The sequence below is a fragment of the Thunnus thynnus genome, chromosome 11, assembly GCF_963924715.1.
Source record: "Thunnus thynnus chromosome 11, fThuThy2.1, whole genome shotgun sequence".
NCBI classification, from domain to species: Eukaryota; Metazoa; Chordata; class Actinopteri; order Scombriformes; family Scombridae; genus Thunnus; species Thunnus thynnus.
In genome coordinates, this window is record NC_089527.1 from 22111313 (window position 1) to 22228319 (window position 117007).

A 117007-nucleotide genomic window follows, 5' to 3' on the forward strand; every position below is an offset into this window, starting at 1 on the left:
ATGAACTATTTGATTAAATAAAAATTTGTTGGGGGATTTGCACCACTAATGTACGAAAACCATTAAGAGATCAATGGGGGTCCTTGACAGCTGAAATGGTGGGCCTGGGAGGAACAGGGAAAAAGAGACTTTCCACCTGGAAGTTGCCATCTCAAGATCCATCTTCCAGATGGCAGGGAGGAGCCTCAAAAACCCTGGGTCTTCATAAAGTAAAATGTCTCTTGGTAAACCAAAAGCTTCACAGGCACTCAGGAGTCTGAGCCGCTGAATGTCTGCAGGGTCCATTATTGGCCAATTTGTACCGTCGACAGTGTTAGTGGGGACTGGGGTTGGCCTTGGAGGGGCATGATCAGACAGGAGGCTAGCTGACTTAGGGGCAAAGGTAGACAGGAGGATAGCAGTCTCAGGTGCAGGCCAAAGAACTGCAGGTTGGAGGTTAGCTGACTGAGAAGCAGGCTGGTTGGACTGACTCTTTGTGGTGCTGGGCAACAGAGACTCTGTGGCACTGGGGAGCTGTCAGGAGCTGACAGGACAGGCTATGGAATGGCCTGGCATGGTGGTAACATGGCCTAAAAAATACTGGGTTTCTTTTCACAAAGCCTGGGAGTCTGGCAGACACTTCAAGGACCTCCAAGGGCAAGGTGGGTTCCCAGGAATGGGTTTGGGGCTGGAGCTGGCTCAGGACAGGTGGGCTGCAGACTCACAAAACATAACCTGATTCACTGAGTAACAGGCTGGTTGTGAACAGACTGGGGTGCAGTCTTAGAGACTACAAGAGAGTCAACTAAGCTGGTCTGCAGGAAATGGTTGAGCTTCTCACGACATCCAGGTGGGGAACAAAATAACTCACCCATGGCCTCTCCTTGAAATACTGCTGCTGTACAAAGATCTTCTCCAGGAGCGATGTACACTGATGTGAGTGAGAGGCAATGAGTTTTGCCACAGTCCGATCAAACTCAGAAACCTTTTCTGAAAAAGGCATTACTCTGCTGGGACCATATCTTGGTCAGATTGTACTGTCACAGGTAGCAGAGCAGATGGACCCAAATGCAGAAACTGAGGCAGAATTACTGATTTAAGATCTTTACTTTGAGTTCAGCAGTCCAATAACAGAAGGCTCACAAGCGGGCATGAAACAAGGAACATAGACAAGCTGAAACATTGACGACAATCTGACAAACAACTAAGAGAACAGACAGGTATATATACACAGGGGACTAATCACAAGACAAGGCACAGCTGGGATGAGCAGGGACCAGAATAAGGAGGGAACATGATGATTGGGTAACAAGGTGATTAGGAGGGTGTGGCAGGCAAACATAGGGCAAGGCTGACAAGGCTAACACAGGATAATACCAAGCTTAAGCACTACACAAAGAAACACAAATGTCAAATGCAGTTATCACAAACCATTTGTAACCCAGATCACAATCAGAATGCACACAATCCTCTTTATCACTGAGGTAGAGTATATGCGTGCAAGTTCAGACCGGACTGAAAACAAAGACAGACCAACCAATATAGGCAACCCAAATAATCACCATGCAAGATAGTCTTTTAGACACAAATCAGCTTTGTCCCACTCAGTCCAGTCTGAGGGCCTCTTGAGGACAGGTGGAGAATGGCAGAACCATAACGTATTTATTTAGTCGGGGATTTCTTACAAGCCACTAATACCAGTATTTTTTGTTTGTTTATAGTGCAATACAAGTGACTAACATAAAAACAAACAAACAAACAAAAACATACAACACAGCACAAGACAAGAGGGAGAACTAGACTCAAACAAACCAAAACAAAATACACAAAAAAGGCAAAACAGCAGTAACAACAACAACAACAACAACAACAACAACAACAACAACAAAGCAAACAAACAAACAAACAAAAAGAAAAAAGACATGATGTTTGACTTAGATCATCTAATTGTAGTACGCATGTGTTTAGGTAGGTGTGTGTGTGTGTGTGTATGTGTCGATGGGTGGGTTTTCTGTCTGAAAGATTTAGAGGGGAGAGAGAGCATAAGGAGGAGACAGTATCAACCAAAGGAAGAAAGAAGCTTGGAGGGCGTCTCTGGTTGGGCTCTGAGATAAAGAGGCACCAGGGTGGATCCAGGGCAGGTCAGGTCAGGACAGCCGAATACCAGTATTTAATTAAGTATTTATCATCCATTCAAATTCATCCAGCTTACTCAGGTATATTAATTTAAAACTATCTTAACTACTATTATTTTAAGATGCTTTGAAAGTTTCCAGGATTTTATTCTAAAATGGAGAGGGACAACTCCCAAATATATGTGATTTGTATCTTCATTCCCACTATATCTCCAAAACTAGTTTAAAAAGTAACTGCACCCAGTCTAATAATCCTGCTTGCCCTTTTCAGCTTGAACATTTTCAGCTTTTATCATGTATCATTGCACTTTAGTACACCGCTACATCACAGCTGAGGATGGTCACTAGAACACACCACAAAACCAAATGACACATAGAAAACCTGGAGTCAGGTAGTGTTAATCTAGATGTCTGAGGATGTAATGATGCTACCGAGTAAAGTTTTTCAAGACAAGTCAAGTCAGTTTTGTATTGCCTAAATTTCTAAATTTGCCTCAAAGGGCTTTTTTTTAAGTTGCACAGCATATGAACCCTCTAAACCTTTAATTTGTGTAAGTAGAAAACCCTTCAACTGGGAAAAAAGGGAAAAACTTCAAGAACAGACAAGGGATCTCTCATCAAAGGACAGACATGCAAGAGATGTTGTGTACACAGAGTAGACATAAATAACAATAGTATGTAACAATGTGTACATAAATGGGAACTTAAGAGAAGCGGAAGGGTACAAAGTGGTGCCTTAACAGGTTAATCCTGCCACATACCATATACCTGCTACATACATATGTAAAAAGACCTTTTGTCTAATCTGCTGCAATCATTGGTGAAATGAAAACTGTTTCCTTTCAGTTGTTGCAGCTGGATCTGCTACTTTATGGCCAATTATTTTATTACTTTATGTTGTAGGAGAGCTGCCTCTGTTTTGCACAGGAATAAAAACCAAACCTTTATATACAAATGTTCAAATGTTCTTCAGTCTCCACTATACCTTTCATCTACACGTTGTTCATGGTCCTTGTATCTTATATCAAAGACTTATAGAAACACTAGTGGGACATTATTTGCTGGTGCATCAGATGCCACCAATTGGGCCCAACACCATTTCTAATATAAATGCAAATTGAGTTTTCTAGTATCAAGGCCGCAGATAAGACAGACGAAAACATGCTTCCCCGAGCATGACTTGAACCATTTAAATTTTCCAGGCTCTTCTGTTGTCCACTTCTGAGAACTTTAGTCAAAATTGCCTAATAAGTTTGCAAAGAACAAAATGGCTGTAAAATTGGTAAAAAAAAAAAAAAATCAACCCCCAAATGTGTATAATTTGTTTCCTATCATTTGTGTAAGACCGAGAAGGGACAGCCATCAAAGTAAAATGGCCACTTGCACAAACACACTCAAAAAGCTGATACTGATGCCACTGTCTGCTATTTCAAGTAATGACTAGACGAGCTTGCTTGAACCAAATGATGTTTTTCAGAGCTCTGAGTGCCACTGCTATTCTCCCTTCTCCATATCTCGCTCTCTCTCTCTTCATTATCCTCTGCCTCTGTGGCTTTCTATTTCAGAACAAATAAGAATAAAGGATTTTTATTTCAGTTTTTGAAGAAAGTTGACACCTTTTTTAGTGGTCAGAAATCAATCAATCAATCAATCAAACTTCATTTATATAGCACACGTCATACATCAAATGCAACTTCTTGTGCTGAACATAGAAAGAGTTTAAAAAGGACATGAGTTTAAATTAAAAAAAAACATTTAAATGAATAAAGTATAATATAATAAAGCTAAGAATAAAATAAGAGATAAGAAATATCAGATAAAAGCCAGGCTAAAAAATGTGTTTTAAGTTTTCTTTTAAAGATATCCAAATTCTTTAAAAGAAAACTTAAAACACATTTAATTAATTCCACATTCAAAGGCTGACCTTTGCTTCTACATTCATATCTCCGTGGCATTCATCCTCTTTTTATCTCTTACTTTAGAAATGGATCAAAAACCCATTTCAAATTAAAATTTGATTCAAAGCTTCTCTCACACAATCTCGACTCAGATAACCACTTGAATCGTCTTGGAAATGGCAGCACAGTGTGATACAGCAGTAATCAGCACAGCTGATAGCGGCTACCTGTGATAGTTCTGAATATCTCATGTGTTTGATGGTTTAAAATAAAAACATTGTGCTTTATTCTATGATGTCTTTTGAATGTAAAATCTTAATCCTATCTACAAAGAAACAGCTATCTGTCAGCAGAATTAAGTGGAGTAAGTAGAAAGTAAAGCATCAGTACCGTAAAGATCCCCTCCAGACAGGTTTTAAGGCATATAAAAATATTCTGCTTGGAGCAATAATGAGTGTCTAATATGGTTTTTCCACAATGTTAAAATCCTTAAATGACATCTCCTCATTCTCCCTCATTAAAAATTCCAGAATCTGTAAATATGAATATATATTTCTTTTCAGAAGTTGATCTGCTGGACACAGGATGTCTCCTACTGCATTATAAAGTCCATTTTCAGTGTTTGTGCACCTGGGGCTTCAAGTTTCCACATCACACTTGTGTAAATTTAATATTGGACCAGGACTGGCTTCCAAACCACTCAAGCTTGTAGGTTTTCAATGATCACAGAGAAACTTTCCATTTTCAGCAGATGAATGTGAAAACAGCCTTCTAGTGTCAAACTGTTAACCTAGTTGCTCTGATTACCATGCAGCCACAGATAAAATTCTTGGTTTAGTATATTTTCCAGTCTCTTTCAGCTCTCACTACTTGACCTTTAGTTTTAGGACCACATTGAAGTCTGTCTGTTAGAACTGCTTTCAGCACCATGGACAGCGAGCGGCTGAGCCTGCAGGTTTCTGTCGTCACCTGGTGGTGAAGAAGCTGAACTGCAGGATTCACCAATAAGAATGACTTGACACTTTGGTGATTCAGGATAAATGGACCTTTTTCCTATCAGACATTTTGACTGGTCATAGCAGGTGAAGCACAGGTAAAACTGATAACATTAACAATGTCTCAATTCTATTCAAGTGTCCAAGGAAGCCATACTGGTCATACTGGAGCCGTCACACACTGTACAGGGTCACTGGGTCAAGAATTTGGAAAAATTAAATGGGATTCAGCCATCATTGATGGTATTAATTGCAACAGCTAAAGAAAAGTGATGAGTCTTAAGATGAGTTTTAAAAATATCGATTGAGGGGAAGATCTAATAATGAGAGGCAAACTATTCCACAGTTCAAGGCCAACAATGTTCAAACATCCCTTGATTTTAACTGGGAGTGGAAGAGCAGTGGAATAAAATATGCTGTTAAAAATAGAGAAAAATACTTAATTACTTAAGTAATAGTACAGAAGTTGTATCAACAAATAAGTAAATCAAAGTAAGTATTCACTATACATAATGATCCCTTTGATGGTTTTATATGAATATATATATATATATATATATATATATATATATATATATATATATATAATCTTATTGGATTATTGATGCATATGCATTCATGTATAAGCAGTTTTATAAAGGCGTTCTTTTAGTTTAATATATAACAACACATTATGTTATTTAATTAATATGTTTAAGCTGTCCAATAAATGTAGTGGAGTGAAAAGGCACACATTCCGCCTCTAATATGTAATGTGTATATATAATATAATAATATAATATATTCATAAACGTAGGCCACTTAGTCTTCACATTATATTTATTATAATTATCAGTAGTTGTAATGCGCTCTAGTGATTCATGTATGAGTTGAGATACATTTCAAAAATTTACATATACACAAGGTTATCATTATTTATTTATATATAATAGGCCCAAACAGTGAAATGCTTGCAAATATGTTAAATATAAGACCAACCAACTATTTAATGTGTTCCCTATACATTGTATGAAACTGTGTTACTTATCCTTCATGCATGTTTCATTTAGTCTTTGTTCGCCTCTGCTGACATACAACTTGCTTTGCAGATTTAGATTGTATGTACAACATCAGCTTACAAAATATAATGCAATGTTAAAGGTTCAACTGCCCAACAGTATATAAAGTATTTGAAATGACCTTTACCTGAGCATGAGCTACACAATTAAAACACCCCGGGGGGCAATTCTGTATAGTAAGTAGCCTACTTTTAAGTACATTATATACACTTAGTTGCCAGTTTATGCAGTCTAATACAGCAGCCCCGCATACCTTCATACAGGTTATTTTATCTGCCCTAATTTATATAAATGGAGTGGACAAAATATTAGAAACACTATACTGGAACACAATACACCAAAAGACTAAAGCCTAAAATCAACACCTCTCTAAAACAGTTTGAACAAGACATTATAACCTTCGTGATGGTAGGATCTATTGCACGCTGAAAACTGGAAACTGTGCATATTTTGCTGATAATACTTGTGTACTTCAATATACTGTTAAGTAAAACTTTGAGAGAAGGACTTTTAATAGTGGAGAGTGAGGAGTATTTCTGTATTGTGGTGTTACTGCTGCTATTTATTTCAGTCAAGAACCTGAATACTTCTTCCACCTCTGCACACTGACATTAAAACTTTGACAGGAGGTCACTGCGAGCGGACAGGCTGCAGGTCCCAACATCCAATGTGAGACTAAACCATCACTGCTGACATCCAATCAGCTGAGGGCTGATGGGATTGGATGAGCAGTGAGTGTGTTTCTCCCCGCAGCATCCTTGGATACCTTTCAGGCTGACACTGATCTGCGTTATAGGCGTGGGGATTTTCATCGGTGATGGAAAACACCCGCTGCTTTGCCAACCGCTTCTCCGACTACAAAGGCGCGCTAATACCGGGCCAGGGCGCAGAGATCGTGGTGCCCGCCGTCATCTCCACCGTCGATAAAATCCTGAAAAAGGTCCCCATCGACATCAGCGACTATGACGGAGGGCTGTACGATGGTCCGGCCGGGGTGGCCTACATGCTGTATCATGTCAGCGAGTGTCCGCTCTTCTCCCAGCAGCGGGACGTCTACCTGAAGACGGCCAAGCAGATCATCGACGTGTCGGTCAGATATGTGGACGCGGAGCCAGACAGAAACATGCGTGCCGCCTTCCTGCTCGGCGGGGCGGGCATCTACGCGGTGGCCGCGATGATATACAAGTCCATGGGCTTGGCTGAGTTTGTGAAGCCGCTGACCAAATTCCGTAACCTGTGGGAGGTGTGTGCGCCCATCAATTTCCTGGAGTGCGGCTCCGATGAGCTGTTTGTGGGACGGGCTGGGTACCTGTGTGCCGCCCTGGTGCTTAAGCAGAAGCTGGGCATAGAGGTGAGCTCCTCCCCAAGGCACAGGATGGCACACTTCACATGGCCTGTTTGCAGAATTATAGAGGCAGTTCATCACCTAAACTTCAAAACACAGGTTTGAGACCTGATGCTGATAGATCCACAGGTCTGTAAATAGTCTACATGCACACACACAAGACAACCAACTCAGGTTCATGCTTTCTGATGCTTTAAAAGGTTTGTTTATCAGTAATCTATTAATCATTAAAGCTCCCCTTCACTCAAAAATGTTTTTCTTCTTGTTTCTTCAGTTGGATGTTTGAGCTTCACTGTGCAGAATGATGTATGTGCAGAGTTTGATACTAGAAGGCTGTTTTCACATATATCTGCTGAAAGTGGAAAGTTTCTCTGTGTTCATTAAAATCAGAGTTTAAGGGGTGGGTCTATGAGTATGATTTGTGACATCACAACTAGTTTGGAGGCTAATCATGGTCCAGTATGCAGTGTGATGGGGAAACCTTAAGCCTCCAGTGCATAAATACTGACTATGGACTTGAAGCAGTAGACATGTTCTTATTCAGTGATTCTGGATTTGTCAATGAGGGAGAAGGAGTAGATAGAATTTCAAGGTTGTTAATGAGGTAATTGTACTCTTTATTAAGGAAAAAAACATAAAAGGCACATACTATTATTCCAAGCAGAGCATCTTGTATACAGTATCTTTTACAACATGTCTGGAGGGGATCTCTAAATCTATAAAATGGCAGAAAATAGTTAAAAGTGGCCCCCACAAATCCCATATTCTAAAGTGAAGTCTTCAAATGTCTTGTGTTGAACAGGAAATCATCACATTGGAGAAGCTTGAAGCTAGAGAATGGTTGCTTGATAAATTATTCGGTTAATTGATCATCAAAATTGCTGACAATTTGTTTTCTGTCAGTCATTTCAGCCCTTTAGTTAGGCTCACATTTTCAGCTATGATAAATTGAAAATGTGGGCCTGTGGAGCAACTCTTCAATTATGTATGTTTATTTGTTTATTTGTCTGGATCCCCATTAGCTTTCGCCACAGCAGTTGCTAGTCTTCCTGGAGTCCACACCCTTAAAATACATCATAAAAGCAGGATACTTATAAGAGTATCTTATTAAACAATAACCAAAGGTAATGCTAACATAGATATCATCATACTAGACACAGTAGACTAATCCAAGGTAATCCAAGTTGCCTTAAGTATGTTTATTCATGTGGTCGAGCTAAGATGTATCTTATGTATTTCTCGAAGGTGGAGATGCTGGCAAATTCTCTAACCCTAATTAAATGTTTGTTCCATTTTGACCAAAAGTTTGAAAAAACTACTCTTGGAGCGAGGAATTACTAAATTACAGTTACTTAGGGAGCATGTGGGATAACTATGTATTTGGTCTGGATATTGCAGTTGGTCAGAAAATGGATGAGGTGTACCTGATGATATCATAATAATAATAGTAAAATATTACTTCCTTTATAAATATGAGTATGCCATAATGAATCTGACTTGTACTGGGAACCAGGACAGTTTGTTGTGCATTTCAGTAATGTGTACTATATATATCTCTCATTTCGAAGGTGTGACAGGTGATTTAAATGATTTTGGCTGATCTCTTCTCACTCTCTCCTGTTACACTTTTATTATTCTTACTATGTCTGCAGACCTCATTTAATTTCCGGCACATCTCCACCTAGTCATCAAGTGTCTGTCTATATCTTACAGTTGTATTTCTAGCGATTACAAACCTTACAAATAACAAGAGGATATGTCCTTTATTCTCCAGATTCTGAGCAAGGATCAGATCAAATCTATTTGCCAGGCCATCATCGAGGCGGGAAAACAGTACGCCAGGAAGAAGAGAAAGCCTTTCCCCCTCATGTACTCGTACTATGGGACAGAGTACCTCGGTAAGAAGAACAGCAGCTTTGATCGAGCTTTGATAAAGAAGTATGTCACCCTGCTGTTAGCATTTAATGTCTGTCTTTGTTATCCAGGGAGACTTTGTAAGTTGAAGAGTGAATTAGCTTAGTGAATTAGTTTCTCAGAGCTGCTGCCCTCTGACTATAAGTACAAGGAAACTTTAAAGAGATTTATTGTTGTGGGATTGGTGTGTTCACATGTGTAAAGCTAACTTTCCTTTCCTTGACTGCATCAGATGAAGAAAGCCGTCAGGCTTGGAGATCCTCAGTAACACTCACACCAACACAGAGTCCATAGTAAGCATAGCCCCGCTGGCCACTTCTGCATGGAAACAAAACTTTGAGGATGATGAAGAAGTGAAAAAAGTGACACTTTAAACTAGAAAACTATTTTCACGTGAACACACCTGGCTAAACTAAGATACTGCATGTGTTAACAGTTTGCCTGTACTAAAAGATTTGCTCGCTGAGGGGTTCCTCATTTGATTTGCTCGATATCAACAAGAATCACATCTGAAGGGAATTCACTGGCTTTCCTTATATCAGAGAGCCATGTTTTCCCTGCATGTGTTCAGTACTACGTAGGAAGATTCTGCCCCAGTTTCCCAAAGAATTACATCCATATTTGACGAATTCTGCACCTCACAATTTACATCCAATTCCAACAACGTGTAGCATGTCTGACTGACATTTCAAAAATGTTGGACCTCTGAGGTTTTGCATAATCGTCCAATATCGACTATCTTGCCTGGTTAGAGGGTTGCAAGACTACAAATACCTCAATGTACCTGTATTAATAACCTGTATTTATACTATATTTTCTAATAATTCTAATCTTATTTTAGTAATATGATATTCTGTACAATCTTTTTTCAACAAGTAACTTGTGGTAACATTTAAATCCCAACAGAGTGGTCTCTGTTCCTGAAGGGTTCCATAGTGGGACAGTGATTGTGCAGCTTCTTATCTAAAGATCATCTGTTCTGGGAATCATCAAGTTTTGGCTGCTTACCATTAGCTTTATTAAACAGAAAGGACTTGTTCACTGCTTGGAAACAAAACATTTGCTATCAAACAAAACTGTCAAGTACATATATCAGACTAGAGGGTAAACAATCAAAAAACAGAAAGCCAGTCCTCCAGTCGTCCTTTGTGAATGTCTGTGCCTGTGTGCTTCGGATTGTGTCTGTCTGTGTGTACCTGGCACATTGCCTTCTTGCATGCCTGGTTTGGCGGATGCATGTGTGTCCCCTCCCCTCACTCCCCCTCCTGTCAGGCGCAGCCCACGGCCTTTCATCAGTGCTGCAGATGCTGCTGAGCTACCAGGACGTGCTCAGCGGGGTGGAGAAGGACCTGGTGTGGCAAAGCGTCGATTTCCTCATGAATCAGGAGCAGAACTGCAACTGGCCCGCAGAGCTTGGCGCCATCATCGAGAGGGAGAACGAACTGGTGCACTGGTGTCACGGAGCCCCGGGTACGCTCAGTATTGTTCATTCAGCAACTGTTTCTTCAGTTTAAAGAATGTCTCCTGTTAAATTCGTGTCACCATCCTCTCATGCAGGTGTGGCATATCTTTTTGCCAAAGCCTACCTGATCAATAAGAAACCCCAGTATCTGGACACGTGCATCTGCAGTGGGGAGCTTGTGTGGCAGAAGGGTCTACTGAAAAAGGGACCTGGGATTTGTCACGGAGTTGCTGGCAGTGCTTACGTTTTCCTCCTGCTTTATCGGCTCACAGGCAACTCGAAATACATCTACCGTGCTCAGAGGCAAGAAAGCCCTTCTACTGTCCTTCATTACAAGAGTCAAGATTTTAGAAATTCTGAGGTCAAGGTTGGCGTTTGAAATACAGGTGCATGACAAGCAACAAATACAATACAAACAACTTTATTAATCTCTGAACAAATTGCCCCTAGTGGGATTAATAAAGTTGTTTGTATTGTATCGTAACAAAGGTCCTCAGCCACAATGGAACTAGGGAGTTCAATTAAATTCAAAATACTTTATTCGTCTCTCAAAGGGCAGTTTGAGGCAAGCGGGTCTGTAAACACAAAAACACTTCATTCATTCACAAGCTTAAAAACAATGTAACCATCTTTGAGAAAAACTTATTAGACATGTACTTTGATTTTTTAGTTTGGCTCATGTCCCGTCTACTAACATGGAGGAGGCAGGACATATGACCTATACTGCAGCCAGCCACCAGGGGGCGATCGAGATGTTTTGGCTTCACTTTTGGGGAGCTCTCATGACATCCATCTTTATATACAGTCAATGGTTACAATAGATGAAAAGATCAATACCACTCTTGTGTCTGTACAATGAATATGAAGCTAAAGCCAGGAGATGGTTAGCTTAGCTTAGCATAAAGACTGGAAACAGGGAAATAGCTAGCCTGGCTCTGTCTGAAGGCCTCTGCACCAAATCCCTTGTAAAAGCACAACATGTCATTTTTACACTAATATGTACTAAACAAACAAGATATAACGTGGTAATAGGTGAGCTTTAGAGGTGCTGTTACCTCTTGTTATGTTTTAGCAGAGCCACGCTAACTGAACACGCCCCTGTTTCCAGACTTACTAGACTACAGCAGATCATCTCCTGGCTCCAGGGTCACATAAATGTATAAAAATGAGAGTGATATCGATCCTCTCATGTAACTCGGGTCAAGAAAGCAAATAAGCATATTTTTTCCCTTAAAGGGAGACATTAAAATATTGGAGGCTACATGACAAAAAGCACAAACAATGTGTTTCACCAGAAAATCTCCTCACATATGCAACCAGTAACAGACATGTATGTATGTTATTGCCGAGACTATGGACAGCTATCGACAAGAAGTTTACATAAACGTACCTAAATTTATATAATCTAAACTTTTAAGGGAAATGTTTATGTATGTTTCATATACTCTGTTCAGCCATCTTGGCGTCAGAGTTTCTAAAGATGTGAAAACTTTGTAGAAGAAGGGTATTTGTGTCCCCCACCCTTCTTCAAAACCCCCAAATTCTCAGAAAACATACTGAAGACATGACCTCAGTGTCTTTAACTGCTTCTCAGCTGTACTCCATTCATTTAAAACATCACTGTCAATTCATGTCTCTCTACTTTTCTTTCCTCCCTGAAGGTTTGCAGAGTTCCTCTTCACAGAGGAGTTTAAGGCAGGCTCCCGCTCAGTGACCAGTGTCTACAGTCTGTTTGAAGGCCTGTCGGGGACCGTCTGTTTCCTGGTCGACCTCCTGCAGCCGGACCAGTCAGAGTTCCCTCTGTTCAGTGTCTTTGTGTGAATGGACCCAGAGTCACTGACCTTTAACTTCTGAAATCCCCCAAGAACAGGATTGGTAGAAACTTCAGAACCTGGATTGAAACTGTGGAGGGATGGATGGATGGTGTTTGTTTGAGTTTTAGGAAATCACATTTTAGTACAGTTGCAGTAGAAACCGGTCTTGTTTTGTGTCTATTCTAAAGTGGGTGTTCAAGTTCCAGGCTTTACCAGTTTCATCCCACTTACTGTAGCCTATCATTGCCCATTTCAATTTACAATGTAATCACATGGAGTGAAGTTTTGGATGTTTTGTTTTGAGAGTGGTACTTCTAGTACAATGAATGAAACTGCAGCATATTTTACTAAGGTGCTGCTCTCAGGTCCCAAACACACATGAATATACATGATTAACAGCTGAAATAAATGGCAATCACACTCAAGTCACACAAAAAAGAACAAGTGTCACATAATGCCTTTAAAATTTTTCTACCGCTTCACCAGCTCAGCGTCACATATCGCAGACTTTTGAGTTTATGTCTTTAGGCTTCTTAATTTCTCAAATTGCTGTTGTCACAATAAATATTTGCACAACAAATATTGGAACCTTGAAAGGATTTTGATACTGAACTTAAAAAATCAAATTGGGCAGAGAGGTATAACCAACAGATACTGAGAGAAAACCAAACTGTACTAGTTTATTGTCTCACTTTGTCTGCGCTGTGCAATATAACTTACTCACCTGTTTGAACCGAGCTTAGGTCGTGTTGCAGTGTGACAGTTGTTTGTACCTATTTGATGTGTCAAACTTATCTATTGTTATCTATGGAGATGTTTGAAACGTTCAATGTGATGTGTTTGCTACGAATTCTACCCTGAAAAAGTGCAGCATATTAGACTTTAGCTTGTGATGAGGACTGAAAACAAAAGACAAAAACATGTGATCAGTGTGAAAATGTAATTTTCCTTTTCATGTGAACTCTTCAAGACACTACTTTGTGCAGCTCAGTTATGTAAAATTACAGTTGACGGCAGATTTCTTTTCTTAGATGATGTGATAATAAGGCCTTAAAACACATTTCAAGAATTTGGATGTGATCACATCTCTCAGAGAAAAGGTCTGAAAACGTTATAAAGTGAAAATGCTTTGGGAGGCGTTTTGGACATGTTGGTCATGTTGTAATGTAAAAAGGCCTGTGAACTAATGTCAAACCAAAGCAGTTTCTTGATGCTATTTGTGCCTGTTGTGGAACATTTATAAGCTGTGTATGTCTGCACTGTTTTTGCATTTGCAATCGGAGCTGTGCACAACAAAGTCTGAATTCAAAGTCTTATTATTGTTATTAATAAAGTGTCCAGATGAAAAAAACAAACAGATGTGTTTTTTTGTTTTTCTGAAAAGCCTTGCAGACATTACCTTCACAGCCTGACATAATGACAAATGACTCATATCTGCTTTATATGAAAACATGACTTAAAACATAAATCAATGCATCTCTCTGACCTTCCAGATAATGTGCACAATGATCACCTTCTGGAGGTTGCAGGATAATCAATTACCTTTCACTACATTGCTGTGTTTTATTGTGATTTAAATATTGCGCTGCATTTTTAATCTGGTTTCATTTACAAATTGACAGCAGAAGAAAGAGGAAAACATCAGCTCATCAGTGCAATCAGTTCTCATGTAAAACACATACTGAATGAAAGTTATCTTGGGTTAAAAAAAAACAAAAATAACACTACATCCTTCAGAATTCATGACTCATTGATTGATAAAAAATATTTTTTTTAAACTAATAAAGACGGAGAAAAAGAAAATAAACATTAAATGTTAGTTTTCTCAGATGAATTTCTTTTACAAATCTTTTTTTGGCACATGTAAAGAAAATGAAAAGTCATGAAATCTGATTTATTTCTTTTTTCAAGCTTGTGCTGATCTATGAGCAATCTGCCCCAGTTCTGGCAAATATATAACAAAACTCTGCTAACTTGTTCAAAAGTTGCTTAATGTGAACAGAAACAAAAAACATCACTGCATCTGTTTGGTATTTTTGGTATTTTATTGTTTTATTGTTTTATTGTTTAATTGTTTTATTGTTTTATTAGGCTCCCTATTAGCTGCCAATGACCGCTAGTCTTGATTACAACAGAACACAAATACAGAGTGTTATTGATAATAAATGTATTTACTTGACTTGTCCCGATTACATGTATTACATAAAGGGCAAGAGAGATTGCACTATTATTACAATACATGAAAAATCTAAATATTTGAGTATTGCATCTTAAATAAAGACATATTTTCAAAAAGTGAATAGTAATTTTATTTAAACCTCTTTTAATAACTGCTGATAATGAATTACGTGTACACATGCCTTATCATTGATACACTTGAGACATTTTAATGTAGCCAAAGTTACAGACTCAGTGATTAATAATTCCAAAGATCGTATACACTTCTTAATGTCACCTGCAATCAACTACTTCAATAAAATGGTGATGTTGCTAACAGGGTTCAGTATTTAGCAGCAGGTCATACTGCATATAACTGGCCAGACACCAGGTTTACACTGCACTATTTACAGGCATGTCAGTGTGACAGACACCATCCTAAACTCAAAATGTGTGGGAGCTAAAACTTGAACAATTTACCAGATGATGTGAAATACTCTGAATATATCTGAAAGATTATTAGAGTATTTGAACACTGGTGTAAATGTTTTATTTAAGGAAATGAAAAGAGGAGAGATGGATCACAGAATGAAACCAAACCAATGGATATGAAATTTACCAAATGAAATTATATGAACAGTAAATTGTATTTGATGGACTTGTTTCATAACATTATTAGCCTGCTTAATGATATGATTTGTTAAGTCGCCTGTCATCAGTCTGCATGGTGTTTATCTTCTCACTGACCGGCGGCGCTTCTCGCGAGCGCACGGTGAGCGCAGGCGAGCGCAGCGCCGACTGCGCCCCCTGCAGCCTCTCGCAGCGACAACATCTGACTGTGAAAACATCCTGACTGCCTGCCTCAAACCACGGACGAGCTGCGGCGGCGGCGGCCGACACAACGCCACCCTGTCCAGCGGCTGAGTGACGGCCGGGTGGTATGGATGTGCGGACCCTGAGCGAAAGGTTCCCCAGATGGCTCCGTGAGTGAGGATGCGACTCCCCAGTTCCATCTTTGTGTCGGTGTCTCTGTTCACGGCCGAGACCACGGCAGCTCTGTATCTCAGCTCCACGTACCGCTCCGCAGGAGACCAAATCTGGCAAGGGCTCACGCTCCTCTTCACGCTCGTGCCGTCCGTGCTCGTGCAGCTGACTCTCACCTTCATCCACCGGGACCTCAGCAGAGACAGACCGCTCATTCTACTGCTGCACATCCTGCAGCTCGGACCCATTGTCAGGTCAGTGTTGGCATGTTTATCACTGTGGTTGGCCCGTAAACAGCCTCAGATACCATTGTATCATTAATCTCCACCGTGTCACGTGAGGAACGTTTATTACCGGCCACAGGTGTCGCGTCCACAGGCGATAATTGTCGTTAAAAACACGTCCGGGCCTGTGTGTCCATAAGCTGCTTACGGATGGTTTTATGCGCTGCGCACATGCTGTTGTTTTCCTTTTCTGTGGCCTTTTGTGTTCGCCTGGCTGCATTCACCCGGGTGGTGCAGTGAATGTAAGCCTGTGCCTTTTTACTTCGAAAATAAAAGGCTGATCAATGCTCTCAGTACTCATCGATATGTTCCATAAACCCCCACAGTTGGCAGTCTGCTCAGCCTCTCTCAATGCAGTGTGACTTGGCGTTAGATCTCCTCCTTCTCACAGTTTGACCATCTTCAGCTTCACAGAGCAGACAGAGTCTGATTTATTCATGACTGCTCCATCTGAAAGATCATTAAATCACCCTCCATGAAGAGGCGGACACACTGTGATGGTTCTACTGATGGAGGAACCTTGAAACATCTGCACAGAAATGCTTTAAACCATAATAGGCCTGGTCCTTCTCTGAGTAAGCCCTGGCCTGCTGGCCATCTGCCTCAGCTATAGGAGTCATGAGCCTAATCCTCCTTACTGTACATACTGGCACACACGACCAGCGTCCACCAGTATAGAAGCAGCAGGAGTGTTACTGGAGTAATATGTATTTATCTCCTGAAATATAATATAACTGTAGAGCTGAAACAACTAGACAATCAATCTAAAGTAGAAAATTAATCTGCAACTATTATGATAGTGATTAATTATGTAATTTTTCAAGAAAATAGACTTTTCTATTTTATTTTGTCTTACATTTCAGTTGAGCTGCAACGATTAGTCTGTGACTGTAAACTGAATATTTTTGGGTCATTGGTTGGGACTAAACAAGACATTTGAGGTTGCACCTTCAGGAAACAATGATCAATATTTTTCAACATATTCTGACATTTTATAGACTAAATGCCTAATAGCCTAATAATAATAATAAAAAAATTGACATTAATCAATAATGAAAATAATTGTTAGTTGCAGCTCTACATTATAGTAAAAAAAGCTATTTGAAGACTCCACCTCAGAGGATATTATGATTCTCATGTTTTATAGACAAAAAAATAATGAATTAATCAAGAAAGTGAAAACAGTTGTTAGTTGCAGCACTAACGGAAACAATTAATTAGAGCTGATAAGATGAGTCAATTAACTGATCAGTAGATTGACAGAAAATGAATCAGCAACAATTTTAATAATCCATTAAAGTTGTTTTTGTTGTTGTTTTTTGTGTTTAAGTTTTTATTAATTTCATAGAAATGGTTGGCAGCAACTTGATCTATACAACATGTCATATTACCACCAACTTAACCAGCAATAGAGACAGTTAGAGACTGTATATTTATGACCGCCAGCAACAATAATACTTTCGTTTTTTCTCTGGGAGACCGGTTGAAGAGATGTTTCTCACTGCGGATCTGACCCCGCCTGGCCCACTTCCCCCTCGAGTGTACATTTACATGATTACTGTTCTAGGCTTCTACATCTTCCCACAGTGAAGAGCAGACCTAAGAATAACACATGTCACTGCAGCTCCTTATCTCTGACAACACAAGTAGAGGGGGGCGGGCGTCCGCTTCTACTGCTGACGGCACAGCTGCACTTCCTTCTCTCAGAGAGTCTCATTCGTTCAAAACAACACTTCTTTATCTTACATCTACTTGACTTGTCATTTAGTTTATAACACTGCTGGTTCCTGTTTTTGTTTCGGCGTCGTCTCTGCAACCTCGTTCCATTTCGTCACAATTGAGCATTTAGCACGAGCCATCATACTCTCTTATACTCTAAACAGAAGTGGAGTTTAATTTGTCTACATACATACAATATTATCTTTTTTCAGGAGCTTTAAACCAGTTCAACTCCTCCTCTATTAAAAAATGTGTTTTTCAGGAAAGTTTCTCTGGTTTCTCCTTAAATATGCGACATGTACCTGTGAGCATGATGTGTGACATCACAACTTGTTAGGAAGACAATCGTTTCCAGTATGCAGCTTACACAAGATATGTATGAACCGGATCTTGAAATGTGCAATAACATACTGTTTGGCTACTTGAAGGTCGCAGAAACAAGCTGTGAACACAACACTGATTGTGAAATTGCAAACTTGTTAACAAACACTTCCATATTTACACATTGAGCAGATATGGAGCAACGTCAGCATTCATTTGGGGTCATGTTCGTGCAATATTTACTCTTCTTTTAGCTCTGTTTTTGGTCTCCATCAATTCCTGAGAAACATTTCTGTCTCTTTAGCTGCTTAATCACCGGCTAGTCGCTAACTGTGTCTGTTCCTTGTTTGGTGCTGAGCACATAGCGTATAGTGAGTTTATCAGCTCAACACAGTTGCCTGCTGCTGCTGCAATGAGCTGAAAGACGCTGTAAAGCTCAGTAACACTTTGAACACTTTTCACATTCAAGTAGTCATTATTGTAGCTGCTTTTAAGTTAAGCTGCAATATTTTCTGGTTTCTTTAGTCTTTCATGATAGTGTTAGTCAGGACAAAACAAGAAAACAGTGATCAACATTTTTTACCAGTTTCTGACATTTTAGAGACCAAATGACTAATCAGTTAATGGAGAAAGTAATCAACAGATAAATCGATCATGAAAATAATCGTTAGTTTTAGCCCTAAAGTTAAGATTATCTTGTCAAAATCTGTCTGTTGTCTGCAAACTTGTTCTCCTAAACACATAGTGGATGTTTTCCACTTAAAACATGCTGAACTTAGCAGATCCTTGAATGAGATTTTTTTGGTGTTTTGTATTAACATCTTAAAAACAGCTCACAAACTGAAGTTTCACATGTGTTTTTTAACTAAATCGGTGATGTTTTCACTGTGCATGCTACTCCAGTGAGGTTCAGGCTGGTAAATAGTTTGTTCCAGCACCCATGTGGTCTAAATCCCCCTGCCTTGCTATATTATTGGCACTGTGTATCAGTGCTGCTTTACCAGAACAGCATTGCCTTGACTTTTGGCCTTTTCCCCACAGTCAGCACTTTAGTGTTTTTAGTATCTTCCTGGCGGATGCCTGACTGGAACATCTGTACTAACAGAGAGTTGTTGGTAAAAAAAGAAAAACAACCTCTGGATTGCTCACATCTGCTGCATTTCATTGTGATTGTTACATTGAGTGATCAATTTATTAGCCGTCATAGCATTTTCAGCCGTGCTAGCAACGTAGCCCTATAGCTGGTGACATCGGTCTGAAGTTCACACTGATTTCACATACGAACACAGTGACAAAGCCTCTAGCATGGCTGTAGACTATTAGTCTTGTTTCTTTCAGTTTATCTGCACATTATCTATCAGTCAGTCGGTCGATCCACCACTTTGGTCCAACCTGTAATATCTCAACAAGTGTTGGATGGATTTTGTACAACCATTCATGGTCCTCCGAGGGTGAATCCAACAGATTTTGGGGACACCTGACTTTTCCTGTTGTGCTACCATGAGGTTGACATCTGTGTTTTTGAGTGAAATATCTCAACAACTGTTGGATGAATTGGCATGGAATTTAGTTCATGCACATTTTTAATTTGTCCAAAACTATAGTTTATGACCAAATATCTGCAAATATCAGCCTTAACTGTACTTTGTGTTTAGTGCTAATTAGCAAATGTCAACATGCAAACACACTATGCTAAGATGGTAAACATTATAAACATCAGCATCTTAGTCTTGTTTCTTTTAGTTGATCTGGTCTTATTGTGTGTTGGTGTTATGGTGTACTGGAATGTGAATTTGAGTTTCCTGTTAGTGTGGTGTGTGTGGAACCTAAGGACATGAAATTGAAAAAACATAAATCAATAATGAGAAGTTATATGCAGCCCTTCATTGAGAGCCTCTAAAACAGTCTGCGGCTCTGAATGATTCCTGTTTCCTTGCTGTTGCTGTACTGTAGGTGTCTGGAGGCGTTCTGCATCTATGGCAGTGTGGGCCGTGTGGAGGAGCCTTATGTCAGCATCACCAGGAAGAAGCAGATGCCCCGCGGGGGTCAGTCTGAGGAGGTGGAGCGGCAGGTGGGGCAGGCGGAGGGCAAACTGTTTACACACCGAGCAGCCTTCGCCCGCACCTCTGTCATTCAGGCCTTCTTGGGTTCTGCCCCCCAGCTCACCCTGCAGCTCTACATCTGTGTCCTGCAACAAGGCGTATCCATTGGAAGAGGTGAAAGGGATGCGTGGAAGTGTGTGTGTGTGGACGCAGTTATGAGTTATGCAGTTATGAGCTCACAGCACTATCTGTCCAACTCTACTGTCTGTCACCAGTCCACAGCTCCACTATGATGTGGGCAGATTAGCTAAGTGCCATATTGGAAATAAGAGGATGTTGTTTTCATGAGTCAAAGAGGACTTACATAACTGCCTCTCTGATGTTTAGGATGGAAAATGGTGATTCTGTGTGTGTGTGTTCGTGTGTGTGTGTGTGTGAGCCAGTATTTCTATTCCAGACAGAGATTTAGTAAAGGTTCACACAAAGTCAAACTAGGACATCTGGTCTTTGAATTAGGACAAAATAAAAAGAGAAAAAACACTTGTAAATCTTTCTTTTTCTGCTCCTGGAAGTCAGACATCTTTATTTCATGCTTACTGACTTAACGGTCTGTATGTGATGAATGTGGGCACAGCTTCAGGACCTTAAGTGATCTCTTTCTCTCTCTCAGGCACACTGATGGTGATCTCACTTTTGTCCATTGTGTACGGAGCGCTGCGCTGCAACATCCTGGCCATCAAGATCAAATACGATGACTATGAAGTGGACGTCCGACCCACGGCTTATCTGTGCATTTTCCTGTGGCGAAGCTTTGAGATTGCCACCCGTGTGGTGGTCCTGGTTCTGTTCAGCTCTGTGCTGCAGCTCTGGGTCCTGCCTGTGGTTCTGCTCAACTTCCTTATTTTCTTCCTCTACCCCTGGATCCTCTTCTGGCAGAGCCACTCGCCGTTCCCCGAGAATATTGAAAAGACATTGACCAGGGTGGGAACCACCATCGTGCTTTGCCTGCTCACCTTCCTGTACGCTGGCATCAACATGTTCTGCTGGTCAGCTGTGCAGGTGAAACTCAATGACCCAGACCTCATCAATAAGTCCCAGAACTGGTATCGCATGGCTGTATACTACATGTTGCGTTTCATTGAGAACGCCTCGCTGCTTCTGCTGTGGTACATCTACAAGACCGACTTCTACAAGTTCATCTGTGCCCCGCTGCTGGTACTGCAGCTGCTGGTCGCCTACGCCATCGCCATCTTCTTCATGCTGGTCTTCTACCAGTTCTGTCATCCTTGTCGGAGGCTCTTCTCCTCCAGCATGACCCAGGGCCTTTGGAATTGCTCCTCTCTCCTCTGTCTGATGTGCAACTCTACTTCGCCGCAGAACAGGCCGATAGGAAAGGCCATCCTGGAGCCGCCAAGCCCCAACCAGCGCAAGGAGCCAACCAGCGACAGAGCCCACGAAACAGCCAGTGACACCACTGACGACATGCCTAACGACACGACTTACGACATGCTCAACGACACAATCTATGACATTCCTAATGAAACGGGCAATAATACAGAAGAGGGAATCAATGGTGACATTAGCCACAGTGTATCCTGCAATGCTTGAAGCATTACATTTGTTTGACGTGCCATTCAGAGGATTGTACAGGGCAACTCTGACAGTATTCGCACCACCGTAACCTTTTAAGTGCCACATTGATCCCTCTGTGAGTTGAGTTTACACTTTAAATCCTTTCATCTTCATTTCATGTATCCATTGAATCTGTTTTCTAACACAGTTGGTTCCATACATGAAGCAAATGTGTCCTTAACTTTGGATCTGTACCGGCTGCATTGTGTTCACCTGTGTTAACCTGACGTCAGCAAGCAGTGTGCAGAAACATCCTAACCTGTCATTATGCAGCCTTTAATACGAATGAAAACCTGTTGTTGTTGTTGCCACCATTACTTTTATGTGTGGAGACTGTTTCCACTTATATGCTGCATTATTGATCACCAGGAGCCATGGCATTTGAATTGATTGTATTTAGTATCTCTCTTTGGCATGGAGGTGTGCATGTGTAGAGCCTCGGATGAGGTGTAAATGTTATTCTGAAGGGGGGGGTGGAGTCTGTTTTGTACAGGGTTCTTTCTTTAAAAAAAAACAAAACCCCAGTTTTATGGCTGCAAGCAATCAGCTTTTTTACTCCTTGATAAAAGCTTTATAATAAATCTGCGCTGCTTCTGTGATGTATTTGTGCTTGCAGTGAGATATGAATCTCTACACATTGTTAAAGAGCCTGTTCGATCACCAAACATGTCACTGTAAAGCACGGACATCTCTCCGCATAATGTTTTTGCACGTTTACAAAAAAATAAAAAAGGATTTAAGTGTCTTTGGTTCAACCGTTGGACAGCAACAGCTGTTGTGATGTGAAATGCTTTGTATTCAGATGTATTTGCATTTTTCTAACTCATGCTTTGTTACGTCTGTCAGCCCTGCGTCTGTATGTTTAGTTAGAATATTTACACCGAGTGCACACAAACATGGATAATATCTAACAGAAAAAGTGTCAATGCTTGGAATTGTGAGTTGTATTTTTGCTTAGTTTTAACCTTTAATGTATTTGTGTGTGTGTGTGTGTTTGTGTGTGTGTGTGTGTGTGAATGTCAGTGTTGTTTGTTTTTTGCACTAACTCCTTTTTGCAATGTATCTGCGGAGTGAAGACGACCTCGGGAATCACATTCATGCTCCTAATGTTTGTACAAATAAGACAAGCAAACTTTGAAACCAAAAGAAATGTGAAATATCTATTGTACACATCAAACATTCTCATACAAAGCAAGATGAAAGGCATTAAAAGATGAAATCCTACTTAAAATAAATTTATATTTATATGTGAAAACTGTCTGTATTGTCTTAATTCTAGCAGAGGAGCAGTTATCCTGTGCTGACCTCTAGTGGATGAATGCTCAAACTGCAAGCTAATGACATTTTTCTCCTCTTTCCATTTTGGTTTTGAAAAGATTGACGCTCACTCAGAAGCAAAAATAAATTGTTGAATACATTTATTGACTGAACTGTACACATTCTAACAAATTAATTCATTAAACAACCTCCATAAATTAAACAGTTTAACACAAGAATTCAAGGACGTCTGCAGGTTAAGTCCAAAGAAAAAAGTTTATTGGTCGCTGGGACCATGATACAGTCCTGGCCTGGAAATTCACAGTCATATCCTCACAATTAGATATAAATGGGTAAAATATCAATGCAAACTAGTACAAACACTTTATACAAGTAGACTTGCTTATACATACTAAAAGACAACAATCACTTTTTCTAAAAAACCGACTCTCCTCTACAGCAACAGTTCAGTCTGTTTTATTTTGGAATGTACTGAAGGAGACAAATGATAAAAAACTACTTAACTTCTACATTATGGAAAATTTACAGCATCTGAAACAATTTGATGGATCACAATATTTAGTGTTAAGTGTTTATCAATACTTTGTTGACTGAAGAACACACCCTTGATATGTCTAAAGTATAATTTTTTAAAGTACTGCTTCAGGCTTCCATTCTGACCATGACCCAGTAATGCCCTCGCACAGCTGCAGCCCATCCTGACGTTATGTTGTTCAAGCCTGTGGGGAGACATAAGCTACTCGTACATTAACTTCTACCAAAGGTTTTCATCTGAGGATGTTCACGGCTTGTTGGTCACGGTGCCATTTCAAGCACAGCTTGGGACATGACGATACTAGAGGAGAGAGAGAGGGAGAAAGAGCAGGGTGCGGCTCTGTGCTGCTGTTACAGTGTCACGGCAACAGCAAAGACACTGACCACACAGTACATGGTGCGGTTCTCCCATCTGACTGTACAGCTTCCTAGAAGAGAAATACAACAAGAGCCATCAGACTGCAGTCTGCATGAAACCTCCAAATATTTTCAAGCAATAAAGTTCTGGTGATATTATATAGAGAACATGTTACATAATGACTCAAACCCAGAAATTAGAGCTTAAACAATTAGTTGATTAATCAAACTATTTTAAGTATCGATTAAAGATGTAGATGGAGCAAAATTTCAAAACATTTGCTGCTTTTGTCTGTTTGATGTAAATTGAATATGTTTTGCTTCAGGACTGTTGGATGTAGTTTACATATTGCATATATTCGACACACCATTTCAAAGCAGAAAATGCGATATGCTAATATTTCTGAACCGTCACTGAGATTCACGTCACTCAAATGCAAACTACATGAAAACTGTACAAACTGAAACATCAAGTCCGACCTGATCCGAGCAGTTTGTTTAGAAAGATTGTCTCATTTCAAACATTTTATATCCCCAAATTTTTTTTTTTTAAAGCAACAGATCCAGTTTTGGCATTACTATGTCTCATAGGTAATACAAATTATTTAGTGTTTATGCTCAGCAGTTTAGGTTTCTACTCTTGATTCACAAGTTGGTTGGTTCATTCACTCTTTTTGGAGTAAGAAGGCCGGCAGATGAAAGTGCATTTTGCAGTTTGATAGTTTGTGGTTTTTATTTAGACCACGACAGATCACATAATGTATAAACAGTTAAGTGAGTGAAACAGATAGAGAACAAAGTTTTTCCTCAGTTTTAAAGTTTTGGTCTCATTAGAATGAGATTAGAAGGTTTGCAGTGACCTGAACCCACATGTAGACACTATATTTGAGTGAAGAACAGTGATACTACATTTGTGTAGCTGATACCGATATTTCAGTATATTCTGAAAATCTGATAACGTTGTGTCAGCCAATATTTGTTTGTTTTTTTAAACATTAACATTTTTCATAAGGAGTTCTTAATTATAATTATTAAAGAAATTTGATATTTTACAGTTGATAATAAACTTCCCAGTACTCTCTGATGGACAAACTACGTAACACTTCTGTTTCTGAATGACCTCAGACGTAGCTTCTGTATTTCTGTACTGAAACTATATCTGTAATATGTGTAACTAAAACTGACTTGGACGATTTTTCACTCTGGCTGACCTCAGCCGACGCCTGCCCTTTGCTGCTAACCCTTTTCAATGTGTTGCGTGCATGTAAATTAGGATGTGTGGCCCCCAGTGTGAGACTGGTCCTGAAGCCCCGGACTGGGGAGGCACTCAGTCCAGCTCTGCAGTCCAGTCTATGCAATATAGACCATCATGTTATATATTCTCAGTTATGTTATTAGTTAGTGTGGCTGTGATTTGATCTTCAGATCTGTCTGTACTAGAAGAGTATTAAGTTTCTGTATAGGCTGGATTTCACTGTGCACACACCCACAGACACTAGGATCAGGAGTATTGCTTGTAATGTTTTTTGGTTTTTGAACAGTTAAGAGCCAGGGACGTGGGGTGAGTTTTTATTTTTCATTTCTTTCGTTTGAAGACAAGTTTTTAGGTTTTATTTATTTGATTTATGATTTGTAGTTCTCCTGTTTTTCCTGTTATTCACCTAAGTTAATTATGACCAATCCTTGTAATAAATTAACTTTATTTTACCAAATCCATCTGGTTTTATGTTGCTGCCCTTTCCCCTAGAGAACTGGGTCACAGCAGATGCCATTAAAAGTTGAGCTAGGTATCAAACCACATAACTCTTTTGGTGCAGCCCGACATGTTGTCCAAGTATAGAAAACTATCAAGTACCAAAAGCTGGCATCAAAAGTCTGGGCAGGTTTGTAATCTTGTTTACTTATTCTATGATCAGATAGTCCCTGATTTAAATAATAATTTAGCCAAACTAAAGATTATTTAATTTAGGCAAACTTTTGGTGCAGCTGCTTTCTATAGACAAGAGTAAACATTTGAGAAGTTTGGCTTCTTTTTTAAATAAAAAACTGTTTTTTATAGAAAAACTTCTTCTTTTTCAGACTAACCTCACTTCTTACAAGTGCATTCAGTAAAGTATTGTTTTGTTATTGGTATAGTATCAGCACTAGTATTGAATAATTGATGAATAATGACACCAACTGTAATTATGATTTGTCTCTTACCATCAGTGGTGGTGTCCCAGTAGCAGGAGTTGGCCGTGTGGAGACCAGCGCCGCTCTTCTGCATGATGGTGCAGTTTACTGGAAAACATCAGAGACCTGTGTTACGCAGTCACATATTTACATGTCATATACAAGCCCTACATGTCAACATAATGTAGAGAATCTCATGTTAGTATATGTGAGAGGGAGCTAGCTCACCCATGTATTTGAACGGCCGTCCTTGTTTCACCAGATGAGTCAGAGAGTGCTCTACGATGCCGGCAGTCCACTGGTTGACTTTACTCTGGTTATAATCTGTCCCACCGATGACACCTTCAATACACTGAGACAAGAACATGCACAGAAAGACGTGAACACAGTCATCACGTCGAAGACTGGATTTACAATCACAGAAAACATATGAATGTTTCCAGGAATGAAATGATACCTCTTTAACTGAGATACTGGCCTCATCAGCATTGAAGACGCCCTGCAGGATCATTTAGAAAAGAAAAACATGCAGAGTTAGACGCTTCTGAGTAGCTTTACTATGTTTATATTTATTTGACAGTTATAGTTACTGGGTCCAGTTTACAGTCACTATTATGGTGTACTGTGGCATGTCATTGAGGACATTATTCATGAGAAAATATAATGGAAAACTGAGATCATGGACTGAAAGTTTGAAAATGTTCAAAGATACATATTCACTCAAACCCAAAATTGACGTCTCACTAGCAAAGAATTGTGTTTCATATTTGTAGTGACAATCTAATGAAGAAATAGTGAATAATTTGAAAAGAAAGAAAAGCATCAAATTATCACATCTGAGAAACTGCAACCAGCTAATTTTTTGGCATTTTTGTTTAAGAAATGACTAAGACTATTATTTGATTATCAAAATAGTTGCAAATTAATTTTATGTTGATCTACTAATCAATTAATGAACTAATCGTTGACACCTCATTAACATAACGTACACACACACACACAAACACAGTTTGTTGACACAGTAAACCCAGTTTCATTCAGTATTCTCGGTTTTCTCATTATTAATATTCTTCTGTCAGTAATATAATACTGATATGAATATGAATATGAATACATGATAATATTAAACATGACTGTGGAAATTCTGCATGATAAGAAGTTTCATTTTTCATACTGTTTTGCTGATGATACTTTTGTGCTTTCACTTAAAGTCCCCCTCCACTCAAAAATGTGTTTTTCTTCTTGTTCCTTCAGTTGGATGTTTGAGCTTCACTGTGTAAAATGATGTATGTGCAGAGGTTGACACTAGAAGGATGTTTTCACATTTATCTGCTGAAAGTGAAAGTTTTTCTGTAAAAATCAGATTATAAGGTGTGGGCCTACAAGTATTATTTTTGACATCACAACTAGTCTGGAGCCAGTCGTGGTCCAATATTTATTTACATATTTATAGATGGTGGATTTTTAATGAGGGAGAAGGAGTAGATGTAGTTTTAAGAATTTTGGTGATTGAACTTTTGTGTGGCGAAACATGTCAGTCACAAACTATTATTCAAAGCAGATTATTATTATGTGTCTTAAAACATGACTGGATGTTGATCTTTAAGAGAAGTAACATTATAAATGGTTTCACTTGCAAAAGAGGATTTAAATACTTCTTCCATCGCTGACTAGATAATCAAACAAATAAGGTTAAATAATTTAGGAATAAATTTATTTTCAATTTTAATAATTGATAAATGTAACCATCAACTATTAATCTATCAATCAGCTGATTGACAAAATGGCACAAAGAGACTCCACAGTTTGTGTAAATGTCACTGTAACTGACTGTTTCAGCCTTTCTTGTTAATAACATAACATACTCTGCATGTATTGTACATTATATAATATTATATATCTAAATACATCTATAATACTGTGTGGCCACACCCTGAGAGAAACACCGTTATCTTCAAATTTAGAAACAAAGGCAGCTTTAATGTCGACTGAGAGCCGTGTAATATTCAGTTAAATATGATCATAAACAGCTGTACCTCATCTCCAGAGTTATATTCCTCCATTGTTACAAACACAGGTACAGCTGTCTGCCCTCTTTATTGTCGCCGGTGGCTGGATGCTGTTGTCATGGACGGTTGTTAGGTTGTTCAGTTATTGTTTCCGGTTCACACTCGTCCTCCTCCGCCTCCTCTTCCTCAAACAGTGTTTTTATGTCGCCTCTCTGTGGCTGAAAACACACACTACACAACCAAGCGAGTCTCAGGCGTTTTATTCACACAATACAACTGAAAATTAAATGCACACACACACACACACACACACACACACACACACACACACACACACACACACACACACACACACAAACACACACACACACACACACATACACAAACACACACACACACACACACACACACACACACACACACATACACACACACACACACACACACACACACACACACACACAGACGCACACCTATAAACATTATACACATGTACAAATACTGCCATGAATTGGGGAACATACACTCATGCAACACATGTAAAATGATTGAAATATGATGTAAATATTGTAATTTTTGTATGATCATCAACACATAAAATTGCACCCAGTTTGCGTCAAAATAGCACCAATACAACACTGGGTTCATTTTAGCAATCTGTTATTTTGACCCAGTGTTACACACAACAAGCTTTAGTTAAAAACATCACAAACGTATTGTTTCTTGTACAGAACGATGTGCATATGACATAAAAAAGATACACAAGTTATTATAAAGATTATAACAAGCTTTGGTTTAGGTAAATAATAAAAAATAACACTAACTGTGTCAAAACAACCCCTTGTCTTGAGTGGCTTTCTGGATAACATTAACCCAGTATTGTGTTGGTGCTATATTGACCCAAACTGGGTTAAAATTGTGTGTAATGCTGGAAAATGTGTCCTGAAAACTGACATCTTTAGTTTCCATACAAAAAAGACATTCATACATGATTTCATATGTGAAAAATAATATATTTCACATGAGCGTCTACCTACAAATTCAAATGAAATACTTCTTAATCTAATTCATGACCAACCTTCATGTCTATATGTGACTCTACGGCATGTGAATGTTTTACATGTGATATGATATGTGACATTGTTGTTTTCACATGTGACTTCTTACATTTGTGAAAATATCTGAAAAAAAACATGTACATGTGAATTTTTATGTGAAATTGTTGTCCGCATCTATGTTTCACCCGTGTTGAGTTCCTGTCATGATGTAATACAACTTGATGGATATAATTTATTTTTGTATAAAGTTTTATCAGCCTTCAAACGAATGTAAAATTCAAACTGTTATTAAAATTGGACAAATGTATGCAGAGCAATAAGAAAAAGGGAATATTAATGTTAGTACAAATGTACTCTACATGATATCATTACACTATAATATCAGGTAACACAAAAGTATATAATACAAAGAGCAAGCACAACAAAGAGGGAAAAACATCAATTACTATGACACAATAAAAAAAAATGAGACAGGCTGACAATAACATAGATAAACAGGTTATTTTTAAGACCTAAGACCAAATAATGATATGGAATAAGGTCGTCTAGTTATTTTGATATTCATTTATTCGTTTGTGTTTTTTCCATGTCATCAGCTGATGACCAACAAGACTCTTTCAAATTATGTGTGAGCCACATACATGAACTGTCACTTTACACAGAGCTGGATCTTCCTCCGGCCATAACCTCAGAGATGTAGACTCCCAGGAGGTCTCAGGGGGAAATATATAATTCATAATACTACTTCTGACAACAGGGAGTTTCCCATAACCTATTTAAAGCCGAGCACTGCGAAATACAGTATAGCTTCTGTATGTGAATGCTGTTTTGAACGGAATCCGCCTTTAATTAGGTTATGTCAATAAGTTTATTGCACAGGCTGCAAACAACAGGAGACTGCGAGAAACAATTGTCGCATTGTCAGAAATAAGCCTATTTGTAAGGATTGCGTGCATGTGTCTCTCTCTCTGTCTTACACGCGCGCGCGCGCGCGCGCACACACACACACACACACACACACACACACACACACACACACACACACACCACGCCCCCTCCTGTCGGGAACACCCTGGCTGTGGATCTCTGCCTTCAGACGGTGCCGAGGCGCACCGACACGCTCACGTACGGCTCTTGATCCACGGACCGACTCTTCAGCCTGCCGCGCTCTCCTGCCGGCTCCTCACCTCGGTCCACAGTCACCAGGTAAGACATCTCCTCTCTCTCTGCGGGTCAGCCGGCGACACTCCGGGACACCGAACCCCCCCCCCCGTGTTTTCTCTGGCATATGGCAGTGTGTGAGACAAGGCAGCCGCTGCATGCCGCTGTTTGTTTGCAGTTAATGATCTTTTATTTGTTTCTTTTCCTTCTTGGGGAGGGGGGTGTTTGTCCACCATCACGACCACGACCTCGGAGAATTGATCACTACCAGACAGCCCACATCCCACCTGAAAGTTAGGCGCGTTTGGGCAGGTGCAATGCAGCAAAAAGCTCATTTTCTCCGCTGGTGTCGACGGTAGATTTACTCTTCAAGCAGGTGACTAAAATCATTATCTTGGAAAGATGTGAATCCTGTCTTATAATAATAAAAATAAGACAGTGTTTCAGATTAAATGATCACATATCAATGACAACTTTAATGGTGCAAACAGAAGCGCGTCTGTGCCTCACAGATGATAATTAATGATGACCTTGTTTCCTCATAGTCCTATCTGGTGTCACCAGGATACCCCCAAAGCTTTTTAGGGATGACTGCAGTTGCTGAGAAGGTGACAGACAGACAGTAATTGTCTCTGTCCCAGCGGATCTCCTGCTGGGATGCTGCTACATGTCTGCAGGTTTAGTTGGTTAGTGTAGGAAGGGGTACAATTGCTTCTTTGATGAAGAAACACGCTGACCTGGATTCAGATTTAGAGGTGGTTTTTACCTGGGATTAGCCGGTGTTAGGCTTGTGTTTGATGCTGCCATTCACAGCACTGATGCAAGGTATCAGAGATCTAGTTGTAGTTGAAGATAAAAGAGAAGATGGTAAAATACTGTCAGCAGTAGGATTTGAAGCCTGTGTTCAGGATGCAGAAGTTCTGTCGGGAGGGTTTGAGTCTGACACCCTGAAACACAAAATGCATGTTGATGTATGAATAAAATCAGGGCTGCAAATACTATCATTGTCACTTTGTTTTTGATTCAATTTAGGGCTGCAAATAACAATTATTTTCATTACCGATTAATCTGTGGATTATTTTCTTCAATTAATCGATTAATCTTTTAGTCTATAAAATGTCAGAAGATACTGAAAATGCCTGTTGTAATGTCTTAGAGCTCATGGGGACGTCTTCATGTGTTTTGTGTTTTTGCTTAAAAAAATGACTAAAATGCTCAATTGATTATCATAATAGTTGCCAATTAATTTTCAGTTGATCAACTACTTGATTAATCGATCAATCGTTGCAGCTCTACATCTGTTTTCATTTTGTCTGACCAACATACAAAAGTAAATCAGAAAAGATCAAAGGCTGTGACGAACAAATGTTTTGGACTTTTTACTTGATAAATGATCCAATTATCATATTATCATATATTCATCAGCCAGTTTTATTTCTGAACAACCATCAGAGCAATTCAACTTTCCAAAGAGGCTATTAGACCTGTCAGACAGGTGGCTGCTAAATCAGGCTGAGCGGCAAATATTGAGTTACTGTATGTGTTTAAGACTGGAAACAGCTGTAAATCAAAACAAAGCTGTTGTACTAATGAGTGAAAATAACAGTGGACTGGTGCGCCTCCGTAGCCTAATGGTGCCTTATGTGGCGCGTGCCACATAACCGCAACATCCACCGTTCAATTCCAGTAGTGGATCTTTGTTGCATGTTGTTCCAAATCTCTCTCTCTCCCCTAATTTCCTGCCATATCTCTACCTTTGTCTAATAAGGGCAAAAAATGCCCCCCCCCCCCCCCCCCCCCCCCCCCCCCCCAAAAAAAACATATATAAAAACACCTTTCAGTTCATACATTATCATGAGTTTTCAGTGTCAAAGACATCAAAAAGAGAAATGTCTTTCAAAAGACATCCCAGTCAAATTTTACATCTTTGCAGTGTAAGATATCCTGCAAAACTATGATGTGTCACAGTGACGTTTGCCTAAATTAGTTCATTTGGCTCGTATAAGCAAATGATGCTGAGGCTGTTTCATCATTGTCATGGGGAGAATGCCTCCTTAATGATCGCCAAGCTTTCATACAGCGCATGCACAAGGCTGGAGGGGGCAATAAACGGGTGAATAAAGGAGGAGTGAAGCCAGGGAATGCAGGGATTCCCTGATTTCTTAACACGCAGGCGAGCAGAGAGCTCATCCAGCAGAGCAGAAAGGAGCCCTGGGGAGTGCAGTCACACGGCATTAGAGGTCTGCGTCTCCCAGATCTGGCAAGACCGAAGAGTGTGTGAGTGTGTATGTGCAGGCACATGCATTCACACATGTATGCATTATTATGGCAGACATCTCTGTGACAGGCTTCTGGTGCCAGACTGATGTACTGTTGGCACCCTCTGTGTCTCTCACATAAATCCTGTTTACATTGTCCACTCCCTTGTATTCTCACACTGTGAGTGTTGAGCTGTAACAAGACAAGAGGAGGAGGTTCATATATTCAGCCTCTGAATAATAGCTTATTAAACCTGCTTTAATTTCTAAGATCATCTGCATGATGACCTAAGCTGCTGTAACAAACTCAGCTCTGCTGCCGCATTGAATAACGTCTGATCTTTGTAGTGCAGGGCTTCCCTGCCTCCCACTCACTGATGCCTCTCTTCTCCATCGCTCTCCAGTGCTTTCTTCATGCTCGTTTGGTATGCAGCCTATAGCCCCATGCGGCCTCAGAGAAACATCGTGTCCCCGTTCAATCACGGCCACAGCCAGGCAATCAGTAGGAGCCTCTCCACACACCAAACCCCCCAGACAAGGGAGGGGAGAAAAAAAAAGCATCTGAAAAGCAGGAATGTAATTTGGAGGCAGGGCTGAGGGGAGTGACTCAATTGAGTAATAGATTGCCGGTCAGGGAGTGATGCCTCTCTGTCACCTTTCCTAAACTTGTCATGTGTGTGGGACACATGCCTTTGTGGGCTGTTGAGGGCCACCCATGGGATCAGGGGTCATTTCAGCCAGGCAAAGCTGTGGGTGCAATAAAACCTTCACACACGCTCAAACTCACATAAATGTTTTATTATTTATTCAGAGCCAAAAGCGCAGTAGGCTCTTGACTTGGGTGTACGGCGTGCATGGAAAAGTCAACACAGAAGAGTGTTCAAACATAGACATCAATTACACACACTGTAAGCAAGTCATGCAGATCAAGGTGTGTAATTAATGGGTATATTTGAACGGATCAATGATAGCTGTAATGACATCACTTGGTGTAAGAAATTGACTGAAACTAGAGTCACAGCCTGATTCAGTTTTCAGTGATCTTATTGCCATAATAACAGCAAAGATGTATTTAAAACAGGCAAAACAAGGAGTTAAATATTTGAGGGAATATTATTTAAAATTCTATTTTTTTTATAAGCAATTTGAAGATTTAACATGCAGTGCAATTAAATGAAAATCATCTGCATTTGAGCATGAAGGTTCATTCTTGACATTGTGAATAGTAGCCGTGATACACAGTCGACAGTTTCAGAAAAAGAGGAAAGCTTAATGATTTGGAAAGAAAGGATGTGATGATATTGTAATCTTACGTATAAATTAGAAAAAAGGTAATAAAATGCGGCACATTTTGGTAACCTTTTACCTATTGATATACACATGAGATCTGTTAACCATGATCAGTATAAGCAATGTGATGATGAACTGATGAAGTACATGTAGAGATGATGAACAGCAGTAGGTGAACAGGTGATAAAAGGTAAAGTGCATAAAAGCAGAGCCGGCGCACCTGAACTCCATGTTAATCCTCTATTGATGCATTAGACAATGTTTTGTTCTTTAGGTCAAACTGAGCGCACTCAGGGTATAAGGTTGCCTCCTTTATGATGTCATTACTGGTGGAGACCCACAGGTGTAGGATTAAAATGTAGTTCTTTGTGTCATGCAGATTTTAATCACATAGTCTCGAGCATTAATCTTTTGTTTCAGTGGCATTTCCCGTCGACCTCGCCCATATTTGTTGTAAAGGCTAAAGTCCACATTGAAATTCACTGTGTTGGCTCATATCACTGCAGGAACAGCGCTGTGTTTCCCTCCTCAGGGGTAGAAGTAGTGACTTGTTCCATGTGTCTGCGATCAGGAGATGTTATGATGGATGTTATTCACGTCTGTATTTTGTTCTCCTTATTCTTGTTTTCTTCACATAACCAGACAACCAGACTACAGGGGGCTTTTCATTCTGTTGAGCGCATGTAGTGATGGTTTTATTTCCTCTGGAATTGAAGTTACATTGTGTACCTGATTGTAGGAGCCATCTGGAGTGTCACTTAGACATCCGCTGTGTTGAATATTTGTATATTGGTAGACACAATCTGTTTATGGGGTTGTTTACACACATCCACATCCAGTGCTGCTGTTAATGGATTTTTCACAAACTAGTTTGCTAATTGGGTAATACTCGAAGTGATACAGCACTCTCATAAGGAGCCCCTTAATGGTTTATAACCTGTAATTAATGACTTTGTTAATGGTCAATAAATCATTCAATGAGGCTTTATAGATCACTTATAAGCCATTAGTATGAACAATTTTTTTGGCTTGCAGCCTGTGAAGAATCTCTCTTCCAGGATCACACTGGCTTTGTCTGATTAGCTCTTTAGTTCCTCAGAAATCCCTCCAATGGACTATCAGTTACCTACTGGGAAAAGACTGCAAAACATCTGGGCCACAATACATTTATAAGAACTTACTGATAGATTAAACTGCAGACTTGATAGATTAGTATATGAGCCCTTTATTAATGACATATGGACATGTATAATTCTGAATGGACTAATATTTGGTTCAGATATCCTTAGGTCGACATTTCCACTTATCCAGGTAAATATCTCAACTTCTACCGGATGGATTGGGACAAATGTTTTTTATAGACATTCATGGCTATAGGGGGACAATTGTGTCCCAAATCCATAATGCACACTAACAGTATTTGCTATATACTAATGTTGATAGTATACTGTTAGTGTACAAGAAATCAACATACTTATCCCAGCAGGAAATTATGCAATATGTGAGCTGTGCAAAGGCAATTAAACTCAATGCCACCGCCAGTTAAACCTAACTAAAAGACAGCAAATATTTTTTTCAAAAAATTCAGTAGTTATTTTTTGTTTGTTCCTGGAGCTGTTTCACCACCAGCCACTGTCACTTTTAATTTTGTCCAGCCGAGAGTAGTTCCTCCATTTCCTTTGTGCTCTACACTTTGGGAGAATAGTTTCCCTCAAGAGCACACTTAAAAATCAGAAGCTTTTTAGTATGCGTACCAACTGCACACTAAAGGAGTATACTTAACTTGTTGTTGCTCGATGTAAGCATTAAGCTCAAAGTACAGTATCACAGAGCTGCTAGCGTGGCTATAGACTGTCTTGTTTTAACAGCAGCCGAAGGGATATTTCAGCAACATTTTTACCGTTACATTTAATCATTTGGCAGACACTTTTATCCAAAGTGACTTACAGGCAAGGCAAGACAATCAAACGTTAGAGGACAGTTACTCAAAAGCTGTTGCAGTTGTTGAAAGTTGTCTTGCGATACCAAGACTATCGGAGATCTCCGCCTAACGAAGGCTGGGGATTTCTAAATGCACGGTTGTTGCTTGAAAGGTTGCAAGAACTAACACCTAACCACTAACCACTAACAAACCTATACCCCTTACATTTCATCAAGGACACACCTTACCAGAAACGATGAGCAATGTAATGAAGTGCAATGGGAAAGAGTGCTAAACAGATGAAACCTAAGTTTTTCTTAAATCTTATAAAGCATTAGTGACTTATTTATTAACCATTTATAAAGAGAATTAGTTACATCATGTAAACGATGTAATAGGATTATTTTGACTGGCAGCATCTCTGAACTTTAAAAAGACACTTTTCCTTACGTGAGAATTCAGTAATAGTCTCTGTCTGTACTGAAACGAATCAGGATGCCCTTTCTGTCAAAATGTTCTGTGCTCCAAATATTGGTTGCTGCGTGCTGCATATTTTACAGGTGCCGTTGTTTTGGTTCATAGCCAGGATTTTCTTTAAATGTGTGGGAGGCTGAGAGCTCATATGCAGAATCAAAAGTGTTTTGTTGTTAGAGTTTTAGTTTCACAAGTACTGAATGTCATGACCACCTGAAATCTATTTACCGCCTAAGCAAGTAAACTTCTTTGACATCTGAAAAGAGGGAGAAGACAGATCAAAGGCCTGGCTACTAATAAGAAAGGAGGCTGACATGCTTTTTTGACTTGATACTGTTGATAAATGCTGAAATTACTTTCAAAAACAGAAATTCATGAGTACTCCAAACCTGGAAGATTCAAGGTCCACATGTCTCAAACAGCAGTTTTGTCTTCGCTGAAACATCTTTATTCATCAATCTGTCTTGTTGGCCCAGCTGGTCCAGACACCCATCTGTCCACGTTAATGTACCAACATACAGTCTAATAAAATAAAAATGACGCAGGGCTACGCTTAAAAAAATATATAATCCACTAGCAACCACTCAGTTTTAAATTACACATGCTGTTCAATTGTTACAGTTTGATTAATGGTAAGACTACTCTGAACACACACAGCCCTTTTCTCTCCATTAGACTGTAGCGCTTTGAAAAGACAAAGTGCACTAAAATATGTCAGGAAAGCAGCAGTTAAACAGGAGTGAGTGCTATGAAATATTCAGCCATGTTGGTGAAAGGCGAGGGAGAGGTTTATAACCTCAGTGTCTCTCTCTCTCTCTTTCTCTCTCTCTCTCTCTCTCTCTCTCTCTCTTTCTCGGTGAAGAAGCGGCAGCAGCAGAGGCCACGACTGAAACTGGGTTAATAAGATCCAACGTCAATCTAACAACCTCTCATCTCTTGCGCTCTAAGTGCACATAGAAATCTTTTACAAATCTGGTTCACAAACAAAAGCATGTTTTGCTGTGTGAAGTTTTCCTGAAAGACGCACGTCACAAAAGATCAGCCGTGTACAAATAATCCTTATTTATTAATCTGAGTTTTATTAGATTTCCTGAAGGACCTGTTTTGCTAAATTTTTTTCCTTCAGGGCGAACGTTGAGAACTACAGATTTCAGACACTCTGCACTGTGTGTTTATCCAACAACCAGACTCCCTGCATGTCCTGTGTGTTAATAATCACATTAAGAATGAAACATGCTGATACAACTCATACAATTCAGGAAAACTAATGTGACAACTTTATGCAGATTATTGGATTTATTGGTTTTATGGACCTGATCTGATGGGATTTCCCAGCCTTGATCCGTCTGCTTGAACACGGTAATTGTTCTGCCTCTAGGACTTATTGGTCTGTTGTTAGCCATCTCTACCATCTAGCCTCCAAGTTAGTCTAACTAGTTAGCCTGCCTAGCGAGCTCGGTACCATCATGATTCCTAATCTTTCACCATCCCATTGTGTGGGTTGCATACATTTAAATAGCAAAATCAGCAACCTGGAGGACACCAATCCTATGCAGGGATCAGTTTGAAGAGAGGAGTAGAGAAGGTGATGCAGAGCTGGATGATAGTATTCTCATCGTGATGTTAGCCAGCACAAGGTTAGGCAAATCTGGGAACAAAACAAGTCAAGACCTGAACAGCCCAGCCCCACACCGCAAGGTAACTCCTGGTGGTCTGTGGGGAGGAAGGAGAGTCGGGGTGCAGGGTCTTCTGAAGGTGCATCGTGCTCAACAGCCCATTGTTCTACAAAACAGATATGATAGTCTATACCTTGAGGAGTTCCCAGTGCTGCAGTGGCATAACCAGTTATCTTCACTGTCACTGGCGGATTAACACCGCACCAGCAAAAACCCGGCCTGGACCCTCCTCCCATCCCAAAGCTGTCAACCCTCCAGGGCTGGGCGAGCAATCCTACAGCGGTCTCTGCTACTACTGGTGCTTTTGGTGATGCTGTTCCTGCTTGTACCAGGCATGCGATGGAACGACTGGATCCTGCAGGTCCTGGTTCCCACCTCTCCTCTGTTGCTGCGGTCGATGCTGAATGTTGCAAAGTGGAACCAGGCCTGCCCACAGAAATGGATGGGCCCCTGAAAAGGTCCAGTGAATGGGCCTTCCCCAGAACTGCTTTACTCATATCAGTGCATGCATGTTATGTGCTACATAGGCATGGACACACACACACACTCACACACACACAACATAATAGAACTCTTTGTCACACTTACACACACCAAGGTCAACAAAGATCTGTTACACTTACATCAAACATTTCCTAGTAGAAAATGCAATTTCTTACCTTATGGCTTCATCTTTGCCGCCTTCCTTGTCTTTCTGGATGCAAAGTCCTTTATAATGTCTTAAAAGTCCATCTGTTTAGCCAATTCACACACGATGGGAAGTATTACCAGGTTATTGAGCCTCTCCTGGCTCATTGTGGAGTGCAACAAATTCTTTATTATTTTCAGTTTACTGAAGGATCTCTCTCCTTCTGTCACAGTTACTGGTAAAGTGCAAAATATCCTCAGTGCGATGCAAATGTGACCATAAATGCTGTCAATCTTCATGTCATAAATCCTGTTGAGCAGCTCCATGGCTGTTGAATTTGAATATGAATTTTTATTTTATTTGATAGGGATGATGCAATTCAACATAGTTGTCCCTAGTCGGGCTTTACATGCACAGTGTAATTAAAATAAACCGTTTTCATCATCATAAAACCACAGTACTCTACAGATATGGAAGTACAATAAAATACACATATTGGAATACGCTGATTGCGATGTACAGTTTGAAAGAAAAAAAATAACAATACAACACAATTAGCTAAAAATGATGGTTGAGAATGTGGCACTGTATATCCTTTTCAAATGGAGCATTTGTTTTTCCAAATCTTCAGATAGATCCTTAGAATATTTTGTTATCGAATTTCTACAAGATGACTAGACAAGATCCTCCTCACTCAACTGCTGGAACTTGAATTTTCCCTTGAAATCATTGTAAATATCCCTGATTGACTGAAACCTGGAAGTCAGCTGTGCAATGATACTGTCCACTGCAACATAAAACACAGAATTGCTAAATGTTACATCAGGAGTCTCTTGTGCATCTGACCTTTCTTCAGTGCGCTGGTGCTTTCTCTGCCTGCTATGTGTGAACTCAGGTGGGATGCCCGTTGCTTGGACTACATTTTGATCTTCAGCAAGCATTGAATCACACTTATCTCTCAAAGAAATTATTTCCTGCTGTAGAGCGTCAATGTTTGCTGCTTCCTGATCGAAAGATAGGCTGCCACTCTGCAGGAGCAAATTCTTATCTTCAATATGTTCCAGTATTTTTACCCAGACAATGCACACGACAACCGCTGTGAATGATGTGAAGTATTCTCTCAGTCCTTGTGCATCTGATAAGGCCTCAATGGATAATTTGCAGGATGATATTATGCAATTAAGTGCTTCAATCACACTGGGGAGGTGGGGAGCAAGTCTTACCACATCAATATGTGCACTCAATCGTGTATCACTCAAGCAGGCATCTGAAATAAGTTGACATTTACTTACATGTCTGGACAGCATATACACCTACTAGATTCAGTGTATGCTTTACACGAGGAGAAAATGTAGCCAAAGGATTTACTTGGATAATTTGGGTTTGCACACCTGTAACTGCTCTATCATGCTGGCGATTTAATTTCCTGTCTTTTTTGCAAAGTGTAAAAACTCAGTAAAACATTTGTTTATTGTCCAGCCTTGCCATGTGCGTCATCGTTGAACATGTACCTCAGAGACAGGATGTTCTGCTTAACGTGATATATCTGGGATGGCATCATGTATTATAGAGTGATAGATTGACTGGAGTCTTTTCCCGAGAATGGTGCTGAGAACGTCATTTCCACACAGCTCAAGTAATTCATTCTGAGAGTGCCATGAGAGATAGTGCGTTGGCAGCTGTTCCCCTCTCTGCTTGTATCCTTTGACTTTTTCTAGATGCTCTTGTATGACAGAATAATATTTTGAAATCAGCTCGAGTAGCCCCAAAAAATTTCCATTATGAACATCACCAAGCTCACTGGTCTCCCCACTGAAAGCTAGATTTCTAGATGTCAAAAAGAGGGTTGGTCCTGGTGTTTTGGGCCTTGCTGGTCCACAACTGAAATTATCATCCGTACTGGTCATGAGAGACTCAATTGTGCATCATGTCACTGTTCCAGGAGGTGTAACACGTTGTCACACAGGAGCACTAGTGTCAGACATCAACCATACGCTGCTGAATGTCCTTGACCAGACTCCATTAGTCCAAACTGTAGGGCTTCATGTTGGAGTGAACAATATAAAGCAGCAACAATCAGAACTATTGAAAAGGGATTTCTTGTCCTTGTTTGAGACACTCAAGAAATCTGATAGGAAATGTGTTGTCTGGGGGTCCCTTCCCTTCTCTGCAACACATGAGGACTTGAAGTTCTCTCGTCTGCAACAGCTTCACCGCTGGCTGACAGGCTGTTGTAGCTTTATGAATATCAGCTTTTATAGACAATTTTAATGTATTTTTTAATAGATCCAGAGGGTTCAAGGTTGTTATCTACAACCATGTGTGAAATGGTAGAATCACTGAAATGGGAGCCGTCAGTCTTGAAGTCTCCTCTCACTGGGTGACGTCTCCAAGTGAGCCCGGTTCAGAACACACTCTGTCCTTCACTGTCTGCTCTTGTGTTTCCTGTACTGATCACTATTGGCCCTCATAAACAACACCAGCCTATTTCTTTTACAAGTTATTATAACCCTGAAAATTTAATAATCTCAACCCCCAAACAAACTCTATAGGTGGCCATTAGCGAGTAAGCCCTCCTGTGACTCTGGTCAAGCCTTATTTAACCCACATGCTTTCTAATCCAGAAATGGCCTGGGGCTGATGCATTTAAATATCAGAAGTCTGTGTAATCAATTTAAATTAGATCCCCTGAGAATTCTTGTTTCACAGACTGACCCTGATATCCTGGCTCTGACAGAAACCTGGCTTAAACAGAGTATAAATATTTCTGAGGTTTCCTTACATAACTATAAATTGTACAGAATAGACAGAGTTGGAAGAGGCGGTGGTGTGGCTGTATATTGTGAAGTCATGTTTATCTGTTACTGTTTTAAATGTCATCACTGTACCTCATTCTTTTGAATTTATTGCTCTGAAGGTTAATTTAATGTGGTGGGTGTTTACACAGCATCCTCAGCTGTCTGTAGTGCAACTAATAAATTAGCAGACTCACTTGCTCAGTATAGTAACTCAGAGATGTTCTAGGTGACTTTAACTTAAATTGGTTAGAAAAAGATTCAGATAGTCTAAAAGAGATGTGTGACAATCTCAATCTGTCACAGCTGATTGATGAGATGACCAGACTTAATTTGAAGGATCCCTCAAAATCAACATTGATAGATTTGATTCTGTCTAATAGGAGGAACATTGATTACTTCTGGAGTTTTTGCACTGTCCTCTAGCATGCGTTAGAAGTGCTAGACTGGAAAGATCGAGCTCTAGGATTATTATCAAAAGAAATTTAAAAACTTTTAATCAACAGGCCTTCCCCAGTGACCTTGCTGACAGTAATACACATCACACCTCTGAAATACCCGATGTAGAACTGGCATTGGAATATTTTACAAATTCATGACTTTCTATCACTGATAAATATGCATATTTTAAAAAGCTTAGGGTTAAAGATAGATCAAGCCCCTGGTTGTCCACAGAATTATCAGTGATGTTCAAGGCAAGGGACAAAGCCTGGGCTCTAGTGAGGCGTACTGGTTAAGCAGCCCAACTCAGAAGTAAATGCACATCCTCCTTGAGAAAAGCAAAATCCAATTATGACATAGAATTAATCTCCAGCTCTTTTACAAACCTGTCAAAAATTTTGGAAAGTAAATGTAAATGAAAACAAATCCTCTCTTTCTGTTCCTTCTTATGTTACGTTTAATGTTCGCTTAATAAATAAGACATCAGCGATTTGCAATGCTTTTAACACACATTTTACTGCTGCTGGGAATCCGTTTGATATGGTGTACTCAGGATCTGCTCTTAATAGTAACCCTTTGGCTCACATGCCCTCCTTAAACCTCACAGTTCACAACACAGGCCTTCACTTCCTCTGTTGTTAAGGAAGTACTTCAAGCTAACGATTGCAGAAAAGCAACTGGGGAGAATAAACTAGACCCTCATTTTTCAAAGCTCTGTGCCCCATTTATTACTGAACAAATTACATATCTCTTTAATCTTTGTATCTCCACTGGAGTTATCCCTCAGGTCTGGAAATCTGCACATGTAGTACCACTGCATAAGGGTAGTGATAGAAATTATCTTAATAACGATCAGCCATTTTCCAAAATGTCCTGTCTTGCTAAAACCCTGGAGTCATTAGATAATCATCAGCTCAAATCATTCCTCTCAAGAAATTCTGTGTTAAGTCCACACCAATCTGGTTTCAGAGCTAAACGTGGTCCTGTCACTGCTACTACTTTTGTTAAACATGATATTGTAACTGCTGTTGACAAAGGGAAATATTGTGCTGCCGTCTTTGTTGATTTAACAAAAGCACTTGACACTGTTGATCATGCTGTGCTCCCACAGAGGCTATGTGATATTGGTTTTGATTATAAATCCTGTAAATGGTTTCAGGACTACCTGTCTCATAGACATGTGTGATTTGGGGAAATGATTGTTCTGTATTTTTACGACTGTCAAAGGGGGTTCCACAAGTTTCAGTATTGGGTCCTGTCCTGTTCACAATTTGTATTAACAATATTGCATCCTTTATAACAAATTACAATGCCCATCCTAATGCAGGTGAGGCAGTTCTGTATTGCTTTGCTAATACTGCACATTCAGCCACTGAAATCCTACAACAAGCCTTTGACAAATTGCAAGATACACTTTTTAATTTGAAATTAGTCCTGAAGACTAAATATATGCTATTCTCTAGAGCCAGAGATATTGTGGACAGTAGTTTGCATATTACCACTCTGAATGGACTCCATATTGAGAGGGTCTTGGTATCTGGCTGGGTCAAAAAGTTATGTTTAAATTTCACACTGACACACTTGTCAGCAAGCTACGACACAAAATTGGATATTTGTTCAGAAACAGAACTAATTTTCCTATGTTCAGTAGGAAGTGGATAATTGAGGCCATATCTTGTCTGCTTTGGATTATGGAGATATATAGACACACCTCTGCCTCCACTCTTTAACTACTAGATTCAGTTTATCACTCCACCATGAGATTTATTAGCAATGACAGTTATTCTATTCATCATTGCATCTTGTATGAAGAGGCTGAGTGGGAATCTCTAACAGTAACACGTTACAGGCATTAGTTTCTATTTATTTATAAAACCCTTAATGGCAACTTGCCATCATATATCACTTCCTTATTGAATTGGTCCCATAGTCATTATTTGACTCGCTGAAGTGCTTGAAGTCCACACTAAATTTGGGAAAACTGCTTTTAGTTTTAGTTGGAACATTTTACAACACACATTAAAACTTAACACAATTGTACCCATAGGTCCATTTAAAACCATAATTACAAACTACTGCGCTATTGAATTGAACTGTTTTTAACTGTGTTCTGTTGTTGTTTGTTTTCTTGTTAATTATTTTTTGTGTGCATTTATTCTGTTTTAATTGTTCTCTCAACATCATTGAAAATGAGGATAGCCCCCGATGATTCCTCAAGATTTAAATAAAGGTTGAATGAATGAAATATAGAGGATGCACTGGGGACACTGATTGAGCTGATTGAGCAGAAGAAAAGGAGTGATAGATGAGCCTTCAGACAGAGTTTGACTTGAGCCTCAGAGAATATGTGCAGCAGCAGTCAGGTCCATGTTTGACACAAGTGCCACAAGGCTGCAGGTGCATGGAATAAGACAAAAATGCATAGCAAATACCTTTTTCTTTTTTTCTTAGAGAGAGATGTATTTTACAGTTCAAGCAACAGAGTGCACCATATCAAGCAGGGGAATTGAACTCATGTCCCTCTGACAAGCATGCAGGCAGTAAACCACTTTACTACATGTCAATGAATGGATGAAATGCCTTGTAGTTAACATACAGAGAGGGCAGTTTGTTTGCCAGACATTGGCTTTATTTAAACACAACATGATTTACACTGCAGTAGTTAAATCCTCTGCACCCTTGGATGCTTTTGGCAGCGCAGGTCTATGGATGAAAATGCCAGCCAGTCGTGTACCAAATTGGTCCAGAATGAAATATCTTGATAAATATTGGATTGTTTTGTGTGACATTTTGTAGAGATATATTCCTGTTCCCCAGAGGATGTATCCTAATGACTTTCCTACTAGCTGCACCAGGAGGTTGAAAATGTTTTGGTGGAAAAATGTCTCTACATGATGAATTGTAAAACCTCTCTTGACTTTTCAGCTAGCACCATCGTCTGGTTAAAGATCGACTTTGTCCAATACTTTGGTTTATGACCAAATACTTGAAGAATTAATGACATTCCCATCAGCCTCAGCTGTACTTTGTGTATAGTGCTGAATGAAGGATGGTGAACATGGTAAACATTACTCTCTAAAGCATATTATTCAGCATCTTAGCATTGTGACCACGTTGCTATGCTATTATTAACCTTTAGCTCAAAGCACTGCAGTGCCTACAGCCTCGCAGACCCACTGTAGACTCTTGGTCTTGTTATATTATGCATTACTTGAAAAATTAAAGGCTGCAAAATCTGGAAATTATGTTTTGAGAGTGCACTATCTTTCTGGCTTTAGACATCACAGTGCGGGAAATAGTCTGAGTCTTTTTTATCTTTCGTGATGCAATTTTAATGAAATAGTTTTTTGAGTTGTTTTTTTTTAACATTAATACGTTTTATAACACAGCATTAAGTAACAAAGCAATTTTCCTCAAAGAAGTCATTAAGATTGTGACTGTATTCAGAAAAACATTATTGGCTCTATGCAAAATGACCACAATATAACGGCTCTTTGTTTTATCTGCTCAGTGAAGAGGAGGAAAGTCTTTCTTTGCATTCCTCTGAGAGATTTGTCTTAAGGCGTGTTGTGTTGTGTTGTGTTGTGTTGTGTTGTGTTGTGTTGTGTTGTGAGGGATGAAAAAAAAATGTTTCAAGGTCAGAACACTGAACCTGCGTGAAGTCATCGCTGACCACCTGCTCTAACTGTCTTTCTCCTTTTCCCCTTAAAATCCTGAGCTGCTTTTCTCTCTCTGGCAGTCTTTTATTCCACCGGTCACACCCAAAAACACAAGCAAGCAAACCAATAATCTCTTTTCCATCTCCGGTTCAGCAGTTTTCTGCTGGTGTGTGTGGGGGAGTGGCAGCCTCTTCCTGATCCCACGCTGCCCTTTCCTCTTAATTAGCGGGTGAAATGACACAAACAACCTATCAATGCAAGGACAATAAGCAGCATTCAGATAAGAATGATGCAGGAGGGTTCAGTGAAGGTGAAAACCAACGAGCAGAGGAGAGGAGTGCCGTGCGTGAAAGAGAGCACATCTGACAGGATAAGGTTTTTACAGGCACTAACTCTGTTGGTTTGTTTTTCCTATTTTCTGCTCCATTGAGCCCTGCGGGAAACTGAGAGGTGTGCAGGCGTGATAGGTTGTTAGTGATGAGGGCTCCTCTGAGAATTGTAATCTTATAGTGGCTGTGACATGTGTGCTCCATGGCTGTAAGGGCAGCATTTTAAATGTTAGTCATGGTTGGGCAGGAATTGCCTTAAACAGTGGTGGTGGTGAAAAGGTTTGTATGCTAAAAAAGAACACTGAAAGATAACATTACAGTCTGCGTTTGTGTCCACTGGTTTGTTATTTTCACATTTATGAAAAATTCAAATAAAAAGCTTGTTAGATCGTCAAACAGCGTTTTTAACCTCCTCACCATGTTGGAATTGGTGGTGGCTGCAGGCGTCAGTAGACTTCAGTGGACAAGCTGCCATTACTGCGGTTGCACCACACTTGTAAACCCACGTGTAACACTGTAATGTACGTAAAGAATTTCACTTTCAAAGCACAGGAGAAACTATCCAGGTAGTCCTGTAGAACCAGTTATATGTTGAAAATATAGACATCAAATGCCATTAAAACGAAGGGTTACAATCTACAAAATTTGAACTCAAAATAATTTAATCCAGATTTAACTAGTCGTCTTTTCTGAGCTGTTATCAGCTGCTCCAACAGTAAACTCAGACTTTGGAAAAAGACAAAATGTAAAAGTGAAGGGCCTCTGCTCCATAAAATAAATTTTACTTTCATAAATGTCCATCAAATCCTCGTGTTTTCGGTCATATTTTGAGCAGTATGCCAACTAAGGGACCACTACAGATGAAGCAACCAGCACTCCGCTGATCTCTCACTATCTGTGTATCAGTGTTACGTTTCCTGGCCGAAAAAAAAATCGTGAAGTTTGATGATTTCAATCGTAAGCTAGCAAGTGATATCTGCTGAGTTGAATTAGTTACTTCACACAGCACTTTCACATCCAGACTGTGGAGGTCAGACAGAGGCAGTGCGTTCATGTTATTTTTTCCCAAATCATGCGTCATAACTGATGTCACACTAGTGTTTTAAGACTGTCGATAGTGATTATCTCAGTCATCTGCGCTTTCGCTGTCACTGTAAATGTGTTCTGTTTAACTCCAATGGCGGCACTTACCACAACAAAACAATCAGCCGATTCGTCTATAGCTCGAGGCAAACTAGATCGTACAATGTGTTGTGTGCCTAAAGGCAAAAGTAATTATAGTTGCTGCTCCAGACGACACACACATTTGAAGGCGATGTACAAATCTGCAAAATAAATCTGATCTCAAAATAGAGCGGGGGCAAGGGACAATAATTTGGATTGGACAGGTTTCATTTATAGTGTTCGGTTTTACACGCGAAAAGTGATGGAAGTAGTTGTCTATAGTATGAAAAAACAGAGCTCAAAAGATAAAAATCAAATCCTGTTGTTCCTGCTGACCAGCATAGTTGACTCATTTGACACTTTTTGTACGTTTCCAAACCCGACAATCAAGCAATCGCACCCACTTGATGCCATGATTGGCCAGTGTGGAGGTGACAAAGTACGCAGGTGTTGTACTTCTCTCTCAACCTCGCTTTTGTCATTCTCCACTCAACACTTTCAGATGTGTGTATGAGCTAATTCTCAAGCTCACCCGGCTTTTACAAACTTGTCTTTCTCTCCTGTATTCGCACTTGTCCTCAGTGCAAGCATGAAAATTTGTGTACAGCCAGTTAAAAGATGACATCGAGCCATCTGCTGCAAGATGACATCACCACCCTCGCTGTAGACTCACAATCAGAGAAAAAAGGCCAAAACTGGCGAGGAAAAGAATGCTAGTCACCATAATGCAAAGTGTCAGGCTTGACGGAGGTGAGTTATTCATATTGGTGTCTAATGTTGCTTCATTACCTTTGAGGCGTCCAACTAATTAAGGTTTCAAATTGGATTCTGATTGGCAAACCATGATGGGTTGTTTCTCAGCAGAGGCACTAACATGCAGAGAGAGATGAAGATGGAGAGAGTGACGGATATGTGCGCCAACAGGTCTTTGCTTGATTGGCAATGACATGAACAGTGTGTCTGAAAGGTCTCAAGGCAGTGGGAGGGGGTCATTACTGCACTGCAGTGGTGCAGATATGTTATCTGCCCTGAGGTGATGTGTGTCTGTCGGAGTGAGACTAAGAGTCCAAGAAAAAGAGAGAATGACAACAAGGTCACCCATTAATGAAAAGTACACACAGGCAAGGATACTTTCCACTCGGATAAACATGTCATGTATCACTGAATGTGCCATCGCTTCCTCGCCCAAATCCGTCCTGTGCCTCTTCCCAGAATCCTCTCCAGTCTCCTCCAACATGCCAGATCTCATCTCTAGCTGTCTGTGGAGACGATGGCTGCCTATTGATTTCACCTTGCTGTGAACACAGGTCCACATCCGACCTCAGGAAGTGGATTACATGCAGGGAGATACACAGCTCAGATAACGGGATAAATCTTATTTGCTTCATTTCCTTTAAATTGAGATAAGCTGAGTGAGCTAGAAACCATTTTGAGATACAACAGCATCCTTTGTAAGAATCTGCAGCTTGTGTAGAATTATAAAAGACATGAAGCATGAGGAAGATGTGTGTGCTGCTTTATAAAGACCAGTCTCCGCCTGTTGACAGGGTTGTACTGTCACTACTGGTAAATTTGATTGGCTTGGCTCTCTGGGTTTTATGTGAAGAAATCCATCTCAATGGCTTTGTGCTTCATCTCATCCCCTTACTTAGAACTGCAATTGAATTTTAAGTCTATTGAGCGTTGCTGTGCTTTGATCATCGCCACATCTGTCATTGTTGGGAAATTTCCCCGTAGAATTACTCGTTGTATAAAAGAGTTAGGCCATTTAACAACCTGCTCGGCTTTAAAATCCAGTTTGTTCTGCTGTCTTGTGTGCTCCCTCCTTTCACTGGAGGCAGTGGGCAAGTAAAAACGATGTGTGCGTTCCCATTAACACACAGTTTTAAAGACTTTATTAGTGTGGAGTTAATGAGGGAGGGATGGTGACAAAGATAATATTACAGATCAGAACATTAGCAGTAAACAAAGAAATACATCAGTGGAGTAAATCATCATTATTCTCCCTTCAATGCTTTTCGGTGCTTAGTAAACATATGATGTAATGTAAATCAAAAACGATGAAAACAACTTATTAAGCATTTAAACTAATCAATGAATTTAGGGTTGCAGCTTACGATTATTTTCATCATCGTTTCATTTATTTATTCATTCGACTTACAATGACATAAAATAGAGAAAACCTGAAATAAAAGAATGTTTTTGCTCGATAAATTACAATTTATTGATGATCAAAATAGTTGCTAATATATTTTCTGTTGATTGACTCGTCAATGAATCTCTAAATGGAACACAAAATACGCCATTAAACACTCAAACTGACCAATGAAATACTAACCAAATAAAGTGAGTCTATTAAAGTGACAGTGAAGTACTTTTCTCTACTTTCCTAGGTTATTTATTTGTTTACTGCTTGAGGGTAAAGTGGTTTGTAAGATACTGAACCCTGATGGCTGTGCCATCATTTTATGAATGTGTGTGTGAATGGGTGAATGTGGCTTGTAGTGTAAAAAGCACTTTGAGTGGTCAGAGGACTAGAAAGCTGCTATATAAGTGCAGTCCATTTATTTACCATTTATATAACGTTCACATCACGTGGGATGGATGGGAGAGATGGGAAAGATTCACATTTATGCAGTGAGCATTCATATCATCTGACAACTGAAAATGGTTGTATGATTTGTTCATGCGCTGCCTTAAAACACTCTGCATTGACAATAAAACACTATACACATTAAATTTGGGTTTAATACTGACTATTGGTTTGCCTTTTGATGCACTTAAGTCATAGTTAGCGTCATGTTATCTTGTCATAATGGCTTGGATGTTTACATGAACAATTACAAACTAGTGCTCTATAGTGACATAAATGTGGCATATGCATGGATGTTGGGTGATGTGCAGACTTGTGATGTCACAGGTCTATTGTACATGGTGTCAAGAAATCAACCTTTACTAGTTATAGTAGAACTACAAGAGCAGAGTATGTTATATTCTCTGGTGTAAGCAGCTGTGAAGTGTACCGTTATTGATCATTGTTGATGAATTATTGATGTTTTCTACTCTCAGAGCATGCCTGCCACTGTGTGTGTGTGCACCATATAAAATCCTGTGTTGGCTGGCCGGCAGGATGTTTCTCTGGCTGAGTTGCATTGACCTGCTGTTTAGTGGTCACCAGAGATGCTCTCTGCCATTCATGATCACTGTCTGCCAGCGTCTGTGTCGCATTATTAATGCAGGAAGAAACCGTACAGCATCCTGTGGTTTACCACAGTGGCATTTAAGGCTAATACATGAAAACAAAAGAGCAGAGCCGCAGTACATTACAGACTGCAGGTCCCACCAACTTTCAACTGGAAGAAAACCCTCTATAGACAGAATAATAGTTGATAGACTCCTGCAGCTGTCGGTTACATGGTACTGGCAATTAGTATAATTTATTAATGATCTAGACTCACTGCTCTTCATAGTCACCTCTGTGCGCATTGTGTGGTAGTGTACATGCTAGAAAATGAAAGCGCCAGGGGAAATTATCCAGAAAACGCCAGCCTCCCATGAGATTAAAGATCTGCTGATACGAGGTGAAGGAGCTACTGTATGATTTATTTACTATCTTAAAGGCGAAAGAGGTCTCTCACATCAAAGATCTGTGCTGCTCCTCGCTGAAATAACAAGGCTAAAGCTGAAGTCGAAGCTGGTGAATTTGAAGACGATGGGGCTGACCCACATTTCTGTAAAAAATACACAACGCACCATAAAATGTTCTCTCGGCCTCAGTCACCCCACTTTAACTCTCTCATAGAAAGGTTTCATAACCGCATTCACATGTTGTGTAAAGTGTGTGATGCATTCAAAGCTTCTGCATAAAGTTGATATTGCTGCTCTGCTGCTGAGATCCCACTGAAGTTCAGGAGTGAAAAGTGAACAAGAGGAGAGAGAAATATGAGCTGAGTGCAGGTGATGTCAGGAAAAAACACACATTTCTATATAGCCTGGGCAATAATTCAATGTTGCAGTTTATCAAATTTTATCAAAATTGTACCATGATGATTATCATGATATAGTTTATCAATTCTGCCGTCCAAATTAATAATTTAACCAAGCTGTGATTTTAAAAAAGTAACTAAATGAGCCATTTTAGCCCTTAATTTTCCATCTAGCGCCACCATTAGGTCAAATATCTACTAAACTGATGACATTCACATAAGACTCAGCTGTACTTTGATGATTGAAAGCTCCAGAACAGTCCAGAACAATGGACCTGGTGAGAATGCTTTCTCAGTATGAATGTGTGATTGTGACTACATTAGCTATATTGTGATATATATTGATATCAGAAAGTATCGATATGAATATTATGGCCAGTGGATTTGTAGATTATGAATGAACTATGAAGTGTGAAACTATAGGCAGGAATGTGTATTGCGTGTTTCATGTGTTTATGTGTGTGCATGAGAACAAATAAGCACAACTCATAAAAACATTGCTGCATAGCACTACTAGTGATCAAAAACTCCACCTTTAAACAACTTTCTAGAGCTGAATATAGTCTATAATAGCTGTGTTTTTTCATGATGGAGAAGATTTGGCACTCGTTTCCTTTGCTCAGTCATACCATAATTTAATTTGGGAATGTTGAATGAAACAAAAAGACATAGAGAGATCGGGCAGTTAGCTCATTTGCTACTAAACTTTGTGAGTAAACCTGGATGTGGGTGTACACTCAGACAAATATCAACTTAATGCTCAAGCAACTAAACCACATTCACAAAGACTAGTTAAGACTCAGTCAGACTGTGTTGAATTCTAGTTACAGTAGCAGCATATTCAAGCATCAAGAGGTCTAAGCATCACACTGATTTTTTTTTTTTATTAGATCACATTTACACAACACGAGGCAACAAATAGTCCAGATATCTGTTGTTTAAGTCACAGGAGCACCGATGAGCAAAACAATTTAGCCAGAGGGGAACAGAGGGGAAATGCTGAAGAACAGCAGAATAACAAAATTTTGGCTTCAAAGAATCAGTACTAAATAAATAAGACTGCATTTTAAAGGGACAGCATGATTTTATATTTTATTTATTTTCAACAAATTCCATGTGAAGAAGATACTCTCTGACTTCTATATCCTGTCTGTGGCTCTCAAGCCCTTTGGTTTCTGCTGAAGATGTAGATCACAGAAATGTAGTTTCAGTTTTTAACAACATCACATTAACAGGAGTAAATGGTGCATTTGTTCGGGACTATTTTCAAACATTTGGTGCTCTAGCCAAGGCAATAAAACTATTTGTTTTGTTTCCAGTGGGCAACCTCTACTTCTTCTACTCTGTTTATTGGCAGATTATTTAAGCCTATATCGCCATCTACTGATGAAAGTATGTGTTACGTAGCCTAGTTTGTTAGCTTCAAACCAGTTGATGGAAACGCACCTAATTCGCATTTTCCTTTTTGCGACATTTCAAAAATTTGCTTAAAATTATCTTGTGAATCTAATGGAAAGACGGCTAATGACTCGTGCAACGCTAACGGTGGGCAGAAGCTAAAGATTACGATGTTAAGAAAACTGATTTTACAATCTACAGTGTGAGTCAGTTCGGTTTTCTAGGTCTAGGTCTCTTTTCAAGGTCACTTTTGAGGGAATTCAGCAACTATGGTGCAGCTTTTGTGTATAACTTCAGTGATTAAGTGCTTGGAATTCATTACAGCTCTGATTTGCCTCTAATGAAGTTGAAATAATTGAAACGAGTGGTCATAATATAAACCTACAAGAACGTTACATTATCCTGGACAGTCCTGAGTTTCTCTGTTCAGTAATATTGAGGAAATTATTTAAAGAAAATTTTAAATGGGAATACAGAATGGAGAAAACACGTCTGGAACCAGCGGCCCCTCTCACTTCACAACTCTATTGTAACGATGTGACTTATTGGTATATTTTTTAATGAACTACAGTGCCCGTGTTCATTGTAATGAAGGACCATGTCAACCAGTACAACAGTGTGGTTCACTGATGTATTTTTAAAAGTTTTTGAACAATGGGGTATTACAGCACTGAGGAATAAACTATATCAGGCTTTAGATACACAGACAGTACTTGTGTATTAGGATCAGTTCACTGTTGGTTTTGTCTTTTCATGGGATTTGTTGAAGAATAAGGAAAATATAGAATATCACTGACTTATCTTTTAAAGCCCCCCTCAGCTGCCATGTCTGACAGGGCCTCTATTTGCAGAGTGCATCCATCCAAAGCCAAACATAACCCAGTGTATCAAGTACAAACCAAGACCTTTTTTCAAAGTCAGAATGTAATAAAAGTAAATGAATCATTTTGCACTGATTTTCCCCTTAAAACTATTTGCATGTGAAGGTTTTCTTTCTGGAAGAACATCCTTGTATCCAACTACACACAGTTCAGGACTGAGTTGAAAGTACATGGCCTTGGTTTATGACTTCAAATCAAGTGGCAACCTCCAGGGCTGAAAAATGAAGCCAATGTGGAAGTACCAAAAACTGCAGTTCCTTGAATGGCCACTTGAGGCTGGCTCCAAAAGTGAGTCAATCCTCATAGACCCCCATATTAAAATGCCCCACTTGCAGCAGAAATAAACATGTTTACAGCCTGATACAAAAAAATAGTTTTGGTCTCTACAGCTAATTTCCCCTTTCATGACAACTGCATGGGGTTGAATGTTTTTATAACCGTAAAGTTATGCATAGTTAAGGACGTGGCCACTGGGTGACAGGTCGCTAGCCACCAGGTGGCTTGTTTCAGCAACCAGGCTTCATTCGACCTACCTCAGCTCCACCTCTTTGCCCACTTTGGATTAGCTGGGAGTCAGGTGGAGTCAGGGACTGCCAAGATGGCGACAGCCGGAGCTGCCCACTTTGAGTTTCAAAACTGCTCTTCAGGAACCATGACGTCACGGTGGCTACGTCCATATTTTTTACAGTCTATGCTTCAAACCCTGTTTTGTTTTGTCAGCCATTTGTGTTCTCCTGTTCAGTAATGACTGTATTTTATGTTTATCCCGTGTCCATTTCTCATCCATGTATCCTTTGCTTTTCTGCCAACCGGAGCCCAACTGTTCTCAGCACACCTGTGGTCTTTAATTGGCAGATTGATTCTGCTGTCTGTAAACCCAGCCACCTGCACAAAAAACACCAAACTAGTGAAATGCCACAGAGTTATAAAACACCAAGAATAACACAATGTGGCTTTGTGGCCAGATGTCCCCAGTAAAGCATAGACCCTGCGGCAAATGATCCATTATATGCTTGAACAACATGAATTGTGAAAGGCGAAAAAGATGAAAACCTTCCCCGCACTGTGTTGAGAAAGCAGTGAGTCAGCGAGCATTCCTTGAAGCTACATTATTAGTGCAGAGCTGAGAAGTGAGTGTATTTCCTCTGTTCAGAAGCCAAAGTTTAACTGTCTCCTCACTGGTGTTTACTCAGGGCAGAGTGAGCGGCAATAGGAATGTGTGTTGTGTGTACTCAGGGAGGGCTGCGTCAGGACACCACGCCTACTGCAGCACACAGTTCAAACTCTGAGACCATGTCGTGCTCACAGCACCACTGTAAAATGATAGACACTCAGATAAATATTTGTTTCACTTTATTGATGTTGTTGACCAAGTATTAGTCATATATGCCCAATACGTCAGCATCATGTGGCACAGTTGTTTAGCTACCAGAATCTTATGTGTTGTTATATTCTGCATTTTCAACCTTCAGCTTTATAGACATTTACTTTTGATTTTTATCAGGTGAGCACATTCTTTGCAATCTTATGTTTACAGTTCAGTCTGTGGAGTAATAATGAATTGAGTTACAAACCCAGAGATCAATGACTTTAATTTCCCAGTTAGAAGATAATTGTGTTGTCTGAATGTTTGAAGAAGTGGTACGGTTGACCACTTAGTCTGGAGCTCTGTCTCACACAGCCTGTGTGTTTGTCTGAGGGTAAATAACAGTCCATGCAGACTGAAATATCTCGACAACTATTGGATGGATTGCCATGAAATGTGGTTCAGATGTGCATGGTGTTCAGATGATGATCCCTAATGACCCTGGTGATCCTCTGACTTTACCTTTAGCGCCACCAGCAGGTTGATATTTTTGTGAAATTTGGTTGACATTTGGTGAAATATCTTGACAACTCCCAATTAGTCTCCAGGCTTGACATTCAGAGCACATCACCCACATATTTAAGCTTCTACTAGCAAAGCGCTATCTTTCCTTGAAATTCACAAGACTTGCACAAATTATCTGCACACCTGCTTGCCAGTACACACAGCTACATTACATTCTTTGGCAGATGCTTGATGGTTTTGTCCAAAGACTTTTTAGCCATGTTAGTGGCATGGCTCCCAATTGGTCCACCACTTTGGTCCAGACTGAAATATCTCAACATCTACTGGATGGATTACCGTGAAATGTGGTACAGACATCCATGCTGCAGAGAGGATGAAGCCTACTAACTTTGGTGATCCCCTGACTTTTCTCTAGCACCACCATGAGGTTGACATATGTCGTTTTGAGTAAAATGTCTCAACGACTATGGATGGACTCCCTTAAAATATTCTCCTCAGGATGATCTGTAATTACTTTGGTTTACGACCAAATATCTACAAAACTAGTGACATTCCCCTCAGCCTCAGCTGTACTTTGTGTTAAGTGCTAATTAGCAAATATCAGCATGCTAACATGCTAAAATAAGAGGATGAAAATGATAAACATCAGCTACACACCATCATGTTAGTGCATGTTATTACAGTAGGCTATGCTAATTTAGTTCAAAGCACCACTGTAGTGCCACTAACATGTCTGTAGACTCCACTTGCTCCACTATTCACAGTAAGTTTCAGTCTTCTAAATGTAACGTATCTGTAAATCGTCATTATTTCCTCTATTAAATCCCTACCTCATGTCTTAAAGGTGGAAAATCTCTTCAATGGGTACAATGCAGCTGGAGTTCAGTTTAAAATGCTATAATCACTGATGTCACGATGTGCCTTTGGCTGCAAATGAAGCTGAGATGATGTCTGCCGGTTCATTAGTGCTAATTCATGTAAAGTGAAGGCAAGAGGCGAGAGAAGAAAGAGGATGAAAGAGACGGTAATGAATAAGGACTGAAGGAGGTTGGTGTGGGCTTGTGCAGATCCCTCCACTCCATTCAATTTTGATTTCGCAACTTCATTTACACGTACGCTGACAGAATCTTGTCCTCTCCTCAGTGACTCATATAAGCCTGTATGTATTAGTTTCTAATCTTCTTGGTTGGTTTTATTGACAGCATGGAAAGCTATTTTTTGTGCAAATCAAGTTATTCACAGCAGTTTACTTGATCAGGCACCGCAGCTAGATGGTAATCTAGTTTGTGTGTGACTGATTTTCATATTCAGTGTGTGTGTGTGTATGTTTATTTTCAGCATTCAAAGCACATCATTTGAAAAAAGTCATGGCCACTTAATGTTTTCACAGCGCAGCTTGGAGTGACATTTCCATTGTTTTAAACTGTTGGACCATTTATCTTAATCAAGGCTGCTGTGGCTCAGATGGTGGAGCCGTTAATTGTAGGGTTGGTGGTTTGATTGCCAGCTCCTCCCAACCATACTGTATATCACAGTGTGCTCGAGCAAGACACTGAATCTAACAAACTGAGGTTAGTGGCTCTGTGGGGCTGTTCATTGAGCTGCTGACAATGACAACGCTAACATGCTTCTGTTTAGCAGGAAATGTTTACCATGTTCACCATCGTAGTTTAGCATGTTAGTGTCCTAACATCTGCTAATTAGCACTAAAGTAAAGGTTAGGGTTAAAACAAACTATGACAAAACAAACTACAACATTATTCTATGCTCTCTTGATAAATTCAAGCTATTTAGACTAACAGGGTCATATAGCTCCTTATTTATTTCCTTTTACATGCTATGTGTCCCTATTGTAGACAAATCTTGTTTCAGAGATTTTTTCGATTACCTGAGTAGTTTGAGCCCTCTATTTACGTAGAACATTCATTAGTGCATTTTGGACAGTTTTAAGCATTGACTAATTTTTTTACAATTTTTCTTCAATTGAGGTCATATACAATGTGAATGCATGTACATTATAAAGGTTTTTTATTTATATGCATCTTCATTTATTAATCTGGATTGCATGGCTCTTCATATATAGTCTCTTGCTATACGTTTCTGTCTTGGGCATTCGGTTCATATATCCATTACCTTTTAGTTTGTGATACTTGTCATTGTTTTTTCTGATTATTGTGGTCACAATATCTTCATTAGGAGAGGTCCATATTTGGGTGGTTCATTCATAGATGGATTATTATGCAGTTATGTATTCTCTTTGCTAATTGGTGTTTGAACCTCACCTGTTTTTATATAAGTTGCCATTTCTGCTGTTTTGATTATGCTGATGATGGCTTATTGCTGAAACGCGTTCATTTTTGCTTACAATACTTACAATACAATACTATAATAATACAATACTACTGCTTAGAATTACAGTAATTCTTGAATACTAGTATTCAAGAATTCGAGCTGTGCGCGCTGGTACTTTGACTATAAAGGTTAGGGTTACCCTTAAGTATTGGATGAAAATTTTGACCTGATGGTGCTAAATGAAAAGTTAAGAGATCAACAAATTGATTACAATTCATCCTGAGGGGGACATGAATGCGTGCACCAAATTTTCTTGTAATCCATCGAATAGTTGTTGAGACATTTTACTCAAAATCACAAATACGAACCTCATGATGTTGCTAGATGAAAAAGTTACCTATGTCAGTAAGCTTCATCCTCTGGGATGAACCAAATTTCATGGTAATCCATCCAATAGATGTTGAGATATTTCAATCTGGCCCAAAGTGGTGGACCAACCGACCAACATTGCTTTATCGAGGACTACTAGTGTTGCTAAAAAGTAAGTCTTTGGATAAAAACATCTGCCAAATGAATGTAATATAGCTGTGTGCATTGGCATGCCAGTGTGCAGATAATTAGTCTTGTGAATTTCAGGAAGACATAGAGTTTTGCTAATAGAAGCTGGGAAATGTGGGTGCTGTGCTCTGAATGTCAAACCTGGAGACTAATTGGGAGGTTGGTAAGTGACTGTGGAGCTGTCAAATGTCTACCAATTACTTGTGTTTCCCCTTGTAATCCTGAAAATCATTGTTTTATTTTAATTAACGTGTTTTAGACTGGCCAAAAGAAAAGCACATTAACTAGGAATTTGACTTCAAACCCATTTGGATGTTTAGAAGTTATTAGTGTCAGCCATATTTTGTTGACTTTCCCTTTTGTCTGTTTGACCTCATCTAGGTTTCCTGAGAGTGGCCATCTCCTGTGAGATTTCTCAAGAAAGAGAAGATAAACACTGGAGGGACGCGGGGAGCTTTTTGGAATCACAAGTTTGGACTATGCACATACTAAAAGAACAACAACCCAAATGTTAACATAACATAACAGAAATGGGAACACATCACAGCATAATGTAGTTCTTTCTGGCTTCCTCCATGCAACATCTTTGCTTGGCTGATTTCGTTGGCCGAGACTGAAGGACCAATGGAGCAGGTCATGGAAGATCTGAACCTCTCCTTTCTGCTGGAACATGAAAGAGAAATGATCCTGAAGGTGCTGCAGAAAGACGAGAAAGTGAGGAAAAGAGAGGAGAAGAGAATACGGTGAGGACTTCAGTGTCAGTCATTATCATTCGAGTCTGTCTGTCTCTCGCTTTTCTCAGTATCCTTTGGTGTACTCCTGTTTCTCTGCCACAGGAAGCTGAAGAATGAATTGCTGGAGATCAAACGGAGAGGTTCCCGTCGGCCTCAGGAGTCGGGGGAGCGACAGTGTGCTCGCTGCACTAAGACTTTGGGCCTGATCTTTGACCGTGGAGAGCTCTGTGAGGAGTGTCAGCTGCGTGTCTGCAATGACTGCCGCATTACAACTCCTAAGAGACGTCAGTGGAAGTGTAACGTTTGTGCCAAGATCTCGTAAGTGTAATGCCTGCAGGGACCAGACCAATTTAGTGTTTAAAAGAGGAATGGACTCCAGATGGTTTGGATTAGATGGTTAATGACACCACATCTGTCTCCATTTGTCTGTGAGGGCCTCAGGTGTTTCTGGTTCGCACAAACATCCCCAAAAAAACCCATTTTAAAACATATGGCTGGCGATTATCTATATTTTCTTATTGTCAACAAATCTCATGTGCAATGCCAAACCAGTAATTAATAAGTCCCACTTACAAGCATTGTGTCTGTATCCAAAGCCTGATATATCGCATTCGTCTGTGCTGTGGACCTCCACTGTTGTCCAAAACCTATTAAAACACATCAGTGAGCCACACCGCTGCACTGGGTGAAATGCTCCTCGGCCTGGAAGAGTTTAGTTAAGTTAGTTTGTTTAGAAACAGCTCCAAAGTCTAATAACAGCAATCAAGTTTTCAGTCTCTGGAGAGTAGTAGAGAGAGTAGTTAGTGGGCAGACGCCACTGAGCATGTGCAAGGACATGATTTATGTTTACAGAGCTTTAGTAAGCTTGTTGTGCAACATATCACAACTTCTTGAATTTGTATCACATTGTACATTATTAATAACTTTAGAATAAAGTCACAAGGTTGTGACATGCAGCACAACAAGCTAGCAAAGTTCTGTAAACTGAACTTCGTTCCCACACATGTGTAGAAGCTTCTGCTGTACAAGGAAGTACTTCAGTGACCCTAATCTCACAGGCCAAGGAAAATGCCATCTAGTGTAGCGGTGTGGCTCATTGATGTGTGTTGAATAGTTTTTGGACAACAACAGAGGTCTACGGTACAGAGGAATACAATATATCAGGCTTTGGATACACACACAATACTTGTAAGTAGTAGTACAGTTCATTGTTAGACATGATATTTGTCAACAATAAGAAAAATATAGAAAAGAAAGAAAATTTTCAGCCATATCCTTTAACACTGTTCATCAGTGTACTTTACACAGAAGTGATGTGAGATATTTCAGCTCTGCTACCATGGAACTATTAGGCATAATATTTCTGGTAAACATCAAGCTTTGGTGTCTGTTCTTCAGAATCAATTAGCCATGACTTTCTCTTACAGTCACTATGCACATTCAACATTCACACAATAAGAAATCAATGGCAGAAATAGGAGACATGCCAATTCTCTGCCGCCTCCAGTCTGATAGAGTTGTACGATGTGTTTTCAGGGAGCTGAAGGTTGTTACAGGAGAGTGGTTCCTGGAAGAGAGGTCCAAGCGCTTTGAGCAGAGAGTGCTGAGCAGTGACATGGTTAAACAGACAATCATGAGCAGCCCGACAAGTGAGTTTCACCACTAATGACAACTGTAAAGGTGTAATACCATAATGATCACTGTGGAAAGTATGTTTTGAAGTTTAGGTGGTGTAGGATATATGATGGTTTTATTAATGGATTCTTGATGTTTTTGATCACAAGCCTCAGACAAAAAGTCTACAGAGAACTTGTCAGTTGCTTCTGAGCCAGAGAGACCTGACACGCCAAAATCCAGCAGAGGTGTATTACACAATGTTGTGGACGGTATGAGAAAGAAAGGGTAAGTCTACACTTTATGTTCATGTAGACACATACTTATACTGAATGTTAAAGGGTTTACTCAGTGAATTACACAATATGACAATGTGACAAAAGCAGACACTATAAAATCATCTCAAAGCAAATTTGAAAGAAGTCTGCAGTGTGTTCAGAGCACACTGCAGCACAAAGGCAGCAGAGAAGATCAAGAGGATGCTCATTTGATTTTATCAGACCATGAATACATTTTAAAATACATTTGGTAAAGCAACATATCAGTAATTGGATTCTGCATGCTAACACCACTCCTTATCTTGGCTGCAGACAAAGATGAAGTGCAGTGCAGTTCAAATGAACATTTAATATATATGTTATGACTCAACTGTCTTAAAAAATGAATTACTTCAATTTCAAAATCGCAAGCAGCTACAATTATTTTAGCAGACTGGTGGCTGCTGAAGAGTCACTGACTAATACTGACCTATATTTAAGGAAACACTCAATCACAATTTATTCATACACAATACTTTTTAAAATCATTTTTATTAAATGTGTCTTTTTTGCAGAAAACTTAAAAAATGTGTTCCTGCATGCTGTGTACTGTTTCAAAATGTAAAAACTCTGAATTCTGTAAATTTCGAAATTAATGTGAATGTATATCTGTATCAAAATTCACAAATAACAGTGACAACCAATCATGGGATTCATATTAAAGAAGCCAAATAATTATAGTGGTAAAAGACAAAATAGAGAAATGTCCTTCAATTCATTTTAATGACAGAGGAGTCGCTTTCCAGCCTTTATCAGTGTCACAACTATACAGTTCAGATGCCTCTGAAACAGCAAAAACACAAGTGATTTATTATTTGGATCTGCATTAATATGTGAAGAGATTTCCTAAATTAGCAAGTCTAGTAGATGGTGCTCTCATTATAGTGGCCTAGTTTCAGTCTTCTTCTGTGTTACAATTCTAGATTCAGATTGGTTGTTATGTAAATATCTGACCACCTTGCTAGGTGTGATGGCAGTTACCCCTTAAAGGGGTAAAATTACCTGTGTTTTACTATTATATAAGAGGCATCTGAACTGCACAGTTGTGATACTGATGAAGGGCTGATTTTGACTTCTTGTATCTTCACTGAGTGCAACCCTCCTCTGTCATCATTAGTCAATAGAATGAAAGAAGGAAAACACACCAATGTTTCTGAGATGGTGAAAAACTCTACATGTAAGGAAGCCTTTTCAAAAATCCTTGATCTCCACCAAAAACAACAAAAAAATCACTTGGCCAAATGCCTAAATGTTCACCAAATTTCACTGAAATCTATCAAGAGGTTTTTGAGATATTCTGCTAACTAAGAAAAAAGAAAGAATTGCTGTATAATTATGTACCATAGTTGTTCATACCTGACAAGAGTATATTTCCTCTGTATTTTAACTGTAGAGCTGAGTCACTGAGGTCATCCTGATAAAGCAGAGGGAGCAGAGAGAGACAGCGTAATGGCTCTATAATAATGACTCTAATGTCTCTGTGTATGTGTGTGTTTGTGTGTGTGCAGAAGGATGAAGCTGGATAAAAAAGGCATCAGGCCCAACTTGAAGCCAGAGAACGGAGTCGACAACATCAGTGTCAAATCTGTCCCAGATGTTGAAGCTCAGAGTGTACGAAGTGGTCCCTCTGCTCCGAGTCCACGTTCAAACAGGTGTCCATCTAAGCTCCCAATAAACAGAGTGAAACACGAACCCTGTGATCAATGTTCATACAACAACAACATTTCAAATAATTTTCATTATCTAAACAGTTACACCATGCAGTACAAGAATGGAATATGCAAAAACAACTCTTCCTCAATGGCTCAATATATCTCCTTAAAATTTTACATTAACACAGTAAAAATGTTTTTAGATCCCCATTTGACGAAACATAATATATCGGGTTTGGACAACAACAGATATTGCCTCAAAATTCATTCTTTCAGCGCTGGTGCAAGGTTTGTATCAGTCTCTACAGTATGAAACATGTGAATGGAGACATTGCTTATAAGTGGGTTATATCTCTGAAAAATGAACACTTGAGGCATCAAGGCTGTAACTGCGGTTTCAAAAGAATTTAAGCGATTAAAAAAGAAACACATTTAAAGATGAATCAAGTGGGATGGCAATGACATTTATTAAGAGCTCAGTCACATAAAAAAAGCATCTATTTGAGTGATATTTTTTAATAGAGTGAGTGAAGAATCTGAATCTTACTTATGCCTTAGGCAGGTAGCTTCCCTCGAGTGTTACATGACGATGAAAGACTTGAATTGATGTCATTTTATGTTGAAGGGAATGTCGCAGGTGTTAAATTCTTGTTGTTGATGTTATACTTGTGGTTTTCAGTGGTGGTGCGGTGGCTTTGGAGTCCTCAGGGATGCCGACTGTACCCAATAACATGCGTTCACAAACTCTGGACAGATCCTCCACTCCCAGCGACAACCGGAGGGTCAGGGTCAGCAACTGATGCGCAAACACACACATGTAGAATTACACAAAGCAAAACTGTCTGAATTAAATTGTTATTTTAACAGCTTGGGTGTGTGTCTTTTGTGTTTGCTCACAGCCTGACGGAGCAGAGAGTGTTGCCAGTTTACACTCCAGCGACAGTGAGAAGAAAGCTGCCAGCAATCACAGGAAGAATTCTGGCGCTCCGACCATTTCTGTTTCCAGGGCTTCGGTCTCTTCAGGTTTGTCCGTTAAACCCCACACCTCCTGTTTCAACTACTTTTTTTTGGTTTTTGCACCACATGCCAAGAAACATGACTGATCCTGAACGCCTGCTTTTGTCTCACAGTTTCACAGCTCACATACAATAATTTTGATAACTGAGTCACAGTTTCATGTTTTAGAGGCAGCAGTATCATATCAGGGTGATGTTTAACAATGACTGTCTAACCAGGACTATTAAGTATCAAGTACAGGACAAAATTACTCCTTTTGTCAGGAGCAAATATCACATCTGCACAAATTACACTATTACACAGGCCCGTCACTTTCTGTTGCACTTTTATGTGTTGAACTCCCCTCTTTTTTTAAGTATAATCTCCCCCACTTTGTCTCTCTCAGCGTCAGACCCTTTATCTCCACTTGTAACAGCTGCTAAGAAGTGTGTCAAGATTTTAAATTGGCTCCTATTAGTGCCATTAGCTGGAAAATTGCTGCTGGGGTTTAACGGGGGATCTGCTCACACCCACACATGTGTAAAGCCATATATTCAGTAATATATATACTTTTTATTAAAGTGTATATAAGAGGAAATCATATTGTTTTGTGACATTATATTTCCTGTTAGGATAGATTTTAAGATCCTATAGTTGTCTAAAGTTTTATTCAACTTTTGCCTGACTGCGGTAGATTATGTTTGTTACGTTTGTCTCAGGAGGAGTCCTCAGATCCTCAGACATTCTGCTGCTCGCTGTTTCAAAATCTCAGACAAAGACTTGTTGTAAAGCTGTATTCTGCAGTTTTAGACCCAGAGTCTAAAACAGTTTCCCTCTGAAGACAGCAGCATCAATGTAGGCTTTTAAGTGCCTCCTGAAAGCACATTATTTACACTTCTGAGTTTCAAGTTTCAACTTCCCTCATTATCTTTTATTCCTATATGCTGTGTTTTTTTTCTTACTTTTGAAAGAATTCTTCAATATTTTGGGAAATATGTTTATAATTAACATTGTTTGTGAGAGTTAGACGAGAATAGAGCCACCATGGAGGTGATTTACTGTGAGCTTTGTTTAGGAGAGTGGAAGCAGCTACGCTAGCTCTCTTCAAGAAAGTAGGGGCACACCTCCCAGCTTCATAATAAACATTTAATTTGTTTTATGCATATGATTTCTTTTTAAAATCCATTTTAAGACCAAAAAACACTAGAGTATAAGTGTAAAGAGTGTGTTTATCTGCTCTAAGGTAAACTGCCATTGTTAGCATGTCTGGCTAACTAGCTTACTACAGTAGTAATTAAGCATTACTTCCAAGCTAAGTAGTACAATGTTAACTAACTACATTAGTTTTGGGGTTTAAGTGTTTTTAATAATATTTAAAAAAAAAAAAAAAAAAAAAAGCCTGTTCATGTTCTGCTCTAAGTCCACGATACAAACAAGTATGTAAGCTAAGCAACTAAACAGATAACAGTTTGAATTTCCTTTTCAAGAGAATATAATCTATGATGTAGATCAGATATTAAGTTTGCAGTCAACAACCAACATAACAACCCAGCTCCAATTTCAAAACATGCTGCAAAGTCTCTCTCTTTCACACACACACTGCACAAAATATAGCCTACGTGCAAGCCACATCTAAGGTTTCTCTATCTCTCCATCTCTCTCTCACAAACACACACACACACACACACACACACACACACACACACACACACACACACACACACACACACACACACTGCACTGTGTGCGTCATTAGAATATAATTTGAAATAGACTACGTACTCTTACCAAATGAATTCAGACAGACCCAAAAGCCACTCGACATTTTGTATAATAATCATGAAAGCCAAGGCTGGCATCATTCGTTATTCTTTGTTTGAATCCCCATTAGCTTTTATTACCATTGTTGCTAATCTTCCTGTGGTCCACACAAATTTATACAAACACTGACAGCATACAGACATACAAACAGACATACAAACATCAACTTGCACCCCATCAGTCTACACAAAAATTACATAATTAAAAGTCAAAGTGATCAAAATCTATATAACTTAATGCATGTACAGAGGTTATCAGACGAACTTATTAGTTGAAATCCCAAATAAAACATCATAGCAGGTGGCATCATTCTTGTTGTGTGGTCTCTCTCTTTAGTTTAATAGGTATTTGCTTCTGATTTGTTTAATGTGTGTAGGTAATGAGTTCCACTGGCTGGAGGCTCTATAAATGACTAAGTTTTAAGTTGATTTGTTTTCGACTTTAGAACATCAAGATGATCCATGCTGACCTGTCTAGTTTTATGATTGTATTTTAGACCTGTCTGTACAAGTTGTTCTGTGAAGAACTCCAGTTTTCCATCTACGATTGCATTTCGGACAAAAATGAAAGGACTGGATTATAATTTAGCCTTAATGGTCAGCCATGACAGACTGCGGTGCATCTTTGTGACATTAGTTTTAAAAGAGCAGTGAAGAGCTCGTCTTGCGGCTCTATTTTGTGCAAGCAGGAGTATTTCGATATCTTGATATCTTTGATATCTTTTTTTGCTGCGCAGGACCACACAACCATACAGTGCCCTAGGTGTGAGAGAAGTGCTTGTGTCTTGTGTCCTGTAAATCTCAGCTGTTTGACAATGATTTGCCTTGTTCCTGAAACTGCCCCACTCTGTGGGCACATTCAGTTTCCATTCTTCCACCATCCAAATTAGCTCAATGCTAAGAAAATAATGTTGAATTTGATTGAAAACTATCCTCCTCGGTTTTTCTTCAGAATGGATCTAACTTTCTTTTCTGATGTCTCCCAAGTCTCCCCTTTCTCATCTGTTATTCCGTCCACGATGATGTTGCTCCTTCTTTATTGATTCTCTATTAAGTCCAGCTTTGAGATCACTTCATCAAGTTCTGTTCTTGATTTGTCAATTTCATTTTCGATTTCTTTCATTCTTTTTATCTGCCCACAGCTCATTGACAAAGCCCTTGGTAAATTGATATCTGGATTTCACATCTTGGAAAGTCTTTTATTACTTCATCCAGTTCTCCTGCTGCTGTAGAATCAGCTGCCTTTAAAAGTTTATCTGAAGCTAATATGAAGCTTCAACTGTCCAAATTAGTCAAATCAGGTAGAAATCCTTCAATGTTACAGTATTTTTATTACTTTACTTCCACTGCAGCTCAACAGGAAAACACTGTCCGAGGAAACAGAAAGAGGTAATTTGATGCTAAAAAGACTGTAAATGTGGCAGGTATCCACTGATATGACTAACTCAGACTGCTGAAGCCTCATATAAGCTTTAGATCAACTTTTAAATGCATTTTTACATAAAATGACTGTGTGGACACACTGTGAATTTTGGCCCCTATCACTTACATTGGAAGCACATTTGAAGGGGATCTTTTAACAGCCAGTATGAACAGGAGGAATGATTACAGCAAGGAAAAACTCTTTCAGTGTTCATGTGGGCACCTGACTGTTGTTTTGAGTAAGACTTGAAAATTTTTGATGCAAAGACATGAGAGTTGGTATCTTGTCTAACTCTTGACAAGAAAGTAATGAAATATATTTTAAAAAGTGTTGAACTATTCCTTTAAATGATCAGCCCTTTCTAATTGTTCTCAGTTTTCTCTTAATGTAAATTGCTTTGAGTTGCATTTCTAGCACATTATTATTAATACTATCATAATTATGGGCAGTACCTTTGCACATGTTCATGATGTTCACATTTGTCTAAGCAGAAAACATGGTGGTAATCATTAGTATCTGCCCTCTATGTGCACTGCGTGCTTCTGTTTCTCACTGCCTGCCTTCTGGTTCCTCAATCTTCAGACAGCATCTTTGAAACTGCTTTCTTTTTTTTTTTTTGTCTTACTCCCCCTCTGCATTCCTCATCTCCCTGCCTCCACCAGATCACAGTCGCTCAGAGATGGACCTGTCAGCTCCTGGTTCTGAACCCAGTGACGACGCCTTCAGTCTCAGAAGCCGTTCAGTCCCCGGGCTTAATGAAACAGTAAGCAGCATCAATCCATGATCACACATTTGATTTCTGCAACAACCTCCCCACAGACCACAATCACAGCAAAGGCCTTGAGACCCTTTGATTTTTCAGTTGATGTCCCTTTTAAATCTACACATCTACTATACTATGAATCCATATCTGGCTCGAAATCTGTGGGCGAATGAAATCAGCGTGATGCATCAGATGTGGGGCTGAATGTTAATTTCATCTCAGAGCTCACTTCAAAGAGCATGACGAGCATCTAAATGGCTGTAGGCTGAAAACAGGTGGAGGATCTGACAGTCAGTATAGCACTGCTTTGTCTGTGTTCATTTGCATTCAAAGTGTCCGATAGACACACTGGCACATACTCAGACACGCACAAAAACAGACAATTTAAAAACAAACATACTCATCCATTCATACTCACAAGTTTACTGTAAACCCAGTGACATTGTGATTATTTTGCATGAAAAATGAGTAAACAAATTACCACACTCTGTCCTCATTTGTCTCATTGAGTTTAAGGAAGCTGGCTGCATCCACCCACACAGAGCCGCTCCGTCGAAAACTGTGCAAGTACAAAGATGCGTTGGCCAGCTTCCCAGATGCCATCTCCCCTTTGATTAAATCTGAATGTTGTCCTTCATAGGAGTTTTCTGATGAGGATGCGGAGGAAGACATTGATGCCCTGATGTCAGCCCACAGCCAGACTCCCGGCCGACGTCTTAGCGTTGCAGTGTCAACGGTAACACCCATGTTTAAGCTAGTACAAACACAAAATTATCAGAAACAGATTCAAGGAAGTCCCGTATGCTCATATACAGTACAAACACATACACGCACACTCTGTACACACACACATACTCACCATCACCTGATGGGTGAGTCAGGTGTCTCTGTTCTAGTGTTGACAGTGTAAATATAATGTGAGCTTTCAGGCCGGCTTGTGTCACGCATACACGCTTCTGAGGGCTGCTGCATTTACATAAACTAACTTGTCTTGTAGTATGATAATGTAAAAAGTGTTGCAGAAACATGTTGTAATGTAGGTCAATGGAGTATATGTTCTGTGCTCTGTGTAAGTTTGTAGAAAATTCATTGTACGTAGTTTTTTAAAGGTTTTGTAGTTTTTATCACAATATAGAGTCGAGTCACCCACGTTACCAAAACACATATTTTCTCATTTACCTTTATTGGTGTGTAGTTAAGTAGATGGTTTGTTTTTTTTGTGCTGGGTTTGAGATATTTGTCTGTCAGATTTCTGCCTTCACCCAAAAACAATTACATTTCTTTTGTGATGCTCACGGGAATGAAAAATTACATTTAAAGTGGGACTAATTATATTTTTATATTAGCATTGAATCAAAAGAAGGAAGTGTAATATGAAAGCTGTGGCTCGTAGTGACAAACCCACAGAGAAATATCACCTGAATCTGCAGTTCCTCTCGGCATTACAGAGTGTTTGAAGCATATTCCAGCTCATTGTTCGGGTTTTGAACTGCACTGTTTTGGTTCACTCTCACCGCTCTCATCTGCGTGATTTTTTTGGCTACATTTGGAAGTGTTTGTTATAACACCACAGTGCTACACATTCAAAATCATTTGGTTAAAATTTTACCCAGTGTGGGTCAACACGGCACTCATACAACATTGGGTGAACTTAACAAACTTGAGCTAAAAACTTTCACAAATGTATTGTTTCTTGTACAAAACAATGTGCAAATTACATTCAAAAGATATACAAGTTATTAACAATCAATAACAAACTGTGACATGTAACTTTAAAAAGAGTAGAGTAGATTACAAACTTTAGTCTAATAACACTAAAACTGGGTCAAAACAAGCTGTTGTCTTGAGTGGCTTCCAGGGTAACATTACTGTGTCTGTGCTATATTGACCCAAACTGGGTAAAATTTGAACCCAGTGATTTTTAGTGTGTACCTGCCCTGCACCGACAGTTAGCGACTAGCTGGTGAACATAGTGGAGCATTTAGCAGCTAAAGAGCCAAATATGAGCTAGAATGAGTGAAAATTGGACTTAAATTTGTCAGATGGGCACAAACATGATGCTAATGTTGCTCTGGTTGTGTAAATATAAAATGTTGTTGTCATATCAACTTTAAAATGTCACTGTTGTGTTTTGAGCTTGTTCTGCTACCCCCGAATAGCAAAACAGAAGAAATAGTTCCCGTCTGAACTGTTGATGGCCCAGAGTAACAGGGACGAATTCTGGAGACAGATGTGGCTGTTGATTTTATAAAATGTAATATTCAGTAACATTTTTTGCACGGCTAAATGCTACACATACTCGGGATAAGTGAGAAAATATGCGCTCACACTTTTACACGTGACACAAATGCAGGACTTGAGCACAGTTAACTTGGTCACACATCTTACTTTCTACTGGACACCTTCACAACCAACAAGAAAGTGCAAGAAAGTGCTCAGTCTGGCAGAAAATACAGGTCTTCAAACAGTGTAAATAATTGGCTTATTTCATGACTCATACCGTGTTCATTGTTCCAGCTATTTGTGTGTGTGTGTGTGTGTGTGAAATTCGAGAACTCCATAGTTAAACAGGCGAGACAGACGTCGTGCCTGTCTGACATTTATCATGTCATCTCATAAATGACTAACAACCGTCATTGAGCTGCTGTTGGCTGTATGAATGGAAGTGGAAGTAGGCGATGAGTGACATTATGCAGATAGCAGTGTCTGATAATGAATAATTTGCTCTGCCCACTGTTACATGATTCAGTTCGTGGAGGGCTTTGGGGCGGATATAATGAAAGCATAACTGACGTAGTGTTGGTGCCATTTATTTAATAGTGCAGTTTCTATTACTTGTTCACTGTTTTACAACCTTTACTGTTTACCCACACTAGTGGTGTGGCTGTAGGGAAGGCAATGAAATGTCTTGACAACTATTGGATGGATTTCTATGAAATTGGTAGACACATTCATGTCCCCCTCAGGATGAAATGTAATCACTTTGATGATCCCCTGACTTTTCATCTAGCGCCATCATCAGGTCAAAGTTTTCATTTGTATTTTGATTTATGACTAAATACCTGCAAAACTTAACATAAGCTGTACTTTGTATTTAGTGCTAGATAGCAAAAGTCATCATGCTGACACACCAAAATAAGATGGTGAACATAAATTAGCAGCTTTTACACTTTAAGTCCCCTATTTAGCATTTATAAACACTATATAAACATTTGATAAATGGTTTATAACTCACTATAATGTATTAATAAGCACATATAAGAACACATTTGAAGTGTTTATCACTACACAGTATTTGTCAACAACTCTCATATGAAGATATTTTATATTATTACCACTGTATTTTAGTGTATTGTTGTTCATTATCTGGTTATATACCGGTGTCCAGTTATGGACGTCCACAGTAGGATTTATACGATAGTTGTAGAAAAATACATTAATAAACACTTATACCTGCTTACAACTACATTATAGTCTGTTATAAACCATTTATTAACTGTTTGTATACTGCTTATAAATGCTAAATAGGGGCACTTTAAGTGTTCCTATAGTAGAGCGCAACAAATATCTATTCTTAAGTGACAGGATAAAAGTTGTTTCTTTTGAGTTGAATTTGGAAACGAATTAGAAAAATATGAGAATAAATTATAATTTGATACACATAATATTCTTTCCCCGTTCTGGCTGTTGAAACATATGCGTGTGTGTGTCCAGTGAGCTTCATGTTGATTTCACAGCCGATTCCAGATGAGTTATAATCTCTGTGGTTTCAGCTGATAATCACCATGGTAACCGTGTGTAATGTGGTTCCTGGCTGTGCTGCTGGAGACGGGGTTTCTGCAGCTCCTCCTCGGTGACTGTGGGTCTGTGCTTGGGGGTCTGTCTCTACCACTAACACATCAAGCGGCTCAGTTCTCTCTACTTCCCTTGTTTCATCTCTATCCTTCCCCTGTTTATCTCCGTATCTCTGAAATGAATCGGCTGCTAGTCTTCCACTCCTGGCTCAGAGCGAAGGTGGGGCTACCTCAATGTCCCCGACTCGGATGCTGAGACTGTAAGTCTCCCCTTCCGCATTTGTGCATGCAGTTATTGCATGTATTCATTATTCACCGTTACATTATAGAACAATAAACATGCAGCAGCAGCATCAAAGCACAAATATTACATACAATATTAATAATATATACTGATAAATAATTAATAAACCAGTTTTTGTAGCATCATATTTAGCATGTTGTGTTGTGAGCGTGTGTATTTGTGCAGATACATGCCATATCAAACTACCAGCTACATCTATTTCTGTTAAGTCTAAGCTCCTCACATTAAACTAGTCATTTATCACACCGGCTCCCTGCAGGAAATAAATGAGGAAGACTTCACAGTAGAAGAGGCACAGTGTGGTTCAGTGCTGGCTTTGTGACTTTAGCGCTCTCTGGACAGCAATATTATTATCAGTGGATTATACCAGTTATATCCTGTCCAGGGCTACGACAGATATGTTCGTCTGTCTCCAGTGACATTTTCCAGACACAATTATCTGCTGTGGTTGTAATGGTTTTGAGTCTTTTGTTCATTAAATAGGTTTTGCAGGTGCACAATATGAGGTAGTACAATGTAGTCACAGAGCTGTCTAGTTTGTGGTGTAGGAAGTTTTGACAATCTGTGAAACACAGGAGGTACTCGGACAGATATATGCGACTTATTGGGTGTTACTGGTAATGATGGAGCCAGAATAATTTATGTGTTGTCCACAAGACAAGCAGTTATCTCTCTTCTGACAAACACCACAATTAAAAGTTTTTCACTTTATTTTGCTCATTTTGTGTTTTGGGTTTCTGTTAATTTCCTCTTTCGTCTTATGATTATACACTTATTCTTCACATTCGTCTTATCTAAGCCGCTTATTATTTGACAGAAATTTCAAATAATATGTTTTGGGTGTATTTAGAGGTGAAACCATCAGGTGATTAATTTATTAGTCGTTTTAACAGAAACAGAAAACAGAAAAAATAATCTGAAACTATTTTGATAATCGATTAAGTCATTTTTAAAACAAACATGCAAGAAATGATGTAGTTTCAGCTTCTCGGTGGTGAGAATTTTCAGTGTTTCTTTGTTTTATGTGATTGTAAATTTAATGAGTTTTGGGTTTTGGATTGTTGGTCAGAAAAAACAAACAATTTTAAGACTCAATTTTCTAACATTTCATAGACTAAATGATTCATCAAGAAAATAATTGGCAGGTTGATCAGTAGTGGAAATAATTATTAGCTGCAGCCTTGCAATTTTTAGTCTACAATACAAGCAAGACATCAACAACTGAAATCTGATGAGTAAATACAGATAATTTCCTCCAGTGGCTTCTCTCCGCCTCACTCAAACACAAAAACAAACAAGAGGGGTCGACTAAAATACATCAAAGTGGTCTTCTTAGAGAGGAAAATAAAAGAAAAAAACATACAATATGGAAACAAACTATAAGAATATAAATCCCACATAGAACTCAATGTCATCAGTGTGCCTCACATTTAGACTTATGCATTTATAAAAGAAAATGCATAATGCACCATTAGAAACATCACATCCTTTCAAATGCCTTTCTTAACTCATCACACTTTCCTGAAAAGGAGGCACAGAAACACAGATAATACTTTTGTTTAGGAACAGAATAGAAAATTTTCATGCAGAATTGTTGGATTTCCGTCCACATTGCAAATGTTAAACTCAGTGACCTTTATTCATCAAAGGAAGCCTCACTTCCCTTTCAGGAATGCCCTTTTCACACTAGAATACCCTCATCTCCCTTATATTTCCAGCAGACCACTGAATCTTTTAATTCAGTATATAGTCTATATAATATATATATACTATGGTCTAAATAGTCCATATATCCTTCTGTGTAAAACTTGAATTTAAAGCGTATTGCTGCAGATTTTATTCCATTCATGTTCATCAAGTGATTTCACATCATACCTCATGTGTTGCTGTTTTCTTTTCTTACCTCTTCAGCTCTTTTCTTGCTTTGACCTCTTCACCGACCATTATCTACCGCTCCATCTCTTTTCTTTGCCCTAACAGAGTAGCATAAACAGCATGATGAGCATGTACAGTGAGACTGGTGACTATGGCAACGCCAGGGTGAGTGGTGAGATCCTGCTGAAAATCAGCTACAGCTACAAAACAGGCGCTCTCAATGTCCTGGTGAAAGAGTGTCACAACCTGGCAACAGGAGATGAGAGGAGGCAACGCACAGATGCGTAAGAGCGCATGCACACACATACACACACACACACATGCGCACAAACACACAAAACAAACATACCAGGATAACAAGTACCTGCAGCTTGTCCAATAAACAGTATTATTAGGACTGATATTAACGGCTATATTTGCTCATCACAGATTTTTCATTATTGGCATGTTAGCAAATGCAAAAACAAAATGCAGTGCAGTAAATGACAGCAATAAAAGTGTTATGGGCTTCTTTTTTTATGTATAAATGACCATCATTCATATGAAAGAAGTTCTCAGAGGGGAAATACTCACTGTTCACTGTCTTACCTTTTACTGTAAATGAGAAATTTTATATCAATTTCTTCTCTGTGTGTTCAGTAGTGACATTGGTCAAGGGCATTTAGCCTAGCTTAGCACAAAGACTGGAAGTAAGGGGAAACAGCTAGCCTTGAAAAAAAGAAGGAAAAACACCATCCAACAACAAAATTGCCTTATTTATCGTGTATCTTTGTAATCAAAGCCGGTAACTTCACAATGAGGTCAAGACTTTGAAGTTGCATACAGTCACTGTACCCTGAAGTGTTTGGACAGTACGACGCTCTAATACAAAACCCTTTATATAGGGTTTATAAATTGTAACAAATGTCTTTGATAATGCTTTATAGATCAGTTATAAGCCAACGATAAGCACACATTTTATTTGGCCATCAAGTTTGCAGTTATAAATGTTATTGAAGTTAAATTAAATGACGCTTTTTTCTGCACCTAATAAGCCAACATTAAAAGTTAGTAGGTCATCTGCATATCAAGAAATAATAAAAGGGCTTCAGTCTATCAAGTATGCATATGTCAATAAACTGATAATATATGAATAGATAAGATAGCCATAATAATAGCCAGTCAAGATATTGATACTGTATAACTATATTACAACACACTTACCTCTGTATTAAACACACAGAGATTAAATTCTTATCAACCTTTTCATCTAACTCTTAGTAAGAGAGCAAACATATTTCACAATATATTTTCCTTTAATCCAAGTTTAATATACAGGAGTTTTGTTTTTTTTAAATAAGTATTTATAATGGTTCATTTTCCAGTTTTCTGTTATATATTTACTGTTGTATTAATTGTCACTGTCATCTTTAATAATAACATTGATTGGTCAGCTGTCATATCTTAATCTTCCTATCAGTGCTTTAATAACTACATTGGGAGGATTCTTGATTTTAAAAAATGCTGTAAATGCTATGTGTTTATGTTAAAAAAAAAAAAGAAGAAGTATCATTCAGTATCGGCTGGACAGGCATCAACTGTAATAAAGTAGGTGTTGCTAATCTATCACGTTGTAGGTATGAACAAGGACAAATGTTCATCTCCTCCTATGGAGCTTGAGTGAGTCACTGTGTCTGTTTCATGGCAGTTATGTGAAGACTTACCTGCTCCCAGATACATCACGGCAGAGCAAGAGGAAGACGAGCATGAAGGCCAACACCATTAACCCTGTTTTCAATGAGAATCTGAGGGTCAGTGGCTGAAAATCCCAATGAACACAATTACTCTGTGTACTACACACGTCAATTGAGATCTTTGTCATTGAGTTATGTTTTTTTTCCTGTGTGGTGTAGTACGTGATCAGCCACTCGCAGCTGGAGACACGAACACTGCAAGTCTCTGTGTGGCACCACGATCGATTTGGACACAACAGCTTCCTGGGAGAAGTGGAGCTGACCTTTGACTCCTGGGAGTTTGATTCCCAAATAGAGGAGTGGTACGCTCTGCAGCCCAAGGTAGGAACTAGTGCTCCAGCATGTGCACACGTTGTTGTCTTTTTTTATATCATACAAACACACACAAAGACAAAGTGTTTGAGAGGTTTGTGGATGTCGTTTATGTAGTTGGAGAGCAGTATCGACTCCACAATGCAGTACAAAGGAGAACTGACCGTCGTGTTGAAGTATATACCTGCAGAGAAGAACCTCACGCTGCCGCTGGACCAAGTACAAGGTACATTCATAACTGTGATGACTATTGTACTATTTATTATATTGTATATAATGTTCTACCTCACATTGTGTTAAACTCTGTCTGGACTTTTAAGAGATTAAACAACTGCTCTGATAATTACCGTCAATTTATAATATCTAAATTTTGAAAGACAGACAAAGTTAGGTGGCAGCTTTTCTCTTATGTAGCTTTAAAGTTATTCAAAAATCTTATTCCACGCTGTGTATCAGCTTGTTTCAGCTCTTAATGTTGGCTGTATGACATATACATTTGAGTAAAATATTCAAATCCAAGACTCCATGTTGGAAACATTTTCCCCTAATTCATTCTGTAATGTGAAGTATATTTTGAGACTTTTGTATCTCACTCAAATATAAAATAGAGTTTAAACAATGTTGAGCTGCACATGGTACGTTTATAATGACTGTCCCGCAAGCAGGCCACAAGTTAGCTTCTCTCATCTGACCTGAAGAAAGTCGTTTATGTGCTAGTATCTTCCAGACATGACTACTGAAACTTATGTTAGAATTTTCCAGATCTGTATCTCCCACTAATGCAGCGTGCTGCTGCTAAACCATCATCCAGTTGTAAAAAAAAAAAATAGACCAAATAGTTCCAATTACTGAGTCTATACTCTTCAAAGTTCAAAATATTACTACTTGTGTTTAAAGAGCTCATAAATCCAAAAGAGTTTGCTGTATGCAGCTTCTTCTTTCTTTGTTGAAAAAGCTCATTATCATAAGTATGTGTCCCGACTCATGCTTGTCTCTGTACAAACAATACATGGTGCCTGTGTGTCTTTGTTCATGCGTTTTTTCACGCGCGTGTTAAAGTTTCACGACAGACTTGTTTGTTTTTTTAAGTGTCACATAAATAAACCTGAACCTGTGAAGATTGTTTATTCTTTCACTCTGTCTGCTTCCCTTACTCCCTCAGTGAAGAAAGGCTTCCTGAAAGGCAAGAAGACGAGCAGCTTCACGCTTCCTAAAGGGGGCATGGTTGAGCTGTTAGTCAAAGGAGCCAAAAACTTAACTGCTGTCAAGTCTGGAGGAACCTCTGACCCTTTTGTTAAAGGGTGAGTGAGAGGCTCCTTTGTTTGGTATGTGATGTGATTTACTGAACCAGCCTGAGCATTGCACAGTAAATTTGTGTTCCCCTGCCCAGATACCTGCTCCCTGACAGCAACAAGTCAACCAAGCACAAGACAGCAGTGGAGCGACGCACAGTGAACCCACAGTGGAACCACACCTTCACGTACTGTGGCCTGCAGCCAGGAGACCTCAACAACGTCTGCCTGGAGCTCACTGTGTGGGACAAGGAGGCTCTGGCCAGCAATGTCTTCCTGGGAGGAGTCAGGCTGGGAGCTGGAACAGGTGTGTGTGAGATTGCTTGCTGGGAAAGAAAAGTACCTAGGTAGACTTTGTTACTGTTAGACAAGACATCTCCACAGTTTTTTTTCTTTTATAAGGTCAAAATACAAAATTTCAAATACAATGGTAAAACCTCTGAAATGTTTTACAGTTGTACATCGGCTAAAGAGCTTTACTCAGTCTTTGAGGAGGCAAATATACTTTACATCTACAGGAATAAGTTGTGTTTTAACTCCCATTAAAAGCTTTTGTAAGTTTGAAGAAAAATGGCTTGAAAATACTGTGTCAAAATTAAGGACATATATGCATTTTTTTTTAAAGTATAGGCCTGACTAATATGTCACATCTTATCAAGAAACCAAAGATCTTTACAATAGTTGTACAGTTGAAAGCTGCTATTCTTCCTCTGGCTACTGAGGTTTGCAAATTCAGAGGGAGTCCCATTTTCTTTTGTATTGGACACAGAAATATTGTGGTGTACAAATAATCAAAAATAGGAGCGGTTGTTCAATTGTGATGTGTTTAAAGGAATAGTTTGACATTTTAAGAAACATATTCACTTTCTTTCTGAGAGTTAGATGAAGATACCACTTCCATGTCCATACATAAATATAACAGAGCATCCTGTTAGCTTAGAAACAGGGGGAAACAGCTAGCCTGGTTCTATCCAAAGCTAACAAAATCAGCATACCAGCACCTCTAAAGATCACTAATTCACATGTTATATCTTTTTTATTTAATCTGTACAAAAACAGAGGTTTGCAGTTTTTACTTTGGTTATGTGCCGTACTATCTCTTGGCTAAGCACAGTCATTTCCTGGAGTCTTGTTGTCACCGTGTGTTTGCCAGAAAATAAGCAGAGACTCCAAGAATGCACAGAAATCGTCCAGCACATAATGCCCATTAAATCCACAACTTGTCATTTGTATATTTCAGTTTTTGTAGTGACTATACCCCTGTCTTCAGTCTTTGTGCTAAGCTAAGCTAATAGGCCGTAGCGATTAGCCTTTACCATACACAGAAGAGAGTAGTATTGATCTCCCCATGTAACGCTCTGCAAGAAATTCAATAAGCATATTTCCCAAAATGCCAAGCTATTCCTTTTAGTTTGCTAACTTTGTCTTAAGGGATTTGGTGATTTTCTTTTATTGTTATCAACAAATCTCATGTGCAGAGCCAAACCAACAATGAACTGATCTACTTACAAAAATGACCGTAGACCTCTGTTGTTGTCCGAAGACTATTAAAAACGCGTCAATGAGTCACACTGCTACACAAAAGCTACTGTAGTTTGTTTAGAAATGACTCCAAAAAGTAACATCGATGATTACGTTTTCAGTTTCAGGAGAGTAGTTCTGTGTAAGACAGACACCACTGCACAGTGGCATGTTTTTAATTGTTTTTGGACAACAATGGAGGTCCGCTGTACAGAGGAATATGATATATCAGGCTTTAGATACACATCAAATACTTGTAAGTAGGATGTGTTCATTGTTTGTTTGGCTCTGGACATGACAAGATGAAAAATATAGAAAATCACCAGCTTTATTTTTTAAAAGCCTGGGACAGAAGGCAGGATGGAATATTTAATTGGTATTCATTCTGATTTCTCCAGTATTGTACAGTACATGTTTTGTCAGATTTATGAATTTTTTTGCAGTCACAAAGGTCTGAAAATCTGAAAGTTATTCAAGTTGGTTTTCCTTAGTTTGAAAATGTAAACACAGCATTCTTGACCTGGCTTAAATGAATTTGTAGTGTCTTGTAAGCCTATTATCATATGCATAAAACAATAAAACTTCATTCATTCATTCTTGTATCATTATAATCTTAAAACGTATATCTATTCATCTAATATGCAAAACTGGAGTGTTGAGGGAGTATAAATGTCCTCAGGGCTCCCTAGTAGTTCTAACAAAGTAAAACAAATGTGTTTGTCTCTCCCCTCAAGGCAAAAGTTACGGGAACGAGGTAGACTGGATGGACTCATACGGAGAGGAACAGCGGCTGTGGCAACGCATGATTGAAAACCCAGAAGTCCCTCATGAGTGTACTCTTATGCTGCGTTCCAGCATGCGCAAGTGCAATACATGAGCCGGGCCGAAGCACAAACAGAGAGAATAAAAGAGAAAAAAGGGAAAAAGTGGTGAAGGTGTGAGGAGAGAGCTGGAGAAGTGGAACGGTCAAGAGAAGCAACACAGCAGAGGGTCCAGGACTCAAATGACCGTCCCTTTCCCTTCTTCTTTCCCCTGAGATGCTCTGTTCAGATTCCTTCTCCTGTCCAGAACAGCCAGTCATGCCTTACACTCTCATCCACATGTGCCCCTCTGCCCTCCAAAGCATCTAGTCTTGACTAAGCACTGCTGTTTACTGCTGTATATGAAAGACATGTGTTGTATGTAACTTACCGTACCTACTGAAAAAGCACATGGCGTGACTCCTGATGTGTATGTCCACGTCTTTGTGATCCATGTACCAGAGTCATTTCTGCATGTAGTTACAGCAACAGAGACCATTTGTAAGGCATTAGATGAGATACTGATCAATAACTTAGAGACTTAGACATTCCCTTTATGAGCAACCAAGCTGCATCCTGGTCTGAAGCACACAATGAGGCTGAGATTCATCCCCCTTGTAAACAGTTGTGAACAGAGGTGGAAAGGGACTAGTGCTAGTTGTACTGCCCTATTGAAGTAGCACTCTTACTTGACTCTATTATTACTGAAGCAGAACTTAAGTACAAGTACAATAGAAGCACTTTTGAGTAGTCACATGATGTATGGTCACTGTGAAAGGACATACCTTTCCAATCCCAATCCCCAGCATGCTCTCCAAAGGGGTGACCATCTGTTATTTGTTTTCTCAGATTACTTTATGACGGAAAAGATTATCAAAGCAAAATCCTACAGTCAATCATTCTGTTAGACTTGCATTTCAAAAAGGAGTTGAATGAAGGTCTTAAACAAATCTCACAGTGTCAAAGTTGATATAATGATTTTAGAAGTAGAAGTACAGCTGGAACCATCAAATATTTGGTATTTTTAGCGGCTCTAGGGATGGCAATGTCCGTCTATCGGTCATTGGTCCTCCACTTTGTTCCAGATTGAAATATCTCAACAAATATTGGATGGATTGCCATGGAATTTGGTAGAACCATTCATGTTCCCCAAAGGATGAATCCTATCAACTTTGGTGTACCTCTGACTGTTCATTTAGCGCCACCATGAGGTTGACATTCATGGTCTTCGGTGGAATGTCTCAACAAATATCAAATAGATTGACATAAATTTTTTTACAGACATTCACAGTCCCCTCAGGATGAATTGTAATAACTTTGATTGATCCCCTGAATTTTCCACTAGAGCCATCAACATTACAAAATTTTAATTTTCCAGTTCTTTGGTTCATAAGTAAATACTTAAATACTTACAGTACATACTTACTACTTACATTAGTTTATAGAAAACTAATGATATTCCCCTCAACCCCAAGCTACCATTTGTGTTTCGTAAATTAGCAAACGTTGGCAAACAGTATACCTGCTAAACATCACATGTTAGCATTGTCATTGTGAGCATGTTAGCATGCTGATGTTAGCATTTAGCTCAAAACACCACTGTGCCAAAGCACAACCTCACCGAGCCGCTACCATAGCTGTAGACTCTTAGTCTTGTTGTTTGATGAATGACAAACAATTAATTAGTTTTCTGTTCATCGATTAATCAGTTAATTGTTTCAGCACAACAGAAAAATACAGGTTCCTGAAAAATGTACTTACAGTAACAAATGTACTTACAGCTGGTTACTTTCCACCCATGCTGGTTACTTTCCACCCCTGCTGGTCTAAAAAAAATCTCTGGCACAAAGTCTAGACAGATTACACAATACTTTAACTAGCTTTGATGTAAACTTACATAACACTGTATCAGTGTGATAAGTAAACTGCATGGTATTAGAATAAACAGAGGTAGAAGAACAAAAAGTAAAAGTAAAGTAAGTAAAGCACTGATGATGAAATCACTCTACACTCAGCAGTGATTTTAGGTGCATTCCCAGGATCCCTGAGACGGGGGCTGTGTGTTATAGTTTGAGTCAGCACTGAGGCGAGCTGACTTCATCTCAGGGGGTGGAGTTTGGGGGGGAGGGGGCTGATAATGGGTAAATGGACTCAGCGGTCCACCATCCTGTGATGAATCACGCAGCTCACAAAAACGATTCTCAAGTTAAACCCTGTAAAACCATTTTTCATGTGGAATGCCAGTTTTGTTTGCTTGTCCTTGGCAAACCCTCAGCTCTGAACTCCCAGGGCAAAACAGTTTCACACTGCACAATTATAGTAATAATACATGGTGTTCACTGTACAACATACTTTAGATGAGAGACTTGTGCAATACCCAATTACCGAAGAAACTCTATGTACAGCATGTACTATCTCTGTTGTGTCTGGTTTCCAAGCATTAAACTTACTGTATTCAAGCCTATTTTGTCCCATATGTGTTACAGGAATATTTTGAAATAAAAACATCTTTCCATAGATTGACTGTTTGCTTTTTCTGTTGGAGAATATTTCCTATATTATACACTTTATGTGAAATGTTGGCTTTGTACTTACAAGACTAGTTTGTGACACACTACAAAAAATACACTTTTTAAAGCATTTTTTTTGCTAAAAGAAAATTTGTTTTCAGATTGACTCGCTGAACACAAATGTGCTATAAAAAGCAGAATGTTCTCTCCAATCCCAAAAAGTAAGCGCAAAACAGCAATGATTGGTTAATATAAGGCTTCAGCAGCCTGTGTCAGTCAAATTAAGTGAGTATCTTCCAAAGTTACAGTCTCTTTTAGAACAAAATTCCCCCGGACAGCATTTCCTTGCTGAGCAGTAGTGCAGGGATCATAACACAAAGAGGAAATTTTGTACTAAAATGACTTTGGAAGATACTCACTTGATTTGTCTAATTCAGACTGATGAAGTCTCATATTAGCTTTGGTTGCACTTTATGCATTTTTAAAGGGGGGCTGTTACACAATTGTTGCTGTTTTTGTTTTTTTGTGTTTCTGTTAATTTTTTGGTTGGTGAGTTTTAGGGAAGTCCTTTCTGAATAGACTCTCATTATCTACCACCCCTGAATACATCAAGTGGTCAGGTATAGGCCCTTTTCACAGAAGACATTTTGACATGTCCCAGTAGAAAAAGAAAAGGTGTAAATAATACAGTTAATACAATTAACGATGGCTGAATTCTATTTAGCTGCTTCATTTCCAGGGTTCTGGTATTGTTCATGCTGACTCACTGTCACACTGTCATGACTTACTGGGACACTGGGACAGAGCCATTGTTAATGTTTTAGTAACACCTGTGCTTTTCCTGCTGTGAGAGGTCAAAGTGACACTGTAAAGGACACCAATATATTTTTGGACTTGCAGGAGAAAAACCCTGCCAGTTTGTGCCCAGTAAATAAGTGTTTGTATATTGAAATGAGACAAACTGACTCCCTAACTGACACTTGATCCTGGAAAATGCTTTGAACAAGTTGTTTGTACTGAAAAAGGGTTGAAATGATCTTACTGCAGGGACATTTGTTGTTATTTTAAGAAAGGATGATGCTTGATAAGATGGAGATTTTGCAGTGCTCCCTTTCTTCACTTTCTCTGTTTTCTGCCCAGTATTTTCACCTCAGATGGTTTTGCATATCTCTTGCACTCATATTGACACACTGAAGATCACATCCTCTGTGATAGACATGTTTAATCAGTGTCTTGTAAATTCAGGCGTGGATGTACAGCGTACTAACAGAACAGCATCTACAGTACACAATACACACACAGTGTTCCAGAGAGTGTCAGATAATACATCATTATTAGAGAAGTGGGACATAAATATTAGACAGGCAAAGAGTTTCCAGTTCATACAGTAAAAGACTTTTTGTACAAAACATATTTCTGCTTTGAAAATAATAATAATAATAATAATTATAAAACATACAGATAGACAAGACACAGGAATCAATATGATTGTAATGTACTGTATGACTCATTTCATTTAATAACTGCATTCGATCAATCTCCTAGCTTCAGATCAGCACCATGGCTGACATCCCGACCTTTGATGTCACACACACACACACACACACACACAAATTAACACATGCACAGACGCATACAAACACACACACTTACAACTTCTGGATATAGGGCTGACCGAGTTCAGGTAGGAGTGTGTGACGTGGATAGAAAACAGAACATCTGAGTTGGTCCCGTCTGCTGTGACAGAGGAGGAAAAGGATCAAAGATGAGAGTCCATGGAAGTGCACTGAACGACCGCCGTGTTTTATGATTGACAGGTCTGGCCTGCCTCCTGCTGCAGCACCATCTCGTCCTTGCGGAGGGGGAAGGTGTCAATGGTGGTGAATAATTCAGCTGCTGTGATCGGGAACGGGTAGCGCTGCTTGTCCATGCCCTGCTTGTCTACCAAGACCATTTCGAAAGACCTTTGTGAAATCTGGAGCAGTAACCTGGGAAACACACATCAGCTCAGTAAGCATAGGGAGCAGGTCACAGTGCTGAAGTTATGAAAGTGTGTGTGTGTGATTACCTGAGTTGCAGGGCCAGCCCAGGGGAGAGCAGCCTGTGTCGAATTCGGCCAACCTGTGCAGGGTAAGTCCCAACCAGCTCAATGACCGTCACGTGCCTCAGGTCCAGTCCACACTGGGCATGCTGTTACCACGAGAAAGAGAAAATGATCCATATCGCATGGATTACTGGCTGAGCAAGTTTTGCTGTTTAATAACTTTATTATTGATTCTTTTCCAGGCAAAAGAAAACTGAGCACAACTTCTATTACAAAAGATAAAACTCCAACCAATGTTGACACTATTTTTTAATTATCAATTAAAGCTCGTCTTCACTGACAAAAAGTGTTTTGCTTTTTGTTGCTTCAGTTGGATGTTTGAGCTTCATTGTGCAGAATGATGTATGTGCAGAGTTTGACACTAGAAGACTATATTCACATTCATCTGCTGAATGAGGAAAATTTCTCTGTCACAACTACTTTGGGAGCCAATCCTTGTCCAATATTGAACTTAATCAAGTGTGATGTGGAAACTTGAAGCCTCCACTGCACAACACTTTTCAATCTTAAACTTTTCAGTTTTAAAAGTTGTCTTTGTTAGTTTGCAGATACAACGAGACAAGAAAACAGATTTGTGAAACACAGAAAAAAAATATTTTCAGTAATTGTCTGTAATCAAATATCATTGTAATAAGAAATCATTGTAATTGCACATCTTTGTGTTGGGGGAATGTTTGAAGAAATTCTAATAATTTTGCCAACAATTTAGTCCTAAAATTTTTATTTTCTTAAAACATGATAAAAAAAATTCCCAGTACAGCAACTTTATTTCAAACAGTTTCCAGTAAATAAGTGTCAGTATCCTGGACAAATTGCCTCAGTAACATCGAGAACATAACTTGAATCAAGAAAATGCTTGAAACAAGTTCTTAGTACTTCAGCAAGTTGAAGTTTGAAAATTGAATTTTTAGAACTACATTGTAGACAAAAACAATCATAATATCCCAGAGCCAAACGTGACATCTTCTAATTTCTTGTTTAGGCTAAAACTCAAGTGACTCTCAACTGCAGTGATATAAAACAGAGAAAAGCAGCAAGTCCTTAAACTGGGGAAGCAGGAATCAGACAACTTTTGGCATTTTTGCTTAAAAAAATGACCAAATTAATTACAGAATAGTTGCTGATTAATTTTCTCGATGAATGGACTAATTGTTTGAGCGCTAGATAGCACAGACACCTTCTGATAACCCAACTCAACACGCCAGATTCCAGGAGCCATCACTCAGGTTGTTCACAAGCTGACGTTTGTCTTTTCAAATTATAATCCAGTCACTTTGAAAGGTCAGGCGTTTAAAGACAGCTCTGACTTAATGGTTTCTGACGACCAGGAAAGCATCCAACCCGAGAATAGCCTAATCACAGCCTGTGTCAGTGTCATTTCTTTATCGTCTTGACATTTTCTGTTCTTCAGGACACCCCGGTCCTATTTATTTGTCTCACTGCTTTGTCCCACTTTGGCAGCTGAGCGAGGAAGAAGACCAAACACACCATGGTCCCCTTTTTGATCAGCATTAGAAAGGACAAACATTACTTCAGTCATTTCTTCATTCCTGTTCTCCCCTCTACCTTAGTTCCTCCGCATACATACGAGTCATTTTCTCTCTGTAAGGCCTGCCTCACCTGTAAGTTAGTCATCTGGAAGCGATAATTATGATTGGCAGCTGTAGGGGCCGAGATAATGAGGAGTCGTCGTTTCTCATAGAACTGGTCCAGCAGTGCGGCAGCTGTACGGACTCCCACATTGATGTTCATGGCTGTGATGACACAGAATGTACAATTATGTGACATGACATGAAACATGAAACAGGATACAGTGAGATGCTGCATTATTTAATTCATTTCAGGCTGTTCAGCAGATGGAATTAACTATGACACTATTGGTCGAGTATTCAACTGTGATCTGAACATGCAACATGGAGTTGTTGGACAACATTTTCTGGCATTTCATTGAAAATAAATCAAGAAAATAATTGAATCGATTAAAGTGGAAATATTACGCTTTTTGTGGTTTTCTGTTAATTATATATGTTATGATGTCGGATGTCTATTTTAACATGGTCAAAGTTCCAAAACGTAACATTAATTGAAATAGAAAGTCAAAAGCCCAGGCTTCAACCTGCCCTGAACATTTTCAGTGGTTTTTTCTACCTTGTTGACGAGCTGATGTCAGCTCATCACACATGCCCATAAACGGCCATCCAATCCATAGCCTTGGTTGCTAAGGTTGTTGCTAAGGTTTTTCCATGTGTTGTTTGCGTTGTCCCCTCTCATATTTCGGAGTGGATTTCAGCTCAAACATGTACGGATGTATTTGAGGAGTTGACATTCCAAGTGAAGAATGAGAAAAAGTAGTCAAATCCTACTACTATAGTTTGTTTCATGGTTTGTTGACGTAGCCTCCGGAGCCGCTGGAAGTCTGCCGTGATACAGCTTCCGAGAGCTGACCAATCAGCACAGAGTGGGCTCATCTAGGGGGCGCTTAAAGAGACAGGAACTAAAACGGCCTGTTTCAGACAGAGGCTGAACTGAGGGGTCAGTATAGGATAAATAAGGAGAACTTTGAAGTGTGAGATATTCCAGTAGAAACCAGAATATAAATGCGCATGATGGCCTCTTTAATTGATGATAATAATAATAATCATTAGTTGTCGCCATGAATAAGTAATGTAAATGTTACACATAAACTATATTGTTAGTTCTGTGAATGATAATGAAATAATAACTATTGGAGTGAAAATACTAAAAGTTACTTCTGCAACAGTCCAGAATAATATTGTGGCATTATTCCTACTAAACTACATTATTTATCACAATGAGTAAGTGACTAGTAAACTTAAGAACTTAAATCAAAGTAAAGTTACAATTTTACAATAATCTCTAATGGTCTGTTGCACAAGAGCTGCAGCACAGTCTCTCCCATCGGCTACTTCTTGTCTCACAGATACAGACGTTCAATAGAGGGACGTCCAGTATTGATTATTCTAATCGATGGATGGCAGAGGGGTTCTGTGTTCTCCTCCACTGAGCTGTTCACATGGACACAGTTTAGCACAGGTGAACAAAGTTTACATACTGTGGTTCTGTTTGTGTACATGTGTGCATCTGTGTGAAGTACATACCTGCACAGTTGGTGTCTGTTCCAGACCAGGTGAGTCCATACTGGCACACTCTGGCAGCGCTGCCCTGCAGCTCGTAGCCGCCTGTGCATTTGAATTCACAAGTGGCACCGTAGTTGTCTTTGTCACTGTCACACTTCATATAACCGTTGTCAGGGGGAAATAGTGGGCTGCAGCGGCGCACTACACAGAGAGACAGAGAGAGAGAGAGAGAGAGAGAGAGAGAGAGAGAGAGGGGCACAATAGACATGTGAGGCAGTGAGGTGGGATTAAAAGAAAGGAGAAAGAGGAGGAGGATTGGCATCTACTGTAGAGCACAAATCTACAAATTCATGGAAATTAATGGAATTTGATGGAATAATTTAATTTGTTTTTCCACCTCATATTTAAAATAAACAATCCTAACCTTAAGAGAGATTTTGTAAGATATTGTATCTAGGTTTAATATCTGAAAAAGTAGTAAACTAAACTAAACACTGGTATAAAACTACTGCCACATCATTCACATCTGTGCTTTTCATACTGTACATGTCAAAATGTCTTATGTGAAAAAGGCTTATGGATGCATATAGTAAGGAAAATACTTGTGATGGAAAATTGATATTTTCTCTGAAGAATATAGGGGAGACCTTCCCCCAAAAATGGGAAAAATGAATCACCCTCATTGCAAACAATGAGGATACTTTCAAATGTGGATAAGGATCAAACTAAGGACAATGTAGAAATTAAGACAGTAAAGTAAGAAATGTAAACTCCACTGGGTTCTTGTGTCTTGTTAATGTGTATTTGCTTCTTTTCTTTCAAAAATATTTTTAAATTGTTATAAATAATACCATTTTTATCACTAAAACTGTAGCTGTGTCTTCATTAAAGTTTGTATCTCTACACTGAATAATGGAATAATCATAACGGGATATCATGGCCTGCCTGATTCCAAAGGCTCAGACAAATACAGTTGATGTCCTCATTAATTTTCTAAGTCAGAAAAATATCACATGGCCTCATTATTTTAAGTTACTTGGCTCAGGTGGTCATCAGTCCCTCATGAAGATATCACATGAAATAAGCCCCTGCAGTATGATGGAGGCCAGAGATTAAACTCCACTGTTTGTTAGTTAAGTGGATTTATTTCACCCTTAACATGCTACACTCTGGTCCGCTTGTCTGTTTGTTATATGTAACAAATTGCACTGTGTGACTAAAAACCTTTATTTATTATTTTGGACTTAACAAGTCACAGAGGGCCACCCAAACACACCATTACTTGGAGCAGAACCATTTCCTTCAGATATCAATCAAACACAAAAATCTGGTAACACTTTATTTCACGGGTCCATCATTTCCTTGGAAGTTTTCTGGAAAGAATTTCTTAATTATATGTGGAAATAAAACTCAATTCAAACCCAAGTAAACATCCATTCATTCTTAATTTATTACCTACAGACAAATTTCACAAATTGCACTGACTAAAAAACATGGAGGGTCCACAAATTCATTAGAAACGTAACAATTGCACACTGTCTCCATTTCCCCCTTTATTAGCAGCAAATTATTAGTACTTTCCTGAAGACTTCTCGGAAATAACCCATAAAATAAAGTGCTGCTAACATCCTGCTCCACACAGATTGATGCGTATATCAAAAACCTTTCATCTCCTCCTCTGCTTACCTCGCACTCTGACAGTGAAGCGGCAGGATCCTTTGTTCCCTGCACGGTCGAACACAGTGTAGGACATCTTATGGAGCCCCTCTGGGAAGTCTGATTTTGAAGGTTTCCCTTTCAGAATAACACTGCAAAAGACAGGCTTGTTTAAATCTTTCACTGAGACCTCCCTGTTCAGACTGGAATAAAAAATAGGACCATAGAGTGCGATGAAGCGACATAGGAGAAAAGTCTAGAAGGGTGTTGGAGATGAGACTTACTCTGTAAGGATGCCATCTGCAGTGTCCACACCCTCCGGTGTTTCCCAGGCCACCCTCGCGGTCAGTTTTCCTGGTTCTGCCCACTTGTCCTTCAGATTAGGACACTTGATTTTTGGAGGATCCATATCTAAAGAGAGTGGCAGCAAAAAAAAAAAGAAAAAGAAAGGGAGAAAGCAAATCTCTGAAATCACATCACATGGTCCACATTTAAATACATATTACTACATAGGCCACAAATGGAGAGTAGGAAATTTGGTTTCTATTGGCCAAATGTTAACAGTGATAACCGTGGCAGATTTACCACTCAAATTATAAATATTTATTGCTTTTTGAAACAATGGCTCCATGATTTTAGACAGCAGGCTCCTCACTCAAGCCGGTGACAGACAATCTTGCTGGGTGAGATGACAACTGTTGCCAACATATTTTATCAGCTATTGCCAGCTAGTATTCACTCCATGACTTGGATTAAAATGCTGTCACCAGCTGACTTTTTAATGTTTCCAGCTGTCTTGTTAACGAGGCACATAAAAAAGGCGTCTTAAATATGCACTTCATGGCTACATACATGATACCATACTAAAAGACTGGAGCTAAAGCTGTGTGTCCAGTGCAAAAAGTCAGCAACCTCACCAGTTGGTGATACATGAAGGAAAAAATTGTTTTTGTATTGCAGTGTAGTGCTAATTAGCTAGAATTCTCGCAAACTGCCATTTTATTCCATCATTACCTGTTTGGCTGTTCAACAAACAGACTAGTCACCTATTGTAACACATTGTATTCTTGAAGCACCATTTACCAACACAAACACCCGAACTTAAAGAGTTCAAAGAGCAATGATCATGACCGACAGAGACATTGAGAGATGATAACATTATTAGAGGAGGTCCGGCCAAAGTCTTTGTTTCAAGATCGTTGCTCTGAGGAAACATGAGTCTTTAAAGTATCCTTACAGACAAACTTAGAAGACTCAACATCATTTCACAAACAACCCTGGTGAGGATGTGATGGCTGTGATGCAGCGAGATCTGAGTGAGTCTCTGCAAGCGAACACAAACCAAGGTAGAAAGACTATTCATTCATTTATATGATCACCTAAGTGAAAGCAGTTATAACTCAGCTTTCTGTGAAAAACATTTTCAGGCTCAGACTCACTGCAAAGAAGTGAAAAACATTTACCATGTATTTTTATTCAAACATCAATTTTCTAACTTTGCATTATGAGGAATACTCTTTGTTGTTTAGGCTTTCATTCAGTATCTTTGCGCCTTAAGAAAGTCATTAAATCAGTCTGTTACACATTAGGTATTTACCGTGCAGCTGCAGAAAAGAACACAAACTCTCTTACCAACACAGGTCGGGACTCCAGCGCTCCACATCTTGCTGTGCTGGCAGGTTGCCGTCTTCTGGCCCTTCAGACTGAATCCAGGGGAGCAGAAGAACTCACAGCGAGAGTTGAAGTAAGAGCCGTCTGAACACTTGTAGCCGCCGTTATTGGGCATGTTCAGTTTAGGACAGCGGATCTCTGTCAGAAAGAGCTCAATGTTTTTTAAGGGCCTTTTTGACAATTTTATTTTTCAGGTATTTCAAAGTATGTATATCGAAACACTAGATCTTCTCACCCACCCCCTCCCAACAAAAACAAGTGGAAATACAATAAAACAAATGCCAGAGAGCAATAAAATTATTAACATATTTGCTTATGACATTCTTAATCTTGTTCTTTCACACTCCTTTTTTGGTTCATATTTTCATCCAGACCACTTAAAAATGTTCTCCACACCTTGTTTAACATTTCATCGGAGCTATAGTGAATTTTCTCCAGGTATAGTGAGGATATAATTTCATCCAGTCACTGTTTAAAAGCACATTTCCAATTATTCAAGATAAGTCTTTTGGCTGTGACCAGCAACAGAGCATCTATAGAGCAGCAACCAAAAAGAACCTTTCTGTCATAAATAAAAGAAAACCTGTGAAAAATGTATAACCAACATTTAACCAAACAGCAGAGATTGATGAATACAATTTGTTCAGCCTTTTAGTGCGTAATGTCAGTGATAAATCAATGTGACCTAGATAAGTCCATCCCTTGCATTTGTTGAATATAAATGTACCCTTTTAAAAAGAAAAAAACTCTCCCGTAAAGCAAAACTCTTTGCTAGATGCCAGAAAGAGATCGGTCTTGATGGAGTGCTGCTTTGAATTAAAGGTTTTCGTTTTTCTATTCAGTTTAGCTTTCTGCAGTGAATTTAGACTGATGCATTATTAAAACTCACAAGTGTGTTGGCCTTCTTCAGAATAGTTTTCATTGTGTTTGATGTCATTGTATAACTGATCAGCACTACTGTCTTGAGGAAGAGGCCTTTAAGCCGAGCTGATTCTGGAGCAGCAACGGTAGTTGTAGTAATAGTCGTGGCAGTAATTTTCCATCGGTATTCTGAGTAACAACGGCTTGACTTAGTTCCCCCAGGGTCTAAATAGTGTTTCCAAAGAGGCTTTCACACTCTGACAAGAATAAACCTCTGAGAGAAGCAAAGGATCTAAGAAATGTGTGGTATAAACATGAACTAATTTAAAAATCCTGAACATCAGCTACAGGCAGTTTGAATTTTAATGTAAAATGTGATTAGAAAGAGACTGCTTTTTTTTTTTAATTAAATAAATTCTTAATTAAATATTTAAAGATGATTGCTCTTTTGGGGAAATTTGTTGCACAGGGTGATATCTCTTTAAACTACTTTTAGCTGCTAGCAAGAGAGCTATCACACAGAAATGACTCAGAAATCCTCCAACAAATTACAACTGCACTGCTACTGAAATAAACTGTATGAAGAAACTGGCCTTCATCTTAAGACTATGATATGAACAATATGTAAAATACTGGACTGTACAGTGTATGTGAACACACTCAAAAATGTAAGAATTACTATCAGCCTTTGGGAATCCATGAGGCAAACCTAGTATGTACATGTATGGACATAATGTTCAGGTGGACGTCACTTCTCACCTCGGCAGGCGTAGTTAGAGGACCAGTGTTTGCTGGCCATGCACACTACTTCTACGCTTTGGGCCTCGTATCCCTGCTTACAGCGGATTTTACAGCGTGTCCCCATCACGTTCCTGTAGTGCTCTCCTCTCGGGGTGCGACAGCTCACGTCACCATGTTTCACCTTGATGGGTGCGCACCACGGGGTCCCTAAAAATGGAGAAAAGAGAACCGTGCTGACCTTTTCCTTTACTGCATCAAAGCAATTATGTTTTTATGGTACTCCCTCGTAATGGGAGAGAAGGTGGTTAATATCAGTGTTCAATAACTGGCACTTACCTGGAGACCATAAAAGCTTTGAAAGACTTTCTTATAAGTGTGAAAATGTGAAAACCCGCCCATCATCTGAGCACAGACAGATATGGTGGATTTCTCATTACCTTATCTGTGATTTCCCATAATCCAGCGGTGTCTCGTGAGGATAAGACAAACAATGATGTGTTAAGGGCACTTGTGTGTGTGTGTGTGTGTGTGTGTGTGTGTGTGTTTGTGTGAGTGTGTGTGATAGAGTGAGAAAGTCTCCTCAAAGATAAAAGTCTATGTTGAGAGTGCAGCTCTTTATTGATTCTATTCACGCTACTGATTTCGAGAATCAGCTCTGCTTATTGTGCTATTATGCTGGAACCATTTCCATCCCTCCAGGCTTTATTGTGTACTAAACATGTTGATTAGACTAACTACAACCATAACAGTGTTACTCTAGCTCAATAAAGTCATTATTTTTACAACTTCTAGTGTCTATACAGTACATGTGAGGCTATGGGCAGCAGCTGATTAGCTTAGTTTGGCATAAAGACTGGAAACAGGGGGGAAAGCTAGCCTAGGCTAGCATAGGCTCATTAAAAAGGTAACAAAACCCACCAACCAGCACCTCTTAAGCTCACTAATTAACACTTTATATCTTTGCTTGATTAATCCGTACAAAAACTTAAGTGTAAAGAAAACAAATTGTGATTTTATGGGGGATTAACCAGTGATGGGTAAGAATTAGTCCCACACATAACCCCCCAGTAAAGACACATTGTCATTTTTACTTTACTTTTACGCAAAATTTAGTCATTTGTGCTCTCAAATAAATGATTCGTGCTCTCAATTTAGCATTACGTATCATCTTCATGCCATTAGTCCTGTCTTGCATGTTCCCTTCACACTCTCCCTCTTGGATTTAATACAGTTATATTGATCTACTGAGATATGTGGTTATTTTTCAAGTTTTGGCTGTTAAACACAACATTGTGTAATCTTTGAGTTCCTCTTTAACAGACTGTTTCACCATAAAAGCTTTGACGACAATGCGGATGTCATCCAGTTCATAAAAACTCAGCTTCAGGGTTCTGCAGTGCTCCATAAATAAATGTGCCACTCCAGGCTTTTAATGCCTTATACAGACAGAGGGGAGGATTTAAAAAATATAATGTAATATAATTAATATAATATAATATAATGTATAATATATATAATACAATATTAAATTGAGAATATGAATCAGTAGTTTGTGCGCACAAATTACTTATTGGGGAACATTAGTTATATACTGTGTAAACAATTTTTTTGACAGCTTCTGGGCTCAATATCCCTCCCTACCAGACAACCATGTTTGTTTTCAAAGTTTCTCCGCCCATATTGGATACCTTTACTCATCTCTACAAAGCTTGCGTAAAAATTCCTTTTTTGATGCCAAGTTTGAGGGGCCACAAGGTTTCTATTCCAATACGCGGAAATCAAAATCTGCAGTTTATTTCCTGCTGGCTCAGGACAAACACTCAGCTTGGTAAACCAACACACACACACACATGCATGCACTTGGAGAGGAGAATACACACCATCTTAGGCTAATTTCCAGTTGGAATAAAAATGAGTATTCATCACACAGCAAGCCTCCCACACTCCTGGTCTCTCTGTATGTGTGTGTGTTGGCAAAGTCTCCACAACCACTGAGTAAGAGAAAATAATACTACATTTGAGCTTTTACACAAGGGGAGAGTTTGGCTTGGCTTCGAGGATAATGTTCCGTGTCTAAGTGACCCGGAATTTAAAGCTAGAAGCATCTTTGACGTAACTGTGTCGGTTTACAAAACTGGCTGAACTAACTTCTGTTGAATTATGACTCATTAGGGGAACTTCATGAACTCTCAAAGAGCTATTTTTCTGTATGAGGTGAGGTATTTCGGGAAATCGTGTTTATTTTGATCTCAATAAAACGATCCCTAAATTGAAATGTGGGTCACTTTTCAGAATGCACGTGTGTATTGCAGTCACCTTTATATCTACGAGAATACCAGTCCTCATCGTCTCCATAGGCGTACTGTCCTGACCCTGGGGATAAAAGGAAAGGAGAAAAAGAAACTAATACAAAGAAAAGCGCTGCATCCAAGATGTTAGGCAATGTTTGAAAGCATTGTCCTGGGCTGACCCGTACAGTACCGAGAACAGGCTTACAAAGTATTGCTTAAGTATTTATCTGAACCAGACTCTGGGGGGTGATCTGGATCTTTTGGACAGGAGACATGCAGAAAGAAGAAAAGATCGTCTTTTTCCATCTGGTTTGGAAAAAGGAGTCTGTTTAACACAAAGATTCACTGATTCAATCCAGTGGTTTCTTGTTACGGGCCCCCTGTTATGTTTGGTAGAAACGGAGGATGTAAAAATATTTTGAGACTCTTTGTTCCAAAACAGCTCCCATAGATTATACTTACCATAGATAGATATCCATTTTAATTCAGCTTTAACATTGCACACATCACTCAGACACAGCAAAAGATGTTTTTGACTATAAAACAGCAGCATCGAAGGAGGACTGAAATGTTTCTCAGTGGTGGCTGCAGGACACAGTTCAGTGGCACTGGTGAAAGACAAATGTGAGGAGAATTGTGATGAGCAGGGAGGATTATTTTAGGAATGAGGAAGGGATGGAGGGAGATAGAGCAGCTGAGGAAGCAATAAAACAAGGATAGAGGAAATGGGTGAGGAAGGGGTTAAAATGGGGGAAGGGTGTTCAACCTTGGCCCCGGGATGTTTTGAACTCCGGTGTGAATGTGTCCTCTGTTCAGGATCCACAAGGGAAGAGTGTTCCACCCTCCTCTAGCTTCATATACTAGTTTCATGTTGGTCAATGAACCCGATACTGTGCGTACATCTCCCGTCCCCTTTCCCCGTTTCCCATCGTGGCTTTTCTGTCAGTTTAATAAAAGCTGTCTGGACCAAAATGCCGAAAATCATCTAACACACACGCACAACAAGCTCTGAGGTTTTAGCAGTCAGATCACACAGCATGGATTGTACAGAGCAAACTGAGTGAGTAGACTGAGTGAGTCAGATTTAGCTGTCTAATGGGAAAACCCAAAGTGTCTGCTGTTTAATGGGGAGAAGGAGACGCAGGAAGGTATGGAAAACTAATCACAGGTGTGTGTGTCTGTGTGTGTGTGTGTGTGTGTATGTACGTGTATATGTGTGCGTGTGTGTCTCCCCCTTCAAAGTGCACATTAGTTAGAGACACACACACCAGAAGAATGATCAACTTTCAGCCATTTCAGGCAAACAGGAGCTACTTGTTTTGACTGGCTGGCAGGTGTTCCCAAAATCCATGACTTAAAGGGGACGGAACATGCTTTTTGTGATTTTCTGTCATTCATATACTGTTATGTTGGATGTTAAACATGGTCAAAGTTCCAAAACTTGAGGTGAATCTATGTAAAAATGCCCCCTGCATCAAAAGTCAGGGCTTCAGCCTGCTCTCAACACTGTTTGCAAAGCTACTATATCCCTGTCGAACTGACGTCAGATCATTCACACATTCCTACAATTGGCCGTCTGTTCCACAGCCTTCATTGCTAAAGTTGTTTCATGGGTTGTTCAGGTTGTCCACTTGAATATTTCAGATTGGATTCAGGCTACAGAATGCACGGATTTATTTGAGAAGTTTGTATTTCAAGTAAAGAATGATAAATAGAGGCAAAATCTGCAGACAGGAAGCTTCCATGAGCTAACCAATCAGAACAGAACAGGCTCATTGGGAGGGGGGCCTTAAAGAGACAGGAGCAAAAACAGCCTGTTTCAGACAGAGGCTAAACTGAGGGACTGCATACAGGATCAGTATAGGATAAATAAGGAGTTTTTTGAGCTGTAAACCATGCAAAGATTCCAGTAAAGCCCCAGAATATAAATATAGACCTGAAAATGTGCATATGTTCCCTTTAATTATTCTCTCTTCTACAGACACAAATCCCAACATTTCTTAAACACTAGTTATGGTCAGCATTTTTTTCTGCAATGGACATTCAGTGTAATTACATTTAGCAAATACTTCTGTACATAGTAGTTTTTACTGTAAGCGGCGGAGTCCGCCAGTCCCGTGCTGGTTTGCACGGCCTGCAAACCGATGATACGCAGATGATAATGTTTTGTACTGTGTGACCGATTCTGTCCAACAGCCATCATGAAATTACAACTCTCCTTTAATGCACTGCAAGATGCACTTATTCATCTTAAATTGGTACCCAATGAAAATAAAAATGCTGTGTTCCAGATCCAAAGATATAGATTATAATCATTTCTATATCTCTACTTTAACTTTTACTTTAACTGTTTAACTTTGAGAGGGTCACAGAATATAAATATCTTGGCATCTGGCTTGATGACAAACTTACATATTTTAATATCACATAGAAATCCTTCTAATTTAGCTACGACAAAAGCTCGGCCTGTTGTAAAGAAACAGAAGCAGCTTCCCTCTGACCTGTAGAAAGAGGGTTGTTGATGCAGTTTTCCTGTCAGTTCTGGATTATGGGACTGTCATTTATCGACATGGTGGCTGCCTCCACTGTGAGGCCCCTAGAGTCCACTTACCACTCGGCCCCCTGGTGACAATTACAACACTCACCACTGCATCCTATACGCTAAAGTTGGTTGGCTTTCCCTATCCAAGAGACGTAATAACCACTTATACTTATTTATCCACAAAGCCCCTAGTGTAAAATCCCCAACTTATATATATATAAAAAACACTTATAACTCTGTAACTTCAAGAACATTCTTGATAAATGCTCTCTACCGGTTACTTTCTGTCTGTAATTTCATTTAACTATGCAAGGCGTTAGTGTAAAAGAGCATGTATGCTCAGCCAACCTACTCTGTATGAATAAATAAGTAAAAGCATTCAACTGGTATAACATGGGTTGATTTTTATTATGAAGGAGCCACAGGAATCACCATGCGGTCATCAAAAATGCATCTACATAACCAGACAACCGTCATTTTCAGCACTTTTGGATGTAACCCACATCAGTTTTAAATATTGCAGGAAGTAATGGAACAAGAGGGAGCAGATGTAGTGAGCTGTTAGACGAAGAGCCGCAGGCAACGGGCTGCATAACTCTAACTTCTCAACAAGCCAACTTTACTGTCCTCTGCTGAAACTGCTCACCACGTGTGCAGTATGAAATCAGATTCAGATGGGAAAACAGTTGATTATTGACCGACTTCTTTATTAAAACAACCTGAGTTTGTTTGGCTGCGGTGTAAACAGATACATACAGACCCCCCAAAGTTCCAAAAGATTTTTTTTAAATCTTGTGTCAACTTATTATCTTGTTACTGACCGATTTTCTTTCAACCAACTACTCAATTAATCAAATAATAATTTCAGTTTTTTCAGTTTCATTTTTTTTCATAATACAAACAAAATGTGGTTTGGGGTTTTCCACCTCCGAAGTAACCAGCAGTACAGAGGACATACAAGGACACCGACAGCAGTGTGAACACAGAATAACTCGCAATATAAACCAGAAGATATGCTACATAAACAAACTTTCAGAGCCAAGACAAGCCTTTTTGTGTGTGAAGTCATCTCTGTACAAAAATCTGTTGAACGAGCCTGCAGGGACAGAGCAAGACACACAAACACGCCTGTGCTGTATAAGCCGCACAGAGCAGAGGCCGTCAACCAGAAATCAAAAGTAAAAACTGTTTTGGCGTCTGCGCTGTGTGAGTAAGTTTCATTGAAATTAATCAATTTGCTATATGCTAGCTATGACAGTTGTCAATACACAAACGAAATGTGCCATAAATTAGGTTAGTATTCCTATGGAAGCCAAGTGTTAATGTTTTCCTTAATACATCCATGAGGTTGCTGTTGTCACTCTTCTTGCCTGTAGGTGGCGCAGGTTAGAAATCGATCCCTATTTACTATAAAGTGCGCTGTTTATCTTCTGACATTTTATTTGATTGTCCAAATGCTGAATGTGTAAATTTATCCACTATATAGCACATAAACGTATAAAAAATTCCACAATGGAACAAAAAATTAATGTCCATAGCATGTATAAAGCATTACATTTACAGATGCGAAAATATCTGTTGTGACTCTAAACATGTTAAAGCTGACTGACAGAATGATGATGATTGATGAGTGTCCAAAATCTCATTGTACTGCTCACTATAGAGTAAAATATTGAGAGTCTGTTATACAGGGAGAAGTGAAGAGTGATTTTGGACACTTCTCAGGTCTGAAAATGCTGCAACTGTACGGTTAGATGATATTTACTTAGTCTGGCTTGTCCTTGTCGATAAAAGTATTTGAGATTCAAAGTCTAGGAGGAGAATATGTGATCTGAGACTTATTTTCATTTAGATCTAATAAATCTCTCAACATGATGAGGTTATATCTTCAGCCAGCATCATCCTCTTGTTTGTTTCTTTTCTACTTCAAATGACTTCTTAGTAAGAAAAATGTCAAACTGTTAACAGTGGAGGGAGCATAAAAGCTTGTCTTCCTGACAAATTGATAAACTTTCAATTACAGAGGCTGATAATCCAATTAGTTTTTCTCTGCAGGTTTGTAATAAAAACAGTCATTATATGGAAGCTTGTTATCTGTAAATGTTAAAGGAATAGCTACAAGCTAACAGAGCAGAAAATAATATCTTTAACTTCATTTCTTTAACTCTCAATTCAACATGATTGCAGAGTTACAAAATTCCTTTTGGAGCACTAAACTGATTTCTGTCCCAAACTCTATACCAACACGCCTGCTGCTCCTTTCTTAACCACGTCAACATTTCCTGAAACTCAAGAACAAACTCTTGATCCTGTTGTTAAGTCATCTGCAGTGATGGACCCATAGATCAACACAATATATAGTATTAATGGTGAAAAATAAATCTTTTTAAGAGTTAAGAGTGTAAGTAAAGGCTAAGTAGCTACTCATCAGTTAGGGTTAGGTTATGGTTTTTGGCTTTGATTTGATTGATAAAGTATTAAAAAAGGGTGGTTGGACTAGAAAAGTTCTACTTCATCCTTCGCCCTTGTCGAACATTGAATGGTTATTATTTGTGTTGCTCACTGAAAGTTTGCTGTTATTTTTATTTGTTTTCTCTCTCTGCCTATATATTTTGTTTTGTTATTTTAACATGTTCGAAATAAAAAAGAATCTAATCTAATCTAATCTGATCTGAGTAGGATCATGCACCGGATTACCTGAGACACAAAAATGAGTAATAGCAGCAGAGTTCATTGGAAATGATTCCTTTTGAAAGTATTCATGCAGATGTACAGATAGAAACCTATAATTATATACTGCTAGAATAACACAGCATTCATCTGTCTGCTCTTGATGCTGCACCAATCAGTACATTTGTATTAACAATGGATATAAAATGAATAACGGCCAGATTACACCAGGCATGGACATGGTGCAACACGTCCAAACCCTGCATAACCAACTGCATTATCACCTGGCAAAACTCAATATGCATGCAGTGACAGAGAATGGAGTTGGTATAGCAGGTAGAAAACCCTGTTCCGCCCGGCCTACGTGATGCACTGCGTCCATGTCTGCTGTATTTCAGCTGTAAGTGTGATGTGGAGGTTGTCACTCATAGAATCATCACCTGACTCTCCAGTTACCTTCAGCTCTATCAACATAGCATTTTATCTTATCTTGAAACTTCATTTAATTGATTTTTTGGCCACTTGGGAGCAGCGCAAACAAGTTGTGAGAGCATTTATGTATAACTTTTTAAGCTGATATTTTGAACTCGTTAGCAAACAGCTGCTTATTTACAGCAGTTAGTCCAATATTCACTCTCTTTTAACTGTTTTGGTTCCTATCAAGTCCTGAGGGAAACATCTGGCTCTTTAGCTGCTAAATGCTCCACTATGTTCACCAGCTAGTTGCTAACTGTGTCTGTTTGCTGTTTGGTGCAGAGCATGTAGTGTACAGTGGGCTTTTAGGGCTTCTTGCTGCAACCAAATACGACACTATGAGAGCTGTGAGAGTGAACTAAAACAGTAAAGTTTTGGGCTTGACAGTTAAACAATGAGCTGAAACTTGCTATGAAGCTCCGTAAAGCTGAGAGGAGCTGCTTAGCCACTGATAATTCTCTGTAGGTTCATCACTATGAGCGACACCTCTCACATTACACATTATTATTATGAAAATATTGATTAGTCTGAATCTAAATATTTGCAACAGTTCATTCTAACGATATTATTATTATACGTGCTGCTTTAATTTCAATCTAGAACCACATAAAACATCTCTGATTAAATACTTCGTTCCTTTGTAACTGTTCAGGATTTACCTCATAAAGTGTTGCTCATTTTTGTGGCAGAGACACTACTTTAGAGTAATGGTTCTCCAGTGATGGTGCTGACATTTCCTGAAGTTACTCCCTGTATGTGTGGAGGATCTCTGCCTCAGACTCACATCAGTAGCATCATGGAAAATATGATTAGGCTCTCATGAATACTTGCTGTTAAGGGGTTTAACTGTACGAAGAAATGCAGAACACTGGCCTTAAAAAGAAATCCCAAAGATTTCCGCTGTTATTAAAGGCATGCACACACAACTGATAAATGGGCTAACTGACCACCAGAACAAACACCAGCACACCACTGTACCCCTCATAAATTCACACACGCACAAGTACGGACCAGAGGCCTGACTGTCAGGTCGACAAGCAGTTTTTAGTCTGTCAGTGTAAATCTGCTCGCCAGCTTGTGTTCATGTTCCAGCCTGTATGATCATACAGCAGTGGTGGTGAGCCATTCTCAAACCATCTACAGGCACATAGCCACTGTGACTGCACACACACACACACACACACACACACACACACACACAAAACTCTTACGTCCAGACTTTGAAGTCATTTCAGCTCCTCACTGCAGACTACAGGCTCTGCTCTGTCTGGCTCCGTCTATCCTGGCAGCCTGTATGTTCCCTTATGTTGGATGCCATACTTCAGTGTGTGTGTGTGTGTGTGTGTGTGTGTGTGTGTGTGTGTGTTTTACAGAGGGTCCTTCTCTGTTTACTCAACACCAGGACAGAAACCCATCAGTAAAGTACTGTAAAATACTCCAGGCAAGCTATACCAACATGCACCAGATGTGACAGCCCTCTGCAATAATTAATTTGGATGATGGAGGTTTTGCTCTCGGGCTCTTGTGAAAGAATATAAAGCATACAAATTGAAGACAAGGAAAAGCTCTGCACCTCAGCTTCCATTAAAGCCACAGACTGAGCTCTGTGCAGAGAAACGTCCCCCAGATGCACACTGTACTCCCCCCGCTTTCCTCCCCCTCCACGTAAACACAAGCGCGGTTCACCAAAAACCATTAGTGGAGATAAGAAGCCTCAAATACATGCAAGAACTGCAAAATAAAAACCTACAAAAAACAGAAAGCGTTGACTATAAATCCAGCATTAAAACGGCTATATATCCCATTTTCATCAGACTGTCTAAAGATAGCCTGTTCGATTATTTGATCCGGACCAGAAGAGTAGAGAAGTAAACGGGGGTGAATGTGGGCCCTTTTTTATCGGTCCTTACCTTCGTACCCGGCGCAGAAGCACAGCTGGACAAACAGGAGCACCAGCGGCCACATGTCCATATTGAGAAGCGGGACAGACGCTCTTCAACATGTGAAGGGAGCTTGCAGGAAAACTTCCAGCGCATTCCTGCTTTCCAAAGACCCGCCTCTTGCTCCAGAAACAAGGGAGGATTCTCCAAACACAGTCAGGCTGACCGGTATGAGGGAAGGCAGATAGTGAAGGCTTTGCCAACCCCTGTTGGTAAACTGTGACATGTATTCATCATCACCGCAAGGGACTGAACTAATAATAAACCCACTTATTAAAGTTATTTTACTCATTAAAGTCTCTGATCTCATGCACTCTGAATGTTTATTTACCCAGTTAGTTACTGCACATAAGTATGATTTAGAGGTACCTGAGTACTCATAAATACTCAACATACAAATAATGAACAGTTTATAAAATATTATCCAGTGTTTCCGAACCTAGGGGTCGGGATCCTGTGAGGGAGTAGCAAGAAGGGTCTGAGGGGTCCAGAGGACAGAGTTAGAAAATATATACTACTTATATACTTATAAATACTAATTATTTTACCCTCTTCTAGCCTTTAAAAATACTTTAAATTAAACAATCTGATAAGGATTAAAAAAACACCTTTGAGATGAGCTGCTAATGTCCACATTATGGCCATACCTGAGGGTTACCTAAGGTTATTTTACCTGAGGGGTCACAGGTAGACAGTGTGTTATTTTAAAGGATCATTGTGTAGAATTTAGTGGCATCTAGGACTTGACAGAAATTGAATATAATATTCATAAGTATGTTTTAATTAGTGTATAATCACCTGAAACTTAAGAATCGTTTTTGTTAGCATAGAATGAGCCCTTTATAGCTACATAGGGAGCGGGTCCTCTTCCACAGAAGCTGCCACGTTGCACCGCCATGTTTCTACATTAGCCCAGAACAGACAAACCAAACATTGGCTCTAGAGAAGGTCTTTTGCGTTTTCCACAAGTTTCACGGCCACCATAGATTCTCCTACACGCTTGGAAGGGGAGGGGGATTCAAGTGATTGCAATTTGCAACCTCACCTAGATGCCATTAAATGCTACACACAGGTCCTTTAACTTACACTGTTAATTAATTAATCATGCTCTTTGATCAACTTGTCTAAAATGATAATAAGCCATTTGTGGACTGAACTATTTTGTTCGTGAGAGAAGTTATCGCAAACATGAACTGTGTGTTTTATCTCATGCATGTTTTTCATTAGTTTCTGGTCTGCAAATGAAAAATATACATTAAAACTGCCTAAACTGCTAGAATTTGTACACATGAAAGACACTCTATATTAACAGAGCAAGACAGCAAGGCTTTCTTGATATTTTGGATTTTGACTGACATGTTTGTTTGATGAGTATTTTTATTCCCTCTCAAGTGAGGAAATCTTGCTAACCTGATTAGCTGAATCTTGCTAGCCTTGCTAGCATAATAGTACTCTTGTTTCTTTACAGTTAGCAAATGAATAACACTCAGGATTCAGCTTGAACAGCAAATAATGATGTTATTAGTTACATCAGTGCTTAACCCTCCTGTTGTCCTCGGGTCAATTTTGACAAAATGTCTGTTGTCGGTATATTTAAGTTAAGTTTCATTCTATATTTTCAATTAGTTATGCGTGTCCCACAGCAATGGCTCGGCTGCCTCCCAGCAGTGCCTGTAAACCCAGTTTGGAAACCACTGTGGTAAATGATTGTGTTGACCATAGGGTGTTGACAAATGTTTGTGAGAATACTTCCTGTTTTGATGTTGGTTAAGTATTCAGTTTTAACAAGACTAATTGCCCTAATTAGAGAGCTCCACTCGCTCTTTAGGACTAGTCATTACTGTATGTTACAGAAGCTGTTGAATATCTCTATTCTCTTCTGCTTTACACAAACACACCACCATCACCACTGAAAAGCTCCAACATCACATTGGTGCACAAGTTTACTCAGTTTTACTGTTTGCTAATGATGTGAATATCTAACAGGAAGTTGGATGAGTTTTTTCCTACCAAGGCTTTTCTGGTTAAATGTATAGTGACCATACTGTAAGCAAAACTGCATGTTTCTCCAATAGTAGTGGGAGAGGTATTGCAGGAGCAGTATTTTATAGTATATTTTTTTAGCATATTAGATTTATTCCGGCTTGATAATTATATAGAGGCTTTCTACAGCGGATTATTACTCTGTTTCATAAGAGGTGCCCACATACACAAACACACACAGCAGGAGAGCCGGGTGAAAGTACAGAAGTGTTGAAAGACTAATCAGTGTTTAATTTTCTCCTCCACAAGCAAGAGGTTGGTTAAATAGACCCTGTGTAGCCTGTGAGGGGGCGAGTCCACACATGAACATGTTGAAGTGTTCCTTGTCTTGTCAGGAAACAGGAAGGGGAGGTGTGTGGTGCAGCAACTGCGAGAGGATCTCCTGATCTGTAATTACATGTGGGTTCAGCCAACTGTTACGCCTGTTCGGACAGAAATGTCCCTCTCACTCAGGTCAGGTGAAGAAACGGTTAACTGACTCCATCATTGCACTCCTGGCTCTGAAGGAGAGGTCTGCCACTCTGATGTGGTGTTACAGCCAATGATTTTGGATTAAGATTGTCTCTGTGTTTTGTTTTGTTGTGTTTACCTGTTGTTTACACAGATTTACACTCTGCAGGTGTTCTCTTTGTGTATGTTTTGAATAATTCCCTATGTTTAAACATTTAAAAGCATTGTTCCTAATCCACCTAAATACCTCCCTCCTAACCAAACATTCACTGCACTGACACAGTGTGTAATTACTGCAGGAGTTTTCTCACCATGAAAGTAGTGAAAAGTATGTAGAAAGATAAGTGTTTTTTAATTTACAGGTGGGTGACAAATTAAAGAAAAAAACAACATAAAGTGTCTTAGTAAGGTGTTGGGCCACCATGTCACCAACTTCAGTGTGCCTTGGCATTGATTCTACAAGTCTCTGAAAATACTGGAGGGATGAGCACCATTCTTCAAAAAGATATTCCCTCATTTGGTGTTTTGTTGATGGTGGTGGAGAGCGCTGTCTACCACGTCAGTCCAAAACCTCCCACAGGTGTTCAATTGGGTTGAGATCTGGTGACTGGGAAGGTCATAGCATATGATTCACATAATTTTCATACTCATCAAACCATTCAGTGACCCCTTGTGCTCTATGATTGGGACACTGTCATCCTGGAAGAGACCACTCCCATCAGGATAGAAATGTTTCATCATAGGATAAAGGTGATCACTCAGAATAACTTTGTATTGATTTGAGGTGACCTTTCCCTCTAAGGGGACAAGTGGACCCAAACCATGTCAGAAAAATGCCCCCCAGATCCCCTCACTGAAGGGGTCAAGCATTCAGACCTGTACCAGTTTATCCTTTAATTTATCACCTGTCTGTATGTACAATCTGAACATTTAAATCAAAACATATCATCTTATTCATAGACAATAATTTAACAATATCCACTCAGAAACAAGGCACACACTCAGCAATACAAATAAACATTTATGAGAACACAAAGAATAAAATACACAATTAGCCTTAAAAACTTATACAGACTTTTATATCAAAAAGTTGTAATGTTTTCAGTAAGTTTTAATGTTTTAAAAAAGGAAGTGGCTATTGGTACAAATTCCTCCGTGTCAGTGGTACATTTATTGTTTGTACGGGGTTAATAAACATGCACATCGGTATTGATTGCACAAGATCACGTGATCAAATTCAAATTGTTTTAAAATGGAGAAATGTTTTTGCTCGCAGGTGATACACCAATCCTTCCCATGGTTTTGGTTAAAATAGTTGGGTTTAGGCACAAAAAGCACTTGGTTAGGATTAGGGAAAGATCAAGGTTTGGGTTAAAACAGTAAAATTAGGTAAAAATGTTCCATTAACAGCGCTAAAATGCCCAATGTGATGATAAAAGATATCCAGCAAGAATGCCCCGTTTAACAGCACTAAAATGCTCGAAGTCTGTTCCCCCCTAAAATAATGTCCCGCTCCTGTTAAAACTGTGTTTATGTACCAATAGAACAATCTACTATCAGCACGGAAAACCAGTCTGGACCAACGGCCTGTGGACTACTGACACAGAATCCCATTCCATGTCAATAGTCAGTAAATTATTGCACCAGTTCCGTAGTTGGTACCTTTAAAAAAAAGACCAGTATGTGTCCAGTATTACCAACTGTTACACTTTAGTTTGACTCAGATTTACATTTTTAAAAGACAAGTCTGATAATATTTCATATTTTCAACATATTTCCCATGAAATGCCCAAATCGTTTTTTGATCCAACTAACAAGTGTAGCTAAAGCTGGATATAATTTATTCATCTGTTCCACAGACCTGCATCATTATCTAAAAATGACTAAGAGCACATCAATGAGCCACATCGCTGCACTGGGTGTCATGTTGCTTCGTTACCATGAACGTGGGCACTGTATTTTATTTTGAGTCAATCCCTGTCAATTACTGAGACTTTTAAAGTGGACATAAGATGCACATTTTCAGATCTGTATTCATATTCTGGGGCTTTACTGGAATATCTTTGCATGATTTACAGTTTAAAAAACTCCTTATTTATCTTATACTGACTCTTTATGCAGCCCCTCAGTTCAGCCTCTGTCTGAAACAGGCCTTTTTATTTAGCTCCTGTCTCTTTAAGGCGCTCCTCTGTTGAGCCCACTCTGTTCTGATTGGTCAGCTCCTGTCCCTCGACAGACTTACAAACAATAGTCGTAGGATTTCACTTCAAATTCACACAAATCCGATCCAAAAAATGCGATTGGACAACACGAACAACATTAACAACCATAACAACAAAGACTATGGAACAGACGCCCGTTTGTTGCGCGTCATCGTGAGGAGGAAGTAGAGGTAACTTTGCAATCAAATCGTTCAGAGCAGGTTGAGCCCTGACCTTTGACTTGAAGGCGGCATTTTAAATACGTTCAACACAAGTTTTGGAACTTTGACCATGTTTAACATAAACATCCGACATTATAACAGTATATAAATGACAGAAAATCACAAAAAGCACGATATGTCCCCTTTAAAAGTTAAATGACATATCTGTGACGTATTTTTCAAGAGGCAGTCAGGATGTCAGACTAACTAACTGGTCTCTTCCCGGAATTTGACTTGTTTTTTGACAATAAATACATATAAAACGTTTACCGACACTCTGGCGGCTGATTGGTTGGTACGAGTCTGTGTGTTCTTTCAGCTGAGGGATGGCGTTTGATGATGTCATTGCAGGTCGAGGTACTGCGGCAGCACGTCGTTCCAGAACTGTTGAGGGTCGTCAGGTTTCGTCTCCCCTGCTGCTCTCTGCTTCGTCCTCGGCGCTGGTTTGGGCGTTTCTCTCTCCTTCCTGTCTGGAGGAGCAGATTTAGGAGGCGATTTGTCTTCTTCTTTTGCTTTTGCCAATTTTACCTTTTTCTTTTCTTCTTCCTCCTCCTCTTCCTCTTCTTCCTCCTCTCCTGCCTCTTCATCATCTTCTTCTTCTCCTTCCTCCTCCTCCTCCTCCTCTTCCTCCCCCACTTTTGGATTTCCCTCTTTTTCATTCTCATCTTCCTCCTCTTCCTCACTTTCCTGTTCCTCTTCAGCCAGCTTTGCAGCGTTTCCCTTGTCCTCACTCTCTTCCTCTCCCTCCTCTTCTTCACCCTCCTCTTCCTCCTCTTCACTTGCTTCTTCTCCCCCTTTGTTAGCTTCTTCCTCACCTTCCTCACTCTCCTCTTCTCTCTTACTTTTCTTGAGTCTTGTCTCTGTTTTCTGTTTAATCTGCGTGTCATTCTCTTCTTCATCTTCCTCTTCCTCACCCTCCTCTTCTTCCTCCTCCTCCTCCTCTGTCTCTACCATGACCTTTTCTTTAGCTTCCATGCCGTTATCTTTTCCTTTTATTCCTTCCTCCGCACCTTCACTCTCTTCCTCTTCTCCTTCCTCCTCTGCAACCTCTTCCTCACCCTCTTCTTCCTCCTCCTCACCCTCTCCTTCTTCCTCCTCCTCTGCCGTCTCTTCCTCCTTCCCTGTACCCTCCTCTGTTCCCTCATCTTCCTCTTCCTCACCCTCTTCCTCCTCCTCCTCCTCTGCCGTCTCTTCCTCCTTCTCTGTACCCTCCTCTGTTCCCTCATCTTCCTCTTCCTCACCCTCTTCTTCCTCCTCCTCCTCTTCTGCTGTCTCTTCCTCCTTCCCTGTACCCTCTTCCTTTTCCTCATCTTCCTCACCCTCTTCTTCCTCCTCCTCACCCTCTCCTTCTTCCTCTTCCTCTGCCGTCTCTTCCTCCTCCTCTGTTCCCTCCTCCTTTCCCTCATCTTCCTCTCCCTCACCCTCATCTTCCTCGTCCTCTGCTGTCTCTTCCTCCTTCTCTGTACCCTCCTCATTTCCCTCATCTTCCTCTTCCTCACCCTCTTCTTCTTCCTCCTCCTCTGCCGTCTCTTCCTCAGGCCCTCCCTCATCCTCCTCCTCCTCCTCTTGCCCCTCATTTTCCTCCTCTTCACCCCCTTCCTCTTCCTCCTCAGCCTCTTTCTCACTCCTCTCATCTACAGATGCCTCTTCCTCATCTTCCTCGCCCTCTTCCTCTTCTCCAACAGCCTCACTGTCTTCCTCCTCATTTTCAACACTCACTTCATCCTGTTTCTGATCATCATCATCATCATCATCATCCTCTTCTTCATTCTCATCTGTCCCTTCATCCTCTGAGTCTTTCTCCTCATCCTCACTTTCAGTGGAATCTTCATCATCTCTTTCCTCTTCAGTTTCACCTTCTTCATCAACATCGTCATCATTTTCTTCTTCTTCACTCTTTGCAGAATCAGACTCTGCAGCATCACTTCCCTCCTCCTCCTCCTCCTCCTCCAATTTAGACTCTTCGCTCTTGCTGCTAGCCGCACTTCCTGACTCTTTGCCACTTTCATCTTCTTCACCATCACTCGCCTCACTTTCCTCTTCTTCCTCTTTATTGTCTTCCTCACTGGACTCCTCTTCACTTCCACTTTCCTCCTCCTCCGCTGCTTCAGATTCCTCGCTGCTTTCTTCTCCCTCTTCTTCCTCCCCTTCAGTTTCTGTAGCATCACTCTTATCGCTTACTTCAACCTCTTCATCATTGCTGGATCCTGTTTCCGCCTCTTCTCCCTCCTCAGTTGCATCGTCTTGCTCCTCTTCGCCCTCCCCAGAGCCACTCTCTTCTTCAGCCTCTGTGACATCACTCCTTTCACTTTCCTCCTCCTTTTCTTTGTCCTCCACATCGCTTCCACTTTCTCCCTCTTCATCTTTTTTCTGCTCCTCAGTGTCTGTTTCTTCTCCCTCATTATCCTCATCCTCTTCAGAAGCCTTATAGGTTGTGTCATCTTCATCCTCCTCTCCTTCATGTTCTTGTTGGGAAGTTTCTGTGTTTGTGCTGCTCTTTTGCACCTCTGCTTGTGAAACGTCTTCACCTTCAAACTGCTCAGATGTGTCACTTTTCATCGCCTCCCGCTCTGACTGATCATGAGTGGTACAATAACTTTCTTCTTCTTTGACTACATTTCCTGACTCTGTATCTTTGCTGTTGCTTTCTTCTATTACATTTGATCCTTCCACTGAAGACAAATGTGACAATGTCGAGGAGAATGACGGCTGCATAATTGCAGTCTGCTTTGTGAACTGGTTCGCTCGGCTAGATGTTTTAGGTGGTGTAGAGGTAACTGTGTCACTCTCAGAGTGAAAACCCCTCACACTTGTCAACGCTTCACTAATGACATCTATCGCTGCACCTGCCATCCCTACAGCAGGAAGAACAGAGGCTGCATCACTGAGAATTTCGCCCCACCTTGGTTTTTCTTCTGTCAGGCACTGAATATCATCTCTGTCTCTTTCAGAAACAAGCAGATCTCTATCAACAGGTTCAAAGCCTTGAAGGGATTTGGCATCACTGACGGAAATCACCTCTGTTCTCGCAGGGTTCTGTGAGGAGATGGGGGTAGAGACCACTTCAGTAGGTGCATCCTGCTGTGATAACAGCTGGCTGGAGCCTCCACGGAGATTACTCTTTGGCTTGGCCCTAGTATTATCTTTAGTGTCTTCATCAGCTTCATCTTCACCTTTGATTTTCTCTCCTTCTCCTTCTCCTGGCTTTGTTTTTGCCTTCAGTTTAGATTCTTTTACCTTCTTTTTCTCATTTAGACTAGCGCTGTCATCATCGGGCAACTTCTGCTTATCAACAGGTTTATCTTTAATTTTTTGAGCTGTGTTCTTGGCAAAGTTTAGCTCATTTTCTGCACCCTTCCCTTTGCTTCTACTTTTAACTGGAGTTTTGACTGGTGTGGATTTGACCTCTTGAGGTTTCCCTTTAACTTTCACAGGGGTAGATTTTACACCAAGAGATTTCTTAGATTTAGCCTGAACAGGTGTGGTGAAAGGAGTGGTTTCTTTTTTCACTGGTGGTGATTTAACATCCTGCGCTTTACTTTGACCTTTAGATTTAACCTTGTGCAGATCTTTTGTTGGAGTCGATTTGACCTGCTGTGTCTCCTGTTGCACCTCCATTTTAACAGGTTTGACATCCGCGGTTTTATTCTGGATTTCTGCATGATTGCTCTCTTCCTCTGCAGCATTTTCTACAGATGACATATTTCCACTTTTGACAGACATGCTGGTCATATCATTTCCTGTAGTGACCTCAATAACAGGGGATGTCTTGTCTAAAGCTGGTGATTTTCTTTTCTCCTTTTTCTGTGAGCCTGTTGTCTTTTTCAAGTCATCATTAAAGGAGCTAGCTTTCACGTCGTCTCGATTCACAGAAGTTTCTTTTAAATTTCTATTTCTCCTGGCATTTCCTTTCACCTCAGACAGTCTCTGTTGTGGCTCAGTCAGTGTCCTCCAGACAGTCTTTGAGCTCAATTCTGACGACTTGCTTTGTTTTGATGTACCAGATTTAAAAGGAGAGAGCTCTTGAGAGAGTTTTTGAGTTTGTCTGTCTCCTTGAGTTTTGATTGTATTGGCGTGTTTGGTGATGTTTTCTTTGCCTTTAGATGTCTGTTTGGAGTTTTTTCTAATGTTCTTTAGCAGAGACACTTCTTTCTTTAAGGAGCTGGAGCCTTTCAGGGGCTCTGTGGATAAGGCCTTGTGAGGGTTTTGTTCTGCCTTCCCATTGGAGAAAAGCTGTTCAGCAAAGTCCTCTGCCTCTTTCACAGCTCTTCTAAGAGCTCTGCCCTTTTTCTTTTCCTGTAATGAATCACAGAGAAAAGTTTTTTGTAAAATATAAAAAAATATATAAAAACATTTTTAAAAAATAATATATAGTAATAAAAAAATAAAAATAGAATCAGGCAGAGAAATGTCATATGCTATTAATACTGTGTTTAAAAAAATAAAAATGTATAAATATAGCAGCAGACCTGCAATCAATATGACTGGATATGTAATTGTGGTGTTTTATGTTTATTTTATTGCCAAATGTCATCTCTAGTTTAAGAAAGTGGTTTCTTGGTCAATAACATAAATGTCCCTGGAGCAAAAATAATGTTTACCTACATGAGCAGAATCAGAACCAGTTTGTCTGGAGACAGGTTTCATTCATTTTTTCTAGGTGTACAGTATATGTCATTCATTAAAAATGTTTAAAAAGATCTTTTGAAGACAGTGAACAATATTGATGCCAGTGTATGTTTTGGATAACATCTGTCTAGCATCTTCTGCACATGTACCAATATAATTTTGTACAGTACAATTTAATCTTTTCTTCTCTGTTTCTCTGCAGTATGAGTAGGTTTGAATGATAACACCAAGAATATCATTCATAGCCAATATGTTATGTACACACATAACAACATCAACAAATCTGTCATCAGGTTTAAATACAGAAGTGGGCGCAGAGGTAGAGAAAACCATGGAGATGATTGAGAAAAGAACGGGAATCCTGATTTTTCCATCTGTGCTGGAGATAAACAGAAGGTGGTTAATTAGGGGTCAGTGAGGTGTGATGTTAAACAGCTTCATTTAATCACGGTCACGGCAGAGTTTCTGATGCTTCAGTGAAGGTTTAACAATCATAAAGATTCTTATGTATGATTCTTAAAATGTTTTTAGCTCATAAACAATCATTTAGCGACTATTCAAAGTAATATTCTCTGTCTCACTTTAAATCCTGTATGTGTATGAGCAAACACGTAGATGCACAAACAGACATGAGCCTATTTAACACTACAACTAAGACTGAAACGGGTTACTACGCACCACATGTTGCACTGCGACACACAACATTGTTGGTGACTCTTTCACAGCTTGCTTCATCACTAGCTGTGGAAACACTGATGAGATGTGGCAAGATTCCTGCCAGCTTTTCTAAGAAATTGTATGTTTTGTGTGCGTGTGTGTGTGTGTGTATCTGAGCCTGAAGCCCAAACAGATTTGTGTATTGGCAAGATCCTAATCTCTGAATCTGCTTTGAGGAGATTCACTACACACATTCCTGGTCGAAAAAAAGCAAATTCAGATGGTACAGAAATAAGACACCAAAAGACCAGATTCAATTAAACTCGATGAGTAAACATTTTGCCTTCGTGTTACACCAAGTGGAAAATGCCTCCACAGGCATATACACACATGCTTGTAAGAACACACACCCACATGGATACCGAATGTATGCTGAGCTATGCACATTTCCTGGAAAAGTCAGTGAGCGTTCAAAGTCGCTGCTTCCTGCCCTGGAGTGCTCATAATGTAGACCAAAACCAAGGAGTCTCAAGAGCAAAATAATGTTCTACAGGCTTTGGACAAAATTATGTGTTTAAAGTTGAACCATAGCACAATGGGCTATTTAAAAAATACACTGATCTCACCATATTTGGCAAAAAGTCACAGTTCTCAGAGGTATTCTCCTCCACATCTTCTATGACCATTTTTCTTTCAGATTCTCCATCTGAAACAAAAGACACAGTATAGTTAAACTGCTGTACACTACAGCACCTATTTTTATATTTTCATGGGAGTGCAAGATCAACCTCAGCTCAAAAACAGAAAGCTGCTAAAATTATATGTTTAAAATACCTGTTTGTGGCGAAGCAGGATGCTCTTCCTCACTGAGATGCTTATTGGAAACATGACTAGGGGGTCTATTGGGGCTGCAGGGTTCTTTAGGTGGTAGAGGAGACTGCGTTTTGTCACTTAGTTTTTTTCTTGCAGTCCTTTTAGGGGATACTGGGATGTTAGGGTTACGTTTAGTTACAGACTTAGGTGACAATAAGGGAGAAGGCACCTCTTTGGATTTAGACTTAGAGGGGGTGGTGGAAGAGGTTTTATTCTGAGGCGTGCATGATGACTGAGAATCTGGGCTTGATGGCTTAAAGGATAACACTGGACTCAGAGGGGATTTGGACGGAGATCTGGGGGAGATCGGTGGGCTTGGTGTTACTTCTGATTGAGATTTGGGGGATGATGACGAATTAGTCGAATCGTTTGAAGGATGTTTAGGGTTAAGAATATTTCTGGATTTCTGCCAAGAGGTGTTGAGGAAGCCTGCACTGAGACGAGGGAGGTTGTCGAACATCTCCCCAAACAGCTCGACAGAACTTTCCTGAAAGACAGAGAGGAAAAACAGAAAAAGCATTACTGAGTCAGGTTTGAGACTCATCTACAGAGCTCCCCCAGACAGGCACTCAGTGGCACTGCAGCAGAGCTACAATCTGGTGCAACACTGCACCCTGCTGGACTTAAAACATGACTACAATCATCTCAAACAGACTAGAAACTGTCTTGAAGTTAGATTATGACCACAGTTGCTAATGGTTGGAAATAACAGCTATCTAGTTTTGGAAGCTGGCTTTATCTTTAAGATCAGTGCTGGGGTGTTGGTTCTTACTTTTTCTCTGTGGCGGGCTCGAGCAGCTGGGGCCCCTTGTGGGGTTGTAACTACTGGAGTAGGATCATACAAAGGGTCTAGTTGGAGAATTTCTGTGCAATTTGACTCCATAATATTCTCAGTGATTGGGACATCCATCTCTGGTGCCACTTCTGGGCTCTCTGGTGGTCTGGGTACAGCCAGTACCAGCATGTGGTTTCCCCCACAGGACACCTAAACACAAGAGGACACATGGACTGTTTACAACTGTGAACTGTGTACTTAGCTTAGTGATTCACAATCACTGTACTCAGCCACTCTTTACTTTCATTTACATAACATTTTAGACCAGTTTGAAACCAGTATTTGAGGGTTCATTGTCTTGCTCAAGAACACTTCAACATGCACATAGGTGAAGATGGGGACCCTGTTGTTTGGTAGAAGATCTGCTCTACTATGTAATCCACCACTGCAGCCCTTCATACTTACGAATTGTACGCTGTACTTGAGAAAACGTGTGCAAGGTGTCGGGCTGAACTGGTTGATGAAGTTCTCCTCCCCTAACCCCAGTTTTCCATGGCGACCATCGCCAAAAGTGTAAAGCAGCCCACTATCTGTAGAAGAGGAAAAAATGCATTCAAGTTTGAAGATTATATTTAAGGTCTGCTGCACTACTCAGGTGTAATAATCATACAACTATTTAACTGCACTGTAAATTGGGGTTGAAATGCTGATTAAGTAACAAGGCAGACTAGGTGGATCAGTGTTTCAAGATCAGAAAGTAAATCAGAATTCAATCCATAAAAAATACATTATTGCAACTAATTCAGGAGCTTTGTGCAAGAAGAGACAATGGAAATTAATATTTAACACTATCATAGAGACTAGAGAGAGGTTAAAAGACTGCTTACTTGTGATCACAGCAGTGTGGTTTTCTCCGCAGCTGATGTGCTTGATGCCACTGTTACAAATGTGCTCCAGTGGTTTTGGCAAATCAGCTTCAAACAGAAATGTTCCATGGCCCAGCTGACCGTGCTGACCCCGGCCAAATGTGAACACGTTCTCCTCTTACACAGCAAGAACAGACAGTAAAATAGATTATGCTCATTACTAGGCTAGGAAGTTAAATATTTGTGTTTCTTATATACTATATATTAATCATAATTAGAGGTGTCAGTGGACACAGTGTAAGTACTGTCCAATAATACTGATACCTGTGAGTGCCACAGTGTGCTCCCCTCCACAGCACACCTGGGTGACACGACTGAGGATGCCCTGCACCCGCTGAGGGACTCTGTGATTGGCCAGTTGTCCCATCTGGAGACCAAGCCTTCCGTTCGCACTCTCACCAAACGTATAGAGGTCTCCATCCACTGGGACAAAGCCAACATATCATTTACAATCAAATCTGATCAAATGACCACGTCAGCAAAGCTCAAACTAAGAGAACTTTTACAGATAGAAAAATTATTTGCCTCATCAAAGCTTGTTTGATTGATTAAACTAGTTCACTCAAGTGTGAGCTGTGTTTGGATGAACTGTGTTTCACCTGTGACAAACGCTGAGTGCTGGTACCCACAGGACACCCATGTCACCGCTTCCCCAACATTCACCTCTCTGGGTTCTGCTGCAAACGTCTCGTCCCCCAAACCAATCTGACCCACAGAGTTGTCTCCCCACATGAACAGCCTCCCGTCCTCTACCAACACACACACACACACAAACACACACACACAATCAGAGGTACATACACACATACATGCAGTTCGGGCCTTGGCCAGATCATCTTGCCTACCAAAAACACTTAAACCATTATTACTTGTCACTTTTCGAACCTGTTAAGGCAGCGGAGGTGTTGCAGCCAGCAGAAAGCATTTTGATTGGTGCATGGTCACAGAAGGGACGCAGCATCTGAAAGGATGTAGTGTTGTTGCAGTGGCCTAAACCGAGCTGCCCCTCCTGGTTACTGCCAGCACCATACACACTACCCTGCCCTAAAAACATACAAATCATGAATTAAATACAAAAACAATTAATTTTGGGTGCTACTGGTCTGTGTCCATGGAAAAATCTTTCATATATCTTACATGTGCAGACAATTGTGTGATCTCTCCCACAAGCAACAAGCTTCGCCTTCTCAGGCTTTAAGGCTAAAAGGGAAATACACAGTCGTTATAAAAACTAAAACAACTTAAAAACACCTAAATTAATGCTTCTTCAGTCAATTTCAAAATAGAGCTGAAACAATTAGTTGATTATCTGATTAGTTGATTGACAGAACAATTTTTATAATTTAATTGTTTAATTGTCAGTTTTCAAGCAAAGCTGCCAAATATTCTCTGGTCTCAGCTTCTCTCTTGTGAGTATTTGCTGCTTTTCTTTGTCTTATGTGATAGTAAACTTAATATCTTTGGGTTGTGAACTGTCTACCAGACAAAACAAGTGATTAGAAGATGTCTGTTTGGGCTTTTTCATTGTTTTTTTTACATTTTATAGAACATTGAGGATTAATTGAGAAAATAACTGGCAAATTAATCATTAATGAAACAATAATCGTTAGTTGCAGCCCTGACTTAAAGTAACTTACCTTTCACAGAGGCAGGTTTGCTGGTAACGGGCTTAAGCCCCAGCCCTAGCTGACCCCATGTGTTACCACCAAACATGAGCAGCCTCCCTTTTCCTGCAGACATAAGAATCATTACTGAGATTACAAGTTTGATTTGGCTACACAATTACACAAATATGTATTGTTAAACATGGTATTCATTAATAAAATATGCATTTGGTGTGTGCACCTGTGATGACAGCAGTGTGCTCTCCACCACATGATATGTGCAGTGGGTGGTCATTCTTCACCCAGAATGTACTTGGCACATTGTCAGCAAAACTGCTTTTTCCAAATGTGAAGAGGGCTCCTGTTTCTGATGACAAATGGGTGATTTTAGACAACCTTGATGAAACTATTGCCATGTGCAGGATGTTAAGACAGTGACTCACTACTCTGTGACTTAACGCCGGCTAAATCCCAACACAATCTGTTGTCAGATCTCAAGCGATTTAAGTAGCAGCAGCAAGACTGAAATAGCAACAGGTTTACTGCACACACACACATACAGTATGTAGAAATCTGTACAGGTGAGTATACCATTCATAAAGCTTTGGCTATAGAGCGCCTAAAGTTATGTGTACAAACGCTCTCACCAGGTATGTTGATGTCGGTCTGTCCCATCTCATCTGCTTTCCCCTCGCACCTCCTCACCGTGAAGCTCGGTGCTGACTGACGGGTAAATGAGGAGGTGTCACAGAGGGGCAGGGCCTTGTAAAGAGGCGAGTTAAAGCCAGTCAGCTGTCATTGACTGAACATAGATTTTACTTAGTTAATTATAAACAACAAATATTGATATAGCTAACTTAATTTTCACTCTTCAGTGTATTTAGTAAACAGAGCAGCATGCTGGTGCCCTAATTGGCAATAATAAAAAAACACTAAAAGAAAAACATAATCAAATGTTTTTTAAAAATATTATTTTAGCCAACTAATAACTATATAATAACTAAGTACATTTACTCAAGTACTGTACTTAAGTACAATTTTGAGGTACTTGTACTTTACTTACTATTTCCATTTGATGCTACTTTATACTTCCACTCTACTACATTTCAGAGGGAAATATTGTATTTTCTACTCCACTACATTTATTTGACAGCTTTAGTTACTTTTCAGATGATGATTTGTCACAATGGATAATATAAGAAGCTTTTAAAATACAACACATTGTTAAAGA

The 117007-nt window shown here is 39.5% G+C and overlaps 6 protein-coding genes across 10 annotated transcripts; 3 read left to right on the forward strand and 3 right to left on the reverse strand.

Moving 5' to 3' along the window:
• Positions 1 to 6370: 6370 nt before the first annotated feature.
• LOC137192841 (lanC-like protein 3) lies at positions 6371 to 13961 on the forward strand. The gene is made up of 5 exons (XM_067603818.1): positions 6371 to 7416; positions 9185 to 9308; positions 10597 to 10794; positions 10882 to 11089; positions 12448 to 13961. The coding sequence occupies exons 1-5, from the start codon at positions 6883 to 6885 to the stop codon at positions 12605 to 12607; spliced, it is 1224 nt and encodes a 407-aa protein (XP_067459919.1). The 5' UTR covers positions 6371 to 6882; the 3' UTR covers positions 12608 to 13961.
• A 1493-nt stretch (positions 13962 to 15454) lies between these two features.
• Positions 15455 to 22510, forward strand: xk (X-linked Kx blood group (McLeod syndrome)). The gene is made up of 3 exons (XM_067603819.1): positions 15455 to 15995; positions 20019 to 20281; positions 20778 to 22510. The coding sequence occupies exons 1-3, from the start codon at positions 15751 to 15753 to the stop codon at positions 21713 to 21715; spliced, it is 1446 nt and encodes a 481-aa protein (XP_067459920.1). The 5' UTR covers positions 15455 to 15750; the 3' UTR covers positions 21716 to 22510.
• Positions 22511 to 22705: 195 nt separating this feature from the next.
• On the reverse strand, positions 22706 to 28253 carry dynlt3 (dynein light chain Tctex-type 3). The gene is made up of 5 exons (XM_067603820.1): positions 28117 to 28253; positions 26538 to 26579; positions 26309 to 26432; positions 26111 to 26188; positions 22706 to 23979 (listed from the first exon to the last, which is right to left on the reverse strand). Exons 1-5 carry the CDS (start codon positions 28141 to 28143, stop codon positions 23903 to 23905), a joined length of 348 nt encoding a protein of 115 aa, XP_067459921.1. The 5' UTR covers positions 28144 to 28253; the 3' UTR covers positions 22706 to 23902.
• Positions 28254 to 30220: 1967 nt separating this feature from the next.
• On the forward strand, positions 30221 to 81356 carry sytl5 (synaptotagmin-like 5). 4 transcript variants are annotated; one of them, XM_067603823.1, is made up of 18 exons: positions 30221 to 30353; positions 58271 to 58632; positions 58726 to 58941; positions 60160 to 60272; positions 60408 to 60525; positions 62063 to 62206; positions 62886 to 62988; positions 63106 to 63229; positions 67108 to 67208; positions 67849 to 67944; positions 71197 to 71262; positions 73287 to 73465; positions 74869 to 74971; positions 75074 to 75235; positions 75344 to 75452; positions 76389 to 76527; positions 76617 to 76825; positions 78774 to 81356. In XM_067603823.1, exons 2-18 carry the CDS (start codon positions 58514 to 58516, stop codon positions 78914 to 78916), a joined length of 2244 nt encoding a protein of 747 aa, XP_067459924.1. In that variant the 5' UTR covers positions 30221 to 30353; positions 58271 to 58513; the 3' UTR covers positions 78917 to 81356. The 4 variants fall into 4 exon arrangements, with proteins under 4 accessions (XP_067459924.1, XP_067459922.1, XP_067459925.1 ...); XM_067603821.1 differs by having other exon boundaries at positions 30222 to 30353; positions 62886 to 62994; XM_067603822.1 differs by lacking the exon at positions 30221 to 30353 and adding an exon at positions 30544 to 30684 and having other exon boundaries at positions 62886 to 62994.
• Positions 81357 to 82551: 1195 nt separating this feature from the next.
• srpx (sushi-repeat containing protein X-linked) lies at positions 82552 to 101526 on the reverse strand. Of its 2 annotated transcripts, XM_067603826.1 has the most exons (10): positions 101368 to 101526; positions 93797 to 93853; positions 91499 to 91687; positions 89840 to 90016; positions 88492 to 88618; positions 88238 to 88359; positions 86573 to 86752; positions 85074 to 85207; positions 83418 to 83539; positions 82552 to 83337 (listed from the first exon to the last, which is right to left on the reverse strand). In XM_067603826.1, the coding sequence occupies exons 1-10, from the start codon at positions 101426 to 101428 to the stop codon at positions 83154 to 83156; spliced, it is 1353 nt and encodes a 450-aa protein (XP_067459927.1). In that variant the 5' UTR covers positions 101429 to 101526; the 3' UTR covers positions 82552 to 83153. The 2 variants fall into 2 exon arrangements, with proteins under 2 accessions (XP_067459927.1, XP_067459928.1); XM_067603827.1 differs by lacking the exon at positions 93797 to 93853 and having other exon boundaries at positions 101368 to 101523.
• A 2834-nt stretch (positions 101527 to 104360) lies between these two features.
• Positions 104361 to 116573, reverse strand: rpgra (retinitis pigmentosa GTPase regulator a). Its single transcript, XM_067603828.1, has 13 exons — positions 116424 to 116573; positions 116018 to 116143; positions 115810 to 115902; positions 115310 to 115372; positions 115058 to 115216; positions 114772 to 114921; positions 114437 to 114595; positions 114134 to 114289; positions 113712 to 113836; positions 113244 to 113456; positions 112433 to 112958; positions 112225 to 112304; positions 104361 to 110608 (listed from the first exon to the last, which is right to left on the reverse strand). Exons 1-13 carry the CDS (start codon positions 116449 to 116451, stop codon positions 106655 to 106657), a joined length of 5832 nt encoding a protein of 1943 aa, XP_067459929.1. The 5' UTR covers positions 116452 to 116573; the 3' UTR covers positions 104361 to 106654.
• Between the last annotated feature and the right edge of the window lie 434 nt (positions 116574 to 117007).

What these genes read in the sequence shown, in the direction of transcription:
- dynlt3 (XM_067603820.1), bottom strand. Translation starts at nt 28,143, where the DNA reads ATGGAGGAATATAACTCTGGAGATGAG. An exon ending in AATATAACTCTGGAGATGAG is followed by an intron (nt 26,580 to 28,116) that starts GTACAGCTGTTT and finishes ATGATCCTGCAG; the next exon opens with GGCGTCTTCAATGCTGATGA. An exon ending in CCAGTATCTCAGTTAAAGAG is followed by an intron (nt 26,433 to 26,537) that starts GTATCATTTCAT and finishes TTCTTGTCTCAG; the next exon opens with TGTATTGAAGGTGTCATCGG.
- srpx (XM_067603826.1), bottom strand. Translation starts at nt 101,428, where the DNA reads ATGGACATGTGGCCGCTGGTGCTCCTGTTTGTCCAGCTGTGCTTCTGC. An exon ending in CTTCTGCGCCGGGTACGAAG is followed by an intron (nt 93,854 to 101,367) that starts GTAAGGACCGAT and finishes TTTTATCCCCAG; the next exon opens with GGTCAGGACAGTACGCCTAT. An exon ending in CTCTAACTACGCCTGCCGAG is followed by an intron (nt 90,017 to 91,498) that starts GTGAGAAGTGAC and finishes TCTTTCTGACAG; the next exon opens with AGATCCGCTGTCCTAAACTG.
- rpgra (XM_067603828.1), bottom strand. Translation starts at nt 116,451, where the DNA reads ATGGGACAGACCGACATCAACATACCTG. An exon ending in CAAACCTGCCTCTGTGAAAG is followed by an intron (nt 115,373 to 115,809) that starts GTAAGTTACTTT and finishes TTTCCCTTTTAG; the next exon opens with CCTTAAAGCCTGAGAAGGCG. An exon ending in CACCTCCGCTGCCTTAACAG is followed by an intron (nt 114,922 to 115,057) that starts GTTCGAAAAGTG and finishes GTGTGTTGGTAG; the next exon opens with AGGACGGGAGGCTGTTCATG.
- LOC137192841 (XM_067603818.1), top strand. Translation starts at nt 6,883, where the DNA reads ATGGAAAACACCCGCTGCTTTGCCAACCGCTTCTCCGACTACAAAGGC. An exon ending in AGCAGAAGCTGGGCATAGAG is followed by an intron (nt 7,417 to 9,184) that starts GTGAGCTCCTCC and finishes TTTATTCTCCAG; the next exon opens with ATTCTGAGCAAGGATCAGAT. An exon ending in CTATGGGACAGAGTACCTCG is followed by an intron (nt 9,309 to 10,596) that starts GTAAGAAGAACA and finishes CCCTCCTGTCAG; the next exon opens with GCGCAGCCCACGGCCTTTCA.
- xk (XM_067603819.1), top strand. Translation starts at nt 15,751, where the DNA reads ATGCGACTCCCCAGTTCCATCTTTGTGTCGGTGTCTCTGTTCACGGCC. An exon ending in CAGCTCGGACCCATTGTCAG is followed by an intron (nt 15,996 to 20,018) that starts GTCAGTGTTGGC and finishes GCTGTACTGTAG; the next exon opens with GTGTCTGGAGGCGTTCTGCA. An exon ending in AGGCGTATCCATTGGAAGAG is followed by an intron (nt 20,282 to 20,777) that starts GTGAAAGGGATG and finishes TCTCTCTCTCAG; the next exon opens with GCACACTGATGGTGATCTCA.
- sytl5 (XM_067603821.1), top strand. Translation starts at nt 58,514, where the DNA reads ATGGAGCAGGTCATGGAAGATCTGAACCTCTCCTTTCTGCTGGAACAT. An exon ending in AGGAGGCAACGCACAGATGC is followed by an intron (nt 73,466 to 74,868) that starts GTAAGAGCGCAT and finishes GTTTCATGGCAG; the next exon opens with TTATGTGAAGACTTACCTGC. An exon ending in TTTTCAATGAGAATCTGAGG is followed by an intron (nt 74,972 to 75,073) that starts GTCAGTGGCTGA and finishes TGTGTGGTGTAG; the next exon opens with TACGTGATCAGCCACTCGCA.